A 121,896-nucleotide genomic window follows, 5' to 3' on the forward strand; every position below is an offset into this window, starting at 1 on the left:
GGGAAACGTATGGCTGACCCTAAGTGTGCATGCACATCTGTGTGCAGTGATGCACACACAAACAGCACGTCTGTGTCTGAGCAAATGCTTAATGCATAATGAATCTAGAGAGTAATTATAGTCTACAGTATGTCCTGTGTGTTTGCACTAGTTTTGTTTAGGCCGCTTGATGTCCTAGTAAACGCTGTGTGTGATTCAGTGTATGGAGTAATCCTGACCTTCATTATGGGATCACACAGTGAAGGCAGGCAGGGGTCAAACAGTCTCTGCTGGGCGGTGGTGGCAGAGGTGAGGAGGAGGTAGACTTTATTAGCGATTAGCACAAAGCCCCAAGGGGAGCCAGCTACAATTACTGCACACAGCTTGCTTCCCAAGCTATCGAGGGAGCCTAACAGCACACTGCTAATCTGCAGATACAACATCTGGAGGAGACATCTCTCTCCAAAGCCAACCAGAGCACGCTAGACTGAAGAGGAGGAACTGCTTGATCAGGGATGGAGCTGTGATTGAACCAAGAATCGGGGGTAAACTTTTATGGGAAAGTAGGATGTGTACACCAACATGTCAGCATCTTCTTTCCTCTCCTCTTTCCTCATCTCTTTTTTTCTCCTCTGTTCTTCTTTCTCCTCCTCAGTTACGCTCCTCAGGATTCGAGTGTCTAAGTGTCAGTTAGAAAATTACCAAAGCCTGCGAACGAGCTAATTTCCCGTTACCATGGTCACAGATGAAGCTGTCTCAGTATGTCAGATGTTAAAAAAGCAAACCAGCTATTAGAGCACTCAAACATGCACATGGCTTCACGCGCAAACATCAACACAAAAAAACATGAAGACACACATTTTAAATGCATCTCAGGCAATTTTGTGCAACATTATAACGCCGTGAATTTGGGCCCTTTGATATTTCCTGTTGATGAATCTTCCGTCAATCTTTCAACAGATGTTCATTTTATGAAATGATGTACATGGATTTGAGCTTCTGTTGTATGTGTTTAATGTTGTATATTATTAATATGAAATGTAAGTATTTCTTTTTATACAAATAAAACAAATACTCAGAGGATACGAGTCAGATTTGGTGCTGGAACTGAAATGCTTTGGTATGAATATCAGTAGAACATTTCACTCTCGACAAAAAAAAAAACTTTTAGATACAACTTCTTAAAGCCTTTACCAAGGAGGGTAAAAATACCCATCCATTCATGTCTGGATCCTTTGGGTTTTTGAAGTTAAAATCAGTACAAGAGACAAACACTAGAAACAGAGCCAGCGGTAAATGCACACATTTCTCTTCGTATCCATCGGAGACAGCAACAAGGAGATAAGGACAAGAGGAGACAGAATAAAGGAGGGGAGTAACCAGAGACTTCACATAGCTTTCTTTAAGAGATGATTCTGCCCCTGGGAAAAAAGTATTTTTCTTTTATGTGAATTAGTCCGCACTAGCTACCTAATTAGAGCTTAGGCTGAAATTAATAAAAGCCACAGTTACTCACTGCTGTTTCTTAACACAATGAGACCAACGCCAGATATTACGCCTCAAGAGCAAACAGTTATTGTTTTGTAATATTTAATTGTGTCTTCTTGGCCATAGCAACAGTCTATGGCAATGACATGTGCCCTGTCCAGAAGAGGCTCAACTCTTTATGGTAATCCATAAACATTTCAGACACCCACCCACCCACACCCACCACCCACCACACCCACACACACACACACACACACACACACACACACACACACACACACACACACACACACACACACACACACACACACACACACACACACACACACACACACACACACACACACACACACACACACACACACACAATCCCCCTATCCAATCCCCTTTTCCTTACATGAGGCTAAAGACAATTGGATAACCTCTTGGACTGTGAGGATCTTTCCTTTGCAGTGTATAGCACCTGGAAGTGGTATAACAGTGTGATCCTCTACAACAACAAAACCCTTACAAATGAAACTGAGCCAATGAAAGACACCAAAGCGCATTTCAGAGAGCAGAGATCTGTAGTGAAAAGAGATTGCCTGTGACCGAAGAAAAAACCCAAGCCCAGATAGGAAGAAAAATAGCTCCCTTCTCCTCTGGAAACTTTTTTCCACCTGGTTAAACCCCACAATCTACTTGGATGTGAGCAGAACGGTAAAATCTGCTCCTCAAAGAAGAGACAGGTGAGTTCAAAGCAGGCCTGGCACTGCAGGAGAGCAGTAATCACGGCAGCATAGGATGTTCTGTCCTGACACATGGAGGCCACAGTCCCAGAAACACCAGCTCTCTCTCCTAATGGCTGGAAAATGTGTTATTACAATGAGGTATCAAGACTGCAAGGTGGAACAGAGTCTCATTGCTCCATCCTTTCAATTGGGATGCTCATCTGGCAGAGAGTTTGCAGATGTACTCATCTTGGCAAGCGCACGGTGTTGGCGGCCTGTGTTGCTGAGTGACCTTTTGCTGGCCGGTTGAATTGACAAGTTTGTGAAAAGGTTCCGCTCTCTTGCTGACAGATCCCGTGGATAGCTGACATTGACACACAACAGTAAGCAAAACAAAGACAGAGAGAGGATGAAAGGACGAGAGGCTTGCTTCAACTTAATAGTGTTTGTTTTCACGCTGTCCTGTTGTTAAAAGTTATGACAGCTCAGACAGAGCATAAAACCAAAAGTTATTGCTGGTAATTGGTACGGGAAGAAGGTTCCCTGTGTGTGATATGTCCTATCCAATCTTAATGAAGAACCGTTAAACTGAAACTCAGATTATTGATTGCTTTCAATTAAATATAACCACGGCTTGTCCCACAGCGATCTCTCCTGTTTTTCTCTTCACACTTCATAACTAACACCCTGCGGGCGGTGTGAGCATGCTTCTCAAAAGTGTCAGAGTTGACTTGCTCTGGCACCCCGTGCCATCTGGCCTCTCCCCACTGTGGTGATACAGACATCAGTGAATGACAGCGTGTGAACAACCTCGTGTGGATTTAGACGGATTGCGCATCAACAATAGCTACATAACACGGGATATCTAATCAGCCTGGCTTCATTCTGCATTGGATTTCTCACTAGAGGGGTTAGAGCAGCAAGAATGTGAAGAGGGCACTCAAGGACTTTCTGTTCCAAAGGCTGTTACTTCACTGAATCACAGGCAGCAGTGTCCCACCCTCCAAGCTGAAATCCAACAAAATTAGTTCTTAGCAGAGCTGGCTGTCTGTTCCTTTCTTCTCCCTGTTCTTCAGTCTGTTAGTGTCTCTCTTTACACTCTCATTATAGCTCATCAGCGCATGCAGATCTTCATTTCAGCGCCCTCCCCAGAGCTGTGTGTAATACTGATGCTAGCATTAAAATAAACTGCTCAATCAAAGAAATGTATTGACATTTGAGGGAACATGCTAATCTGATTTCTTGGTGAGATTTAGATGCATCATGTATGAGAAGATGAATACTTATTGGATTAATATGTATGGAATTGTGTGTTCAATATGTAGCTTCCAGCAAACAGCTTGGTATCTTAGCATGTTTGAAAACAGCCAGTCTGTCTCTGTTAAAGAAATCATTCTTTTGAGCGCCTCTAAACCTCACTAAATAACACACCATGTTTTATTTGTTAAATCAGAACATAACACTATTTGAGGAGTAAAACAAGAAATGTGAAGTTTTATCGGGTGTTTGAAGGCTGTTTCAACTCTATAGGCAAAAGGGAACAGGTTACTGCCAGATACAAACGGTTAGCTTCACAAACATGTGCATCAACCAAACTCTCAAATTGTACCTTAGAAAGAACAGTTTCTAGGATTTGGCATCACTGTTGCGGTATCAACTGCAGAATGCTAACCCATGCTAATGCTAACTCAGATGCCATCATTATGATAATATTACTTCAAAGTATTAATGTTTAGTGGCTGTTTGGCTTTAAAGCAGCGAGTGTTACATGTGTAAAAGACAACTAAGGTGGCCTTAAGATAACATAACAACACGAAAAGGCCTAATCTAGAGCCAGAGTTAGCTCTGTCTGTTCTGAGCTACTGTGGCAACCACACGTAGCAACATTTTGAACTCCATGGTGAATCAGTCCTTGTCCAGGTAAGCTCATTCTAAGCTAATGAAAACCCAACAATTCTCCATTGTGGGTGATTAAACACTAATTAATGTACATTAAATTCTACAAATAGATCCTCCTCAATCTTACAAACTGAGCATTTTAACCAAATTAGTTCTTGTGACTGAAGCGTCAAGTCACCTTTGTCCTGTTTCTTATCCATTCCTTTTGCCATCCCTCCCAAACTTTCTTTCCTTTTGAAGACCAAGGCTTCTCTCCATAATTATTATCTATGCTTATTTTTTTCCGTTTCAGTCTCAGCACCAAACTCTTTCTCCCATGCTGATTCCTATTTTGTTGCGAACACAGCTATCGGCCTTCACCCCCGTTTTACAATCTCATTTTCCCTCCGTGCTGCTGGAACAGATTGATTTAAATGCAGAACTGCAGCTTTCTTCGATTCGGTGTAGCTGCGGGCCTTGTCTTAGATCAAGGTATTTTGCTTTCCTTCTTTAAAAAAGGAGAAGAATAGGAATCTCCACAGTTACTTGACTGAGTAGTGCTGAGAGCTGCCTGGCCTTTCGGCTTCACCCAGCACATCATCACACGGACAGTGAGAGGGAGGAAAGATAAAGGGAGATTCAGCAGTGATAGACAGAGCTGAGATCAAGGTCCCGGCGGATGCCAGCACTCCCACTCTCTTCACGCTGATGACTCACAGAAAGCATATCCGCTAGTGCTCTTACCCTCAGCTTGAAATTTTTCTCAACCAGACAAAGATGGAGCACAGAGAAATTCTCACCTTTTAATACATTCAAAAGAAAGGTGAGCTTTGTGACTTGAGTAAAAAGCATCTACATTTATATCAGACAGAGCATACCGTACAGATCAATAAAATGTGGAGTACTGGGTGACGTTATCAGTAACATATGGTCCTTGCAATATAAAATAAGAAATAAAAACAAGAGCAGAAACTTAAATGCATGATCAGCATTTTTTTAAGCTTTGGACTGTAGGGAAGCCTCCTAGGAAGTGCAAAGGCATAACACTCATGGACTTTGAACTAATCATCTGTATTCTTCTTATATATACTATGTCATGATGTTTCTCTACTGTTAATCCTGCTCACCACAGTTATTCATTATGAGCACATTTTGTCAGACTTTGAGTTATGATGACGCTGGATTCGTCAGGTTCTCCTCAATGTAATAATTGAACAGAATTATAATTATAAAGTTTAACTAAAATAAATTGTTTATTAGAGTAAGCTCCATGTTTAGTGTTTCTTTGGTTGACTTAAGTTTAATATCATAATTAAAAACCTGCAAATGAAGATACAATTAATACATCGTAGTATCAAATGACACATTCATGACAAAATGTCATTGCTACGTGCCACCTGTCATTCAATAGTACATTTTTTCACTTAATCATCTTTGCTTAAACAATCCCAATCTAAATGTTATGTGTTGTGTACTCTATCATGTAAAGGTAATTTAAGATTAGACAGATAAGATAGATAAGACAATTAAACAACAGATTGTGATCTCTATCTAAAACTCAATATATTTTTGGGGTTCACTCTGAAAAAGTCTCATTTGTGATCAAACTAACAGTTGTTTGGGCTTTTGGCATGGTTGGTATGGCTACAGCCTCAAATCAGACAGTTTTAAAGAACTGGAAAATGATTTGTGCCAAATGATCAAAAATCAAATCAACCCCACTACAAATATCCTGGTGCAAAGAATGAGGCTAAGTTACAAGCGCAAAGAAAGGAGAACTGAAATGTGTCCAGTGCACTGACCTACAAAACGATCACCTCAACCGACCCAACTCTCATCATCTGCCTGCCTGAGCTAAGCCCATTGCAGACGGTAACTCACCCTTTCTTATCTTACTTAAACATTGCACTTCTCAGTTGTGGCTCCTAAAAGCATTTGCAATTCATACTTGGCAGAGTTCACTGAAACAATATATCAATCCCTGACACAAGCAGTGACAAAACTTCTATAGGCTGTAAAATCTCACTCAGTGTTGTCTTGATTGTAAAACATTTAGACAACCCACAAAGGAAATGGGCTCTAAATGTTGATGCAGTATCGTTGTAATGAGCCTTTGGAGGAGTTCAACACATACTGTATGTCATCTGTCAAGAGCCACCGCCCATAAAGGTCAAGGGAATTTTTCAGAGCGAGAGCATGGCAGCTTTTTAAGCTCCAGCAACTGATTGAACTTGTGGGTGTCTGCTAAATTGAATGATGGCCCTGAAAACCAGATGGGTATAGACCATTAACTCCAAATGTATAGAAAATAAAAAATACAGGCCATGACAAATGGCACTCATTCTGGATTGTATGGAGCTGAGCAAGAGGGCTGTGTCCATCTAGTGTTCGGACATGGTAATTGAAATGACATTTACATGAAAAGAAAATGAAGTGAGTTACAAAATGTATGCGACAGGAAAGTGGTGTGGTTTCCTGAGCTGAAAATACAAGCAGCTGTGAGAAAATGTGTGACTCTCAGCATGACTTAACTCTTTCGTTATTACCATAGAGCTATGCAGTAATGTGCTGATTATGTGAAATACAAGAGCTCTTATCTAGAGTCACAAAACAACAAGGGGAAAGTATGTATTGTCTGGTTTTAACCACCATTTTATTTGGCATAATTTAAATCATTTCACTGTTAGTTCATTTATACAAATATGCTTTTGTTATATATAAAACAATTACAAACAGATTTCTACAAATCAAGTTCCCAGTGTAAAAGCGTAGTACCACGCACACGGTAGCATACAGCTCCGGGACACAGACAAGGGAGCCCACAGGTGTATGTTCCACTTCAACAGCATCATCCGAGTGAAATCAGGACAAAGAAACAAGCTCACCACAATCGACAGGTTGACACATTGTGCACTTAAGTTCAACCCTCCACACACAGATCTGGGAAATTCTCAAACATCCTCTGGCTGATCTCAAACCGCATCACTGTTAAACAAATTTACCGCTCGTGTCGCGTTCTCGGTTAATTTAGACTTTGCAGGCCACAATATAGGTTTACTTATAATTCACCCCGCTCGAGTGAGTAAATGAAAATAACTTCAGCAAAAGGGTTGCTGTTATTACTGGCAGCTGAAAGCACAAAAGGAGCAACCAGTCATTACTAAAAAAATAGATTATAAAATGTATAAAAATCTTCAGATTTAACAAGGCATGTTCCACCAACGCAGCTCTTGCTAACCGTATGTGCAGGTTGTGCCTGTGCCTTGCCTCACTGCAGTATGCAATGCAGGGATGTTAACCACAATCTGTAAGAGCTGTGGGCCTCGAGCTCTCCGTTTCACAAATGCAAAGACTTGCTGCGAGAGATGTCAGTTTAGCACCTGTGTCTTACAAAGAGGGCTGCAGAAAGAATGTGTTTACTGGCAGGAACTAAGGCAGAAAGCTTTTGAAAATTACAAAAATGAAACCCAGAGATGGTTCAGGCTGCATTTGAAAGGTTGTGTGGTACTTGCATCACAGTGAAGCTTGAAGCTTTGTGTTGAAAAGGAGCATGGCTATGGTCTTTGGTTGGGATAAGGCACCTGACCAAATAAAAGGCTGCCTAAATATTGTAGATAAACTACTGGTAAAAGGTAGAAAAATCCACAACGCAGCTACAATGCTTCTTCTCAGATGAAATCCTTATCCACCAACCAAAACAATATTGCGAAAAGGGCTGGTGTATAAAGCCTAACCAAGCCAGTTAAAAAATATTCAGTTATTATGCTGTACTGAATTTATTAGGCAGTGGTCATAAGTCTGTTGACCTCATATGTAAGGCTATAATGTAAATGACAAAGGGAGCATTATTGAGTTGTGGTTTATCAAATATGAGTATTAACTACACACAAACATCATACTGATCAAATAAACATAAGCTATTACAAAAAATATATTCAACTTTGGCCATAACCGCACTCGTGGGTTAAAAACACTTGAGGAAAAAAATCATTTACAGAGTAAATTCAACATAATTAGACAAAATACAGTCTCTTTGACCCACTCAGTCAAAAAGTAATTCTTAGGCATGTTTTAATGGCACTCCGTGTGAGGCTCAAGAGTTGGGATGGCGACAGAGAAGCTGTACTACAACCTGACGACCTGATATGCCAGCTTGAAATATACTGTACCAATGTGGGTTAATTTCGCAGAGGCCCTATGACACCTGCTCCTCTATTACTGAAGAGGGCAAATGGTCGGCTGCTTTCAATGGGTCCGGCTTATCTTCAAAGGACTACTGGCTCTTCCATGCGTGGCAGTGAGAGAGCAGTGCGAGAGGGTGGAAGGGCAGCCTGCCAAAACAGCTCTAACATGCCAGACTGAGCACAAGAACGAACTGCAGCTCCAGAATTTAACCTCTAATCCGTGCACATTGGTGAAGGGGTACTGGCAATTGTCTAGGAGTCATCACACTATTTCTGGACTCAACCTGCTTGAAATTAAAACGCGTTCACCCTCTACTCGGCTGTTCATTACATCTAAACAGGGAAGCATTTGTTGGTGACTTTGCTTGAGACTCGTGAGATGCAACCTAGGTGAGAGTATGAGGTAGTCATTATTTCTCCACCTAAAAAAAGGCAGATCTCTTCTCTCCAGTCAAACAGGGTAGCTTGGTTGGTTTGTTTGGATGTTATTATGGCTTGAAACAACCATGATCAGTATTTTATAAGGCAAAGCAGAGAAGCTATAAAATCTAGAACAGATGTAAAATTGGAGAAAAGTGTAAATATCAAAAGTTAAAATGTAAGAAAAATAGGAGATTCGGTCTGTCGCCCCCATTCTGGCATAGTCACTTTGGTGATGATGACAACGGAGTGAAATCCTCCAGGAGATGAATAAGGAAGAGAGGAATAACAGAGGAGCTGAAAACAAAGTCTAAACTGCCAGGCGTGGTATGGAGGCAGACAGGTGACGACGTTCATTTCCTCATCCTTCCTTTGCTCCTGTGGATCTTCATCATCCCTCTCCACAGTCCAAATCTGGGAACCATTTATTACAACAGCACACACTTTTTCGGGCTCTTTTTCGTGACTGGATACAACACTGCCCTCACAGCTTCAGCAAACACCTCCCTGACACCATCCTGCAGCAGAGCAGAACACTCCATGTATTTAACAGCCCCAATCTGCTTGGCCAGGGCGTTTCCCTGCTGCTGGGTGGTAGGAGCCAGGCCCTGCTCCTTCAGCTTCTTCACCGTTTCGGCATCGCCCCTCAGGTCCCTCTTGGTGCCCACCAGCAGGATGGGTACGTTAGGGCAGTGGTGGGACACCTCAGGGTGCCACTTGTGCCTGACATTGGCATGGGAAGATGGGCTGCCAATTGAAAAGCAGATGATAAAAACATTGGTCTGGGGATAGGAGAGTGTGCGCAGGCGGTCATACTCCTCCTGGCCCGCTGTGTCCCACAAGTTGAGGCTGACAGTGCGGCCATCCACGCTCATCTGAGCGCTGTAGTTGTCAAATACTGTGGGAATGTACTCTTCGGGAAAGGCATTGGTGGTATAAGAGATGAGCAGACAGGTTTTACCGACTGCCCCGTCACCCACCACCACACACTTTATGGTCTGCATCCTGCCTACGACCACTGGGGCTGCAGCACCTGACAACAGAAAAAGCGCACCTGGGTAACTATTTATTACAATCTTTATGACTCGAGAGGCCAATCCAAGCTTTTCAAAAGCAGTGTTATAGGGAGGATAATTAATCGTGAAATGACAAAGGGTAAAATGACCGGTGATTAACTTTGTGGCAGCAGTTTTACAGGAATACAGTTTACACCATTAGCAGAGGAGCTAACCACCGCCAACGTTAGCTCATCGACATAATTAACGTTACTTAGGATAGCTACAATTTCAGCCGTCCGCTAAAAAACTAAGTTTGGAAAGTTTACAGAGCTTAGTTAACTACACTCCTCGAACAAGGCACAACGACTTAACTAGACTAAGCAGCCTATTTAAGGTGTTTATTACTTTACACTGCTCGCCTATGATACTAGGCGTTCCCCCGGTGGCTAGCATCAAGCTAAGGAACTAGCACATTTAGCCGCTAACAAGCTAGCTAGTTAGCAAACAAGTTGAAAGTTTATTTGCAAGCTACTTCTTCAAAAGGTCTGCTCCTGGCCCGATACCCGCCCACAAGTTACTCTATAAAAAGTTGTCTGTTCTAATATATGTCTGAGACATAGTAACCTGCTGTAACAGGAAAATTTAAAGGATTTTGTGACTTACCGCCACTTGGCTTTCGATCTCTTTTTGCCTGGTATAGTCAATCACAGCCAGCCGCATCCGGGGAGCTGTCCATTACGTACAAATTGACGTACGGAAGCAATGCAGTTTGGTAGTTGTAGTTTAAATGTGTAACAGTTGTTTCCCTGACACTAGATGGCGATGTAGGTCTCCTTGTGATTTTTCCATTTGACCTACGTATGTAAAACACATGGATGTATAAAGACCAGCACTGTTTCTACTAATGCCTAATTAAATTGGGCTAACTGCAAGTGTGGTGATTGAAAAATGTGTCTGAACAGGACAGGTTTTTAGAGGTTCTACTAACTTTGAAAGTGATTTCTATACAGGGGTGGAATTTTGAGGCAAAATCTAACTAGAAACAAAAGAAAAAGTAGGCTACAGATTCATAATGGCCCCTTCTATTTGCTGTTTGGGTAGAAGCATGTTTAGGTTAAATGTTCTTAATATTTTCTATGAAGATATATTTTCTGTAGAAAATCTTAACCAGTAAATATATAAAATATATTAAAACAGTTATATTCTTTGTAATGTGTTTCTTCTCTATTCACCTTAAGACCAAAGCAACATTTTTGTAAATGTACTATTACCTGAGTAGGGAATACTCAACAAATGTACTTACAACAAATGGCCTTGAGTAAATGTACTTGGTTATTTCCCACCATTTAAAACAGCAATGACCCACACATCTATCTCTTCAAAGTCATTTAACTGACAGATTTATGAAAAAGAAATTATATTTTTTTCTTCAACAAACAGCAATTATTTCCTTTGGTTATAGCTTCAAAGAAATTGTCAGAAAACTTTATTTTCAATCTATTTTACCTACAATTCTACCGCAAGGGAGGGATGCTGCTCCTAAACTTTACCAGTCTGTCAACATGTCAAAATTAGTGTAAATGTTGATTCTTAAACACTTTAACCTTTCTCTTGAACTTGCCCCATTCTCCCCAGTGGGTCACTGTTTATGCTTAAATACCACACTCACAAAGGCTGTAAAACAATCCTGTGACCTGGACCTCATCCTCTTTTTTTAGTCAGCACTGGTCTAAAAGCCCATATATCACTCATTCACTTTCAGACAAGTCATTATTCTCACTAAGCCTGTGCTTTCAAATCAATGCAGAATACACGAAGGAAGCTAAAAGAGAGACCACTTTAGACTCCTCTGTCCTGCACCACTGGAGACCCGTTGATGATGTCACCTCTATACACTAAGGTAGGTTAAGAGGCAAGCGCTTGCCGACAACCGGACACTCAAGAAAACAAAGAGGCACCGGTTTATTGCCTTTCCCAAGAGGTTCTGGCGTCACTGCTGCCTATAAAAGGGAGCATTCCCACTGGGACCCTACACCCACAGTCACCCTCCACCCCAACCCTTGCACCCCACTATTCTGCCAGGAGATTCCCTGGGACGCCTGTAGCATTTCCATGACAACAGCCACTGACAGAGATGGGGGTGATCGTGTCAAGAGATGCAGCAAGCGGGAGTTCAGACGAGAGGGGGAGAGAAAAATAAGTGTGACTAGAAGACATCAAGATGCAAGTGCAGAAGTTGAGGAAGATTGGAGACATTGAGAGCTCTCATTTGAATAAAAAGGAACAGATGTTAATTTATATCAACCACACACAGGTACGGTTTAGTTCAACAGATGAGTGCCTGTGCAATTGAGAGAAACTACTATTCAGTACACATTCTTTATTCATGTTCTCTTTTTTATGAATCCAAATAATACAGTGAATAACAACCAATGCTATTCAATAAAGTTATAGAATCTTTTGATACAAAATAAAAAAAGGACAAACATTACAGTAACCATCCCCCCATGGCCTCTTCTTTAGTTTGTAAAGTGCATCAGAACAATGAGGCCACTCAACAGGAGGATAAACAGTTCAATATTGTACCGAGTTCAGCTGCACTGTAAGGCAGCCAAGTGTGAATTAACAACAATCACTTAAAGGAGGGGTCACAGTATTCAAAAACTTTAAGACAAAACTACTTATTTCTAACAGTTTTCAAAATAACTAGGCACAGAGTGATGTCACTTGGCTGTGTTTTAATGCTTTTCTATATATTTAAGATCGGGGGTCTTGTGGTGTCCTATCGCCTGCAAAGGACACAAATGGGTTATATAAGAGGTAGGATTTATTCTGCTATAGGGTGAAAAACATGAGATTAATGTTCCCCAAAGCAACCAGTGCAGCTCCCTCTCATAAACACACACATTTCATAAAAAATGTAATTCAGACAACCCAGAGATATTAACGACCAGAAAGCAGACTGATGATTACCAGCTGAATGACACCACACTGTTTCAGACTGAAATCCATAAAAGGCATGATGGTGGTTTCAATCCCATCACCTCCACTGTGGAGAAGCTGCAGTAGCTCGAGGCATTTTGGGTCCAGGTATCCGTGAAGTTGTAGGGGCTTTAGCGCTCACAGGAGAGGGGCTTGTGCTCGTCGTCTTGACGGCTTTGTTCCGGGCAGCGGATATGACAGCCGTGCGTATGGTCTTTGCCGTGGCAGAGGAAGGGCTGTGGGCATTGCGAGGCTGGGAGGGCGTTTGAGCCTCAGAGTTTGGGGCGACTCGTTTTGACACACGGAGAGGAGTTCCTCTGACAAATGCTGGCTGCGTGCTATCTGAGCCCTTCTCAGTTACAGATCTGTCTGAAGTCCTGCGGGTTAAGGTTGGCTTTCCTGGAGTCTGTGTCTCACTTACAGTTCTTTCCCGTGTGCTTTTACTGCGTTTCACTTCTGTCTGAACAGCGGCAGGCCGAGTGATAGGAGACGAGCGCATTGATGTGCTGCGAGGACTGGACAGCCGGCTGGGCGTGGGTGTGTTGGCGGGGGTTGGGGCCCCATTCAAAGGCTCAGTTTTGGAGCGCACCCTGGGAATGCCTGTGCTATTGGAAAGTCCTGCACGTGACACAAGTCCTCTTTTGGCCCCTATTCCACTACGCACAGGGATCTTCATGGTACGAGCCTCCTCCTTTGATGCAGGAGACCCTGGAGTTGTCCCCGCTCGGAGGTCGCCCTCCCTCTCTTTCCTCCACTTGGAGCAGAGGCTCGGTGTGGGTCGTGGGAGTGGGGAGGTCGGGGGTGACAAGGCATCATAGGATCTGAGGCTTTTCACCAGTGTGTGGCACTCCAGTGTTTCTCCAACACGGGAGTAAGGCCTTGCCGTCTCCCTTCAGGATTTGGCAAGTCGGAGTATACCTTTCGCTGCGATTGGCTGAACTCTGGACTCGATGGAATCCAGTTCTCCTCTGCAGGTGTTGATGCCACTTCTGAGTTAATGTTTTTTGTTAATCCTGCCTCAGGCAAAGGCGTCGTGGCACTTGTTGTCACAGTTGGTGTTACTCCCATCTGTGGTTTTGACTGCACCCTCTCTGGAGCATTTACAGATGATTGTGATTGGCTCTCAGTTCTCTGGTACTTTAATGACCTCTTACTGGTGTCACCATGAGAAAGTATTCCATTTTTATTAAGAGAGTGTTGTACACACTCAACAAAAGAGCCATTAGATTTACTCTGGACTGGGCGAGTATTCTCTGTCACTGGCAGGCCAAAGCTATGCTCATGAGCGGGGGTCTGGTTTTTAACAGAAGGGGGAGTTTTATCGGCGGGTATATCAGTGGAGTTTGAGGAGGAGGTCTGTGAAGATTCAGTGGTCATTGAAACCACAGTTTCATGTGATATCTCAGCTTCTTTTTCAAGTACTGTTGTCTTTGATGGGCCTTGCAGCACATAAGAAATGCTTTCAGGCCTGTGCTGCTTGACTATGAAGCCACGTCTATGCAAGGAGTGGCTAAAAATGGCAATGTGCGAGTCCTGAACAGCTTCCACGCTTTGGGTTGTTGCTCGGCTGTGCTGGGACCTGCTTCCTCTTCCCAGAACAGGTTCTTGGTTGATTGGAGAACACAGTCCGTCAGTCTCCGGGGAGCTACAAAGCGCAGTGGTGGTCTCGTGGTCAGAGGAGCTGTTGGAGTGATAACTGGTCGACGTAGGACTGCTGCCTAGCTCAGGGAAGCCCTTGAGTGTGGCAATATTATGTTGATGGTTATTGTTGTGGAAGGGATGGGAGTGTTTACGGGACTCTGAGCTTCTCAGGCTACGTCGACTCCAACTATAACTCAAGTTCTTCTCCAGCAGCTTCTCCAGCTCATCTTGGTTCTCCTGACTCTGAGGCTCTTTGGCAAGGCTGAGGTTCAAGTCCAGCCCCGTACAAACAGCCACAGAGCGACGCTTTTCCCCAATCTCACGTTGACGCTCCAAACGTTTCTGCTCCTTCAGCTCCCGTTCTGAATTCTCCTATAAAAAAAGGAAACGGAACATTCATTTTTCAGTGACCACTAGATTTTTAAGTCAATACTATTTTTGTCCATATACAGCTCCGGAGACCACTCCAAATTGTTCTTAAATCTTTATCTCTACATGCATGGCTGCCGTTCCAGTGTTTGTTGAATACCAACACAGATGTCAGTAGTTTATAGAATGCAAAAAAAAAAATCATTTAACCAACGATATACCTATAAATAATAAAACCAGAGAAACTGATAATGCTGAAGTGGTCTCTTAATTTTTTTCCACGGCTGTTTATGTTTTATCAACAGATGTTTCCAAACAAATCTAACCTGGACAGATCTTTGGAAGCGAAGGCAAAACGAATGGAAGACCCTGCAAGCCTCCTCCAGTTTGAAAGTGCTGTCTTCTTCACAGAAGAACTCCACCAGAGCCTGACTAGACATCCTCATGCCCTCTACCTCATCCTCGGCCTCCTTCAAACGCTCCTCAGCTACCTGCACACAAAGTTTATACAGTCATGGCAGGTAACAAGCCATCATAAAAACTCTTATTATTGTCTACATTTAATACCTCTAGGAAATGTTGTGTAGACAGCTGGATCTCCACCTCAGTCTGGATGTTTGCCTTGAGGGCCACCAGTCTGCTTTTTAACTTTGTTAAGTCCTCAAGCACAGACTCCTCACTTAACCTGCAGAGAAGAAAATGGCATAAAATATGAAGTTAACATCTGTACAGAAATAGCTGTGTGCATTTTAAAGTAGGAAAGTATTTTATAACAATAGCAGAAGTGTCAGAAATACCTCAAAATGGGTCATCCAAAGTGTCCAGGAATTCAATACTTTATAATGGACTTTGCCCACTAAAATAAAAAATGATTGCATCAGAAGGCGTGCTATCTTTACATTTAAAGTAGAATAATGATGCTCATTCTTTAACACTATGGACCCCCGCTTCTAAATTGGGTTTGAGTATCAATGTTGCCATGACCTACTTTGTCTCAATGCAGCTAGCTATCGCTAAGTGCTGGGTGCCTTGTTCTGATACCAGACTGAAACTGATTTTTCATTATGTTTGTTTTATCAGTCTCTTGGGTTGTTAGTAAGCAGAGCTTGTATAGACAGAGACAGTCCTTGTAAGATCTGAGTTTTGGGAAGAGACTGACCTGGAGGCGGAGCCAACATGGCCTATTTGGCTAGGAAATGACAGTAAACTCTGGTCCTTTTTCACAGCTTCCTGCGGAGACAAACACAAATAATTATCGAGCTATTGTTTCAAAAGATTCAACACGTCATTTGCTAATGTTGACAAAATCATATGCTTGGCGGAGCAGCCTGGCTTGAGAAGCTACTGTTCTCTACATTTTGGGGTCAGAGATGATTGTTTTCTTGTAAAAACTATGCTAAAAGTAATAATAATCACACATTCTTACTGTCCACCTTTTCTCACACAATATAAAGAAACATATTTACGTTTTGATAAAAGGATGTTCTTTTTTCAGAACTTACCATTGCTACAAAATGCAACAGATTCATGCCTGGCTTGTTGGCTTTGGTGTCGGCCAGTTTGAGCAGCGACGAAATCCGGAAACCAGCGGCGTTCCCTGCATATCCACCCTGAGAGGCCACATACAAGGTCAGAATAACACACACAACATGTGACAACTTAAAACAAACAATGATACAAAAACCAGGTGCGCAGTCAGAGTGACGCCCCTGAACACACACCCAGACCCCAGCGACTGGTGTATTGTACACAGATAAAAGCACTGGTCCTCTTTGTCGGGCTAAAGAAAAGGAAAGAAACTAAATAAAGAAGCACTCACAGCGTTCATGTAGTTACCCGCCTTCAGCACCAAGCGAAGGATGGAGTGTAATTCAGGACAGCTCAGCAGTTCTGGACGAGAAGACAGGGATTCAATATTTTGCCTCAAGGTTGAGGAATAATTAGGATGGGTGTGTATGTAGCTGACATCAAGGCCTTAAAATGAGTCAGCAACTTTGTTTGGAATACATTTAAGCAAACCAGTGTACTAAACTTTGATACAAAAATATCACTGATAGCAGTTTCTCTGATTATTTTTTTATTATTATGAGCATTTGAAAAAGCGACCTAAATCGGAGCTTTTAAAGAGAACTAAGTCTTTATAGTCGTGTACATAACTCCCTTCTGTTAACTTTACCTCTGGCCGCTTCCCTCAGACATCTGGCTGCCACACACAGAGAGGTCACAGCAGGGTCAAACTCTTGTTGCAGGATCATAGCATCTAGACGCAGCCGAAAACTAATGGAAGAGAAAGGAGGGGACGGATTGAGGGAAGAATGGACAGGATCATCACTCCTGATCATCAGTTAAACAAGCAAACGTCACCACAAAGTGAAGCATGTCAGCAGGATGTGTCACCAAAAAACAGGGGGTTTTAAGTCTAAAGAAAACAAGGAAAGTACTGCTGGTATTTGTGGTAATGTTATCCAATCTAGGACATTGGGTGTACCTGGGGACTTCCACTAACAGCAGCAGAAAAAGATCAGGCTCTCCAAGCCAGCTCCGCTCCCCACTGAACCTCCTCAGTCGGGACTCCTGAGAGAGAAAGAACAGATGCATAGTGAAGTCAGGGAGGCAGCTTCGATTGAAATAACCAACATGCCGTTAACAGTCAATTCTAATATATTTCAGCGTGATCCTTCTCCGGAAACAGACCACATCATACGACATGGTGTAATGGCAAACTTTTGATCATTCTAACCAGAGCCAGATGATGTGTAAGAGAAGAGGGAGGGGAGGGAAAAGAGAGGAAGGGGGGTAGTCACTGTTGCATTTATGTGCCTAAAAAGGCATTTTACCTCCTCATTGTCAGGCAGCAATTTGCAGAGCTCTGCCAGTTTCTCTGCTCCGTAGCGGTCCCCTACACCGTGCCTGATATCCTCAACTATCTCCTTCGCAGGCCTGTGGAAAAATGCAGACATGTTTTTGGTATGACATCATTGATACTAGTGATGGGGTTTTCTCAGGACACCTCCCCAGAAAACTAATGTTACCACCACTATCAGCTCTTTGTTATGCCTCGATCACACAGTGTTTCTGCTTATCCCGTTGTTATCAGTCAGTGTCGGGGAGGTACGGTTGGTTGACGCCACACTGGCGACACAAAGTGGCAAATCCACTGGGCAAATAAAAGGCAGGAAAAAGTCTGAAAGGTCTTGGGATGTCAAGGTGAAAGGATAGAAACTGAACTGTTTGCCCTTTCACTTACTTTTTCTGACTGAGTGACACATCTGTCCAGAGGTTTTCCATTACCCCCTCCCCCTCATATACAGCCCATCACACATGCTTATACTCCATTATGTGCATGCCACTGTGTTTGCTTTCTCTCCTCATTTACAGCTCAATGTTGACATCCTTTTGAAATTATTTGGCATTAGAACAAGACATTATCTATTTTTATAAGAGCTCTAACACTTTTATGTATGTTATCTGTCCCAACTAGTTGAAAACTAAATTCTGAGTGAAACAGCCAATACAACAGAACCGTCCCAGGATGAAAAGGTATTACAGCGAATACCCAGACACTGAAAATACGAAACCATACTTTGATTGAACAACACCCACAATTCCAAAGAATATCTGTCTGCCTAGAACAGTAGGCAAATAAGCTCCTAGACAAATGTTTGTTTACACAAAAGCCTTTTACACATAATGGCTTTCCCTACAAGTCTTGACAGATCTGGTTTAGAAGAGAGCCGCTCTGAAGTTGAGTCCCCGGGAACAATTTACGCACACGTGGAGGCGTGACAATATAGCAAGTCAGCACTTCTTCTCCTTGTCATTGTGTTTACCCGTACATTTTGTATAATGTCAGGAGTTTCAACACCACAAATGTAATAAGGAAACTTTGTGTATTAAACTGCATGTAAGTGTAAGCGAAAACTAAACAGCCATATTAATTTCCACAAATGCAGCTCTTGTTTGACAGGCATGTTAAACAGGCTTTGAGGAATGGTGCATATGACAAGCCACCAGTGGCACCTCTCTCTGTAGGGGGTCGTTTTAACATAATACACTCTTTAAGGGCATCAGCAGGTGTCAAAACTGACTCCACAAGTTATACCCAGTCACTTACCCCCCACCCTCCTAAAGACCCCCAGTCCTGCTGCTCAGTTTTACCGTCCCCTGCAATATACCCGTGTCCTCTCCCTGACAGCAGACATCCTCTCTCCTGAGGAGACATCACACTTATGACCAACACTGACTGACACTCATCAGTGATATATGGCCACCCACTTCAGTTCAGCTCAAAAGAAGTACTGCTCCCCAGGGCGCTGTTGTAACACTTCTGTTTCCTGCCTTTAAAACTTTGACTGATGTGACCCTCAGCAAATGTAGACACAAAAAGCTGAAAGTGTTCAAGTGCAGCACATAATAAGGTTTAGGGTTGATATTTACAATAACTTCACTTTCTATTATTGATGGGATTGTCCTGGTTTATCAATCCAATTAGAAAAATAAATGTTTGTTCTTCATCTAACGGCATCTTGAAATTTTTTAGTTGGTCTAATCAAGAGCCCAAAACCAAATGTTCACATTTACAATGATACAAAACAGTAAAGTGCACCAAACGTTCACATTTGAGAAGCACGTAGTGGCATTTTTGCTTTAAAACTTTGGGTTACAGCTATAGTTTAGAATAAAGAACCTTACGTCTTGAACTGGCGTAGAAATATTCCAATGTTCATACTGCGTTTGGAGTCCAGCAGGGAGATCTGAAGAGGCAAAGGACAAAAATAAATGGAAGAAAAAAGCCAGTAATCTCACTGTCTTTCAACATGGCTGAAACATATCACTGTCATCCTACTGATCTCACCTCCTCTGTGCTGTCCTGGGGCGATCTGCAGCGCAGCAGAGTGGACCGGCGTCTCAGGGTGCTCGTTCTGTCCTGAGGCTTACTCTCCTTCTGACCAAACAGCTCGTCCAGAGAATGGAGGTCTATGGGGAACTCGTCCTCACCAGGGGCCGCCCCGTTCCAAACACTCTTCCTCCCCTCCACCTTCTCTTTGGGGATGCGCTCCCAGTTCAGCTTCCTCAACCGGCTCCGACGGGCACTGTCTGCCCGACTAAAAGGCGAGGAGGATGCAGGTAGAGGTGGCGGTGGGGGAGGAGGGGGAGGAGGTGGTGGAGGTGCTAGGGGAGGTGGTTGAGAGGTAACCAGCACCGGATGTGACTCCATGGCTGTCACTTCCACTGTGTCAGGGGCAATGGCGGGAAAGGCAGGCTGTGTTCCATGAAAGGCACGAGATTCCTTGATAGCCACAGTTCAGACAGTCAGTGACATATTTTCCAAATTCCAGTTAGATCCAGTACAGAGGTCCATCAATACTTCCAGCCTGGGAAATAAGACCACAAAACATATTATCTCAGACGTAATGAACAGTGATAGCGAGAGGATATCAGTGTTTTTTATGGAGTTTTGTAACAGCTTCTTTAACGGAGGCTGATGACTTCACCTGAGCTTGTCTGACACTTGGCCTCACTTCTCCTTTCATTAGCATAACTCCAGTGCATTGACTGATCTAACAAGTAGTTGCGACTAAAAATGTAACCCCTGGTTCAACCATCAGTAGAAGTTCAAGGAGTTTTGGGGAAAGTACTAACTGAGCAAGATGAGCTCTCCCCCTCTTTGAACAGCTTGTCCCATCCTGTTCAGTTTCACCTCACTGCATGCACACACTCCTCTCCCTTCTAATTAGAAACACTGAGACACCACAGGCGAGTAAAGATGCACAGTTAAACCACAAACATGAGAAATAGAGGGTCTGCAACATCAAAAATGTAATTTTAATATCCTTTTCTCCTTATCGGAGGTTAACATCTGATAGCTGGTTGCACACACTTGCACCAGCAAGTTTAAAAGCGCATTAGTGATGCATGACTCAGAGGTTTCAGTGTCTGTTACAAGGAAAAGTCTTTATCATCCCATGGCGAAGCATTTGGCCAAAGCCAAAAACAAAAACACATCCTTACTTTTCGTGTTCTCGCGCGCTTTTGAAATGAATCACAAAATTACAGCTATTGGAAAACTTTACAGTGATGCGCGTGATGGTGGAGCTGTTCCAAGGAGCGCCGCACGAGCGCGCTGCAAAACCCCCCCTCCGGTGATCTCACCTTCCATCATTTAATGAGATCTTCATCTTGACAAGCGGGTCATTTGATCAATCGTGTTACCAATACCACGGATAAAAGTTCCGGTTAAAAGCAAAATATCAATCAAACTAAATGCAAAATTAACGTAATTTACAACTCTTAATTAAAAGACATTTTTTTAATGTTGATGTTTGGTTTATGCTTACAGAACCGGTAGTGTCTCAGTAGTGTGTAGCCGTGCATTTTAGGTTTACCTCACATTACAAATAATGCCTCAATTATAAATTGAAAATTCGTTGTTCAAGTAATTCTCATCCCTCCTTTTAAGGTAAATCCAATCAAGTTATTTCACTTACCTGCTGTTAACGGCTGAACTTCCGCGAGGTAACCCCGCACACACAAGAGCTAGCGCTTTTTCTTTTCTTGTACAGGAGATTTGGATACATTTACGCTTCAATCCCAGGTTTTTGTGTCCCGTATGTGCTTTATCCCGGTGACTTGAGCCGCTCCACTCGCTGCAGTCCTCTTTTCTTTCTCAACTTGCAGGGAAACTTCCACACAGTCCAACGGGAACGCGCACACGCGCGCACCCACTGGCTGATATCCTCCCAGTTTTCCCATGGGCGGATTTACGGGTTTTCAGGTGGGAGAGTACACTCGATGTTAATCCCACTTTTTGACTGTCAAGATGTTGTGATGGCACTTCACATGTCTAATATGTTTGACATTAAATGGAGGAGGAGTTATTCAATCAATAACCTTAAGATTGATATTCTTGTTTTTCCTTCAGAGGTAACACAATAAATAACTACAAAAACACAATCGCCCTAAACTTTAAATTCTAATGTTTATCGTCTTTCAGAGGAATTGTTTTAATTACCTTTATACATTTTATAGTGCCTTTACAACATTTTGGGCCAGATATGATTTTACATGAAAGCTTGAAGTCAGGACCAGCACTGATAACCTGATAAGTCTCTATTTCAGGCTAATCATCATTGTGGGAAGGACTCTGATGTGTAATTGGTGCAGAAGGCCTTGATCAGGCTAAAAAGAGTATGCTATTGAGAACCTGAGAGAGGGAGCAGATGGCTATCAGACATGGGAAATGATGTCCGCATCTCCTCCCTGAAACAGGAACAAGGCATAGGTGAAAGCCAAGAGACCAGAAGTCTCTCTCGGGTGCTGAAATGGCCCAGGTGCTGGGATGTAGACCCATAACAACGACCTTTCATCCAAGGTGCTGGAACGCTCCTGGCCCATGTCACCTGGTGCTCCTGAGTCCGGCTCAGGTAGCCCCTTTCACAGGCCACGCTGACAGGCAGTCGTCATCACCTTCGGGTCCTGGAGTAATTAGGGGGTTACGACCCCAGAGATCTGGCTATTGTTGTGCCTGTGCAGCAGGGCATGTTATAGTGAACTTGTGCCAGAATAAACCTCTCTCAGGAAACTTCACTTTCTATTCAGTCACTCACTTCTCAGAGTACAGTGCACTCCTCAGAATTCAAGGAAATGGCACGGGTGAGAGATGGCAGCAGTCTGTGAAGGGCCTAAACAGCCCTGCACGATTCCACATTCATGCTACACAGAGATTTAGACTTTGATTAATTAATAGTAAAGAGTTGGCATCCCTCACTTGTTTCACCAACATAGTTAAATTGCAAAGAGACAAAACAGTCTGTGATGTGTCTACAGGCCCACTCCCAGCCGGTCTCTCCCTTTGCATAACATTTGAGCTTCAGAGCCTGTGCTTCACTCAGCCTATTCTCTACTGAATGAATGTGCATCAGAGTCTGCTCATCTGTAAGATTTGTGTGTGAACCTGTGTAAGTGTGAAGGAGAATCCATGCATTCAAGTTCAATTGTGCTGCATAGAGATATGGTGGTGAAAAATTAAAATATTTCTGATTAAGGATTAATGAAAAAGACTTGAGGAAAACGGATACCTTTTCCTCTCAAATGATAAACAATGTTTTACATCAAACTTGAGGAGCAACAGGTCTTTAAGAGCCCAGCTGGTGGGGTGGTTGCAGCCATATATCAAGTGTTAGCCCTTCATAATCTTGCTTTGAAGTCCAAGAGGGGTTACGTAAAGGTGAAGGCTATTAGCTCCCTCCTCCCATAATTTACACACACATAATCATAGCTGGAAACACACGCCGTCAAAAGCACAAAAAATGACATTTGTTTGACAAAGTTATTTTTGCTACGGTGATCAAATTCTGTAAAGTGACCTCTGCTGTAATTGGCTTTTCACACTGCAGAAAATGAACCCGAATGTGAAGAAATCAATACAATAGATTTGCCCAGATGTCCCATTTTATATAGCGTGTAAAAGGACTGTAAAACTATTTCAAGCTAAACTATTGATATATCTATGCGGGGGCTGAGTGTTATTCTGCCAGTCTGTCCGGCCTGCTGGGTCTTGGCCATGTCAATGGTGGAGTAAATAGGTCAGTGTGACTGCAGCTCCGCGGGGGTATTGTGCCTTATGTGTGCGGGAAAGACTTTACATGCAAACACACACCTGGAATTGATCGTAGACTTGGACAGCAGGTCTGGGGAGGTATTCCTAATCAAACCCAGCTTCCTCAGATCTCTCCTGGTTTCCCAGCTGCACTCAGATCACGTGCAGTTATCCAGAACAGCTTGACAAGGATCTCTGGCTTTGGTCAGACCGCCGGCCTGATAAGGAGAGACAGACACAGACCCACTCTCAGCGTCTTGCCCTTGTTTCTCCAAATTCTCTAGCACACAAACCCACATATGCACTACTACTACGCATTACTTATATGAAAACTTAGTTTCACACATGATAGTAAAAGACACACAGGCTTCCACACACAACTTCTGTGCAATGTAACTTCAGTAGTTCACAGACAGGACATCAGACAATGATTATGGAGACAGAGAGAGAAAAGGGCTGTGAGTCAAATTTGTGAAGAAAGAAAACCCATGCTATTTAAAGCTATCTGTGGAAGTTAGCAGGTTTTTATCTCTTTGTCAGAGCAGCAAGCGTTCTTTCGTATTTTTCCCCTCTATTTTAAGGCTTCCTGTACATTGATTGTTAGCTTATGTTTTACTTGTGCTTTTGTTTAAGTTTTTGTTACAACTCCTGTTTTATTATTGATTGAGAGAGGCATGACTAAACCATGACTCCTTGTTTTTGTACACCCTCTTTAGTGCACAGCTGACACTTTGTTTTGTTTACTAAGCTGTCTACTGCCATAACACTTTTAGGCATGTGTGCTTGTGCACACTCATGTGTGGTGTTACAATTCCCCAGGTTCGGATGTATGGGAAGCTTGTGGAGATGCTTGTTGTCAGTTGTCCTTGCTTATTGTCTCTGTGTGTGCTTAAATTAAACTCAGCAGGGAGGCAGGGAAGCTGAGGTGCTTGTGGTCAGTTGTCCTTGGGGGTTGGGTCGGCTTTGTTTGTCTTCGCACATCTGGCCACTAGAGCCACTTCCGACTCCAATTAGGATTTCCTGAGACTCAATAAAGGGGATTATTGGCCTGCAAAACACTATCCCAGACTCTCTCAGTCGCCTTCCTGCCGCTGCTGCTACGGTCATTACACTAGCCAGAAATACTTTCGCACTCCACTAGAGGCTCACAATGACACAGTGACATACAGCGACATAGACAAATCAGACCTTTTCTTCCCATCCTATTCTTGCATCTCTTTGTCTCCTTTTTGTGAAATGAAAGACTCCTCTTATATTTGATCCCTACTTTAGAGCCTCCTCATATGTGAAAGAAATCAAACGCTTCATAAATGATGTCAGCGAAGCAATGGAAACTAAATTTCTCCCCAACTGGCTGATGAGAGGCCACAAGAGTCTGTGTACCAAGCTGTGGTTGGGCACAAAGCCTTAGAGCAGAGTGCAGGGGAGCTGGGCTGTGCAGTGATAGGGGGTCCTGAGCGGCTGCTTGTGTGGCAAGAGTGATCACACAGTTAATATTCAAAGGGCCAGGTCTGTTGTAAGGAAGCCACTAAATAGAGGTTGACAAAGCGCATCGTACAAACAAAGGCTTCTCTCTAAGTAGGCTGTGTATATAGCACGGAGGGCAGAGAACGGATGGGCTTTGCTGGGTTGTTCATGTATGGAGTCTATAGTGAGTTATTAAAGCAGGGCCTCCTGGTCTTCCTCCCCCACCATCACAGTTAACTCCAAACCACACATTCTCCATTTATTTACGTCTCTGGGGCTTTAATGTTCTTTATTTTTCCCAAAACTATACATTTTTGTGCATAAGAGGTAAAAAAATGAAATGTATTTTTTCTCTTCAACTTAATATTTGTTCCTTCATATATCCTCTTCAGATGAGCGGCATTATTTCTCCAGTGTTCCCCGTGTGTATGGATTGTAATGACTACGTGCTTCATATTGAGTAAAGCCTTGCAAATTCCTTTCTACATCACCACACACGCTCAACATGCACGTACACACACACGTACACATACACGTACACACAGACACACACACACACACACACACACACACACACACACACACACACACACACACACACACACACACACACACACACACACACACACACACACACACACACACACACACACACACACACACACACACAGTTACTTCAACTATCTAAACCTAATTATTCTACCCCTGCTTCACTGTGCCAACCAATGATGTCACCCACAGAGAGACAGTGGAACTGTTGGCTTGCTGCCTTTGGGAGGCGAGGATAAGAAGAGGGGAGGAGAGGAGACAAGAGGAGAGGAAGTTAAGAGAAGATTAGCAGTTGAGAGGTTAGCAAAGTAGGAAAATGAGGGAGGGGGACCCCTGGAGTTTTGGCTGGCCCTTGTGTTGGGACTGCAGCGATTAACCAGCCTGCTCTGCTGCTGGACCCACAGAACCCAGCCTACTCCTTTCTGCTCCCTCTGTGTCTCCGATAGACATTCAACCATCACATTTAAAGGCTGAAAAGAAAACACGGAGGAACTATGAGGGCCAGGCCCCAAGGGGACTCCTTCTGGGATTAACCTAGCTGCCACTCTCTACCCATCACTACCTGGAATTCAATGGGCCTATGCTGGAATCCATTCATCCTAGCTAAACTGTTGCGTAACAACGTTGCATGCCTTTTGCTGCAGCATTAGAGCTGTTGGTAAAACAAGGCACCCTTAGGGCCTCAAGAACCGCCAAGCCCATTACCCTTTTGCTTGCGTTGTGGGTGACACTTTGGAGGCTGGATCAGTTTGGGAGGGACTAGAAATTTGGGGCACACGTCATAGTGGACGCAGAATTAAATGAGTGGCGTGTAAACTGGGCGATAGATTGATAAAATAATTTGACATTTTGGTAATGGGCTTCGTCATGCTAGCAGTGTTAGTGGAGTAGCGTTTTCATGTCTGTTCGTTTAATTTGAAATTACAGCGATCATGCAGTTATCTTTTCTTTGTATAAAACTGGAAACAGGCCAACAGATTGACTGACACAAAATCCTCTATAGATTCAGACATCAATGTTTATTAGTATTATCGAAGAAGATATAATGTAGACAGAACCAGGCAAACTGTTTACCTCTGTGTACTGACCTTATGCTAAACTAAGATTACAAAAGTATCTGACTCCTAATTTTGATTGTCACACAAAGTGAGGCGAATTCCTAAAAATGTAAAAGTATGCTTTTAATAAGTGCTGAGAAAAATTAAGCATTCTTCAACAGGATGGCCTACAGTAACTTCAAACACGGAAAAAAAACGGACATTGTCATTGGCAACAGAAGTTATTGTCACAAGTAAAAAAGACCAGATGATCTCAAAGCCATTAATGCAGAGGGGCAGAAAAAGGGGAGAAATGTCTTAATGTGGGTCAAATAAATGGGAAGACAGCATGCGGTTCATTCCACTCTCTGGAAATCATGTGCTAACCCTCTCTCCCTCTTTTCTCTCTCTCTACCCGACACATGGAGAGCTGGCATGTTTGGCAGAGGCAGAAAGGAGAGGAACAAATGGTTGAGTGACCAATGCAGAGTTTCGACGGCCAGCTGAGTTATTTGGTCAAAACTCAGTAAAATGGAAGGACAGGCTGTTGCTAGGCTGTTCTCAGAGAAAGAGGGAGCACTATGGCTGAGCTGATAGAAAAGAACCAGGCCTCTGTTTACTCACACAGATATACCACTTTAGAAGCACTGCAATCACCACCAATTAGTACTATTACCCACTGTTACCTCCTATCACTCTGTTTGAGCCTTTATTAACCACTTCAACAGGATCTAAAGGACTTACCAAGAGGCTAAGAGAGTGTGACAATAGCAGTGAGTGATGGGTGGAAATTAACAATGCACATGGAAATGTACCATGCCACAAATACTTGGAAATGCACAGCATCTAAGGGGTTCTGATTTTAATAATGATATATCAAAAGTCAAAGCATGGTGTCAGTATAATGGTCTCTCTGTCCTTGACAACCAAAGCACAACACACCAAAACACACAAAACTAATACTTAGAACAAATCACACCCCTGTTTATCCCTTGCATAATTCTGACTGCAGTGTACTGCAAACATAAATAGTCACAAATGCCAAATCAAAATAATCATAACCTTAAACTGCAGGGCTTTGCCTTTTCAAACACTTTTAGAATGTTGTTCTGACAAATAACTTGAATACTATTGGAAAGTAGAGTTTCCATTTTGGTGCACACATTTTCCCAACCATTATTTTTTATTGTGATTGTGTCAGGGTTTTGCAAGAAATAAAAAGCATAAAAATCAGGAAAATTAACATCATTTGTGTATCAGATGTTTCTCTTTCTCTTTCCTATATCTAGCCATCATCTTGTAACCCACCAAATACATTTGTCGATGGAAATAAAAATATTTCAAAAATGACTGAGTCTGACCCTCTCTGTACATTTTCCAAAACCACCATTCCAACATCAACAACCACATAGGAGGAAAAGGATCAGAGTTTAAACTTCTCTCTCAAGCCCCCTTTTTTATTTGTTAGACTATTTAGTTAACTTTTAAGTTTAGAACAAACAATTAGCAATTATTTTTGATAGTATAACGCAGATCTAAAGCATTGTTGATTCTGGTGTTTTTATGTTTACATACTGATAGTTTACTTTTTGACTAAAAGAAAAAGATGGACTATCAACAGCCTTATTCTTTCAATGTTTTCAACCTATTCAGTTTTATTGTCAACAATAGACCGACTTAATATCTTAACAAATTAGGTATAGGGGGAAATCAAGAAACATCTTTACGGTATTAGTTGTTAAATGTCACTTTGTGCACAAGAGTAGTATCAATCAGAAAAGCTTAGATAAACAGATCTATTCATTTCTGTTTACCTCTCACGTGTGCACCACAGCAGCCTCTGGCTCTGTATTATGAAAACTCAGGATGGGCTCTGAAGGAAGCCGGCTCAAAGGATTATCTTAGGCCAGCCTTAAACAGAAACCAGAGAGAGACTAGGGAACAAGCGAAGTGGAGAGAGAAGGAGAAAGCAAAACAGAGAGAGAAAACTATTTGTGCATTAAATCCCTAGAGGCCAATGTCTTGTTTGAAGAGCCCTGAGGTTAAGGTCAGAGGTCACAGGTTAGGCTCAGGGGTTATCAGCGACTGTTTGGGGTTAACTACAATTGTCTGAATAGATAAGCACTTATACAGTTAAATGGATTAACTCAGTGAAGGTATTCAGGGGTTACAACAAGAGTGGAAGCCCATGTGCACACAAACACAGAGCATACACACTCATTTCTGTGCATGATTACTGTAAACTGGCAGACACGCTGGGAGTTGTATCTCTTGTTGCTCTGGGTGTGGTTGAATGTGGAGCTGGGGTGTCAGAGGAAGTCAGTGGGGAGCAGAGGTGTTGAACCCTGTCATCCTGTTGTTACTGGTCACACCTGCCTGTTGTTCCCAGAGAGCGTAAATAGTTTAAGTTTATTTGTGAAATGAGACCAATGAAGGAACCATTTAATTATACAATAAACCAAACAGGGCATGGAAATAACTCATTTTCGACTGACCCAAGGGCTTTGCAGAGTACATACAGCTATAACAAACACAACAATCACCCCCTGGTGCACACACCCATATACACAAACACACACTTATGTGGATGATAATGGCAGGGCTCTTGTTTTACGCCCTCTTCATTCAGCATGATGGGGGTTGTACTACAGTGCATTCTTAATGGTCTTCAAACTGTGACCTGAGAAAGAGGTATGGAGGAGGTGGCAGAGGAGGAAAGGACATGGTGTGAAGAAGAGAGGGAGGTCTTTAAAAATAAAAAGCTTTGATTCAAATCTTTGTCCTCCATTGGCCCAATTCCAACACAGAATATTTGATTTGCTCACTGGTTTATTGACGTGTGTTTCATTATAAATCATAGCTATTTGTTGAATATATTTCACTGAAGCGTGCTTGATGGTGAAATCTGAATCAGCTGTATCGCACAAGTATGTGTAAACATGCAAGGTATTTGAGTCTCTTTCCTTTGTTAAGCGTGCCTCGATGTACTTACACAGAAATAGACATAAAAGTCTTGTTGTTTTGGTTCTTGTCGCACAGGATACCCCACCGTGTATTCTTTGTGTCTCAGACTGATGTCAGTCATCGGCAGTGACCCGCAGAGGGATCGCAAATGAAACACGGCAGTAATAATGCCCAGCTCTCCCTGGTACTGTGTTCAAGCATAAACAGAATACGCCTGATTACTTCTATAGGACTCAGTGACAATGTGGGCATCCCAGTAGAGAAGGCTGCCACTATGTGGCACATGAGAGCTGCAGGGTCCAGGGGCACAGATCTGGGCACAGAGTGGGTCTTTCATATGAAAGCCCTTTGAACCCTGACTGACATGGAAATTCCTTTGAAATGCTGGTTGGTGAGGCTTAAACTCAAAGCAAGTTTAACATGTTGAAATGGATCCTTTGTATTCCCACTTGGTGATCACAGATCTAACATGTGGAGAAACATAGAGGGCACCCCACCCCCCTTTGATTTGACACGTTTGTTTATATTTTACTGATCATAGTGAAATATAAAGAGGAGAAGCATATATGAGGAATTGTAATGACATGTTTGAGGCTCAACGTTAATTCTTAGCCTATTTCCCACCAGGTGCATAATATGGGTATATAAACAGGAGAGGGCCACAAATTGTGCAGCCGCCGTGCTCCAGAGGGCATAATAACATAGTGCTCCTTATTACAGCTGACAGCAATGATAAGGTCTACTGTAGTGTCTTTTGCTGGCAGAGTAGATTGTAAATAGCAGACCATGACCATTTGCTACCGGACATGGCAAAGAATATTTATATCCTCTGTATGAAAAAGACCAAAATTGTGTTATGAGATGGTAAGAATCAGGCAAATTGCCATGTTATACCCATTTATAAGTATCCCAGAAAACCATTCATCCAGTTTTCCCTCTTCCACTCCCATTTCCCCAGGTGCACTGGGCATGTCTTTGCCAAGCAGTGCTAATTATGAGCTAGTTGGTTTCAGCATTGTGTATCACACAAAGGGGATTTGCTCCAAACCAAAGCCATGCCAAAAAACCTTCCTGCACCCACTGCCTATAAGCTGGGATGTTTGAATTGCAGGTTATGTCACAACATCCTTTTTTGTCCCATCATTTAACCATAACAACAACAACAACAACAACAACAACAACAACAACAACAACAACAGGTGGCCCTAATACTAACAGTGATCACCAAAATAAAATAAGCTACATAATTAATGACACACAACTTTAGATATAACAGTGAAGTATTTCTATAGTAATTATCAACTCGGATAACGCCAGCCTCAGTTCTTCAACATGGCTGTTTAAAACCCATATACCACTATAATATCAACTATAAAATTAAATAGTATATAATCTTTTTAACAATATCTATCCTCTGCATTCTTATGGCTTATGTGCCAATATCACTCAGTAGGACATTAGTTAATAGTTCCTGTTTTTGTTGGCAGACACCCAGCCGTAGATGTAGAGATAGAAAGTCACTTAACCAGAATGTAGCAAACAGGACAGCACAAGTTTTTATTTTCCTTCAGCTAAGTGTTTTCAATTTATGTGTTGGCCTGAAAATGATTACACTTCAAAGTGACTAAATAATTGAGTCAACATTTGTTATCTCTGCTTTCCACGCTGTTTTTGATATATTATGTTCTCATTTAGAGTTGCTGGAACAGCCAACATCCTCCCAATCCTTCAAATGGTTGTGTTTTTGTCAAGTTTTCTGCAGAAAAATAATGGCCCTTATCTGGAACCGACATGCTCAAGTGTACTTGAGTCAGGGCTCCAATCTGATCCAATATCAATTTCTAAATGTTCATGCACTTCCCATCTTTCGTTTTCTTCCACCTTCAAAGCCTCGCCCACAAGCCGGCTTGTTCAACAACAATATGAGGACAGGTGTGGTCACATTATCCATCCATGAGCATTTAATTAGCCTCTTAATTCCATCGCACATTTTGTTTTCCAGTAGCTTAATTGATAAACACTTTATAGATTATAAGATTGTCTGGAAATGCTGACTAGCTACAGCTTGCAAATGGAATGACACAAAATAAATGGCTATTTATTTGAGCTTGTTATGCTACGGTGCAGCGCAGTGGATAGATCATTACACATGGCAAACTAGGCCCACCCTCATGTTCAGTGACTGCCTGTGAACTATTAGTATGTAATAAAGTATAAATATAAACATATAGTGATTCATTTGAACATGATTACTGTTTAAAGACTTGGAGTCTGCAACTCTTTGGCTGTGATGTCAAAGGTCACCACCCCATCCACTCCCTCACTGACCCTTGTTTCTGCATCCGCAACCCCTGACCTTTCACCCCCATGTTTCTCCCTGGTTGGTCCTGTCTCTGGGTCTGTCTGTAGGGAGGGGCCTCGTGCTGTGGAGAAAGGGTTAAAGATCATTCAAGAGTACAGAGCCACTTATGCGGGAGATAAGACTTTAGAACAATACCTGTAACTTCACATAAAAGCACACTTCTCAACACTTCCGTCAGAGTTTGGATGTTGGTAAAGTATATTTGCTATAGTCGAATAGTGGTGTGTATTTGAACAAGTGCCTGAACTTGGACACAGTTTTAAATTCTTATTGATTTCACTTTCTGTTCATACGCTCAGCAAGACAAGAGTTCATACAATTCCTGTAATTGTTTGCAAGAGATAACACAGGAAACAGAGGATGTAATCGTCTTAATTTGAACAGCTTGCAGATAAATAGAGAACTTATTCACTTATATTGTGACAAGTGGACTTTACAAAAACAGAAAGCTTGACTTGCCTGTACAGAAGTATTAGACAGTAGATATCCCCACACTTTGCTCATTTAGTGGCCCTTGACCCTTGCAGCTTCACCGCCACAGCTGTGCCTGACTCTCTCCCACGCTGTCTCCTTGCTGAGCATAATTGTTTTTTTACTTTGAGGAACAGTATATTGAAGAAATATAATATAAGGTCCCTTTAGTATTTTCTTGTTATGGGTGAATGCTAAATATTATTTTGGTTTGTAACATCATGCATAACTTGAATAAGGGTGTATAACTTTGAGGAGATCACTGCCTGCACGTACCTTACAGCTCAATTTGAAATGACAAAAAGGGTGTGATCAGCATATTTGAGGTGACAGATTTAAAGTGTTCTTGTGTTTGAGGCATAGTAGTCCATTCCTGCACAGATAAGTAATTTTACTTCTTTACGCTTCCCTTTCCTAAGTTTCATTACTGTAAAACCACATTCATCACTCTGTGAAATCAGCCTAACATTTTTCCTTGTCACTTTTGCTGCAACACTACATTTTACAAGACAAGGTCATAACACCTACGATGATGTTCGGCTTTCCCACTTGTAATCATGGTCTCCCTGTTTATGTGTGTGCATAAGTGTTTGCAGTGTTTTATTGCACCCTGTGGTAAGGGCAGTAGATTTGATGGTCGACAGGCAGCAGTAACGCCTTTTCCTCCAGACTCCTTCCCTGTTCCTTCCACAGCCGCTGTGGTCCAACCCATTTCCGACCTATGCTGACACACAAAATAAACATTAAAATTGACCAGGCATGACTGCACATGCATAAGTAACACACACCTATTAATTAAAAAGTACTTTAACACCCTGGCAATCTCTTTGAAATCCAAGTTGGCAAAATAATCTCAAGCAACAGTATTTACAAAAAAGGTTTTCTTTCCTTCATACTCGCTCTCAAATCAATTGTATCTTGAAATAAGTCAGGCAGTTTCCGCAATGTTTCTATAACTTTGAGTGCCATATAAACAGGATACATAGAGAGGAAAAGAACAGGGTGGGAAAAGTCAGGCTGAGATTGGGGAACATTCTGCAAACAACGGCATGAAAAAAGTAATGTACAATTACTGTATCAGAGGAAAAAAGAGAATCACCAAGTGGGAAGAAAGGCAAATAAACTCACCCAAATGAGAAGAAGACTCCAGACTAAACTTAACCTATGAATTGGCTGTAGTCTGCAACTGGTGTTATCGAATGAGATGAAAGATTAAACAAAAACACCTCAGAGTTCAGAAAACCAGATCCGTGCTGCTACTGCTTATTATTGTTATGAAGCTTATCTCCTCAAAGTTGGGTTAATCCTTTATTGTGGCATAGTGTGCAGTTACATAACTTGGAACGGCATCAATAAGACAGGGGGAGAAAAGTTCTCACACACATTAAGTTGGCCACAGTAAGTTGGTTGTGACGTATGAAGAGTCAACTTGTGATGCGACAGGTGCAATAAGTAGAGTTCAAACACATAGGGCTTCCTCTTTAGCAGCTTATAGGAAGGCAGCAAGTGGAGACCTTTGGTTTAGGGTGAATAGTGATGTATTGTGCCCTAATCCTGGCTGATTTCCGCTCGGTGGCAGTGACCTTCTTTCCGAACAAAATGTTCCCCCCTCTGTCGCTGACTCACAAGGTACGGCCTATTACACAAGCAGTGGGAGTAAAGGGGCTACAACAGGGGATTGGGGTTTGTGATGGATGATTCATTTTTCTGGATAGAAGGTTTCGCAAAGTGGATGACTTCTGCGTGAGAATGAGACACAACAAAAGTCCTATTTGCTCAAGGGTGGCCACAGGTCAATTATGCTGTAACTGTCACTGGTGAGAAAACTGTTTGACTGATGCAGAGTGTAACCACAAGGGGCAGAAACTGCCAGGTGAATGGCCAACTCCATTCATTCTAAGAGAAAGGAGCATCATGTAGCTAAATGGTGGTTTATTTGGTGAAATCAGGGTGTGTTAGTGTTTCAAGCCCACAGAGCATTCAAACCTGAAATCACAGTGTTTATACTGAATGTTCAGTGGGTAATTATAGGTAAACCTCTGACAGCTTATTTTTGATTTTCATGTTAGTTTCCACCTCCATGTAATCTTAAACAAACAATGGGATAGGCCACAACAAGAGCTCTGTTGACAGTGGGAGAAAGGAGAGAAATCCTGGAGGAGTAGTGAGCACGTTCCCAGTTATTTGGTGGAAAAAGACGCCTGGTTGGTGCAACTTCATTTTGGATAAGAAGCAATAAAAAACAAAATGTTCTAAAATAAATAATAAATATCTAAAAGAACGAGTTAATAAGACTATAAAACGACGACTCAAGTGTTTTAACAGGCAAGTGAAAGTAAAGATCACACTCGTAAAATAAATTAAATCTGAAGAAAATAGCTGCAGGGTAAAATAGTTCCAGTGTGTATAATTAAAAGTAATAAAAGACATGAAAGACGAGTGATTTACGAGTGTGAGTGATTCTGTTAGGCTGTGTCTGATCTAAAGCCGCACACTGGTTCTTCAGGGTAGAAAACAATGACATCTGACGATCAGCTTCCCAACTCACGTCAACGAAGGCAAACAGGAGAGCCTCTCAGATAGTGCAGGACCTCAGCCAGTAAGGGAGAGTCTCCTCTAATCCTTCCCCACCCCAGACATCCCGTCTCTGGGATTGCACGCCACTTGATGCCCCCTCAGGTGGATCTAAATGAGATCTGGCAAAGCTGGGATCAGTGGAGTTTTCTTTCCTTTTTACATGGGAGATTTATTCTAAACTCTTGGACAAGTCGCATATTCAAATGCACAAAATGTGTACAAAATCCAGTGACATCATAAGGTGCAACATTAAAGAAGATATGGACAGCTCTTGTTTTAAAACATTAAAACAATTGACAAAATGAATAATCAGAATGTCAAGAGGTTGAAGTCTGGGCGTAGAAGACAATTTTGTTGGAGAGACGGAAATGAGCATGCTTAGCAGCTAGCCCGAGCCTGTCCTGTCTTATAAAACTACTTGTTCCTGGTGAGGCGACTGTGAGTCACTGTAGCACCAGTTCGACAAGCTGGCCCAAATGTTCTTGCCGAGTTAGTTTTGGGCCTTGGGCACTTCTCTCCTGGAGCACTCCTGCAGATAGTCTTGCAGAGCAGAGAAATGGGGAGCTGCATTAGTCTGGTGATAAAGCCAGAGGTGGTTTGCTGTCATAACTGGAAGAGATTCCCAGAGTTTGAATAAAGCCAGGATCAGGAGTGGTTGTCAGTCAGTCGGTGTAATTGATAGCGGTGACTGACAGCTGCTGTCATGAGAGGTGTCAGCAGGTCCTCCATACTGCCACTCTCCTCCTTGCAGAAAGACAAGGAAGGAGGGCCACAGAAGAAGAGGAGCGGGCAGGGTGAAATGAGAGGGTCAGGGAGTCAGATGGACGACAGGTGATGAATGAATAGGTTTAAAGGAGACACCAGGCAGGCCTTGAAACCTTTACTACAAACACCAGTCCTGACCTGTCCTGCTCCTGCTTTCTGACACTGATGGACACAGGAACAGACAGGGTTAAACCTTGCTCTGCAGCTTCAATGATGGCAAATAATAATAATGTGCCCTTTTTGTTGTTCCCCCCACCTGCACTCAAATGAATGACTGGCAGAGATTAGTGTGGAAGGAACTTGACACAAACTATATGTTTTGCACCTGGGCAGAATAACTTTTAACCAATAATCCCTAGGAGATTAGTGTTTACCTAAAACAAAAAAAATCATTTTACCGCAGTGCATTTGTCTACATAGTTGTGTTGTTCAGACACAACTTCCAACCACAAAATGTGTAGCTATAAAACATCAGTCTGCAGCTGACAAATGTGTTAAATAAAGGCCAGGAGCATGAATCAAACTGCTAGTACCTGATGATTAACCTGGCAGGCAGCTTGAAGTCCAACATTTGCCTGCTTGTTTTCCACAAAGTGCAGTCACTCTTAGCACACTTTTAGCTGTTTTCGAGACACGACAAAAAAGTTGTATTAACCTAAATCACAATGATTTTAAAGCTTTACACATCTTAAAGGGACCTAGCATTGTCTCACTGTTAGTGTGTAAACAGCACAGATTCTCCTGAGGAAATGTCTTTGTTATGTTTCTTTTTGTCTGTCTACAGAGGGGGAGCATTAGAGTGTATTGCTGCAGGCCATCTAGCAAAGCAATAAAGTGTTCCACTCATGCAGACACTATGCTTGTCTTCTTTTCTGCCATTGATTTAATCTTAAACTTCCTTTGGTGTATCATTTGCTCTGAGCTCTGTGAATGTTTACTCACATCTGTTTATAGTATACACCTACATATATATTATACACATCTGCCATACATATCTGTTTATAGTACACATATGTATATATTATACATATCTGCCATATACATTACCGTTATACATAATATATGCATCTGTCCATACCTCCTCATTCAACAGTGTAAAGTATTTAAATACTTTCAATGTATTCCATATTTCACATCCTCAAACCTTTATTGTTGTTATTGTAAATATTCTTCTCTCTTTTTGCACTATTGTATTTATCTTATTTGCACCATGTATGTTGAGTTGTTGGAGGAGCATGGGATATAAGATTTTCATTGCCAACACGTTGTATATGCTGTGCATATGACCAATAAAGCCTTGAAACCTTGAAACTTTGAAACATTTGCTATCCATCTTGTAAGTGCAGCCATGTATGTTTTTTTCCTCTTGTCATTGATATTTGTGCGAAGACGATTGACAAATTCAGGAAGCACATAGCCCATCTACTGGCTGTTCCTTAACATGCAAGTTGTAGTTGTTTCCCAGAGATTTCTTCCATTTTTCCACCATTCTTTTGGTTGTATTTATACTCTGCACAAACTGTAAAGTCCACTGACACAAATGTAACATGTGTGATATTGGGCTATATAAATCAACTTTGATTGATTGATTGAAGCAAGTTGTAGAAAACCTAGCAGCTGGAGGCTCTTAACAATTAAAGCTTTTAAGGTATGAATGAAATCAGTGCATTAGGTCTTGTCATGTAATCATAAATGGAAATATAACTTTTTCCCATGAATTTCTACTTGATGATGTAATTAAATTCATTTTTAGCATCTCTGCTGTGCTGAAGCATCAATTCTGGATTATGGAACCTCTGGAAAGCCATAATGACGCCACCATAAAATCAAGAAGACTCATTGATCAGTCATTCTGAAAGTGCAGATAGGTACTGAGTTCCATGACGCCTGTTCCAGATGTGTGTGTGAGCAAGAGATCATTCCCTCATTACTGTGAAATGTGTTTCTCTGAGCTCATGCATTGTAAGACATAAACAGCTCTCGGTCTGACTCACTGAATGGAGCCAAAAATGCAACTAATGAACAAATAACTCCTGTTGTATCCCAAAGCAACCCTATTCAACTCCATAGTCGGGAAGCATCCCGAAAAACTACGAACAATGTGGGTCATCAGCTTGCATTTGATCTTCTAAAATAAATGGGCGGAAATAATTCAGGGCTACTCATTTGCTAGCAGAATATTCTGGCCTGGCCATTGAATGGCAGAACATTCTCCCAATAACTCCAGGCCATGCTGAGATTTTAATAACGGTTAAATTGACCTGTGAGTGAATGAACCTCTCGCCCTCATATGCTTCCTAAAATAGATTGTGTGAAAGCAATGGCTGTTGTGGAGAGCTGTCACCGATCTTTTAGGCAAAGAAGATGCGTTCACCATGACCGCCTTCCTAGTGACTGTAGCCTGCACAAAGATAAAGCATGTCAGATGCAATTGCCATGCACACAGGGCCCATGACATCATTCTGTGTACAAGTGACCACTAAGTATTGTGAAGAGCTAGGGCAAGGGAGAGTAACTTGTGGAAGAGCACACAAACCCTGCACCCTATGCATGCTTTAAGCACACAGAGCAAAGCTAACATGGGCGATGATGTCAACTACTTTCCCATAGAGGGACTATGGGAAACACTGAGATGCAGTAGCCCCCTTTTCATCATATACAGGGCAGAATGGCACGTTAATGACTATCACTTCACAGGGTGAAACGGACTTGGTAAACATGAATGAATTTAAGAGATGCCAAATGTAATAGCGGAATAAAATGAGGGGTTGCATTGCCAATGATTAAGGTTTTAAATTAATAATTCTAAAAAAAACCTGGGACATTGGCCATAATGCGTATTATCAAACTCAAGAAGCTACTCTTCCAAAGGTTTGATAAGTATTTAACTATGTAATAGTTGAAAACAATCTATTATAAGAACAAATTGCGAGGAATAGTATTGCCAAATACAAATGTCAAATTATGGGACCTTCAGAAATATTCAAATATAGGGCAAAGTCATGGTCAAAGCCACTTTGTAGGGCTTAATATATCTTTCTTCGAAATAGGTTAACAGAGGTCGCCCTCTGTTGGTGATTATGAATTTTGCATACCGTCTGAACAGATACTCACAGTACTTCACAACTAAAAGAATGTATGCCAATCCTGGTTACATATTATCACCAAGCTAAAGTTCCCATACACTCATGGCTAAAACAGACACACAATATTGTTGCTAAAGAGTTTGGCATAAACATTGTTGACCTAGGTCAGTTTTAGGAAATGTCACTGTTTTTAAATTCAATTAAGAAAACAAAAAATGGAAATACTGTAAATGTGTCATTGGAATAACAAAGCTTTAAACAAAAAGCACCACGTTTATCACAATTTTGTTACCAGGACAATATCTATGGAATTATATTTTAGTTATTGAATTTGTCTCGGTTCTGCCTCTTAAAAAATGCATGTTATATGAATTTACACAAAAATGTGCTGTTCCTAATTACAGTGCAGAGTTAATAACTTAACTATCATCCCAAAGCAACATTTTTGCATTTATTTTTGCCTGACGTGGTGAAAATGCAAGGTTAAATCATAGGGTAATATGTTGTCAATTTAAATTCCATTACTTTAATGCGTGCAGTTGTGTGTTTTTTATAGGAAACTCGCTTTTTGCAATATAAATGCAGTTCTATATTAGGCTACAAGACTGATTTTTTATAGTATTTTGACCACATAATTACTTAGTTATGATTATCCTGTTTAATTCCTCAGGTCTGTTAACCTATAGACTGCAGGCTTTGGCACGTCAGCCATATTTAGATGCTATGCCATGTCGTAATCATCGAAAACAAATCAACCCATGAGTCTTTAAAGTGCGGATGATGATGATGATGATGATGATGATGCCTTTTTCTGGAACACCACATATCGCTTACACTCTGTCTCTCACTGCACCAATGTATTCTTCCGCGCTATAGGATGCGTAATCGGGTTTTTTTCAGCCATCAAACGTATAACACAAGGTTTGGAACCCATACTTTAAGCCAACATCCTATAAATTATTATTTTATTCATACGAGGTTTAGAGCAATTTAGATGTCAATTTGCTAGTAATGGCGATGTTTGGATCTATTTTATCTCAAAAACGAGTTCCACCCATATCGCCATTTTATGTTCCATAGCAGCTTTGTTGTGAAGAGATGCCTTCATGAACCATAAAGCAACATTATTTTAATGCCCGTTGAAAATATATAAATTAGCGATCGTAGCGAGATTATTTGTTCTCACCTAGTTTGGGACACGCAAGATCTTGATTCAGCGCTTGTAAGGAATATCATAGGTTAAGTTAGCTTCTTAGCTTGCCTGGCAACGTGTTAGCTTGTCGAAGCCGACAAAAGACGACTGCTCATCGCACACATTTTATTTTAAACTGTAATCTACCAGGAGCCACGTTGACGACCACCGTGCAGGACACGAAGACCGAGGAGATGGCGACCTCAGTGGGAAACGTGGCCGACAGCACAGGTTGGTTGTTTTTGATTTAGCTCACGTTAGCAAGCTTTTACAACGATATTTGGTGTTACAACGTTAGCTACCACCGATTGAGCGGCTCGTATGCAGCTAACATTGAAAACAAATAATATAGCAATGTAAATGGCTTTCACCAATGCATAGGCTGTGTCACATTAGTGGACATGCTGCGAATTGAAAACAAGACCCAGTTCATACCTTTCCTGACAAATAACTGCTTTATGGTCGGGATACTTGTTAAGATAAGTTAGCACAACGAAAGCTAACTAGCATCAGGTTGTACAGAAGAAATCTTTCATTTGTGTTACAAGTATCGATTTTACAACTACTATCATATGTATCAACGTTGTTTCATTGTTGTTACATATTCACAAGGACGTAACAATAAGGTTGTCTTAAAAGGTTTATCATAACGGATTTGCTGTGTGGCTAAGTTAGCTTAGCGTTTTTGCTACCCCCAATGACAGCAAGATGCCCTCGTATTTTGTTTCATACTGAGTGACTGGGTGAAAATGGCGTCCCTGGTTTAAAACGTCAACACGGTTGGTTCTTATAACTGTTATATCTACACTAGCGGCATGGCCACTGAAACAATGAGGATCGTGCAGCTTCCTGCTGTTTTACTGGCAGTGCAGAAATCACTGCTTGGCGCAAATGCCCAAGGTTAATGCTTCCTTTCGCCTTCTAATGATCCTAAAGGTTACGAATGTGTCTTGTATTGATTGTGATTCTTAACCACAACACGCTGACTTGATTTTTGCATTATGAATGGCTGCATTATGTAAAAGAAACTATCCGTCCTTCTTGCATACAAGTATTATGACGTAATAGACGGATGAACCTGATCTAACGTTACTGCGATCTTTTATGCGTGTGGTCGGCCATTATAGCCTCAGTTTGCAGGCGTGCGTATCCACTGTACACCAGTTGGCCTATCTTCGATCCATTAGACTCCTCCACCCGTCTGTTCACTGATAAACATACAGGATGTGGTTTAAGCCACACCCTGCAGAAATTGACCTCGAATGGCACTGTAGGTCTGTGTGAAGTTGGCGGTTTCACCTGTTATGGCACACTGCTTTTTGATAGAATCTGTGAAAAAAGAGAAAAAGTAAAACATCTAAAAATGCGAACCATATACATGTTAAAGAAAAAGATGAATACATACATAATACAAAAATCATCAATATTTATAACCCCAGATTTCTGCTATGTTAGGGCTGTATGATATTGAAACGTCACTTGACAGCTGTACAATCCTGTTTCAACTGATTTTATGAAATATTAAATCCACATTTTTAAAAGAGCTTCTTAATTTATGCCAGTGTATCATTCCCCTCCCTGTTTCTTTTTATTTTTTCACCTCATTCATTTTCATGGTTGTAGAAATATACGTTTTATTTTTTTTAATGGTTGGAAGCCCTTTCTTTCTGATCAATAAAACATATCGGTTAGATAAATAAGTGAACTTGTTTGAAACTATTCACAAACTCAAATGTTTGTCACATTAAAACAGTAACGGTAAAGTGTGTGAAGGAATGAATTTATGTTTTCTTAGAATGTCACGCATTCATATTGGCAGTCTAGGGAAACCTTACATATTTTCATATATATATATATTTAATAAAACAGTTATATTTTAAGTAGCTTTATTAAAAAATTGTTCTTTTTTTAATGCTAATAATGACCCCAAAATTGAAACTTTAATGTAAAGTTCCCTATAACATGTCATGATTATAAAACTTGATCTCAGTACTCCCTTTTCTCCCCCTTAATGAATAGCCATATTTTTTTTCTTTGACAGCATAAGCTTCAAATTCTTTAGTTTTAGTTTTCATTTGTCTGATTTAATTTCCTCCATCATGTCTAACATGTTGTTTTCCCCCCTCCTTGGGATGTGTTGGTGCTCCAGAACCGACAAAACGTATTCTTTCCTTCCAAGGGTTGGCTGAGCTGGCGCACCGGGAGTATCAGTCAGGGGACTTTGAGGCAGCCGAGCGCCACTGCATGCAGCTCTGGAGACAGGAGCCTGATAACACAGGCGTTCTGCTGCTCCTGTCCTCCATCCACTTCCAATGCCGAAGACTCGACAGGTGAGGCGTGGGGGGGCTGACTTAACGCACACAAACCATGTGGCGGGAAGGTGGCAGAGAATAATGGCCCCTCTCTCACTTTCAGTGCACACAGCTTTCCTAGCGAGTCAAATGCTACAACTGAGCGGCCTTCTGGGAATCCTATCGCTCTGTATAAAGCTCACTTTGTCCCCTCCTGAATCTAACACTGTTTCGGTGGTAGCCATACCCTTACTTTGCAGGTGCCATGGTGAAAGTTTCTGGTCTTGAGATTTACAGGTTCTGAATCTTGTTAACACTTTTCTAGTATTTCAATTTGCACAATGCCAGCAGTATACTCCAAAATGATTTCAATGTTGTGGGCATACTACAGTCAGAAACGCACAAAAATTGATTGGAAGCAACTGTGCATTCAAATCTGAATTGAATATGTCACCAAAGAACAACCGTTTGAGTGATCTTTTATTGTTCAATAAAATATATATGCAACAGTAGTTAGTAAAATCTGTGCAATATGCAACCCTTTTCATCTTTATTTGGAGTATACTGCCAGCAGGATAATAACCAAGCCTAATTGACACACAAATAAAGAATTCTCTATGAATGGGAATTGATTAAATGTGTTATATTGTGTCATGTACTAATGTTTTCAATATTTTAGAGATATTAATCTTCATGTGCTGTTAAATTATTTTCCCATTTGCTGGAAAATAAGTTTCTCCTTTCACCTCCTTCCACCTCGCTGCTGCCTCTACACACGGCATTGGGCCAACACTGCCAGCCACTGCCCTCAGGAATGTGACCGTTCTTCATCACTTTTTTCCCTACAGGTCCGCTCATTTCAGCACCTTGGCCATCAAACAGAATCCAATGTTGGCAGAGGCTTACTCCAACCTGGGGAACGTGTACAAGGAGCGTGGTCAGCTGCAGGAGGCCATAGAGCACTATCGCCATGCTCTGAGACTGAAACCAGACTTTATTGATGGATACATCAACTTGGCAGCAGCTCTGGTGGCCGCAGGGGACATGGAGGGAGCAGTGCAGGCTTATGTGTCCGCTCTACAGTACAACCCTGTAAGTGACAGGCCACTCAATGCAATCATTAGAGAATAACCTAACACTCTGCTGAAAAGGAGTCTGTTTCCCCTGTGACCACACCTGTCACTGCTAAACACTGTTTGGTGTGGTCACTAATGTAAATTCACAATAGACACAAAGTCCTGGAGCACATCTGTATTATACTGCAGCAAAGTGAAAAGATAAACCACTTAAGGAAAGAAAAGATTAAATAAATAAAATGGATCTACCATTTTATGTAGCAGAAGATTTTAATGTTTTTTTATTGTATTTTTTTAGGATCTTTATTGCGTGCGCAGTGACTTGGGCAACTTGCTCAAAGCCCTTGGGCGTTTGGAAGAGGCTAAGGTATGTTACAGCGCGTTGGCATTTGTACATAAGTGTTGTTTGTATTTTCTTTTGAATTTTTTTTACGTTTTAGTTTTTTATGTCCTCTTAATATGGCCATGGATATTATTCCTGTTGACTTTTTTAAAAGCCAAATCCAGTCCTTCCTCTTCACCCCCCTGGCCAGTGAAGGACATGGTAGCTTTTGCAGTATGCTTCTCAGCCCTAACTTACTAAAAACCTCTAAAGGTAGAGGACTGATAGGAAAGACCTGTAAGAGGCAACCTTTTTTCTCTAGTCTTTACACATTTTCTGTTGATTACTTTTTAGACAGCTTCATTTACTTTTAAGAATTATATTATAATATCCCTTTTGTCCCTACCCTATATCACTTTCAGTCCCAATGTCTTATACTTTACCCCGACCTTTTACCAGAGGTCAGCCCCTCCCCTTTCAGGAAGAAAGGCTGGAATTTCTAAAGTATGAATCATGCGATCTATTTTGTCATTTTTTAAGCCCATGCATTTTCATATAGATTTTGGAGGGAAAATGCTGGCTCGGTCTTTGAAGAATATATGAACTGATGAGAAGCTAGTTTATCAATGCAGTGCAAAAGATAAGATGGTTCCAACCTAACCACTAAACTCCAATGCCAAACTTTTAAGTTCAGTTTGCTGTCAGTTCAGTTACTGCCGGTGTGGGTTTTTTCCCCCAGTGTAACACTTCCCCTCTGTCGTCAGACTGCTGTTTTTTTTAATAGGGCTCCGTCGGGTGGGTTGGATCTGGAAATATGGAGTTGTCTCAGTGGTTACAGGCCATCTTATTTCGTGCTAGAGGGGGGTAAAGGAGTGGGGAGGAGCATAAGGGAGTTACAAGCTCCCCTGCTCTGTCGCTCCACCCTCCCGCGCGCTTGCTAAGGATTGGTGGAGTGTGCGCGCTGAGAGCTGCCTTCCTGACCATTTAGCCATGCCCAGTCAGTGCTCAAGCACACATGCATTAATTCTTCTTTTGACTATGGTAATAATGGCAACAAATTCAGCTGGCTATCTCTCTGATATCCACTGCTGTTGAATAGTGTGGTAAATTGTGCGGGGCTCAAATCTCAAGTGCCTTAAAATGGTTTAAGTGTTGTCAGGCAGGCAGCTCAAAATCTGCACTCCACCACCTGCGTCAGATGCTGGTTTAGAAAGACAGGAACGCGCAGCAACAGCGATGACTTCTTTATTTCAGAGCTTTGGAGGCTTCTAGATTCCAATAATTACACCACAGACTTTTCTCCCTACCCCATTGGCCAGGATTCAAGAAAGCAGGCCAGGAGAAAGAAATCAAAGATTTGCAAATATTTCATGAAAATGCAAAAAGAATGAGAGAAAATGATTAATACTTCTTCCCTTTTGCTTCAATATGTTATATTATTCCCAAAGAAATGGGATCAGTTCATTTGGGCAAGATCAAGCCAGTAACTGCCCTCCTGTAGTTTTAAGGTGAACCCAAATTGTTGGACAGCTGGAAATCTGACCTGACCTAAATTATACTGATAAACTGGACATATAAAAGCCTTTCTTCCCTCCCCGTTACCCCCAAGCATTTTTTTGTTTTCTTTGAAATGAAACAGTCATTGCATGAATGAAAACAAAGTATAGTCTGTTTTATGTTTGTTGTGATTTCGAAGAACCTATTTTATTTCCATATAAAAAAAAATGTATTGTTTAAATACTTTTACTAACGATCTTGTTTTCTGATTTTGTCTCTTTTGGTTTTTCCACAACTGATATTGTTATTTAGAAGGTTTCAGGTGGGTGACACTATTCCTGCGTAGGTGCCTGGCGGAAAGGAACACTAGGGCAGCCTCAGTCCTCCTCTTCTTCCAGCCAGCTGCGGCCACCACTCTGACAAAGTCCAAAAATATGGTAACGGGTTTGTAACTGACAACAAACGAAAAAACCACCTCACTTCATGCTCCTCTGTCTTGTGGCTTCCTTTGAAGAGCAAAAGAAAAACGTAGCAAAACAAATTACAGTAAGCATTTCTTACAATATGCTATACTAATTACCCAGCTCTGTATTACTTAAAAAGAAACTAGGCTCTGGAAGCAATAATCGTGAAAAACAAGTAAGAACCCTCTAACTCTTACATGTTGTTTATTTTTCCTATTTTGTTTTGTTTTTTCCTTCTTTATTTGGAGTTGCAGCGTTCTGATGATGACGCAGATAATGCGCTGTGAGTCTGCAGTAGCGCAGGGGCCGCGCAGCGATATCCTCCAAGCTACCAAAAAGGCGGAAAGCGCAAGCCCACGATCCAAAACCCCTTACTCCCTTTGGCCTGTTGGTTGCGGACCTCTCCCCACTCCAAACCAGCCTCGCTCCCAAATGCCCCTAAATCTCAGACGTTATTGGCTTTTAAAAAAGTATCTTTTTTACTAATTCAATCTCAAAGGACTTCAAATTGCTCCCCAGCTTACAGTTCAGCCACTGGTTGACCCCTCAATCTCCCCCCCTGAAATTCTGAGATGCTCTGTGGGTGCTGAGTGTGTGCCAGTCTGGTCAGGTGTTCTGCAAGGGGTTGTTGGTCTGTAGCTGGTCATCAGCTAGCGCAGCGAAATGACCTTTGCCACGAGCAAGGTCACGCAAATGGCTTTATGGTGCATTGTGGTGGCGGTGGCAATAGACACACACACCACGCGTTCGCGTTTGTTGCGCTCGCATTACAGGAACCATCACTTGCACGAACTGTCCAGCATCCCAGGTTGTGAGATATGCCCACATTGATATTTATTACTATGGGTTATAATCAGCCTTGATTGTATTAAGGGGACGGCAGAATGATGTGGGGGCCACTACACTTGCTGAGAATGTGGCCATAACTGAAGTATGCGGGCATACGTGTGGGTGTTGGTTGGATCCGCGCAGCGTAGGAAAAAGCAATGCAGCTTAGCGCGGCAGAGTTCAGCGCAAGCGAGCCCATGCTGTAGACTCACTTTTTGCCATGATGGAGAATGGTCACTAATTTTGCTTTCTCTGCCCTTTTTGTTTTTTCTTACTTTTATTCTCAATCTTCTATTTGTTTTTATTTTACAATCCCTTGTCCTCCCTTCTACACACTATACCTCTCCCGTTCTACCTCTTCTCCTCCTGTCCTATGGTTTTCATTATTCCAATGAAGGCATGTTACCTGAAAGCCATTGAGACTCAGCCCAACTTTGCAGTGGCTTGGAGCAACCTGGGCTGCGTGTTCAATGCCCAAGGAGAGATATGGCTGGCCATACATCATTTTGAAAAGGTCAATATCGTAACATTTTGTATCTTTATTCAACCCTATATTCTGCCTTTGTGTATTTCTGTGTTTTCCCATGTTTCAAAGATTGGTTTTTATTTCAGGCAGTGACTCTCGACCCAAATTTCCTTGATGCATACATCAATTTAGGAAATGTTTTGAAGGAAGCCCGCATCTTTGACAGGTGAGCCTTAAAATAGTTAAACGACTGATATTTTGTGTTTTTTAAAAGCACCACCCTATCACACCATGTTTGGAACTTGAGCCAATAATGATCAATTCCATTACCTCTTTCTTCGTTGATCCTATAGCTGTGTTTATAATACTTTTCTTGAGGCAGAGCTGCCATCATGTCAGGGCTGTAACTCAACTGCTGAAACGGTGCTTTTATACAACAATACATTTAACAATAACAATGTGCTCCAATGCTTACAAATGTGTTTATGTGTGAACACAATTTCAGCAAAAGTGATCTCAAGCCTAACTTGTATCTGCATATTATGCAGAGCTGTCGCTGGCTACCTGAGAGCCCTGAGTCTTAGCCCCAACCATGCGGTAGTGCATGGTAACCTGGCCTGTGTCTACTACGAGCAAGGCCTCATTGACCTGGCTATTGACACCTACCGTCGTGCTATTGAACTTCAGCCCCACTTCCCCGATGCCTACTGCAATTTGGCAAATGCCCTGAAGGAGAAAGGCAATGTAAGACAGCGCTTTGTTTCCACTGTCAGCACAACACAAATATCAAAGTTTTGAAAAGTTGTAATTGAGTGAAAGGTAAATTAATTTCTCTTTTACATTGTCAATGTGTTTTCCAGGTGTCTGAAGCAGAAGAGTGCTACAACACAGCCTTGCGTTTGTGTCCGACCCATGCAGACTCTCTTAACAACTTGGCTAATATTAAGCGTGAGCAGGGCAACATTGAGGATGCAGTTCAGCTCTATAGAAAAGCACTAGAGGTAAGCTAAGAGTTAACTCCTCTGTTGTTTAAAGGTCTGTTCAACAAAAACATCATGGTTGCTGTTGCTTTTTGGTAACCCTTTTTGTTTTTTCATCAGGTCTTCCCAGAATTTGCAGCAGCTCACTCTAACCTTGCCAGTGTCCTGCAGCAGCAAGGGAAACTCCAGGAGGCCCTCATGCACTACAAGGAGGCTATCAGGTTTGTAAATCTGTCATTTTAAAAGTAAATGGTCATAAATCCACATTAGATAGGATGTAGTTGTTATACCAAGTGTTAAATACAATTATTTTGATTGGTTTTAGGATCAGCCCCACATTTGCTGATGCCTACTCAAACATGGGCAACACACTGAAGGAGATGCAGGATGTACAGGGAGCGCTGCAATGCTACACCCGTGCCATCCAGATCAACCCAGCCTTTGCTGATGCTCACAGCAACTTGGCCTCTATTCACAAGGTAGGAATGACCTCAACTCCCTTACTGTTTGCAGTTATGATGATTGATTGCTAAGAGTTGTCACATCGCTTTAGGGCTTTACCCAGCTCTACGTTAACCCAACAGATCTATCAGCAATGTAATTCAATCATTTTATCTCAAAAATGCAAATATTTTATTTGTACTTTTCTGTACCAACAGTGGAAATTAGTCTAAAACAGTATACAAAATAATGGTTGCATGCTTGTTACGTTTTATATTTTATCTATAGTACTTCATTTATTAGATCCTGTTTGAGTTGATGAAGATGAGTCTCTGGTTAGGGAAAGGAGACATCACAATTACTGTCTGTTGGTGTGTAGTAGGATATATTGCTAATTTTGGTTTTGCAACTTCATGCATTTTGATCTTGTATGTATTTCTTTCTCCTAATTTATAGGATTCTGGAAACATCCCAGAGGCCATTGCATCTTACCGCACAGCACTGAAACTGAAGCCCGACTTCCCTGATGCATACTGCAACTTGGCACATTGCCTGCAGGTTGGTATATGCCAACGGCTTTGTCAAATATTTACCTGCATTATTTCTTCTTTTAAGCCAATGTGGAAACAGAAGCTCATTTTCTAACTTCTCTGACCCCTGTCACTCTCCCAGATTGTATGTGACTGGACAGACTACGATGAGCGTATGAAGAAGCTCGTTAGCATCGTGGCTGACCAGTTGGATAAGAACCGTCTGCCGTCAGTGCACCCGCACCACAGCATGCTGTATCCACTGTCTCACGGCTTCCGCAAGGCCATCGCTGAACGCCACGGAAACCTTTGCCTGGACAAGGTACACGCACTGATCAAAGCAAGTAAACTTTAATTCTTTTTGGGGGGGGGGGGATGGAAGGTGGCTGGTGATGGCAGTGGCTGTCTGCAGGGATATGGGGAAGGTAAGGGATGGATGGGAAAGTTACTGGATATTTTAAACTTTGTAGAAAAAGACGTGGAAGCTGTTAGAGAATGGGTTGCTTGCAGGGCTTGGATTATTTAAGCCGGGTCTTTAGATGAGTCTGTGGGTCAGCATAAGTCCACCACTGCTACATTGTGTGCAGCTCAGTCAAACTAGAATTGGCTATCCTGCTGGGGGTGTATTTTTACACTATTGCTAATTCCACAGATCAACGCTCTGCACAAACCCTCTTTCGAGCATCCGAAGGATCTGAAGGCCAGCGGCGGGCGTCTGCGAGTGGGCTACGTCAGCTCTGACTTTGGCAACCACCCCACTTCCCATCTGATGCAGTCCATCCCTGGCATGCACAACCCTGAGAAATTTGAGGTAGGGGAACCTTGTTTGTTTTATATCAAGAAATTACAATGTAATGTGTCAAAAATCAAAAGAGGACTCGCTATACGATATATATATATATCGTATAGCGAGTCCTCTTTTATAGATATATATATATATATATTTTTTTTAACAGTGAGATATGGTGAGTATTGCAATAATGTATATTGTGATTTACCTCATTCTACAACCACAAATTAGCCATTTATCAACAATTTATTTTAACTCTAATAAGATGATGTTGTGATTTCTTTTTGTTTTCTTTGAATGACCAACTTCCTGCCAATCTCTCTGATCTAATCAGCAATATCTATGATTTATAGAATAAGAGTGGGCTACACTGTGCTCTATCGATATATTTGATTCCCCTTACCTCTACAATATATGGATTTGACGATGATTTAATGATACCAGGGTTGACTGTTTTTTTAAGTTGATATTAACAGTCTATCTTTTTTTATTCCTCCTCAAGGTGTTCTGCTATGGGCTCAGCCCTGATGATAGCACCAACTTCCGTGTGAAAGTGGTAGCAGAGGCTCATCATTTCACAGACCTCTCACAGGTAACTATATAACCTCTAGATGCCTCCTCATCTCTTTTTGTATATAGTATCTTTTAACATTAACAATGTGATTGTGTATTTATTAATTTTTGCACTCAAGAAATATTCTCATGTGATGACAAAGTCGAAACCAATTTCCCTGAAACTGGTACCTTCTTCCTGCAGATCCCTTGCAATGGAAAGGCAGCTGATCGAATTCACCAGGATGGAGTCCACATTCTGGTCAACATGAACGGGTACACCAAAGGAGCCCGAAATGAGCTGTTTGCCCTCCGCCCTGCCCCTGTTCAGGTGAGCATATTATGGGACCTGATGGCGTGGAGTTGTATTTGAAGTTAAAAAAACTCCATCTTCATAGTCATTTTATTCTGATCTCATCAGACTATGTGGCTGGGTTATCCGGGAACCAGTGGAGCACCCTTCATGGACTACATCATCTCTGACAAGGAGACGTCCCCCTTGGAGGTGGCTGAGCAGTATTCTGAGAAACTGGCCTACATGCCACATACCTTCTTCATCGGGGACCACGCCAACATGTTCCCTCACCTCAAGGTTTGTCCATCCTCACATTTATGCAGTGTGTCAGGAAACACTATCAAAATTAATCCAGGTGATTTTAACATCTATTTTCTTTTTCTACCCACAGAAAAAGGCTGTGATTGATTTTAAATCTAACGGACACATCTTTGACAACCGCATTGTTCTTAATGGTATTGATCTGAAGGCCTACTTGGACAGCCTGCCAGATGTGAAGGTGATAAAGGTGAGAATTTACTCAAGAACCAAGATTTGGATTTCTCCCCCAAAAAATGCTAACATAAACCATGTGGTGAGAAATGTCATTATTTAATGATTTGACACCAAGCATTTCAGTTGAAACTGTTCTGTCACCAGATGAAGTGTGACAACAACCAGGAAGCTTCTGGAGAGACAAATGGACAACTGTCCATGCCTGTCATCCCCATGAACACAGCAGCTGAAGCAATCATCAACATGATCAACCAAGGCCAAATCCAGGTCACAATCAATGGATTCACTGTCAGCAACGGCCTTGCCACCACACAGGTATGTCAACACGCTTATGGGTTAATGCAAATCTTGAGGGGTACACCATTGTTGTTGATTTAATAAAAACCTAAGCAAGAGCAGCCTCTTAATTCAGCCTGCTGCTTTCCAGATCTTTTCAACAGCTGAAGTTGTAGTCTCTGAGACAGTTTGCTTGCAGGTATGATGTTTTCATGAGAGTAAGGTGGAAGCACAGACCTGGGTGAGGGAAATGGTGGCATTATGAATTGGCTGTGAAATGAATGATACTGTATTTGCTTTCCAAACAGCATATTGTCATCAGTAGGTCTATTACCAAGTGGCTGAAAAACGGTCCCACTTGACACATGTTCGCGATAAAAGCGTTTAAGCCTCTCAATGCTCTACAATACTGTTTTGTTCCCCTTTTTTAGATCAACAACAAAGCTGCCACTGGGGAGGAGGTGCCGCGCACAATCGTTGTGACAACCCGCTCACAGTATGGTCTCCCAGAGGACTCCATCGTCTACTGCAACTTCAACCAGCTCTACAAGATTGATCCCCCTACTCTCCAGATGTGGGCTAACGTAAGTTGGATAGACTTGGTTATAGCAACTGCTTTAAGGTGTTCCTTTATAGATCTTACAGTGTTTAAGGTCTGCTTTTAAAACGTTTCACTCCTGCAGATCTTGAAGCGTGTGAGCAACAGTGTGCTGTGGCTTCTTCGCTTCCCTGCTGTCGGCGAGCCCAACATCCAGCAGTACGCCCAGAACATGGGTCTGCCTGCCTCCCGCATCATCTTCTCTCCTGTGGCCCCCAAAGAGGAACATGTGAGAAGGGGCCAGCTGGCTGATGTGTGCCTGGACACTCCTCTGTGCAACGGGCACACCACAGGCATGGATGTTCTCTGGGCTGGAACACCCATGGTCACCATGCCAGGTGAGGAATATAGGGCACCATTGCCTTAAAACGACTGCAACCATTGGCTGTTTATTGATTTCATGTATATCATTTGTTTGCATATTTACATACTTGAGCTGCAAAGATTATTTGATATGTCGGCTATTAAATTGATGGCCATGTATTTTCATACTAATTTGGAGTAATTTTTTAAGAAAGAAGTCAGAATACTCTTGATTACTGCCTATGAAATGTGAAGATTTCCTAGTTTCAAAACTCCACTATATTACACTGAATTTCCTTGGAACTTTGGAAAAAAGTGTAAATCATCTTTGGCTAGGAAACATTAATCAACCTTTTTACGCCATTTTCTGACACTTTATAGCTTTTTATAGAAACGACTTGCAGATGAATCTGGGAAATGTCTTATTTGTTATAGTCAAATAACTGCTAGTTGAAAAACACTTTTGAAGTGCAGGCTGAATTTTAATTGTAAACCTTTTTTGTGAAGGCGAGACCCTTGCCTCCCGTGTGGCTGCCTCACAACTCAGTTGCCTGGGCTGCCCTGAGCTTATAGCCCATAGTCGCCAGGAGTATGAGGACATAGCGGTGAAACTGGGCTCTGACATGGAATAGTAAGTAGCAATTCAATCTGTTCTTTGTCACAAACATTGTTTTTAATAATATGAAATCTGACAAGTATTTTCCTCTTTCAGCCTGAAGATGGTCAGAGCACGTGTTTGGAAGCAGCGAATCTGCAGCCCTCTTTTCAACACCAAGCAGTACACAATGGACCTGGAGAAGCTTTATCTGCAGATGTGGGAGCACTATAGCAATGGCAAAAAGCCAGAACCCCTGGTCAAAATCCATTCAGTAGAGACCAGTGATAATGCCTAAACTGGGAGCATGCTGAATTCTTTTTCCTTGTACCCTTACCATGTCCAGCCCTCCATGTTTTTTTTTTTAACCATTGTCTGCACCCTTGTTTGGAATGGTCAGTCTCCACTCCTGCCCACTCCTTCAATGATTGCTGTCATTCACTTTTAACGGGACTCTTCTTTGTAAAGGAGCCCACAGATGTACACATTTCTTTTCCCATCACATCCGTTGTTTCATCACACATCTGCATTTCCTGAGCCAGATGCAGCCTGAGATTTTTAGGCACCTCTTCTGAGACTCCTGTCCTAAAACACAGTATATTTGATGAGCATGAGAGGATTGTGAATGCCCTGCTACCCCTTCAGTCCTTGGATCAGTGGATTTGTTTTCTCCTGTCGGTGTGAGTACAGGACTAACTGCAGCTTGTGGAGAGAATGCCCAGCCGTCATTACTTGTTGATCTATTTATAAATGGATTAAGAGTGTTGTGTGTTTTTTAAAAGAATAATGTTGCCCCATGGAAATTGTAACTCTGACTTAAGTTTCATCAGCTTTAACATGCAATTATAAAACTTGGATTGCAACTGCTCTTTAGTTCGTCTAAAGTTGTCATTAAATTACTGCATTGAATAGATGTGCTAGTTTTGAGGAATATGGTCCAAACAATGACTTTATCCCCACACAAAAGGCCAACTTTTATTCATTTTGTCAATCAAGGAATATGTTCATTGGCTGTTCTGTTTGATGTCACAATATGTTTAAGATGATTGAACAAAGATGGTCAAAGGAGTTTCAACTCATTGGAAAGAAACCTAAATGTCAGTTTAGATGTCAGAGTTGTTCAAAATTGATATTTTTTTTTAACTCAAACCAGGAACGGCATAGGTAAGTATTTTCTAAGCGGTTTTTGTTTTTGTATTGTCCGTTACTGTATGCTGTCAATGATGCCGCAAGGTTCTAAATATAATATGAAAAATAAAGAGATGGCGAAACTGTACTGTCTGATGTACTCACTTATTTTCTGTGTAAACAACCCTTTTCTTGAACAGACGGCTGGATGGTAACTGTCACATGTGGCAGCATTCTGAAATGACAAACTCATTAACATTTTGCCCTTTTCGCTGCTATATTTCAAGAACATTTTGTCTAATATGCTCTGCCTTAACCTGTTCCTAAACAAGGAACTTCAACTGCCATTACTGTTTGTTTTTTTAAATGTTGGCGAAACAGAAAAAAGGCTACAGATGGAGCATTATTTAATATATTTTACCTATCCAAATCTAGCAAAGCTGTGTTCAAATTGTGCTACGGTTTAAAATTCAGAGCTCCTTTGGTTGTTTAAACTTCATTACACGTTGAAGCACCTAATAGCTTATTGAGTTTATACATTTACACTAAATATTTTAGGAAGTTTGTAAGTTTTTTTTTGTATCAAAATATACCTTTAGAGTTAAAGTGAAATACTGAAAGTGTATAAACCATGACCGTATCTGGTGCAAGTATCTCGTAATTGAAATACACTTGTTTCTTTCTGGCATCTTCTCATTATGGTCTAATGAAAATAATTAAAGCGATTGATGGTGGGCGTGTACAGAATGTCACGTGTCATATGAAGCCCGCTCCGATTGGTTGAATGTGTGCTGACTACCTCCGGTCTTGTATAGCACACAATTTGAATTTTCCTTCGCTTAGCTCCGTCTGCCACCTCTGCCTCTTTTACTTACAACACCAGCGGCGGCGAATTTGGTAATCATATTTTATTGGACTCTATTTTCTTTTACCAATATCATACATTTTCTACCGGAGATTCAAGCTAACTCAGGCGAAATACGGAAACATTACACCACTTTCAGTATCTCGAGTCCAAACAGAATGATAGCTAGCACGTTGCTAACGGTAACGCTAGTGTTTCTAGCTACAGTAATGCATGTCTGAAATGTCTTGTTAATAGATATGTCTTGCATTTAAAACAAGTAGCTGGTTCAATGAAAATCACGTATTAAACATCTCATATAGCCTAAATATGTGGTTTTAATGGGAGCATAGAGGTTTTACGTAGGGCTGGACTTTAAATGATAAATGTGGTGTTGGTTTGTGTACCGTTTTCACAGCAGAGGAAACTATGAATAATGAGACCCGCACATTATTTGAGAGAGTCGCGAAAAAGATGGGATGGGATGATGGAGGACTGGACACAGCAGAAAAAAAGGTTTGTCTTTCTTTATCTTAAAATGTAAATACAAATACATTCAACTAAATGTCAGATCAGCTCACAAAAAAAGCTGTGAATGTGGAGCAGTTGCATTTTGATGAGTTGTTTAAGTAAAACTAAAAGTCATGCCGTATATTAGTTGTTTCCAGCTAATTAAATTAATCTAATAATCATCAGTACTGAAAATAAAAGTTTTTTTCAGCCCTGTTAAAATGTTGTGCATTTGTATTGTTATAATGCCAATCCGCCTGTCTTTGATATTTCTAGCTGATTAGCTCAATTGGCAAAACTCGTCATCCTGCCTTAAGCAGTTTTGGATCTCTGGCTCAAACAGCCTCTCCAGTCCAGCTTGCCCTCAGTGACAGTGAAGATGATCCAGAGAAGGAGAACCAGTTTTGTAAGGGCAACGATTACAGAAACAAATATATGACTGAGTCAAGTGATGACGACTTCGAACAATGTGAGTGGGTTTAACTGGTGACATTTGCATATTGATAATTTGTATGATTCTGTTTGCAAATACACTAATACGTTTATTTGACCTTTTTTTTTGCCTTAGTCCTTGTGGGAAGAGCTACGCCAAAAGCAAAACCGTCCTCACTAAAAGCATGCAGTGCTGCAAAGAAAGAAAGTATGGAAATAGCTGCACTGACACAATTTCATGAAGCAACAGCGCTGTGTCGTTTCTTGTTTCAGTCTCACATGTCTCATCAAAGTTTTCATACTGGTCGTGCAAGGTTCCAAACTATTTTTGTTGTGTTTAGTTCAAATGTTCTCACGGTGAGCTCAGACGATGACGGCGGTTTTGAAACATGTAAGTAGTCTTCTCTGCTTGCTATAGTTGTCTGCTTCTGTAACCCTTGACGATAAATGAAAAGCATTCTTACATCAGTGTTATATCTTATTTATATGTTACATTAGTATTGTCTATTTCATTTTCCTTTCATTTATCCACATTTTGGATAATAAAGTTCTGCAGCGAGTGAAAACCCCAAAAGCCAACCCTAAAAACCTTTCACAGAGTGGGAGTGAAGACAGGTGAGTGTTAAATGCAGTTGCACTTAATCATGTTTTCCTTCTTTGATGCTTTGTCTGTGTATTTCAAATTTGTTTAGAAAAATATATTTTACCTTTTGTCTTTTTTAAGCCTCACAAAGTTCATAGTGGAAGACCTCTCATCAGATGATGACTTTATTCCGACAAAATCATCTGGTAAAGGTAACTTTGAATGAACTTTTCACAACTGACTGTCTTATATTGTAAAGGAAAGCACTACAAAATGTGATGATTTTCGTCCACTGTTTTGCAGTGCCAAAGAGCTATACTCCAGCAGTCCTTCATTCACCAAGGAGGCCGCTGTCTCTGTGTGCCTCTCCCGTCTTTGTGAGTGACAGTGATGATGATGATGATGAAGAAAACATTGTGGTCAAGAGCACTTGGAGGACTCGCCACTCAAAACCTAAGCCCACACCAAAGGCTGACCAGAAAAAAGCTCTGCGGTGGGATGAAAACGACAGTTCGCCATTCCTATCCAACCCTCCCATCCATTCTCCCTTTTTTCTCCTTCCCCACAAAACTCAAACATCACTGGCCTCTCCAAAACGCACTCTCTCAGCCCCTTCAAAGCTGGATGATTCGGCCAGTTCCGAGGAAGAGTTCATATCCCTACTGGATAGACTGAAAAAGAAAAACAAGTTCCCTGGCACTTCCTTCTCTCCAAGAAGCACTAATGGTACAGGTGTAATTTAGATTGTCTCATCTCAACAGTCTCTTGCTTTTCTTTTGATTGTAGTTTTGAGGCTGATATTGATGGTTTTGTTCTTAAATGTAGAATACAACAAAGAACCTCCTGTGCCAGCTCCTCCTTCAAGGGGACTCTCAACACAAGTCTCCAAACCATTAAGGGAAACACCTCTGCAGATAAAGACTCCAGGAAAATCCACCATCTTGAAGCCCACTGTCAGTCAGACTGAGCCCAGGCACGGCCCCATCAGCAGGTACGTCTGTTGACCAGTTTTTATCTTAATTGCCACTCCCTTAATCTGTCTTTCGTAAGCAGGTTATTTTTCATGAGTTAACCCTGTCCTTTCCTCTTCTAGGGTAGCACTGTGCAGGACCCCAGGGTGCTTCTTGCAGTCCTTATCGAACACTGGTTCCAGCTATGGCCGCAATTTTAAGCAGAACAAGGAAGAACTCACCAGTAGACTCTACCTGCTGTACAATTCCAGTGTGTTTGACTCTAAGGTGATTTAAGAACAGTTTTTTTTCACACTTTTAGTAAAAATAAGGAAAGTCATTGTTGCTGCATTATATTTAACATTGTTTAGGTGGCTTCAATAACATGTGCTTTTATATTGTTTTTACCTGTCTGACTTGACTTCTAGCTCCCCGGAAATATGTCAGTGACTTGGAATAAGAAGTTGCGTAAAACTGCCGGTTACTGTATCACGGGGCAGGAGCGAGGTGGAGGGAACCGCTACGCCCGCATTGAACTGTCCGATAAAGTCTGTGACTCTGCAGGTAATGCTTTAGTGAGACCGTTAAAAGCAATCAACTGTAACTTTCTCTAATTGTAAATATGTGATATTATCTTCAATGCACAGTGACATTGTCATGTCTGTTAATATTAGATTAAGTCTCCCCACCACATACTTATTGTTCCGCCCGTCTAGATCGTCTGAGGGACACGCTGATCCATGAGATGTGTCACGCTGCAACCTGGCTGATTAATGGTGTGAGGGACGGGCATGGAAACTTCTGGAAGCTGTATGCTCGCAAGTCCACATTGGCACATCCTGAGCTGCCCATGGTCACTCGCTGCCACAGTTATGACATCAAGTACAAGTTCCAGTACCAGTGCACCCGCTGCCAGAACTTGTACGTGAAAACTGTTTTCGGATTGATTGAAATCATTAACCTCATCACGTTTTGTTTTTTTCACCTTGCATTTCATCTGTTCTTATTTCATTTGACCATGATTCTTCACAGGATCGGACGTCACTCCAAGTCGCTGGACACGCAGAAGTTTGCGTGTGCGCTCTGTTCAGGACAGCTCGTCTTACTGATGCCGGCCAAGCAGCGTGCTCCCACACCTTTTGCCAACTTCGTCAAAGAGAACTACGGGACTGTGCGACAGGACATGAAAGGACAAAGCCATGCCGAAGTGATGCGCAAACTTAGTGTGGACTTTGCTTCTACTAAACTAAATCAGAGCTGAGACATCGATGCTCGTTGTTCTTGAATCTAAAGACTGAGCCTAACAACAACAGGAAGCCTCTCCCAATTCTGAAATACCTCTGTCAACTGGTACTGAGTGAGCAGCTGTGACTATTTATATTTTCTTTTTGTATTTTGTCATTCCTTGTTCAGGAAATCTTCTATTCATCAGCTTGTGGTAAAAGGCTGGAACTGTAAAAACTGAGCCTCAACATTAAGTTTCACAATCGTGTGTGCTGTTCATGTGGATAATGTGTCAAACATGTATGTAATTCATACCTCCTCTTGTCATTGTACGGGGCGGTCAATTAATTTCTTATTGCATTTTTTATAATCGACTAGTTTCATCTTTCTGTTTTTATGAAGTTTATCAATAAAGTTGAAATGTGTAACTGTTCATGAAATGGCCAATTGACATCTTTAAGACATTTTTCCGGACCAAGACCACCAGACTCAGAGACAGTTTTATACCACAGGCTATAAGACTACTGAACTCCTGAGCTGTGTGAATGTCTACTCACATCTGTTTATAGTACACACATACATATATATTATACACATCTGCCATACATATCTGTTTATAGTACACATATCTATATATTGTACATATCTGCCATATACATCTGCTATACATAATATATGCATCTGTCCATACCTCCTCATTCAACAGTGTAAAGTATTTAAATACTTTCAATGTATTCCACATATGTATATATTTCACATCCTCAAATCTGTATTGTTGTTATTGTAAATATTCTTCTCTCTTTTTGCACTACTTTATTTATCTTTTGCACCATGCATGTTGAGTTGTTGGAGGAGCACGCGACATAAGATTTTCATTGCCAACATATACGCTGTATCTGCTGTGCATATGACAAATAAAACCTTGAAACCTTGAAACCTTGAAACCATTTAATATAAGTTTAAGTGTGTATAATGAATCAGCATGTTAAAGGTTTTAGAAGTTCCTTTCACAAACATACATTATTGAAATACCTACATGTATGTGTAGATCCCTGGTTTTATAGTGTTCATAACTACCACGTAGTAGTCAATGGACTTCCTAAATATCTTAAAGAGATCACTCCCAAATCTGTGGAAAAAGAAACCCTAGCTGTTGACACATCACTGTCTGTAATTACTATCCATGAAAATACAAGTGAAATATCCAGGCTAAATTTAGGAACATTTCTGTGTACTGTGCATAGTTAAACAATACCTGGAGGCCCCTTTTTAAAGTGCTGGGATTGATGTTTGTGTGACCTTCATTAATCTCTACTCTGCGGACAGCCTTGCTGTGGCTCACCTGTTTTGAAAACTCCACACGTAACCCTGACAGAAATGAACTGCATCTACTTTATGTATTCACTTTGCTCAGGTGGACCTCTTTCTGAGCACTGCTTTGGCTGTCGACTGCTTTGTAGCTGTCAAGTGGCCCCTGCGCTATGAATTCTTGATGTGTGCTCAAAGGAAGAGAGCGACTGTTGATGGACTTTATCAGCTGTGCCAAGCCCTGTGGCTTAGGTCTCAGTCTCAACACCATCCAGGTCAATTTCACCCTTTCCCGGTGTCGACCTTTCATCTTAACACCCTGCTTGTCCGGGACACCGGCGCTACAGTTGCTGTGTTGGTGCCTCTCTGCTGTCTGACCACTCTGGCATGCTTCTGTCTGCTCTGCTGGAACATGAGCGCAGGAGGGCTCTGCACCAAAAGAGTTTGTGTGACCATGACTCTCCAGACAGCTCAGACTATCGTCTTCTCTGTTCCTGTAGTAATGGACAGCTACCGGTTGGCTTCCTGCATATTGATGCTCTTGACATAGCAACCACCATTATCTACAACCTGGGGGTATCACTCATTCCTCTTATTTATGGTTACCTCTCAAGGGAGTTGCAGCAGATAGCTGCATCAAAATCCTGCGGTGAGGTAGCAGCATCCCCCTGTAATCTACTGAGTAACAGCTGTACATAAATAATGTGAGTTGAAAAAAAAGAGGCAGTTCAAACACTGATAGCTAGAGGAACAATGATGGTATTAATAATGAGAAATAAAAGACAGGACAAACTGCTTCAAGAAATTTATTCTGTACCTTAAACACTTATATTCTGTATGTCTACTCAATAAATTCACTATGAATTTTACAAAACATTTAAGAATACAGATTATTTTTATATATATTTAAGAGTAGTTTGACAGAGATAAACACTTCATGCTACAAGAAAAATACATACACAAACATATTTTAAAGATATTGGGATCCTCCCCATTTTAAGAGGCACAGGCATAAATCCACAGGCAGTACTGAGGTGAGACAGCACTCCCCAATCATCAGTGGTTACAAAAGCAACCACATGAAACAGTGGCGTTACCAGAGTAATGAAGATGGATGAAAGGTAATGTACATGCTGTATGATCAATTAAAGCATAGGAATGTACTGGTTGTCATTGCGTTGACGTAGGCACTGAGAAGTTCTTGCAAATAAACAACCTACATATTACCATTTATGTAATCCATGTTATTCTCATAAAATACAAACAAGAAAGAGAGTGTTCTCATACTGTACAACAAATGTATAGATTATCATGTAACCCCATGTCTTTAAAAACCTCCTTTCACTGCGGTAATGACAGCTAAACCTTTTAATAGTCTCCAGATGAGGACATTTATGGCACAACACAATAGGAGAATGGACATGTAATATATGAGCAGAATTGAATGTGAAAACACTGGTCTCCTTCACTTCACCGACCCTGATGAGGTGCACTTCCTTCAGTACAGACAGGTCTTCTTCATGATGCGCAGGAACTCCTGCTGGTTCACTTCTCCATCTCCATCCCTGTCCGCTTCCTCTATCATTTCCTTCGGACGCACAAAATAAGAGAAGAATGATTAAAAGGAGAGTACAGGAATTCAAATCAAACTATTTTGGTGGCATTTGAAGCAAATGTTGTCTTTACATAAAGCCAAACAAACTTCAGTCATGACCTTTGAGAGTCGAGTTGAGAGCTAATACATAGGCATGTGCTTTACCTGCAGCTCTTCATCTGTGAGGTTCTCTCCCAGCTCTTTAGCTACTCTCTTCAGATTCTTAAACGAGATCCTGCCCGTCTCGTCGTCATCAAACAGGCGGAAAGCTTTAAGGATTTCCTCTTTGGAGTCCTTCTCAGCCTTAAATCAGAGGAAAAGGAATGTGGTTTAGGTTCAAACTGCATTTCTACAAGGGTGTGTAGTCGTACACATCAGATAACCGACAATAAAAATGTAGTACCACTATAGTCATAATCTAAAAGTGACTGATAGGGTGGATTAAAGGTTTTGGCTTCACTGAATAACCGGGTAAAAAATCTGTACACATTTTTAGACCAAACCGGTAACTCAATTTCAAACAAGAGAAAACAAAGTGAATGCATAATAGTATATGTCATGATATTAGTACCATTTTCTGTGTCATTACGAAGAGGAAGTCAACAAAGGATATTTTCCCTGTGCCGTCCTTATCCACATCGCCAATCATCTTCTTGATCTCCTCTTTCTTTGGTTCAAACCCCAGAGCTCTCATTGCAACCTGTCACATGGAGAAAGGTGTGAGAGTGAAGCCCACACATAGAAAACGGTGTTCCTCGACCTGTTGTGTGATTGTGATCAGCGTTACAGCACTTTTACCTTGAGCTCCTTGACATCAATGTATCCGCATCCATCTGTGTCGAACAGCTCAAACGCCTCTCTGATCTCCTGCTTCTGCTCCTCTGTTAGCTCTGGTTTGGGGGTCGTCTTCTTGCGAGGAGGAGGCACGGGACCCTGCAGGGATGGTCTCTTGGCAATGGTCGCCTGATGGGGACACAGGAGAGGAGAAAGAGGAAGACAAATTGTAAAGATAGAAGACACAAGAGCCTATGATAACAACATAATCAGAGACATTCTTGGGTGAAAGTAGGCATTCCACAAACACACAAAGAAATCATAGATGTCCATCACCAGTTAACAACATGAACAAAGATTAAGGTTCTAATGAACATCTTTTACTCACCATCAGGTACTATGTATTTGATTGTCAAAAAGCAAAAGGCAGATCTTATAGGCGATCTATGTTTTTATCTTGGCTATGAAGCCTCCCTATCATTTAGGGAGGAGGTGATGATAAAAACAGGTTTGCAGTACTGGACATCAGTTGCTCGCATTAAACGTTAAAATACTCCGAATGACAGGGAGTGTCTTATTCCTCAAAATCCTCTATTTATTTCGCTGGAACGGCTGTTAAAATGTGCAGAAAATGAACGTTTCTAGCTAACAACACGCACAGGTTCTGCTGTTCAGGAGCTGTCGTCATGGAGCCCAGGCTCTCGATATGTGCACCGTTTGTGCCAGCGGAGAGGACAACGTCTTCATGGCCATTGGGAAACTGATGCAGGTTCACGAAAGGCACGAAAGGGAGTAAAAATCAAACGTATCAGTCGGGCAAAAATGTGATTGGCTGCTGAAGATCACGGGGTGCAAAACACGATCCGAAAATTTAGAGCTGTTAAAACTTCTTGGAGTTTCCATAGAAACATAAACGATAAGCTGAATATGGAGACTCGGGAAGTGTCTGTGTCATATTTACACGCAAACACAATTGTAATATGTTTGTGTTTTGTTAATAAGTTGCCTAAATCCCCCCTCTGTGTCAGCAGACAGTCAAGCATGAGGTCTGACAGTCAGGGCTCTACCTAATAAAAAAAAGGATAGTTATAAAGAAAGTAATTACATTATAGAGGAAAGCTATTAATAACAATTATTAATAATATATTATTTTAGCCTACTCAATCTATTGTCTTTTTCTCATATTAAACGTTTTCTCTAATGCATATGTTTTATTTGGACTATTAAGGAATTTAGTAAAGCCTAAATCCGACTATAACTGGTATTCTGCAAACTATGAGTTTCTAGAAAAGCGCTCTATAAATAAATGGATTATTATTATTATTATTATTATTATTATTATTATTATTATTATTATTATTATTATTATATGGACACTGGTTAAATCTGTATCTACGTGTTTTCCTTTATGCTTTTAATTATATTATGAATACATAGCAAACAAACCTAAAAACGTACTCCCTCTCTAGGAGGTGACAAGGGGGGCGGGGTCTTTGAGCCAGAAGGCGGATGTAGAACGAGTCTGTGGTCCATGTTTGGTTTAAATTGTGGCGTTCTTTGACGTATGTTGTAGACCATTGGTTATCATCCATCGTCACCTTTATGCCGAGCTTTGGCTCGACAAATCACAGAGCACTTTTCACTCAGCTGATTCAGATGGTTGGTCCGCGGGTTAAGTTGCGAGAAACTGCAGGTAAACAGTAGCTTTGCATCGTTCAATGTTAAAAGTTGTCACATTTATGCCCTGTGTGTTATATTATTGGGTGAACGTTCCTTAACTTTGTATTCCACCTGTAGGACAACCGTTTTCACCACAGCGATTGATATTTTCGCTCACCTATTGGTCACTTTTCACTCAGTATGGCAACGCGTGTTCGACCGGTGAGTTCAAACGGGTTTCTTTTTAAAGTGCAAAGTTGCTTTACCTTTTTATTGCGATAGTGCTTTTTGTTGGGCTGATATGTGTCATTAATCTCTACCTACATGTTTTGCAGAGTAATAAACGATGTGCAGTCATCGGGGGCTCTGGCTTCCTGGGAAGACACTTGGTGGAGAAGCTGTTGGATCGAGGCTACTCTGTTTCTGTATTTGACATCCGTCAGAGCTACGAGCTGCCTGGAGTCGCCTTCCACCTGGGAGACCTGTGCGACAAGCAGGTGAGACTCCCCAACCTCCTAGAGTCGAACTTAAATTGCAAAAATATACACATGAGCCATGGATGAGAATTTCCTGTGGATCTGATCTGACTAAATACAAAACCAAAAACATGGTAGCTTTCTGGAACAATTCAAAGTCAATAAGACAGTGAGGTGTAGTCTTTGCATGACCAAACATCTTGAATATTAAATAATCAGGCATGCACATTGAAAGGAATAGCTCTTACCTTTGTTAAAAAGACACTGTTAAGACTTTGAAAATGTTCTTCAATGTTTTAGAGACAAGTATTTTCAGCTGACCTGTAGTTTCCTAATGACCACTTGACACTTGCCCCATCCTGAAAAGACTTAAAACTAATCTCTGACCTAAACCAATTGTCTGAAGCTATGAGTTGTCTGTCACTTGTTGCTCCAGGCTCTGCTGCCGGCTATGAAGGATGTGTCCCTGGTCTTCCACTGCGCCTCCCCAGCTCCTGCCAGTGATGACCGCGGGCTATTTGAGAGGGTCAACATTCAGGGCACACGCACCATAATCCAGGCCTGCATCGAGGCCGGGGTACAGGTGAGGTAAAGGTGGAGGCAGCCAGGGGATGAGAGGCTGGGCTTTTATCTCTGTTCATGCCCATGATTTATTTCTCCAAAGATGGAAGATGCCATTAAAGTGGTTGAACTTTTTTTTTCAGAAACTGGTCCTGACGAGCAGTGCTAGTGTGGTGTTTGAAGGGACAGATATTAAGAATGGGAGAGAGGATCTGCCATACGCCCAGAAGCCCATCGACTATTACACAGAGACCAAGATTGTGCAGGAAAAGGTAGGAGAGTGTGAAACCCATTTGGTGAAGTTGCCTCAAAACAAGATTGTCTGGTGAATTTCTAATTTGCATGTGTCCCTCCTTTAACCAAAGTCAGTTGGAAAATGAGGCTCAAAATGTATCATTTGAGTGTCAGTACAACCCTGTGTTATACGGAACCAAGTGGATGGTAGCACAGGTTCCAGCTCCTCCTGATTTGAGGAGGTTTAAGGGCTTTTATTGAATCTCCGAATTTATAGTTTTGGGAATTTCCTTCTTCCCCATGTTGATATCAAAATCAAATTGTATACACTTAGCTTTATTTGTATTACATCATACAACAACTTAATATCATCTACAGCAGAAGAGCATCTCTTCAGGAATTACTCCTGCACCTTATCTGCTCCATGCCCTTGTCAATCACTCACACTAAGCTGATATTCAGAGTAGAGCTGTAACAATTAGCCAATTCATCTATTAGTTGTTTGTTGATTACCAACTATTTTGATAGGCGATTCAAGATTCAAAGGCTTTATTGTCATACAGTGGGGCAAAAAAGTATTTAGTCAGCCACCAATTGTGCAAGTTCTCCCATTTAAAAAGATGAGAGGGGCCTGTAATTTTTATCATAGGTATACCTCAACTATGAGAGACAGAATGAGAAAAAGAAATCCAGGAAATCACATTGTAGGATTTTTAATGAATGAATTTTCAAATGATTGTGGAAAATAAGTATTTGGTCAATAACAAAAGTTCATCTCAATACTTTGTTATATACCCTTTGTTGGCAATGACAGAGGTCAAACGATTTCTGTAAGTCTTCACAAGGTTTTCACACACTGTTGCTGGTATTTTGGCCCATTCCTCCATGCAGATCTCCTCTAAAGCAGTGATGTTTTGGGGCTGTCACTGGGCAACACGGACTTTCAACTCCCTCCAAAGATTTTCTATGGGGTTGAGATCTGGAGACTGGCTAGGCCACTCCAGGACCTTGAAATGCTTCTTACGAAGCCACTCCTTCGTTGCCCTGGCGCTGTGTTTGGGATCATTGTCATGCTGAAAGACCCAGCCACGCTTCATCTTCAGTGCCCTTGCTGATGGAAGGAGGTTTTCACTCAAAATCTCACGATACATGGCCCCATTCATTCTTTCCTTTACACGGATCAGTCGTCCTGGTCCCTTTGCAGAAAAACAGCCCCAAAGCATGATGTTTCCACCCCCATGCTTCACAGTAGGTATGGTGTTCTTTGGATGCAACTCTGCATTCTTTCTCCTCCAAACACGACGAGTTGAGTTTTTACCAAAAAGTTCTATTTTGGTTTCATCTGACCATATGACATTCTCCCAATCCTCTTCTGGATCATCCAAATGCCCTCTAGCAAACTTCAGACGGGCCTGGACATGTACTGGCTTAAGCAGGGGGACACGTCTGGAACTGCAGGATTTAAGTCCCTGGCGGCGTAGTGTGTTACTGATGGTAGCCTCTGTTACTTTGGTCCCAGCTCTCTGCAGGTCATTCACTAGGTCCCCCCGTGTGGTTCTGGGATTTTTGCTCACCGTTCTTGTGATCATTTTGACCCCACGGGGTGAGATCTTGCGTGGAGCCCCAGATCGAGGGAGATTAGCAGTGGTCTTGTATGTCTTCCATTTTCTAATAATTGCTCCCACAGGTTATTTCTTCACACCAAGCTGCTTACCTATTGCAGATTCAGTTTTCCCAGCCTGGTGCAGGTCTACAATTTTGTCTCTGGTCTCCTTTGACAGCTCTTTGGTCTTGGCCATAGTGGAGTTTGGAGTATGACTGTTTGAGGTTGTGGACAGGTGTCTTCTATACTGATAACGAGTTCAGAAAGGTGCCATTAATACAGGTAACGAGTGGAGGACAGAGGAGCCTCTTAAAGAAGAAGTTACAGGTCTGTGAGAGCCAGAAATCTTGCTTGTTTGTTATTGACCAAATACTTATTTTACCGAGGAATTTACCAATTAATTCATTAAAAATCCTACAATGTGATTTCCTGGATTTTTTTTTCTTATTCTGTCTCTCATAGTTGAAGTGTACCTATGATAAAAATGACAGGCATCTCTCATCTTTTTAAATGGGAGAACTTGCACAATTGGTGGCTGACTAAATACTTTTTTGCCCCACTGCATATGCACAGGAGCTACATTGTAGATATGGCAATTAAAAACTTAAGTCCTAAGCTCCTCCAACAATGCAACATAATAAACATATAGGACATAAAACAAATTACACCAATAAAAGTTGTGAAAGAAATAACAGAATAGAAATAAAACGGTGCAAGAGAATGTTGCAAAATGTGCAAGTAAATAAACATTTAAATAGTGAAAAAGTCTATATACATGTAAATGGAATATTATACATACATAAAAACAGATAAACGCTTATGGAGGCACTTTACAGAGCTCAGGTGTCTAGTCTCGTGGTTTTAGTCCTGATGCTTTAGTACCACCTTAATCGTTTTTCAAGTAAAAAATGCAGCGCTCTCAACTGTATAGATTTCACACATTTTCCTGTTTTATGTCATAAAACTGAATATCTTTGGGTTTGACAGTGACAAAGTCAAACATGACCTTGGACTGAGATTAAGTCGTAAATAATATTGTTGAAAATCTTCTACTTTCATGGTGTTTTAGCTTGTCTTAGAGGCTTGTGACAAAGAGAAGGGTCTCCTCACTGTTGCTATCCGGCCTCATGGCATCTTTGGCCCTCGGGACCCTCAGCTGGTTCCTATCTTAGTGGACACAGCTCGCAGGGGCAAGATGAAGTTCATCATTGGGTAAGTCAGAGGGGTTTAGTTATTCCTACCAATCCAACTAGTTTTATCTACTAGAAAGAAAACAAAAAGCTTTTATTTCATAACTTATGACTGCAAGTTGTTAACAAATATAAACATGTATCTCTTATTTAGTTTTGTGTGTCAATAGTGCCTTTCATAAATCAAAATGGTAGATAAAATGTAGGATTTAAATTGGGCTTCCTGCATATACATTTTGAAAAAACTGCAATGTGTTAACATGTCAACACTGACGTGAAGTGGTGGTAACTACTAATGCATCAACCACCTGAAGGCATAACTAGTACACAAGCACATGTTTTCCAAGGCTGTGGCTATTTCTGCAAACCTTTTAGTGTGACTTATGGAAATGTATTCAACTGGAATACAGCTGTTACATCATCATGTCTGCATGAATTTATGTTCTCATAAAAGTAGGATATATTATCTCTAAAATCTACCTTTTAACCAACTTTCACTCATTCACTGGCGTACCCACTACGTCCTTGCCCTTTGAAAGGTGAAATTAGTATTATGAAAGTGTCTCAGACGCATAGACTGCTGTTCCCGTGTGCTGAATGATTAAATGTTTGAACTCCTACTTTATCCTACTCCTAATTGCTATTGCTATTATATGTCTGTATTTATTTTTCCTTCTTTGTTTTATGCTGGGATGGGACCAATCTGGTGGATTTCACCTTTGTGGAGAATGTAGTTCATGGCCACATTCTGGCTGCTGAGCACCTGAGGCCGGACTCTCCTATATGTGGAAAAGTGAGTGAGACTAGAATTTAACACCGAGCCAATTAAATGTATCCTGCTAGAGATATCATGTTGTTAGTCCCACATCTTATTTTTCAGGATAAAAATGTGTCAAGTTAAAACATCTTGTATCCACTGCTTCACTTTCAGCCATACCACATCACCAATGACGAGCCCGTTAAATTTTGGGACTTCATGTCTGATGTGTTGGTGGGGCTGGGATATGCTGCTCCCCGCTACCACCTCCCCTACACTCTTGTGTACGGCCTGGCCCTGCTCCTCTGGCTGCTGGCTCTGATCCTGCGTCCTCTGGTCTCCTTTAAACCCACCTTTACACCCATGAGAGTGGCTCTGGCTGGAACCCACCACTACTACAGCTGTGACCGCGCCAAGCAGGACCTGGGCTACAAACCGGTAGTCAGTCTGAAGGACGGGGTAGCACGCACTGTGCAGAGCTACCCTCACCTCAGACAAGGGGCTTGATGGAAGAAGAACACTGTTGAGACATGTAAGGCTGTACAGTTACACTCGCTGACAATACAGTGATCACGTAACCCTGACTGGACAATTTAAAATAAGGGAACAAACCTCACTGTGTGCCTTTTCAAAATGTATGTACTATTTTCACCAGCAGATGGAAGCAAACAGTTCTATGTTTGGTCAACACACTGCAGTCTTGCAATGTTTTTAAGCACTTAGTAAACCTGTGTTCAATCTACTGATCTATCACTGTGAAAACATTACTTCATATTTTGCTTTTGTTTGAGAACATATGCTCCATAAGTAATTGCGATTATCGATATTACTGTCATGTAAAGACCTTTTTTATGCCAGTGATATAACAATAATATAATAAAATAATGATGATAATGCAAGTAAACCCCTAAGAAGTTCGCTTTCAAGTCTTAATAACTGTCAGACATTGGAATTGGACTGTGAATCAAATATTCAATATAAATCAAATAAAATATTCTCCCACCTGAGCTGCGGATGAAATATTTACATTTCTTACATGTTCCCATATATTATCTGTGTGCTGTACACACACATTGAAAGGCTGCTGTTAATGACAAAATGACTTGATCCCTTCCACTAGAGGACTTTTCTGATAGAACTTGTGTGAAAATAATTGACATCCTACATTTAATTTGGGATAAGCTCCTTTGGTTTTAATTAAGCAGCATTTAGAGATGCTTTGAAATACTGAGCCTGTAGCTTGTAGCAACACTTTGTCCCCTTCTTGTTTCAACAGAACAATACTTCAATGCACAACGCCTTAAAGAAATTATTTTCTTGGCTTTCTTTTTAAGAACTTGACTGGCCTGCACAAAGCCTCGGCCCCATCCCCATTCAACACCCATATGATTAATAGGAATTGCGACTGAAAGGAAATATTGTGGAAAGCGTTCCCAGAAGAATGGAGACTGTATTATATATCAGCTTATTAGTACCCACAGTTTAGAGCCTAATCTTTTATAAAACAATAAAATACCATATGCACAATAAAACAGATTTTGGTAGTGGAAATTGCTCCTCTTTCCCTTACTGGTCATGTAACGATTTGTTCCTAATTTAATTCTAAAACAATTAATTGGGGACAACTCAAAATGCATTTCAAAGTTTGTTCAAGAAAAATCTGAGATGAGGATGATAAATCAATTGGTATCTTCTAAATTAAATGAGTGAAAGTACAATATTCCATCTTTGTGTAGCTGGGCCTCAATCATGACACTTTGGAAATGGAAATGACAAAATCAGACTGCTGAAGTCTCATACTGGCTATAGCTGGACTTACCAAGCTATTTCACACAGAACAAAAACAATCTCTTACTCTGGAATTGCATTAGAAATGGATCTCTGCATGGATATTATGGACTGGAGGAAGGATCAATAACTGTTATGTATTGGAATAATAGTTGGTGTCCACATACTTTTGACCATATAGGGTATTTCCATATTTAACACTGTACCATTTCTCTGACGCTGATTCATCTGTGGTATTAGACACTGTAAATCATCAGGAGGACATCTGTTTCAACGAGTTATGCAGATATTTAAAATACTATTCAAGAAGTATCATTGAATACAATAATGGGTTGGGCAATGAAAATTCATTGTAAGCTAGTTTCAATCCCTCTATTTCCACGCTACATCTGTCATTCTGTCATTTTAATGATGACAAAGTTATAAAACAAAACTTGCAAATGCCAGAGTCCCTCCTTCTCACAGTATTTATGTCTAACATTTATTATCTGCCACAGAGATCACCTCTTTTTCTAGGTAAAGCATATCTGTCATTCCATGCTTTGGTGTGGTGTTAGATAGATGGGGTTAAGTTAAGATACTTTGCATTCTTCTTTTTAATTCCGCTCCAGCAGCACCCTAATGATTCACTGCTGCAGTCAGCGTCACCAAGCAAGGCTGTCTGACTGGTTTCTGTTCAAGGGAGAGAGGGATCCAGGTAGATAATAGACTGAAGCGTTTAAGTGTGCTCAGCCGAGTGAAACTTTGCCTCTCAGAATTGCTAATTTCCTCCTCCACCCCCTCTCTCTGATATGTTGCGAAATCTTTTCACACCCTCCTCTGATTTGTAAAGACTTTGTAAATGTATACACCGTATGTGTGAGATTGCTGTTTATACTGAAACATTGGTCGGGTGATCTTCATGCAGTGTTTTCGCAGGGTGTATATTGTAGTCACGTGAAAATTACGTTATGTGGCAATTTGTCAAAGAATTTGCTGGACTTTTTCTTGCCTTTCACTTAAACATAGACATTGGCTTTCAGCTGCCTCTCTACCAATAATAGTTAAAGGCTAGTAGACAGGGTTAAACTAAGCTCCATTTCACTTTCACTAAATCCCGATTAGAGTTTACGTTTTCATAACTGGTTTTATAATTCTTTTGAACAGAAACCAATGAAAATACTCACTTTTTGATTTCATATATACAAGTATAATTCACACATTCCATTTCAGATTGGCTTTTGTTTGTATGTATTATTATTATTCTATATTTTTGTTGTTATGTGGGCCACTGTTTGTTCATTATCTCAGTGCACCTGTGTGCTCATCATCTCATTTTAATGATGTTTGTGCTTCCTGGATTTTCTTATCCCCTGAGCATGAGAGGAGCATTCCCACAGAACATGTAGCCTTGAATGTCTTTCTTTTCGTCTTCCATGTGCATCTTGTTGTCACCTTCTTTTCTTTCCAGGAAATGATTGTCTGCCATCTGTGCGACAGGTATGTGCTTGCTGTCTCCAATGAACGAATCGCAGATTTGAGTTCATAGCAACCTCTATTACACACACCCACACCCACATGGATACACAAACACGTACTGCTCCACCTCACAACTACCTTCCTTGACTGGCTGGTCTTGTTAGTGCTCACGCCCGTACCTGTTTGTGAGACACCTGTCAGACAGAGAGAGACTGCTCAAACTCGGAGGAACACACTGGTCACACACTCTCGACTCGAGCTAAGTGGATATTTCTTTGCTGGATTCAAAAAAGGTAGGTTCCCAGGCTGTTAGGTGTTTTATTTGCAACATGATTTAAAGTATATTCTGTTTTAAGAGCTTCAGATCAGCAGATGTACAGTAAGAACATAGAAATCTAAAAGGAATCAATCATGCTTCATAAACTATAAAGTGTTACCTGGTGATTGTCTTTGTTTGCCCTGCCATTTTCCATGTCATGATTGCTTGTCGGTAGAGTTGTCTATCCTGCTCCTGTATTGTCTAAACTGCTTTTGTTCAACATCAATCATTTATCCCGCGTGGAAAGACGTGCTAAATTTAAATAAATAAGCCTTCTGAGCCCTCTGTGTATTTGTTCTGTCACAAATTATGAGGACATTATGCTCCAGAGATATTGTGATGACGTGCTTTAAAAGGAGTGAATTCACAGCCCCAGGAGTTTAACAGGTTATGTTTGCATTCTGAATTTGACTCTTCAATTTTGCATAAGCTTTTACCCGCACCTACTTTAAGATAATGGAACATTTGATGGTGTTACCCTGGTAGTGTATCTCTTTTTCTTTATCTTCAGCAGGAAGTAATTTTCCTTCTGAGCAGTTGTTGTTTGATAGTAAATAACTGAGAGGTTAACTCATTTGGATCTGATTGAAAATAATATTTATCCAACCACACAAATCATTCAGTGTGAGTTATATTTTGTATCCAAACACAAAGGATCCTAATATATGTATGTGTGCGAGTCCATTCATATTTAGGCAACATGAGTATTTTCTTGCTGAGTGGTAGGACCGGATCACCTACATGTCTAAAGGATGAGACTCAGGAATGCTTTACTGAGCATTTTTTCTTACTTGGTAGGGAACATAGCGTGGGAAAGACTTTTTGAAACTAGGACTTTTTGAAACTAGGATGTCATTATACATTTACATTTCCAGCAACTTCTTTTAACATGATCTCTGCCCCCAATGCATTTTTTAGGTATCCTGTGAAGATAACAGAACAAAGAAAAAAAGATAGAAACCTCTAGAACAAGCATGTCAAAAGGTGAGTTGGCTGACTGATGTGTTCTGAATGCTAGATGACGAGTTTCCTCCAATCAAAACAGAGTGCATCTGAGGGCGTGTCTCCGTTCCAGGTGGATGACTCTGTGAATTCTGATCTTCTGACATTTCCTTGAATAATGCAAGTTACAAGGTGTTGATTATGTGGTGTGTGATGGCATGTGAAAGAATATCAGGCACACTATCAAGTATACAGTGATTAAGATGTCATTATGAAGCAGACCACAGTGTGTGTTATATGTTAGATTGTGTGAAGGTAATTGACATAAACTATTTGTGTCCCCCAAGTCGACAAAGAATCTGTGTTTCAAACCACCAAAGTGCGGACCAAGCTGAAGGGAGATGGCAGCTGGATGCAGCGCAGCAATGAGGCTCAGCCTGAAGATGACAAGGAGAAACCATGGTGAGGCACATGTTTAAAAAGGTTTCTGTCCAAATTATCCATTACTCAGTCACTGGAATAGACCAAAACCAAGTTCCTGTTTAACAATACAGGTTAGCTGAAGTAAGGGCCCGCTGTCTGAATGGAGATGCTGTTGAGACCAGTCCAGTGTCGTCACCAACAACATCCACGCCGCCACCCACCAAGCCTGATGCTGAAAGGTAAACACAGGTTTCTAATGTTACAGATTTACAGAGCACTCCCATAAACATGATTGTGCTGATAATGACTCTGTTTTGAATTTAGAGCACCAACGTCGGGATACCTGATAAGGTAAGATAAGCACTTGCACATTTAGACACCCTATTTAAAACAAGGAGATCTAAATATAAATAAAGTATATGAAAAAAAAACCAAAATAATAATATTTTACTCATGTTTCTGTTTTTCTTTCAGAGGCATTTTCACTAAACTAGACAAGCCTCCTTCATCCTCAACAACTAATGGTGTTAGGTGAGAACGTCTCTTATTTGAACAAGCAAAGTTAATTGTGCTACTACAGTCCAACTTTAATATATACATATCTATTTTTTAACAGTGGAACAATGACACAATTCACCAAAAAACCTTCAGAGAGCTACAAGAAAATGTGAGTGCACATAAATCAGATTCCCAGTTGACCGTTGACAGCTGAGTTAGAATGTATTTTTATGAGGTGTGTTTGTGCTTCTGTTCCTCAGAGCCTCCTACACCGTGAAGCCCACTCTAGAAAACCAGGAGGGCCAGCTTAGCACTGAGGAGCAGGAGAAACGGTAAGACTCTCTTCACGAAAAATAACGCCATCCAAATTGAACCAGCATGCCCCGGAAGAGAGATTACATTAACATCATAATGACTCATTTCGCAGGACGGAGGCAGCCAGCAGTGTAGTGAGGCAATCTGCAGCCAGGCAACGCTCTTACGTGCTTTCTGCTGCTAAGAAATTTGAGTATGTATGGTTTATGTCATCTTCCTAATGCTTATCTTAACTCCTACATTTTAAAGGAAGTTTATTTATTTTATTATATTTCATTGAGAAATTGTGCTATTCACCTGCAGTGAATATACATGTTGAGCCTTTATGGAGGTATTTATGGAAACTGTGTGTTGAAAAACCTCAGGTCTTCAGATACGGCGCCTGACACCTCATTGGTCAACAGCAGTCCATCATTTGTGGCTAGAAGGTAAATGCTTCAAAAGCATGCACGTCCAGATGATAAATAAAGACTCAGGAACAACATGGAAATAATAGAGCCTGCATACAAGATAATGCATCCATGAACATATATTAAATTAATTTCCACTACTGGTAATTTATTCACTAGAAACTATCTTGCCATGGGATCAAACAAGATGCAGCGCAAAATCTCCAGGGACTTCCCATCCCTCTTCTTCCAACCCTCCCCCCCCCCAACACCTATTGTTGAACCCCTTTGTTTTGATCTTAATGACAAAATGTGTCCACAGACAAGCAGCAGATAAAAACCTTTCCAAGTAATCACATCTGCTTCTTTGGTTGTTCCGACAGGACCACATTTCTTCATTATGACACACACAAAGACATTTCCAGTGTTGCTGCTGTTATGTTCAAAAGAGCACTATCTAGTGTGCGTCTATTTCTTGTGTCTTTATTAGGTAAATGCTTTCATGTCCCTCTAAAACAAAACACAAACCCGTGAATCAAACTGTGTGATCAAATGTTACCCTGTTCGTCTGTTGCTATGTGTGCACACCCAACTCCACACATGCATTCATGAGTGTGCTCACATGTGCTTGGCTACAACTCTGCAGGGTGCAGATTACTGATGATGATGAGAGCGCTGCGTCTCCAGCACCTGCCAGCACTCCAGCCCCCTCCACCATCGCTCCTGCCACATCTGTTGCCACAGCGTCTGAGACCAAACCATGGAAATCGTAAGTCTGTGTTTCTATTTACTGTGCAACAAGTGCTTTTTTCGATTCCTTCAATTGATTTAATTACATTTTCTGCTTTACAGCGTCGGCACCAGTGTGAAAACAGCCGTTGATGTCCCTGTTATTGAGCCTGTGGCACCAAAGATGGAGGAGGCCGCCCCAGAGCCTGTGAAGGATGACCCTCCTCTAGTTACAGTTAAAGACCCATTTGAAGGCATGAAACCAGGGTGTACCAAGGTGGACACTCCTCTCCCTATACTCCTCCCACATGTAGTTCAAACTGTGTGTGCAGAGCCAGAACCTGAGAAGACAGATGTTTCTAGAAAAGTTGAGATCCCTCTGGTTAAACTCATCCCAGCCTCACCAATCCAAATATCACCTACTCTAGCACCCCCTTCCCCTGCTTCAACTGTACCAGAAACACCTGCCCCGGAATCACCTGTCCCACTTTCAGCTTCAACTGTGTCTGCTACAACAGAGATCACAGTGAAGACTGAACCTGAACCACAACCAGCACCAGAACCTGAACCAGAACTTCAAACAGCACCAGCTCCAAAGCCACGGTTAGATTCCAACTTGCCGAAATCTGTGCTGCCACATATTGTAAAATCTTATGATGTGAAGTAAATAGGTATCTTAAGTGCAGGTACTTTTACGGTCCTAACTATTACATGCTAATTCTAACTCCGCTACACATTTGTATTCCTTAAAATACATTTAGCTGACAAGAGAAGTTCTGAAAAAGGGACTTTGTAATGCAGTGTTTCTATACTCACACTTTGCTATTTTTACTTAAGTGCAGGATCTTCATTCCCGTATAGTGTTAACATCAGTATAACAAGAGCCTCAAACATCAACACTATGTTTGGCCATATATTTTCTACAATAGAATGCATGAATATCATAATTCTTAAGCAAAGTTTTGACTGCCTTAATGACATTCTCTTTGTGAATGTTTGCTCATGTTCTTTTCCCGTGTGTGATTGAATGCTTAAGGAATGTCATGTGTTTGTTCTCCATCTATTCTCACAGCTCTGGTGTTGACACGCTCACTGCCTTGTCCGACACTCTCATTTCTTTTGACACAAGTTCAACCAGGTAATGGATCACAGAAAGAAAGGCAGAAGCAGAAACTAATGATACAAATAAATATTGTCATGTTAGTGCAAGCAGCCTCAACAACCATCTGATAATAAGAGTTTGTTTCCTCTCCAGTTCTAAGGATGATGAGCGAGTGCTGGCAGAGAAAGACGAAGGCCCAGGGGACAGTCCCACCTCAGAGGATGGGTAAAAAAACACACAACTTCCTCATTCATGTCATAGCAGGGTTTGCAAAAAAAAAGAATAATGGCTAACTGCCACTGTGTTCACTCAAAGTAAATACAAACAACCCACGTCTCAGTTCTGTGGGCCTGAAACTACCTTACACAAGAGGGTATCTCATATTAGTCCTGATTAAATGTGGTGCTTAATCAGTTTAATTTAGATTTGTGTGCAAACGTTCCAAAGCAGTGTCTCTCATATTAGTTTTGTCTTCTTGTCTGCAGTGATGATAAGGAGACAGCTCCACAGCTCAGCAACTGTATACAAATGACAGACGATCTCCTGGTGCTCACTAATGGGTTTGTTAAAATAATGCATTCTTAATGTTGTGCACTTCCTTGCATTAAATATTCTCTGAATATTTCCCACAAGGTGGCACTGTTGGACTTTTAATAGTCTCCCCCCCCCTTTTTCCTCTACCTTAACTGGCCTCTTCTTGCTCTGAAATCTCCTCTGAATCATAAATCCTTTGTTCATTACCTTCTCCACTTCGTTTTCCTCTCATCCTTCCGCCACCACAGTCCAGAGGAGTCAGCAGAGCCTGTTCCCCCCAGCCCGGGACGCTGGAGTCAGGATCTGCTGAGCGGACTAGACAGGTATGGAAAGAGAGCTCTTTTTCCAGCCAAGCCCCAAATACACATGTTATTCAAAAAAAGATCCTTTGATTACCAGAAAACCAACAGCTCTCTTGTTTATAGAAGAGTGGCATTACCTCAACTTACCTAATACATAGAATACAGTTTCCAGGGCGCTGGTGCGCTAAAAAAACAGTAGGAATACTACTGTGTAACAATATTCCGTAAAGTCCTCAGTTCAAAATGTTTCTGAAGTAAAGTACAAAATTATTAGAGTCAACATATACTTAATGTGACAAAGTAAAATGATTCATTATGCAATATTGCCCATTTTAGAATCATATTAACTGATTGAATTATAATGATTGATGCATTAATGGGTTCATTACTGTATGTTGGGGTTTGTTTTTATTACTTTAATGTATCATGCATTATTACCAGTTTTATATTTGGTATTGATAATCTAAATCAGCTTGTAATTAGCAGTAAAAAATGTCAAAGAGTAAAAAGCACAACATTTGTGTCCAAAATGAGATGGAGCAAAGGAAGTATGAAGTAGGATAGGGGATTATACCTCAAATGTGTACTTTATCACAGTGCTTGTGTAAATGAACGTAGTTACATCCCACCACTGTCTGTATCTGACTCTTGCATTTGATGTCTTTAGTGAGTCCAACCCAGTGAAGACCAGTGGCACCCTGGATCTGCTGGCTAATGATGTCATTCCAATCAACACAGAAGAACGCAGGTGAGAAAGAGACAGACTTGTGATGGCCTCTGCTCCGCATCCCTCCCTCCTTGCAAACCATTAATTCTTATCACTGCAGATGAAGGGGCCAAGCATCCCAGCTCCCTGAGGTGTAACATTTTTAATAAACCCCACTGGCCTGAAGTTTGATTCATAAATCATGGCTCCTCCACTTCCAGCATTCTATTTTAACCCCTTACTCTGTTAGATAGAAACAAAGTTGCAGATTCCTGAAGCGGCTGAGGAATACTTTGAAACAGAAAGACACGTCTTATCTGTGTTGTGCGACTGGAAATAGAAGAGAATGTTCTGTACTGATTAGTATTGCGGCTTTGTTTTGTCTCTGCCAGCCTAAGCACGCAGCGAGAGGAGGAGAAACAGACAGATGAGACACCAAAAGAAACACAAAGGTAGAGGGACACGACAGGCTGCTCTTAAACAATTATCTATCTATTCAGAGCGACTCCTGCTATGAGATGCATTATATCCTGATATGTCTTGTAATGATTTATACTAACTTTGTCTGCAACTATGTTGTGTCTCTGCCCACCAGCACCACAGAGACTGTCACTATAACCTCCAAAACTGTGATCATCACTGACAAAAGGTAAGAAAACGCATAAAGAAAAAACAGGTCTGTTCCCTGCTATATTCAGATGGTTTTCATGCTTGTTAAATAGTTCAGTGGGTTTCAGGCTTTTCTAATGGACTGGCATTGTAAATAGTGTATGAGAAGAACCACGCTTACCTTTGCTTGCCCTCCTTTCCCTTCACATCATGCCATTCATCCGTACCATCCTCTTTACTCTGTCTCTCCTCCATGCAGCCAAGAGGACAATGCTGATCCATGGAGCTCACATGTTGCCACCACAGTCACCAAATCAAGGTAGTTTATTGATTGAATGCAACAACACGTGAATGTGATTAAACGTTTCTATTCCTTTGACCTTGAAAAATGTTGATTGACAGACTTAATTTAATTGTAAAATCAAAACTTTTCCTAGCTAATAATGTCTAAAAACAGATTCACTCAGGTTATAGTCTTTTGAGTTTAAGGTTATTTACTTAGAACATAATCAGGGTTAATACAAGTTGAAAAACCCCTGAAATACACTGATTAGGCCATTTAGCAGCAGAATGTTCTTTACATTTGTCGAAGACATCCCGATTCTGACTTTGATTAAGTTTGGCCCTGGGCTGCTCTGTGTTTCTGTTTACCATTCAAACTGCATTAAATCTTTCCATTATGAGTCAATGTGATCAGAATTCCTCCGACACAAGATGGGCCATGCTGACAATTGAGAGTGAAATCAGTGTGAAATTGTTTTTCAGCTCGGCTGATCCGTTTGATCCATATCCGATAGGGACCACATCCTCTAACAGGTAATCATATTGGTTTGGAGATGTGACTGTTTTCCAGCCAGCCAGATAGCATCTCGGCATGCATAATGCAGCATATTCTGATTATGAACCACTTTTCTCTATTGCAGCTCATCTGACCTGCTCCAGCCTCTCTCTGATTTTTCCATCAACAGGTACTGGAATGATAATGCAAATACGCCTTTTTTCCTATATTGAAACCGCTGTTTATAGCACCGAAACAATCATGTTACCACATATTATCATTGTAACTACAACTGCTTCACTTTATCGGTTATAGCAAAAATGATTCATTATCGGCAGCTAGCATATCAGATAGTGTCTATCAAACCCATATGTATTCAAATTGTTATTATTTAAAAAGACAACAAATACATTTGAACATCTGTAATGAAGAGTTGTTTGGTACTTTTGAGTGATAAATTAACAGACTTAGCTTACCCATTATGCCATTCTGCCGTACCTCTATCCTTCTTATTGTTTGTTTTGCCTCCATACAGCCAAGATGACAAAACAGATCCATGGAGCTCACATGTGACAACTACAGTCACCAAATCAAGGTAGTTTATTTACCGCCACATGTGCTTTAGGTTGTCTGTGTTAGAAAAATCTGATTGGACACATAAGCACTGAGGCTGCACCTCATTGAACACTTGTGTTCTTTTTTCCTTAAGTGTGCTTTACACTCCAATGGAGAACAAAGATCAACATCCAGAAACAAAGTAAGTTGCACTCAACACAAACCGTCAAATAATAAAAGCAAGCTCAAATAGCTTATTTGTGTATTAAATATTTGCACCTGTAGTTTTTTATTCAACCATTTTTGGGGTATATTATTCCTTCATTAGAGAGCTGACAGAAGAGTAGTTATACTCAAATAAAGAAAAGTGTTATTCAGGGGTAATTTGTTTCTCTATTTCATTTAAATGTGTTGCCAGAATGCATTATTATTGTATACCTTTTTTATGTCCCCTGGCCTTCTGTCATGTTGCACCATTGGGGGAGGGGCAGGTATAGAGAGATCAGTGGGCTCCCCAGCTGGGCTCCGGGGACATTGCGATTCATAGTCAGTGCTTCAAACCCCCAGGGCACCCCATTTTTCTGAAATTCAGATTTCTTTTTATCCTAATGTGCATTTTTATGTTTTCTGTGTCACTCTGTATTATATAATCGGTGGTTTAAAAAAAATATACATTCATAAAAAAAAGTCCCGGGCACCCTTCATGAAATGTTTATGTTTTCTTTTAATTTTTTTTCCCCCTTCTGTGTGTGTGTGTTTGACAGTAATGCGTTGGAATCCCTTGCAGACAACGTCATCCCTATCAGCACTGACACCACAAGGTATTAAACTGAGTTTAGTGCATAATTGTGTTATGAATGTATGAGTGAGACATTCAGGGGAAAGGAAGGCTGTGGACCTGCAGAAATGATTCTCTTGAAGTGCACACGGTACCGTATAATATGCTTCACCTGTCAAAACGTCCACATTGATTCTCTCTCTCTGCAGTCTAAGCTCTCATCGGTCATGGGCACGCACATGGGAAACCAGCACACCTCAGCAGGCTAACACGGAAGAGAGGTGATGACACACTGTGATTTACTCTTACACTTCCACACAATGGGGTCCACTATGTTTCATTCATCTACATGCACCCACCCATGTCCATTACGCGCTAAAAGCCTTTCAATGTATGTCCCCTCTCAGCCAAGAAGCTGTGCCAGGAGGCCAAACTGTAGATCAAGAGACGCTGGTCATGTTTGAGAGAAAGTAAGTCATCCTTTTTATTAAAAGCCCAGTGTCTGCTCCTTTTATTCCCGTAACCTCTTTCCCTTTCACAATGGTGAAGTAAGTAGGCCCTTGCAGCATCTACGCATTGAGCCAGAAAACATTGTGCACTGGTGCTGATGAAAATAGGTCAGATATATATTTGTTTCATCTTTGCCTCACAACTGCTTTCAACAGATCCCTTCTACCCTTTTATGTTGTTGTTGTTTTTTTTAGCAATATAAAGAGTGTGAATTTGTCATCCTCTCATGCTACAATGCCTTTGCCGTTTGTGCTCCAGGTCCAAAGAGAATGACTCCCCATGGGACAGGTGGACCTCACCCACCGTCTATACCGTCACTTCAGAAAGAGAGGATGAAGAGGAGGCGGAGGAGGATGAGAGGTATATCTACTGTGGCTGGCTGGGCTCATTAAATGCATATTAAAGCATTTTACTTTCACAATTTCCGCAGAATGTCATTAAAGCATCTTAAAATACAGGGCCTGTCAACCATTTAATTGAAAGCAAGCTAAACACAATTGAAACTCTCACACGGCTTAGTCTGAGAATAATCAACTCCTTCTCGACCTGTTATTTTACTTTATCACCGTCAATTCTTCTGCTCTTCTGCCAGCCTTTTTATAATGTAGGAAATGTCCTCTTGTTTTGCAGCCAAACGGATACACAGACAGAGACGGTCACAACAACCATCACCACTATCAGGTTTGAAACGTTACCTCTCATGATTAAAAAAAAAAACTATGGAGAGAAGCTCAAGAGTTCTGCAGGGGATGTTCACAGTTACAATACATGGGAAGAGGAGGGCTCACAATGAGGCAATGCTGCAGTACAATAGAAAATAAACCACACCTGGTCAATAAATCCAGAGCCATTTGGAGCAGTGAGTCAGAAAGATCAGCCTCATTCACTTAAACAGAATTCTTCACTGGATAGAGTCCAGCTTATTGACTGCTACAGCTACACTAAAAGTCTAATATAGTTTTCTTTACTTTCCAGGGAGACACACAGCGAACAGCAGCCCGTTATGGATCGGTAAGTTTATGATCTTAATGTCAGATGCAACATAATGCAAAAGCACTTTCTACAGAGTGTTATTTTCTACTATTTGGTCTGTTGGTTTTCTTACTTTTGCTCAGGAACTTTGCTTTATCTGGAGCTTTCTGTCTTAAGTAGGAGTGTGTTACTGCATTCTATAAGTAGAATGAGTGTGGCATTTAAGGAAATGTTTTTAAAAATCAAATCATCTTCTGTTATATCATCTAGTTTCAAATACCAGATTGGCTTCTTTATCCTTGTTTGTAAAACAGATGTCTTTGTTAGGGGGTGATAGATTTAGGCCAAACCCTGTGGGAATGCAGCTGAATGCTAACTTAATACAGCAGTACGGATCTAAAGTTACCTGCAACTCCTGCTGGTTAGACAGAATCCTGATTAAACTCATGACTATAACTGAAGTTAAATGACAAGATATGCTCTCCCATTGTCTTTCAATTTGCCCTCATTTCCCTCCCTCTAATTATCAGTCTCCAGATGTCGGATTAATGATGTGTATTAGAGATGTCCTTTTGTCAAATCACAGCCCGTTTAACAGCCTGCCATTAACAAGCGATGGCAGGAAATGATTACCTCCTGAGTTACATTTGACAGATGTATAGTCCTTCTGTATAAGCCATCACACTGCCGTCGCCAGTGTGTGAGAGATGAGGCTAATGCTGCTGCACTCTGTCTCCAGTTATGAAACCTTTTCCAAGACCATAATGGAAGAAGACCAGCGTGTCCAAACACCAGAACCTGAGGCCAAAAAGTGAGTGTTTCTCGTACAAACTAGACATCTAAATAAAAGTGACAAGTAATATTTGAACTATGCATATTAACGTACCCTTTTCTGTATCTGCCTCAGGGGGTTTGTGTATGTGAAGGAGTATGTAAATGCAACAGAGATGTCCCTGCATAATGCCAGAGACAACACCAACAGGTAGGACCAATACATCATTTCCACAACCAAATTGTTTAATTATTTAGCAAGGGATAATATGAAGATGTTATGTTATGATTATCCTAGCCAAAATAATAAATGAAATCATCATGATGTATTAATTGTATAATGTGATCTGCAACAACATCCTATATTGTCCTCTTTCTACTACTGATGTTGTTTTGATGATGACTTACTTATAGCTTTTTTTTTCCACAGTGGGTCAGATTATTTGACATCAAGCTCCACCAATTACTCTTACAGCAGCCCCTCCAGTTACTCCAGGTAATAACAAATACTAATAAACATTTAAATAATAATAACTTAACCAACTACACTTACTTTGAGTACATTCAGTGCCTATATTTTAACCAAAATTGCATTTCTATTTTCAAAGTACCTACTTTCCATATCTGCATTGCAACTACCACTTTAGGTACTTTCAGTATTGGTAATGTTATTCCCTCTTTAAATTTAACTCCAGCTATTTCACCTGTAAAGACTGCCAATTATTGGCTGTGAGCACTCGATACCTTTTCTTTTACTTGTTGCTGTTGTTTCTCTAGTTGATCAGATCGTTTGACATCAAGCTCTGTCAGTTTCTCTAAAGAAGCCCCTCCACTGACCCCTGGTAAAAACACAATTAACCTAAACCTGTTTTAAACCAGCTATAAGCCTAAGCCCTTCTCCCTCTGCCTTGTTATTCCTAGCTCTGAAGAAACTAGATATGTGTAAGCAGTAGGGCAGAAATTCCACCAAGCCTGCTCATTAGGAGGCTAAGCGGGGACATCAAAGGATTATTTACACTTATTAAGTTCCCTTGCAGGGTCACAGGTTATTTAATCAGAGAGAGCTGCAGCTGCTTGATTCAGTGGCCAAACTAACTTGTCTTAATTGCTGTGTCTCCCAAGTGGCACGCTGTCATCTGCCTGCACCTTCTGTGGAGAACTGGTGGGAAGTGATGCCAAGATCACCATCGATCACCTCAACATCAACTGCCATCCCCACTGCTTCAAGGTAGTTCATCTGTCTGCTCAGTTACATTTTAGAATTTATTGAATAAAAATAAAAAGTCCTTGAAGGGAAGGACCTAGAGGAAGGGAGACTTTGTTCCCATAAAAAAAAAGTTTACATTTGTTTAAATGTGTTCATTTGTTAGATGGCAATACAATCTTAATGGTAACTATGACGTTGCTGCAACCATTAAAGCTCAGCGTAAATCCTGGAATCTCTAATGATAAAAGCTTTGATACAACATATTACAATCTCAGCTATAGTCTGACACAAAACCCAGTAAAACAATAACTTGTGTCTTTTAGACTGTGTTTGTGTACAGATTAGACCAATCAGATACAACTTGTGTGTTTTGGAGATGCTAGTAGGCAGATTTAATTTTTAAACCTTTGAACAGAACTATTTCCAGAGGCAGCAGTTTCCCATTCTCGTCTTTATGCTAAGCTATACTAACCAGCTGCTGGCTGTAGCTTTGTGTGTGGCAGACGTGTCGGGCAGAGGGTTAACACCACTGCTCTTCACAGTAATTTCTCATTATCACATTTTCTTATAACATTCTCCTGCTTTTTCAGTGCGGCGTGTGCAATAAGTATATGGGAGACCTTCTCGACAGCATGTTCCTGCATGGTGGGAAAGTCCACTGCGAGACCTGCTACAGAGAAGCTTTGGACTGATTATGGAAGCTCTTCAGCAGCCTCTTATCCTCGTCTTCGTCCCTTCATGTTCATTTGCATATAAAGTGAGAACTGGTCTTTCACAAAGTTTTAACTGTGCTTGATTTGAACTCAGGGAGGATGTGGTTGAGGATGATCAAAAGCAGTTATAGTGAACTTTATGACTACTGAATGTTTTTTCTTACACTAGGTAACATTTCTAATTTCTTTAAAAAATTCATTCAAGCTTGTGTTTTTTTTTCCTGGTGGTGAAAGCTGTATCTGCCTCAGTAAACTATGAAGGATATGTCTGTGCAACATGTGTGCTACACTACTGTGAACAGACTAATACTGGCAGGTGGGGAACAATATTATTACTTTGCAACATTAGTTATGCAAGAAAATGACTTTATTACAAAATGTTTACTTCTTTATTCTTCTTAATACAAAATAGTGTGTTCACATGTATGATGCTTTGTTAAAAAAATAAAATGATTTTCATTATCTTGGTATGAAAATGTGAAAACAATGGCTGTGCTCCAAATTGCATACCAGAGCCCTGCATACTCCCTACTAATTACTAACTACTTAGGTTGCCATTACCAGCAGACTGTTCACAATGAGAGAGGATGTCTTTTGTATCACATTACCAGGTTAGGCTTCCATGAAATTAAAATCGTTTACCACAATTCTCATTCGACAGTCTCTTTTCCAGCCAATTCAATATGTTCCGGTATTGTTTTGAGGAAAATAAACAAAACACTAAATATTGTAGTGTTGTTTGTTTTTGTCAGTACATTATAAACATAAGCTCCTAATTTCTCTTAACTTAATTTGCCTCATAAGTAATACTTTTCAAAGCACAGTTAAATCTTGTATAGCCCGTGTCACATTCTCAAAAATGTGTGCTTTGCAAAATACTCATAATATGCCGTTGGAGCACAATTCATTTTTACTTTTAGTTGGTATGAATAGTATGCAGCTTTAAACACAGCCAGAGTGCAGACAGAGGGAATGTCATGGAGTCTCAAGCAGTGAGATGTTTAGAAAAAGCATGATTAGAAAAGTATTGCACACAAACATTCTCTTAGCATTATGTAACAGAAAACACGTTATACAATATATTATACAGTACACAAATGAGCTGAGATCATTAGCTGATCCTGAGGAATACTTTGCATATGCAGTGGTGATTTTAAAAGGGAGTTAAATTTTACTTTACATGTGCCTTTCTTCACTCCTTAGTGAGTTTACTTTACTTGCATAGTCACTTAAAATAGTTTAGCACATAAATGTAACTTTAGCTCATAACCATAAGCTACCTGCTGAGTAAAGCAGCTAATGCACTTCCTCGGCTAATGTCTTAAAGTTCTCCACACATTAAGCAGAGCACTGTCCCCTGGCTCTGACGCAGCCCAATGAAAATGTGCCACTGTGGAACAACTGCACTGCATGCAGTTAATGTTAACAATACAAGGCGGAGTTCAGGCAATGATGGCACCTCAGTTATAGCAATTAAACAACTTAAAAATATTGGCATATAGAACTCTAAAACATTATTTTCCCATTAGTGAACTTGGGAAAAAAGGACAAACGACTCATGTCAGTTGAACACGAAATTCAAATCTGTTACAGTAGCACCAAATTGCTCATAAGGATAAAGGAGGTTTGGCTTCGGTGAAAAAATATTAGCCATTTCTGGTTTATTCCCTTGTTTAAACAAAGGGGATTCATAATATAGTACACCTCTGCAATTCTGGACGTGCTCCATCCTCTGTAAGGCCTGTGTCAGTGTTTTCCTCTGGCTCTGCTCACAGCAATGTTTTGGATGTGCTTCCACAGCAGCGAAGGGTCGGACTCGTTATGTCTTATCAGAGACTCCAGCCCCTCTGCTTGGTCCAGGCTCTGCCAGTAATCCTGAGGCCATATTTGCAACCATCTGCAGACAGATACAAAAGAAGATTAGGCTCATCACAGAGGTTATTTTAATTAGACCATTAAATTGGACTGATGTCTCTGCCCTCGGGACATTGTTATTCACATTAAAAGTAGAGAAGGTAGAAGGATTTCACACCTGGCACAGGGAATAATTTAACACTAACTCACCCATCATCTGCAGGTAAGTCTTGGACATGTCCGTACCCCGGGCTGGGCAGGGGGCACCCCATGTGAGAGTTGTTTGCCATTTTAGGCTTTGGAGGTTGGTTCATCTTGGGGGCTTTCCTATACGAGCGTTCTGCCACCAGTCGTGTATTCTCCTGGTCACACACATAACACTCAAATCCGTTCAGGTAGTTTGGTTTACTCATGTCATTAACCCCCCACTCGCGAGTCTCCAGCACCTCTAACAAGCGAGTGTTAGTAATGCGGCTGGGCTTCTTGAATTCTAAATATCTTGCATATTCATCATCGTTCTCATCAAGACGTTTGAGGAATTCAGCGAGACTTTTGGGTGAGGGGAAGTGATCTATGATGATGGCAGAGTGGTCGTTGGGCATCCAGTCTGCCACAGAGGAGGAGCCCCGGTAGACGGGCACGCAGCCCTGGTGCAGAGGACGCCACAGCTTCTCCGTCATGTAATCCGGACACAGGCCGTTCTCCAGCGCCAGGTGAAACTTGTAGCGGGCAACAAAATTCATAAAGTTGGATTCTTCCCCAGTCGCTGTGGATGTGTCCTCAAGATTTTCAGGTAGAGGTTTGTTGTTCAAGCATTTCCCGTAAGAGTCCACCTGCAGGAGAGGAGTGAGAAAGTAGAGAGATGGGTCAATATTCAGGAAACATTTGGGAGATTATAAATGAGACAGTGACAAGTTTTTCATGAAACCCTGATTAGACGTTTCTAATTAAACTCCATCCCTGATGGAATTTCTCAAAACTGGCACTGAGGGCTATATTTACAAAGCATTTGCAGAGGTGTTTCTGCAGTTGACGACTTGGGGATTAATTATATTTGACCTCTTGTCCTTTTCCCCACAAGTAGGTTCAAGTGGAAGCAGGAAAGATGCCAGATTTTTTTTTAGAGCAGGAGATCCAAGTGATTTATTGTACAGAATGCATATTAGAGTGTTGAAAACGGAGGAAATGACTGGAAATGGTGTTTACCCTAACCAGAAATGTATCCTGACATTGTTGTTGTTCTCTTGCAACAACATGTCAGGGGATTAGTAAATATGACATCAACAAATATAGTTTGAGTACCATTCTGTTTTCTTAATCTTATAAGAAATGAGGAAAAAACAAACTATACTGTGTTATATCATGCTATAGAATGATAACATATTGTACTGCCATCTGACCACATCATATACAATATTTTATGTTTATTTAAAATGACTTAATCTAAGTATATATTTTATTGTGATTGGGTTAGGGATGCTGTTATGTTACATATTCTAGACCTGCTGCTAATGATCAAAACACGTCACTTTAACCTCATAAATTACTTTGTGCCATGGTCTTTTGTCCCCTATAGTAGTTGTAAACACCTACTTTTGTTGTTATTTTTCAGGTTTACTTTTATTTATCTGAACCTCTCTTGTGCGGCTGCAACACCTGATTTTCCCCTCAGGGGATCAACAAAGGCTTATCTTATCTTTGTAAAAAACATCTCAGTATCTGTACCTGGATATACTTCATGAGCTCCTGGACATATCTGTTTCTGTCCGAGGGTACGTCGCAGTGAGACTGCATGTACAGGACAGGAGCCAGGCCTTCCCTCCTCAGACGGTTCTTCTCCCCAAGGGACACAGCCACAGGCTGCAGCAGGTAATCCAGAGAGGGCAGCCACTGCAGGGTCAGAGGATAGTCCGACTCCCTGCGAAACGTGGCAGTGTAGTTGAACAGCCTGATTCCCGGTCCATGGGAGAGGATGTAGTTATTCATGGGGGACTCTTCGTGGAACAGTGCCCAGGTCTGGTGGCGGAGACGAGGCAGTGGCGCCTCATATGCCCGAAAGTCTGTCCCATAAAAGATGATAGATGCAGTCCGCTTGTACATCTGGACCTTTCAAGATCAAACTCAGGATTACTGGCAGAGCAACTTCAGGCGGTAATTATTATTAATGTGAGCATGCATCTTCTGTATGTTTAAGCCAGGAGTTTCAGTCAAAGGCTTTGTGAGGTTAATATCTCTGGTACCTTGCGGTTGCTTGTGACCAGGCAGGAGGATGTGGCACAGTCGATGCGTTCAGAGTCACCAGGGAAATGTGGGAACAGACCTCCGCTCCACCAGAGGAGAATGGGCAGCTCCTTGTTGCTGCGGTGGTCTCTGTTGCCAGGTCCTCTGTATGAAGAGATAGATGAAAACTCCATCTCTGACAGAGCACTCTGGGGTTGAAAATCATCTGGAAAGGAGGCAAAGGAGACCCAGACCCAGCAAAGGACACCAAACAGCCCCAGACAAGCACAGGGCACCATCCTGCCCCTACCCGCCATCTAAAAAAAAGTCATAAAGAACAGAAAACACATTTTAGAGACTTTTGCGGATATAATTAGGTCACCATTAAAACTTACAAATCAAGTCGGGTTTTTTAAGTCTTGCAAATTTAAATACACTATGTTTGGGTCCTTATAGCCCAAATTAAAGTTAAAGGGATGCAAACTTCGTTGAACAAACATAAGCAGTTTACTCCAACATTTCAATCATACGTGTCAGTGGTTCCCAAAGATGCACCAATATCCCAACATTTACAGTTTCCTACCTCTAACACTGCGGCGAACGCATCAAGGTGAGTTTGTTTTGATTCTTCAAACCAAACACATACAGCTACTCTTTGAATAAGTGGGTTTTTGAGAGCGGTGATAACAAAGTACAGTCTGTTAACACACAGTCAACGGTACACCGAGGGAATAATAAACACAGCCTGACTCTTCTTCTATGCTGCTGCCTTTCTTCTTCTGTGGTTTCCAAACCACTCACACCCTGCACTACGCCACCTACAGCTCCGGAGTGTATGGAGTCAATGTTCGGTTTTGACTAAGTCAGTGTTGCATTTATTTTGTCGCAAAAATATAATAAGAAAAGCAGAGGACATTGAGGAACCTTTAAGGTGTTAACATTAAAAAAAAAAAGCCACTTAATACAGTAACCAAAAAATTAATTTGCCTTATGTCCAAACAGCTTTGAGATTTAGTGTCATATACAAGTACTACTCGTGACACATTTTAATAATGAAAAAATGTAATTTTAAAAAGCCGTAGCAAACTATGTCAATTAAAATAACATTAGAAATGGGATAGCATATGACCAAGAAAATGTCATGAAAAAAAAGCTTGTGATGTACCTTGTCACTGGATAATATTAACAAAAATATATTGAAATAAGTATAAGGTCAATGGCCTCTACTGTAAAAACAGAATGTTTTTTAACAAACTCAATAAAAATAAAAATAAAAATCTAATTAAGGCTATATACTGTTGGGTTGTTTAATATAATCTATCAGGATGTATGTTGCATACATATAAATCTGCAAATTGACTACTAAGCTAAAACCAGTTAAATAAATGTAACGTAGTGTGTAGTAGAGGTGGAAAAAGTACTCAGATCTTGTACTACTTAAAAGTAATACCAGCATTCAGGAATACTGTGATACAAGTAAAAGTCCTGCATACAAAATGTTACTTAAGTAAAAGTACAACATTATTGTCAGCTAAATTTACTATGTAAAGGCACATGTACTCATTATGCAGATTGGTCAGACTTCAGACTTATATATAATATATGTTTTGATTATATTTATTGATGCATTAAAGTGTGATCAAAGCTGGTAAAGGTGCATCTAGTTGTATTGACTTTGTATACTGTAGGGAAGCGTTTGAATTGACTCCAGGTGTAATTAAAGTCATATTTAAGGGTTGATTATATTTCACATCATTAATCCAAATCTGAAAGTAACTAAAGGCATTGAATAAATGAAGTGGGGTAAAACAACACGATGTAGCTCTGAATTGTAGTGGAACACAAGTAAAAAAGTAGCAAAGACATTTAAATACTTAAATAAAGTCCCTCAAAATCTTACTTATACAGTACTTAGTAAATATAAATGTACATCGTTACTTTACACCACTGGTAAAAGTACTAGTATGTTCCTGAAATGTTGTAAAGTACAAGCACCATGCAAAGGAAAAAAAAAACAAACTTAAGTGATGTAGTACTATTTCCAATTCAAAATGTACTTCAATATTGTGTGCGATGAATGTATAAGGACATGCGTACACCTCATATAGGCTCCAGTGTACGTTTCACACTAATCAATGAGATTTTTGTATTTTAAAAAAATGTTTTTTGTACAATAAATGTAATTCTATTACAATGACTGTCAACAATTTTGCTGTGAAAAAAACTATTTCCCTCCTTGGGATAAATAAAGTACATCTATCTATGCAATCTCACGGCAACACATACGGGCTTTAGGACCTCGCTCTGTCTGGGCGGTGTGCACGTGCAGCTTCCCAATGGGGGCGCGCATGTCACGACAGTCATTCACATGTAGGGGAGGAGGGCAGGCAGCGCAATATCAGCGATAGTGACAGGGTGAGTCAAAATACAGGCTTTTCATATTGATATAAGACGCATTCAATCAGAAATAAATCATCTCAGTGCAACATTCGTTCTTTTGCTGCTTTTAAAGTAGTTTTGATTTGCATTTGCACTGAAGCTAGCGGTTAGCCTGAATGTCAACAAGCCTCCAGAGTAGTCGGCTAGCTTGTTAGTTGGATACACGGTTTAGCAGTGTTTTCTGCCTGTTGCATTGGAGGTTTTAAAAGCATGTTACCTCTTTCGGTTCCTAGTTAACTTCTGCTCTGTAGTATGTCATGCACAGTTCCGCAGAGACCCTTGGAGATGCAGAGTTGCCAGCAGTAAACATCTGACAACAAGCTGGTACATGTTGGTGCTCTGCGCAGGTGCAGAGGCTGTCCCCAGTCAGCTCATGATCCTGACTCGCCCCTGTTGTTGTGGCGTAGGAATTGTTATATACGACATGAAACTACTCTCTCAGTTTTTGCACGTTAAGCTTTATGTCTTTAAGCTTGCAAGCTTGTGTAGGTTATCATGAGTCATGGAGTAAACCATACGCATGTAGTCATCCCTGAGCTTTAAACTGAAACCTTTGGAAGACATCTCGGTCCTTAACCCCTGTCATGATGTCCCTGAAACTAGTAAACCATTACACATCTCTTTAAAACACAAATGTTGCAAGAACAGCATTTGTTCGTAGTTATCTACACTGGATCATCTAGGTAGTAAAGTCCACAGACTTCTGTTCTGGTGTTTTCTAAAATGTAGTATGTTTCAGTTCCTATATCCGCTATAGTGATTTGCTTTTCTCTTTAATTGTGTAGTAAGTATTTATGTTTGTGTTACTTCCTCTTTCTAGGTTAAATCAACCCTGGTCTGCCACCTGGTGTGGCTTGCTGGGTGGGTGGAAACATGATTAGCGGTAAGAGCCTGCTCCTGAAGGTGATCCTGCTGGGAGACGGTGGGGTGGGCAAGTCCTCCCTAATGAACCGCTATGTCACCGACCGCTTCGACTCCCAGTCATTTCACACCATTGGCGTGGAGTTCCTGAACCGGGACTTGGAAGTTGACGGGCGCTTGGTCACTCTTCAGATCTGGGACACAGCAGGCCAGGAGCGCTTCAAGTCCCTTCGCACCCCGTTCTACCGAGGCGCAGACTGCTGCCTGCTCACATTTGCTGTGAACGACCTGCAGAGCTTCCAGAACCTTGGCGGCTGGAAGAAAGAGTTCATGTACTACTCAGATGTGAAAGACCCTGAGCGCTTCCCTTTTGTGGTGCTCGGCAATAAGGTGGACATGGAGCAGAGAGAGGTGGGGGAGGATGAAGCTCGGGCCTGGTGTGAGGAGAACGGCTGCTGCCCGTACTTTGAGACGAGTGCTAAGGATGACACTAATGTCACAGCTGCGTTCGAGGCGGCTGTCAGAGAAGTGCTGGCTGCTGAGGACCAGATTGACCATACACTGCTGGGTAGTACTATCGATCTCCATGGCAACCGCAAAACATCTCGCGGGTCTTGCTGCTGATTGGTCATGTGTGAATCCACCTTGTCCTATTCTCTCTGGCTGAAACTCACAGTTTTGAGAGTCGGTCAGACATTGTTAATGGTACAACTGTAGGTACAAGATACTGAGAAAAGTATCCCCATGATAAGTGGATAAAATACAGCTGCTCTTAGGAGGGCTGGTCAAGGATGCAGCTGTTGCTAGATTGTTGAATTATTGCTCCAACAAAGGTACCGGCAATCTGTACCAGGCACACTTATCCTTTCTACTCTCTTTTTCAGAGAGTCTGCTTTCAGTAGTGTTGTTTCACAAAAACATTGTCAGCCAGCTTCAGCCGATGCAGGAGTTGTATCAAATAGTGTTTACAGAGCATTTATTCATCGCTGCTTGCAGCTTCAATTTAAATTATTAAAATGAATACTGTGGATGAGACATTATTAGTCCCCTTATAAAGAGCACACTCTACTTTTTGAACAGTGATTTACATTTTCCTGGATTTTTGAGGGACTTTGAATGCAGTTTCACACTTTTGTTATTAGATCTTTTCAGAGAAGTAAAGAGCTAATGAACAAACAGTGTCTGTGAGTGACAGTGTTCCTTATACAGGCAGATGTTGTGCATGAGGGCTTCCAATATTTAGTGTAATGACCATTATAGGATTTGTGGTCCGAGGAACTTATATAATTGCTGCTCTCTAACACAGAAGTATTCAATGCGAAAGGAATTCTAAGCTTTAATTCTGCAGCTATGACTGTAAGCATTTGGTACGAGTTTATGAACATCTCTCCGTTATTTGTCTCACCACTGCACGAGACAGTGTCAGGTATAGTTAGGCATTCATTTTGATTTCCCATGATTTATGGACAAGTTTACTGCGTAAGGTTCAGTGTTTCTCAAGGTTTATAAAATAATACTTATTTTGCTGCTTTTGTTGATAAACTGTTTATTTTCTCTGTAAAGCACATTTCCATCTTCGCGCGTGTGTAATTTCTGGGTGGAATTCTGTTCGACCAAGGGCTGATATTATTCTGTTTTCTGGATGTATAGAGGAAGTTGTAATTATCAGAATAACAATACGTTTTACACTTTTGGCACGTTTGCAAACTTGTGCTTGGTTCTTTCTTGCCATTTGTCTTGACGTCTCTTTTTTTAAATTGGATTTATTACATACAACTTCTCTGTTCAATGTGAAAAAGCCTGAGCACCAGGACAGGGCCATTACTACTAATGTGTGCATTATCTCTCCCGTCCATTCATACAGTATTGAGTGAAAATACAACTGAGTATTCTGACAACTTTACATTGTTTACTTGTTTTCAGCTAGGCGGTACTAACCTTTTAAATGTTTTTTCAAGCAGGAAAAATAATATCCTGATATCCAATGCTTCAAACTCATTCTAAAACATAGTCTGAATTTATTCTCACCAGTATTTTGATCGCTGCCGGAATAGTATTTTATGTTGAGTCCACTCAGACAACCACCCCTGTTGCATAAACAAGGTCAAATGTTTTCATCTGCTGAGTGCACAAAGCCACCATTGTTCTTATTATAGTGCTTGTTCTCATCTTTATGTTATGTTGGAGGTATTGAGTTTTCTCTCACCCTGAGATTTGCCTTCCAAGTAAAAAAGAAAGCATCATATTTCATTTGGTGAGTGTGCAGACTCATGGTTAAAATTACAATAGCTTTATTGTAAACGTAAACAGAATTGGGTACGGTCATATTTACTTATTACATTGAATTAAAACACCTAATACTGTAAAGGTGAGTTGAGCACTAGTAGTAGCAGTATGAGAGAAACCTTATTAACTGTATTCTTGTGGCATTTTAACTAAATCAAACTGGTAGCGTTCATGCACTCAAAGCAAAAGTGCTAGCTGTTAGCTTATCATTTGTCAGTGTTAATGTTTCTGCGTTAAACAGATTACTTTGTCTTCACTTCACCTTTCAGGTTTTATCCTGTTCAAATTGTAACCACAGTCTTTAACTGAAATGTAACTGACCTGAGAATCAGTGGGTACTCAGAAGCTGGTAGCATAACTCGACAGTATGTTGCTCTCATGATGCTGTCTTATCTCACTGCAACGGTCTTGTTTTGTGGTTCTTTTTTTTATGTAATAATATTGTTACTGTAATATTTATGAATGTTAAACACATTTCTTTGGACTGTCCAAATGAATGAGCTTATGTAAATTGCAAAGGGCATTCATTACCTAATGATGTACAAAATGACACTGAACGTCTGTCTCTGCCTCAGTGCTCAAACCCATGAGTGTGATTCAAGCTGTTTGAAAGTCAGGCTATTCATCTCGATTATGTGTTCATCTGATGGACAACTTCCCGCTCTCCTCTTTTTGCACTACCAAGGAAAAGGCTGGCCTGCTAACATGTTGGCAAAACAGCAAATACTCTCCCATGCTTGGCTACAAATAAATCATGCAACATACCAAATGGAGACACTACCTTTGTGTTTGTGTGGTACTTTGTGCTCTTGCCTTGAAAATTCATGAAAGTACAGTATGTGGCTTTAGAAATAGCTTTCACGTTTGGAAAAACAAAAACTTTAAACTATTTTAATACTTAAATAGGTCACTCAAATCAATTAATTTACCTCAGCTCTCCACCTTCAACAGTCATTTCACATGAAGTAAAATGTTGCCTCAATGTTTGCACTTTTATAAACAGCAGTGTTCAAATGCAGCATATTATATTTCTTAGCAAGTTCTCAAACCACACATCTTGAAATGTAATCCCAAAATTCTCCTTGTTTATATTTTCTTCACACAAGACCTTAGATGTGATTGAAGGACCAAGTATGTGTGAGAACCCTTGAGATGGTGAACACAGTTTATTTCCTCTTCATTAAAAAGGATAGTAAGCATGCACCGCATACTGTGAAGTCAGAAGAAAAAACATTATGTATGCCTTTCAAACTACATCTCTGTCTTGAAGGAAATATACACAAAGTAAAGACTCTATAGACATTTGTCAGAATGTTATACAATAATAAAGTATTGAACAGTCAAGGCACCTAGCTGCATTTGTACCATTTCACTACTTTAGATGTGAACACGTGATTTTTTAATGAAAACATAGAATGAATGAAGGGAATCAATTAACCAAATACTATCAAAGTGGTAAACTTCACTTGAATGTGTAAAATGCTTAATGGGGTTGATCGTCATGAAAAGCTCTTGCAGCAGCACCGGAGGTGCTGTCAGGAGATGTCAAATGTGTTTGCAGGGTATGGGGAGCAAAGTGTACCCCCTCTATCCCGCTGAAGCCTCCCATACAGATCATAGCCTCTTCTCTCCTCTCTCTCACCGTGCCTCAGCTTCCTTTGGTAGACCTGGTTCACAGCCAAGTGCAGGGCACAGTGCACCTGTGGACAAAAGAGGAGAAAATACAAACACCTTACAAAACACCTTGGCCCCTAGATATGGCAGAAAGCCAAGAATGGAGCACTAGTTAAACACATACACTACACCAGACACAACACCAGATACTGCACTTTCACACAGACTACAAACAAATCTTTTCAAAAGGCACTCGGAACATCATTTTCTTTTTATTATCAAATTTTACCAACACAAAAATAATCATCAAACAGCCAGCTGCCGTTTGACAAATGCACCACTCACAGCTGGGTAAAGCTCACACCAAATAGAATAATGTACTTATTATGCTGCGAAAGGTTTTATTAGAAATACCCAAAGTGCAAAAGTAATAGTAAAAACATCAACAGTAGGTAAACAAAATGTGTTATACAATAACTACAACACAATTCCTAAAGAATAAGAGACAAAACAAAACATTCTCTATAAAAGTACCTCAGTCATGCATTTAGAGCAGTGGGGATCCAACCAGAACAATGTAATTTAGGTAAAATAAAACAAAGTCACTTGATAAGTTAGCACCTAGTGCTTTAGCAATCTAATCTCAAAATGATGAGAAACAATTTATGACCTTTCTAGATCAGAACCAAACAAGTATGTCCCTTTGTCCAAAATAAACAATTCAAAACAATCTAAAATTCCTTCACTCTGAATCCATCACTTCAATTATTGGGAGGGAGGTGGGGGTCATGCAGCAGCATATGTGTGTGTGTGAGAGTCTCATAGGGGCTGCATTTAGGCTTTAGAGAAGTCTAACCCTCTCTTTGTTCGCTGGACCCTCTCCATTGATATGTAATATAACCCTTGGCAGAGACTCGGAGCACAGGTGGCCCCCACAACTGGCTCCTTATTGGCTTGCTTTCAGAATGGCCATGACTTCATTGTTGGGCCTTTTCTCCGGCCCGTGAGAAAAGTCCTGAGGTCAGCGTGAGTCTGCAAATGCATGCTTGTCTGCCACCATGGCAACCAGATGTGAAGGATGGTAGTCATGGTAACCTATAATCCCTATTCTGTGCAACAGCTGCATCTTCGCAGCACGTGTCGCAAATTGGTGGTTATTTCTTTCACTTGTTAATTTATTAGTGATGTGTTATTTCTATTTTGAGAGCAACTGGAAGCAGGAATTATTTCTTGACTGACTTGAAAAAAAGAGCAATAATTTACAAATATTTTGGCAACATGGCATAGGAAATAAGACTTCCTGCATGTAAAAGCAGAAGAAAAACATACAAGCAGAGAAAAACATAACATTATTAAAAATATAAAAACACTTTAAGAGTCCGTGACCACAGGTGGTTCTGTGCAGATGATGAGAAGGAGAGAGTTGTTGCCGTCCCATTACATCCCCATGTTGATAGTGAGGTAGTGAGAGAGCTGGTAAGACTAACACCGTGCACCCATGCCCTTTCTCCCCAGATACCGAAGAACTGCAAAGTTATAGGTAGTCGATACAGTATAGGTCAGCTATGGAAGAAAAAAAAAGCAGAGACAGGAAGTGTAAGAACATGGAAGAGTGAAAAATTCAGAACATCCAGAAACTAGACATAAGAAAAGATATGATTAACTGCTAATGGCATTAATTTGATAGCAGATCCCATCCGTATAACGGCTTCTGTAATGGAGCATGCCGGTATAATGGGTGCACCATTTGCCTGGCTGGAAAACCACCAGACATTACAACACTATTATGATGTTTGTGTCAGCTGAGAAAGAGGAACAGAGAGCAATAGTACAAAAGTCATCACTCATGGAGGCCTGAGATGCCTTGCCGCCTACACTTTGAGCGTCACCGAGTCACATGAGTCATAACACTATTGTACCCCACTGTTGAAAGTAACAGGCAAGGCCCAATCTGAGGCATAATCACTCACCAGAGCCAAGAGAGTAATGCCAGCACCAGCGAAGGCAGCAATGTAGAGGTCATAGGTCATCTGGTACTGATCGGAGATAAGAGAACTGCATTAGTGGTGATGACATACATCTTCATTTCATGTCAAGAAAATTGTAGAACATGACTGCAGAGCTTTAATTATTCCCAGGTCCTTACTTCTCTGGTCTTGCAAACATTGGAGAGAGTCATACCACACGCTTTCCCTGGCACTGCGTTCCAAGGAAGGAGACCTGTTAAAAATAATATTTCTCTATTTATTTTGATCTTTTAATCACCAAGTGTTAAAAGGATGAAGTTGCCATTATTTGTTCTTATGTTCCAATATCACTTGAAAAGTCATAAAACCAGAAACGTCAGTAGGCCTATGTTTCAATACGTTTTAACTACCATGCCTTGAGGCACGTAAAGATGGAAATCTCAGAAAACTAGTAACAAAAAAAGTTTATAAAAATAAAAAGTTTATCAATTTTCATCACCAGCGAGGCACAGTATTTTCGTACCTTATGAAACAAAAACATTTTTTTTTCTCCAGATTCACACCATCAGGATTGTGCATATGGGATGGAGTGAAAAAGTAAAGCGCCCATGTACATGGTTAGGAAGGAACATGTCACTGAAAGAGTGGATCATTGTATGGCAAATGTGTTATTAGACACAATCTAAGGATGGCAAAGTTGAGCTTTCCCCCACCACTCTAGAATAAAAAGAACAATTATTGGCTTGATTGCGACAACATTTGTTCTGATGTTCAAGGTGCCCATGTGATGAATCCTCATTTGCTTCGATTATCTTAACTTATTTCTCTACTGCCACCATGAGAACGGCATTTTAGGATACTTTTTGTTTAGTGGTAATTATTTGCAAATGTTAGCATGCTAATAGATTGTGAACATGGTAAACATCATACCTGCCAAAGATAAGCATGTTAGCATGCTGAGCTTAACATGTTGCACTTGTGCTGATGGAATATCCACAGGCAGTTAGTTAACTTGTTGTTGGAATTGGTCTTTTCATGGGATTATTAATGATAAACTTAGTGTGCAGTCCAATAGGTTGTCATCAAAGAATACTTGTTACCATATTGCCTTGCATCCACACAGAGCTGGTTGATACTCGCTGGGGTCTCAGTCAGAACGTCAATGGTGTGGCAGGTGGCATCCATGTTGTAGAAGAAGTAGACAGGCAGGGCAGAGAAGGCAAACACCAGCAGCCACAGCACAGCTAGTACGTATGTCATTACAATAAACTGTGCAAGGAAGAAGTAGAATAAACATTAGGTTGCATCATCATAATAAACTGATGCACATAATCTAAAAGAGTGTTTTTATGAGCATTGACTCAGTAAGAGACCATTTTTTTTCCTTCTGATTAGCTTTTCTTATTATCTTACTCGTTCTTATCCCCAACTGCTCAAACACATACTGTATGCTTATCTTTGCATGTCCCCAAAGGTTTTTAGCAGCCTTAAGATTTTCAGCTCAGCACCCACCAGGGAGTGATATGTGTATTAATCCTATCCAATCTCTCCAATCCCCTTTACTTGTCCCACTCTAGGCCCTCTCACCGAGGAGCTGAGGCAGCGGCCACACATGGTGCTCCTGAACTCTCCAAAGGTTTGCTTGGCAGCACTTGTGGTGTAGAAGCCCTCCGCCAACAGCACGATGCAGTAGAGGAAGAAAAAGGAGGCCAAACCATAGATGACATACTGGAAATATTGGATGCTGAGGAAAAAAGGAAAAAGAAAGAATGTTACAAAGAAGCTAAACCTTCGAAATACATCCAAATAAATCCAATGACAAGGTTAAAAATGTCATTGTAATCAAATGCTTAGATGTACCACTCACATGTAGGCAAGGGTGATGTAGTCCTGAATGTTACGAGCAAAGTAGGTCTCGATGAGTCTTTCCGTCTCTGTGAGTGCCTGGTGCCCACAACCGCAGAAGAGGGCAATGCCAGAGAAACACAGCAGTGTGGCGACCAGGGAGCAGTATGGCACCCCACCCAAACAGCGCATACAGCAATCATAGCAACCTGTCAAGACGCAGCACCGTGAAATTTAATGTATATAATTAACAGCTTCAATATGACACCGACTCTATGTATAAGGCAAGGAGAGTACAATGTGCTTTTTGATTCTTACCACTTAGTTAAAAGTTCAAATCGATTACAACCTGCAAGTAAAATATTTAATACATGTACTCAGGTAAAGGCCATGCAGATAGTCCTGGTTTTGCTTGTAATATTTTTGAGGTATCCCTTTCTCAGTTTTGTCCTTCAAACTAATAATACATGGATATTTTTAACATGATTGATTTATTATTTATTAAGTCTAAAAATAGTGGTTAAATGTCTTCCACAGTTTCTTGACAGTCAATATTCTTGTTTTTTCTGAAAAACAGCCAGGCACACAAAGAGATGTTTGATTATACATGCTATGAATTGATTATCAAAATTGTTGGCAATTCAATGTTTGACAAATCAATTATTGAATATGTTTTTCTGTTATGCTGGATGATTCACAGAACATGCTGCCAACCGTTTCCATAGTGACTGGTTCTTTGGTAGAAAGCCGTTCCCAAAAAGAAAGGAGAGCACAATGAGTTGGAATTTCCAGAGAAGGATGAACCATATTAAAATGGTGTGAACGCATGAAATTAAATAGAATCGAGGTTAAGGCAGAACATTTTGAGATTGATGCCTCAAAATGTGGGCTCTATACAACAACAAAAAAAATCTCTTCACACCTACGGAACAACAAGATTTGAGTGAGATTTCATTTAAATGCTGAATTGACACTGCCGACAGAGGCAGCTGTTAACACTTTCATTCCCTTGGTAAAGCTGTGCACTCTCTCCTATAGTCATGCGATGTCTGAATGGATGCCAAAGGGCCAAGGGCATGGGGATCTATCTGCTCTAACCCCAGCTCGCACCCTGACTCCATTCACCACCCAGCATGGAGAGTGTGAGAAAAGGGGGTGGATGGAGAGGAGAGACAAAGTGAAAGAGAGAGAGAGGCTGCTTTTGTGACTGCAGAGACAACCGTCTTTGTCCTAAGGCATCATGGGGGTACAAGGGCCACCAATGTCATGCAAACAAAGGCCAGAGGCACCTCTTTGCTTGACACACGGACACACACGCACACACTCAGACACTTCCTTCTGGGGAAGACACGGGAACAAGAAAGTGATAGTGGGGAGCTGTCTGTGCTGGAAGAGGATGGAAAAAGCACATCTATAAACAAACAATGCAACTGTGTGCATGTGTGCCATTACATGCTTGAAAGCGTGCATCCACACAGACATGCACAATGAAGGCAGACAGACTGTGGTTGGTACCATTACAGTAAACACAGATGGCGGGAGGGGCGAATAGATAGCTCTTTAATTGAACACTTCTATGTTTGGATGTGTGTGTGAGAGAGAAACTGGGATCACTGTCATTCAGATGGCATCACTACTGTAGCGTGGAAAAATGAGCTTTGAAAGATAAACTGTGAGAAAACTAGCAAATAACAGGCATTTTTTCAGTATTGGTATATTAGGGAATGCAATTGAAGTTGACCAATTAAACTTTCTACTACGTGCACACAAAACTGTGGTCACCATAATACCCAAAAGTAACAGAATTTACATAAATCAAAACATTTCACCGTCTATCCAATATTGGCCCGCATTCCTTGACACCTTGTACCAATTAACTAATTAATTACTTCACGAGGCGGAACCAAGAGCTCAAACAAAGCTGCACCCACTATGTTGATTGTGACTCAAACACGGGCCTCGTTCTGGTAGAAAATGCAAAGCTGAAAGTTCAGCTCTTTAAAAATTGAGAAAGATTGCGACCAAAAGCAAACGCGACACGTCTCCTCTGAAAGTAGCCCTGCCATCTCAAGCATGAAATAAATCCCATGATATCAGTGCAGCATCAGCCGGTGAATATCCGACCTCTAAACTGACAAAAAAAAGTAATAACTTCTGATGCCCTTTCACAGTCCCATTCATATCTGCGAGCAAATCATATGAAATAAAAAGCACATTTGATAATGTGATGTAATGTGTCTGCTCAAAGCTAATAAGTGGTTGGAGTTTCTTACCCATGTCTGGATGTTGCGTTCGAGGACTTGTCGGTTACTGTTTGCTGCCTGCACTGCAGCTGGTCTGCTGATGATATGCGCAACTGGTCTCCGGCCCCCGTATATCAACCTCAACTCGCTTTCTGTTCCCCCAACAATGGACAGACGCACTGATGACTGCAAGTGCAATCTTAAAGAAACAATGTCTCTTTTCAATGAACTTCGTGGCGGAGAATAATGAGGAGGTCAAGGTTCTTACGCTTGCAGAAATGTTCTTAGTTCATTGTTGACGCATATTCGCATCAAGAGAGCAACTTCATATGCAAATACAGAGGAGAGATCGAAAGTAACAACTTGTGAGTTAGCACACGCCAACTCTAGGACTTACAGTCCTTGGTTCTCAAAGGCCTTTTGTTTTAAAGAAAACATCCAGAGCCTGACCAATGAAACGTAATAGGGCCTACAGCTAATAATGGATGATGCATACTGTATGGTCTTTAGGGAAGGATACTACTCTGTACATGACCAGTGAAGGTGATCTGTGTGAAGTTTCGCTTTCAAATATGTCAGGTTATGCTCTCAGACTAAGGAAAGTTTCATATATTTAACTGTGTCTTAGATTCAGAGCTGAACAAGCCAGATCGCTGACATGTTTTTTCATTTATCTCTAGTGGGTCTATTTAGTCCTGGAATGTTCCTTTTTATAAAATAAAGATTAAAGTGGCATTCAAAGACCATTGATATGTGGATTACTTGAGTCAGATAGTGCCCTTTAAGCCGGATAGCTGAGGGGTAATTCTGAGCATCACTACAATGAGATCCTTTGATAAGAAAAACACCAGTGCTATTTTAATTAGACTGGATTGTTATGTCATATGGGATCATCAAACCCCTGATGTGCATCTCAGAAATAATTCACTGGCCATTTGGATTGGTGCCAGCTGTTTTCTTTGTCCATGTCAGCTCATGAAACCCCATTACCCACTATCAAATGTTCAGTTTAGTAAAAAAAGAAAAACTGGACTTGATTAAGATGAGATGTGCTGTGAGTGGAGCACAGCAGCATGCAGCAGAGAAGCATCACTGATCTCAGGTGACCTGACTGTGACAGAGTGAGAGACTGTCCTCTGATTCATCTACACACCCTCTGGCAAAATACCAGAAATAAAGAGCAACATTTGGCTTTACCTTTGTCCAGCAGATGGCAGGCTTTCTCCTGCCATAGCATTTTGGGATTGTATCAAACACGAGGAGTTTAATCCCACAATACAATTTATATTTTAGGAAAAGTCAGTTTTGGCAGAAAGAAAATCAACACATGTTGCTCTGAACATACAGTCTTAAAGGAAGCTAGACATTTAATTTAAATGTTGAACCACTGATTCTTTAATATGCAGATTTATTAAGTAGCCCGTTTGTTTCTCTCTGTTAATGTAGTAAGTGGCACAGTACAACCCTATCACATAATTTAGTTTCAAGCCACTTGCTCAGAAATCCTCAGAAGAACAGCACTCATGTTATACACGCTTTGTTCTCCACTCTCCAGGTTGTTCTAAATTATGTTTTACAGACTCTGACCTACCTCTAACACAGGTATATCTTTCAAGGATTGCTCAATAGTTAATGCTACCATAGAAAGCCAAATCAAATATTTTGGATTATTAAAAGCTTAAACAATGAATCTGCCCTCTTTGTGTAATTGTGTGACCACCAATTTGTAAACACATTTTAACCTGACTCATTCATACTTTATGCATAATTTAACCTGGTTTTGATATCTCATTTGTTCCCCTGCAGGCTAGTGTAACTCATGAGAGCAACTGCTTCCTATGAAAATAGGTGTTTGTACTTTTCATTCAGCACTGTGGTATTTGTCAATCTTTGCCACCTCGTACCTGCACACAGCCATGCCGCACCTCTTTTCTTGAGAGACTTTCATCCCCTCCACACCAGAGGAACAACAAATTCTTTTGTGTGTCAAAATACCTTAGACATCCCTCAACTCTGAAATCTGAGAAAGACCCAATCAATTTAGCAGACTATTACCCCAGTCTTTTTCTCCTCTCTGCTGGGGTCATAGAATAATCCCCTTAGATAATGAATTTATCACATTTTGAATAACAATGCTTTGCTTTGATCTTATGATCACTAACGCTTTACACAGAACCTGTCAAAACTGTTTCACATTTTTTCTCTGGTGGTAACTTGAAATACCATACCACCAGTTTTTATATTTACTCACCCAGGCAGGTTTTCAGAACATTTTTCAACTTTATTTTCACATATTTTATCAGTTTTAGTTTGAACACATATGAGAGTGAAGTGAAGAGTGAATCAATATCAAAATGGAAGAGGAGTTTGACAAATATTCAGAATGTATTTAAATTACAGGCTGATTTCATCCTTGACAAAGTGCGAGTGAGGATTACACACATCGCTTGCTTTATTCTGTTAGTAATATTTGTCTTTAAGGCTGAGTGAAATCACCTTCTCCTCAATGTGCCCCCCATTTTTATGATGAAAACTTAGTCTCCTCTGCTTCAGGTATAAAACAGCAGTTGCCAGAAAACAGCATGTGGACACCAGCATCATACCAAGGCCTACCAACAGAGTCAGCTTAGCAGATCTGGTGTCAACTGCCTCACAGATGGGGGCCTTTCGGGGGGTTTGAACCAAGTCAGCTGTCCCTGACCAGGTCGGCTTCCGGTCCAAGTGGCAAGGCCCCACGCTCTCGTTGACCAACAGATTAACCCAGACAGTGGTATAAAGGGAAGCTGGCTTCCCCCCATCACTAACCAAAATGAACAGGTAATGCATTCCCAGGTCTTTCTGAAGGAGTTGCTGGACTACAGTAATGTTTCCTGACCTCGAATCCACTCGGAAGGGACTGGTGTTTTGCACTGGGTCTGGGTCCACTACAGTGTATGTAATCTCCGAATTGAGCCCTGAGTCCGCATCAATGGCAAAGATCTTTGTTACAATGGTGCCTGTAACGGTCGCTAGAGAGACAGTCTGGCAGGAGGAGTTGCTGCTTGGAAGGATAACTTCTGGCTGGTTGTCATTGATATCCTCCACAAAGATAGTTACCCTGGCAGTGGAAGTCAAAGCGACAGGGTGCCCATGATCGCTAGCCAGCAGGTAGAGTTCATAGCGGTTGTGCGTCTCGTGGTCCAACTTGGTGGTGGTGCGCAGTGTCCCAAGGGTGTTATCCACAACAAAAGGTCCACTGCTGTTCACAACATGGAACTCTGTGTTCCCATTCGATCCTTCGTCTGGGTCTCTCACCCTAACCCTCCCCACAAGGGTAAACGGTGGTACATTCTCAGGGATGAAAAAGATGTAATGAGGGATTAGAAAAATGGGTGCATTGTCATTCCGGTCCAGCACTTGAATAGATACTGTGGCTGCTGACTCCAAGGGAGGAGAGCCACTATCTTGTGCAAACACGGTGAATTTATGTGCATCCTGCTGCTCCCTGTCCAGAATGGCTGACACAGAGAGCTGACCTGTATTGGGGTCAGTGTTAAAGATGGAAGATGTGTGTTTGTCCATCCTGTAGGTCACCCTGCCATTGTATCCACTGTCTGCATCATTTGCCAAGATCTTCAGCAGTGACATCCCTGGCTGGTTGTTTTCTTCCACCTCAACATGGTAGTGAGACTGGAGGAAAATTGGAGCATTATCATTGACATCTGCCACCAACACCCTGATCGCACGCCTGGAATGAGTGATCACAGATCCTTTATCTGATTTTCCATGAACTACCACAATAATATGATGCTCTCTTTTCATCTCATAGTCTAGGGCCTCTGATGTGGAAAGGAGATATTTGCCATTCTGTGGGTTCAGAGTGAAATGTACCTTGTTCTCAATAGCTACAGATGAGCCTTTAAAGCTGCTGTCACCCTCAAGCTCTAAAACAGCTAAGACAGTGGGGGGTTGGTTCTCTGGTAACACCATAGTCTCGTTTCGATGCTCCACTATGAACCCGATCTTGATCGCCAGCTCTTGGTTGGCCTTGGGGAGCACGGATACAGTTACCTGAGTGTCTGCTGGGGGGCAGTGATGGCCGCTAGCTAACACTTTCAACAGCAGCTCCTCGGAGCTGTCACTCTGGAGGTCCTGTGTTAGTCTGATAGACCCAGTGAGGCTGTCAAGGCTTAAGAGCTTCTTGGCCCGCTTTGAGACTTTGGGACTGAGGGAGTAAACAATGGCAGCATTCAAGCCTGAATCTGGGTCTGTGGCCCTGACCTGAGCAACCAGCATGTTCATCTGGGAGTCTCCGGGGATGGTGACGCTGCGGGGGCTGTCCGGGCTAAAGCTTGGACAGTTGTCATTAACATCTGTCACTGTGACTATTAAAGTTGCTGTAGCACTTAAAGGGCCTGAGCCACGGTCAGTGGCCACCAGCGCCATCTGATACATGTCTCGGGTCTCCCTATCCAGAGCTGTTAACACAACCAGCACGATGACAGACCCATCTTCTACTGTTAAACTAAAAAATCCATCAGAATCTTCTAGCTGGTAATACACCTCGCTATTATATCCAGCATCCCTGTCCAGAGCCTGGTCATCCAATAAGAAACTCGTCCCCACAGACACGTCCTCAGATATTTTCAAATGTATTTCGCTGTTTTCAAAATGAGGTGCGTTGTCATTGATGTCCTCTATGATCACAGAGAACTGTATAAGGTCTCCTGAGGGCCCCACGACAGAATTGTGTAAAATAATGCATTCTTCCGTTTTTGTATCCTCAGGGAAGAGGGCCTCACGATCAATCTTTTCCTCAGTAGTGTACAAATTCCCGTTTTTTTTGTCCATCCACAGATACTTCTCGGTCAGGAGCTGGTACGGAGGTGGAAAGTGTTCACTAAGTGACCCCACCAGAACACCAGGCCCCTGTTCCTCTTGGATGGAAAACCGGACAGAACCACATATTGTCTGCTGCAGATTGTCCACCACCAGCAGAATCTGACAGGAGAAGAAAGAAACTGTTAGCAGTAGTGCTTTGTTTAAAAATAAATAGTTTGCTCATATTCCAGATGTGGTGGAAACTTCTGAAGCAATGGAGACAAAACTCAGAGAGACGCTGGAGAGCAGGAACTTGATGGCAAAACACTGTTGGGTTTATTTGGAGTTATGGCCAGAGAATTGACAAGACATTTGCAGTAGACACGAGTTGCCACAGCGGTTGCCTCACCAATTCTGAAGATATCAGGGATAGGGAGTGGTTTAACTAGTTCCGAATGGGTAATCAACTTTCTTAGAGCAGCAGACTAAAAAATCTAGGACAATACATCTAACTTAAACTGTCATCTAGGTCACAAATAAGGTGTTTACCAGAGCATCTGGGTCCAGATAAATTGGAGCTAGCAGTGCCTAAACAATAAAGCCAATCTTAGGTCAGCATGAGCTTGTTCCCACTGTGGGAACAACAAGGCTTCAGAAGCCCAGGCTGCCCCTCCTTAATGAATATAACAGCACCTGCAAGGCCGTTAGCCTATGTCAGAGGAGGACAGAGAGGAAATACACAACTGGCTAACTTGAAAACAAGCAGTACACAAGCAGCTGTGAGGAGACCAATGGTCACGTGTGCGAAGAGGTCACACGCCTGAGCGAAAGGTTACAAGCTTACACAAAATATTCCCTAACACCAGACATAGATATTTGTTTTACTAAAACAAAGGTTGAGTGTAAAAGTTCCAATTAGTCAGTAAACTAATTTGTCAAAACTCCTCAGTACCTCTCTGTGTACTCACTACAACATTAAATACTACAGAAAAACATTGCAGATACACCCTTTCTCTCAATCAGTAATACTGACAAAGTAATTAGACACCATCAGAACGGTTAATCCTCAAATTGCTTTTGAGTCACTGACCTGCATTAGTACAGCCCAGCTCAAACCAGCAGTCCTATTGCCCATCGCCTTCACACATGCCATTCGGGTTCCCAAAGCAGCAAGTGTGCTCTCAGGACAGCAACCTAAACCTGTTCAACTGAAGGCATTATTCATTATATAGGCCCCTCCTATGATACTTACCTATTGTGTCAGAGGGAAACCAAAATTAAAATCATGTATTAAATGACATTCACATACAAACATGAAAATAAACTACATAAAACTAATTTCTAAAAAGTAAATACTCAAGTACAAAGTACATTTCGGAGAGTAATATCATACATGTTGTTGACCTACATTTGTCTAAAAGCTCAAGTTATTTTGTAGGTTTGTTTTCATAAACAATACAAAAGTTAAAATATGATGCATTTTCAAAGCTTTTAACTACCCACCAATATGTAAAGTAATACAAATCAGCCCCACCTGGATTACCTGCAATATAAAATGCTTAACACCAGAATAAACACAATAATGCATCAATTAGAATTCATACTACATTATCATTTTGTATTATCATTTGCCTAAAAGGGGCTATTCTGCATAGTGACTGAGCCTACTTTTGATGAATTAAGTATAGGCCTTCATTTCTGTGATTGAGTATTTTAAATTATGAAATAACTTTTACTTTAAGTAAGGGATAATGAATATAACAGTTGTTCAGAAATTGCTCGTGAAGGGGTCCTGTCGATGGCACTGTCAGATCAATTATAATATTTCAGCCTTTTGTTTACACAATACTGTCATGATCCTTGTTTTCTATCTGTTTCTTGTTTTATTTTGAAATGTTTTCCCTCTGTTGTGTCATGTGTAGTTTTACTTCCTGTCTTTTGGTTTTCCTTCCTTCCTTGATTGTTTCATTGTTGTCACCTGTTGCCCTCGTGTTTCTGCCTCCCCTCCCCAGCTGTGGCTTGTGTTGTGATTAGTGTCTTTGTATTTAGTCCTGCTTTCCCTGTGTTCTCTGTCAGTTCGTTAGCGTCTTTCGTGTATTCAAGTCAAGCGTTTTTCGTGTATTCAAGTCAAGCGTTTTTCGTGTATTCAAGTCAAGCGTTTTTCATGCCCTGGGTTGTCGTCTTTCATGTATCAAGTCAAGCGTTTTTCATGTCTTGGATTTCCCTGTCGTCTTTCATGTATCAAGTCAAGCGTTTTTCATGTCTTGGATTTCCCTATCGTCTTTCATGTGTTCAAGTCAAGTGTTTTTCATGTCCTGGATTTTTCCCAAACTTAACATTTTTGTAAAACAGCTTTTGGAATAAAGCTCGCCTTTTGTTCGTACCCATACCTGCCTCCCCTTGTTGCTGCACTTGGGTCCTATTTCCCCAAACCCTGACAAATACACACTTCAATTTAAGTGCCACTTATTCAAGTCAACCCAAAGTCAGGAACTGGGTAAAAATTCGTCCAATCAAAGCTATGTAAGGCAAGGCAAGTTTATTTATATAGCACCTTTCAACACAAGACAGTTCAAAGTGCTTTACAAACATGAACGATATTAAGAGCATTAAGAATGTAAGTAAAAGATATCCCGTTTTCTCAAAATGAATGCTAAGGTGATACGACCTGATACGAGGTGACAAGCCCCTGCAAAGTTATTCTGATCATCATCCCCGTTTTAATTTTTCAATAAAGCTTTAATCCTATGACTCCTAAGGAAAAAACCTTTAGCAAGTTACGTGTGCTAAAACACGATACATTTATTATCAAAAGTATTCGAGTTAATTTATTTTAAAATCTAGTCACATTTTCTTAATTTTAAAGCATGCAAACCCCAAACTGAGTTGCGTAACGGCTTATTTCCGTTTGTCTCATGCGTGTGGGTTTTCTTCTTTCCGCTTACTTTTTCCAGTTAGAGTTAACCTCGGAGGTACTTCTGCAACATGATTGGCCGGTGTCGTCCCTCTAGCTAAGCGTGTGTGTGCGTCTGTCTGTGTGTGTGTGTGTGTGTGTGTGTGTGTTTGGAGGGGTTTATAACAAAACTATAGTCCTGCTCGTGAGCTTTAAACCATTGTAAACCCAGACGCTTAGCAGCAACAGCAGCAGCAGCAGAAGCAGTAGCCTGGTGGTGTTTAGTTTCTCTGCTCCAACATGACCTCAGACATTAACACAGGTGAGTGTAACGACTGCTTGAGCCATTAGTTTTAAATGGTGACACAGTGATGGTGATCATAGGCCTGTAATTAACTGTTTTCACCTCTAAAATTGACCTAATCCTTTTACATATGAGAAATCAAAGTTGGACTGGGTGAGTAGGCAGTTATGTAAATCAGATAGCCTATTATGTGTATAGTATTCTTCTACATATTTAAATATGTGTATCTGCTCATAATTGTCTTTTTATATATTAAAACCATTTGCTACTGTTTTATATTCCATAGGGGACAGTTAAAGTTTTATCAAATTCATAAAACGGTGGGTAAACTGAGTTGTGGTCAACCGTTCTTTAATGACTAGTCATTTGTTCAATAATTGGCCAAACGTGTTGCTTAGATTTAAGATACAAGGTACCATTTAAGTATCACAGTAAGCAGGCCAGGTGTTTTACAGGCTGTATGACGTTTTATATGCCTTATGGGCTGTTAATTTTATTTCCACGTGTCAACTGACCTGATACCGACTGACATAAACTTGTACTGCAGGTTTTTGCTTTTAGTTTTTATTAAATGTCAGTGTCACCCAAAAGTATCTTTGTGTTGTGTAGCAAAGTCTAAGAGATGTACAATTTCTTTTTTTTAAAAAATGGTCCAACTGTATGTTTGAATCTCATTATTATTATTTTTTACTATTTTATTTTGCTTTCTTCTAAAACTAATGATGTTAACATTTTCCTTTAGTGGAGTAACAGGTTTTCTCTCCAACCTTTGTCACATTTTCCGCAGACTTGGATCTGGAGCTTGATGGGTTGCTGCAGGAATTCCAGGATGTGGTGGAGGAGCTGAAAGCCCCCTCTCTGAGCAAACCGCATGCTTACCAGCACGTCTTGCAGGAGGCCAAAAGTCGCACGGGGCTGGGAGAAGACAGCGGAGTCGAGGACTCAGATTACAGTGAGTGACACAAAACCATTGCACTAGAACAATGTGGCAGTCATTAAGATAATGTTTGCTTATTGTACAAAGTGTGGATAAAGAAGGACATTATTTAGAGCATCATTTTGTTGTGAGTGAGGTTATCCCCATGGGTGCCGGTTGAGCCCCTTTATCAGCCAAAACAACTGCGGCTTGACTCTTTTAATTTGCATGAAATTAGTGTTACAAGGGGACACATTCTTATACACTTCTATGAAAGTGGCTGTTTTGATCATGACAATAGCTGCGTACCAGAAGGAACTGCAATTATGAATCACCCATCTTCTGTAATTGTCTGTTTTTTGTTATTGTTGCTGCTGTTGTGCGTTTGTCGAGGGTTATGAGATAAAAGAAGATTGTGTGTTCCTCTGCTCCCTTGCGTCATCATTATTGAAAGTATTTTGGCCCCCTAATATTTTAAAAGCAAACAGTGAAAAGCCGTTTACCTTCATTTTGCTGCATCTTATTACCATTATCTAATTTAAAATTGTTTGTTATTGTTGTTGTTGATCATTTGCATGGGCTGGCCTTAGTGCTTGTCTCCTGTTTATTATTTCCGCTCACCCCCTTCTTGCCTCCCTCTCCCCCTAGGCAGCGAAGCTTCTTTGGGAAACAGTTTGAACACCAGCGAGGAGGAGCTTCACACAGCAGGCATAACGTTGGCACCGAAAGGTACTACAAACTCCCATCAGCCAATCTCCATCCAGATAGCCCTCCTTCTTACAGTGATCACTATCATTTTGCTCTGATCAGTATCGCATCCACACAAAAACCCTCTTCTTTAGGCTAGGAGCTCTATTGTTTTGACACAACAAAGCCCCCTGCCGCTGCGACTGTAACATCTCAGCCCCCCTTCTCCGAGCCTCCTGCAGGGGTTCTTTATGCTATTGTGTAGCTGGGAGTGTCACTTAGGTGTATACATGAATGAGAATTATTGCATTCTGTTACATGTAGATGTAACGGTTGAATCTAAATAGATTACAACACGACATTGTCATTCACAAATGTCAGGGTTTATGCAGTTATCCTTACAAATATTTACCTGATTTTTACATAGATCCTCAGTTTTTAGAAAAGAAGCTGAGGTTTGGTTCAAATGTAGCTCTGAGATTAGTTTTCAGATTCTGGTCCAAAGGAAAATACCCCTCAACTGAGCCGCATTTTCCCACAGAAATGTTCCATTGCTTTACTACAGTTTATAAAATTCTTTTTCCGCTGTCCTCTTTCTGCAGCCAAGCTGGGAGACACAAGGGAACTTGAGAGTTTTATCGACATGCTCGACCGAGAACTTGCAGGTGTGTATTTAAGAGAATTACCCCCCATATTACTTGACCCTTTCTTTATTCCTTTTGCACTGAAGCTGACAAGCAGCAGACTGTGGGGTGAAATAGGGGAAGAGACCCAGATATAGTGCATGTTTTGTTAACAGAGTGTGTAGTAGTAGCCACCATGTTTGTACCCTGTACTACTCCCCCTTCCTGTTTATCTCGGAGCACCTCTTGTGTGTAAATGCCATGTCTGGGGACTCAGGTGGACTATCTGCACGACCTTTAGTGATAATAGCGTACTTGACTACATGAACATCCTGCTATCAGCAATAAAGCAGTGGTCTTTCAGAGGCCTGTGAACACATGGCTTTGTGCATGCACACAAACCACAAAGAACAACATATATCTGCTGCTATCAGTGGTCTTGATGCTGAGAGAATTAATGTTACCATTGAATCCTAACTCCCCCTGTATCTTTACAAGGCTCAGCTATTAGTCAGTACATGTTTGTATGTGTGTTAATATTCTTGTGTTGTGCCTTTCCTCTTAGTCTGGCTTTTATAGTTTATTTTTCTTGCCCTCTCTTTTGCAGAGATGTGAACTAAGAGAGAAAGAGAGACACAAAGATGGAGAAAAGCAGGCCGGGGGCGATTGACTGGCTACCGCCGAGCAGACACTCAGATCTACACCAGAGCAGATCTGAGGGAACAAATGCTCCACTGGCTTCTTCAGGGGAAAAGGTTAACATCAGAAATTAGAAGGGCACTCCATTCCAAAATGCAGGATCCCCCCAGACCCTTGGTGACGCTGCATCAATTCGGAAAGACGACGCCCCTACAGCTTCAGATCAGAGATATGCGGCAAATTCCTGAAACTAGACAAAGCCTCTTTCTGTCTGGAGGTACGAACGAATGCTCCCAGAAAATCGAAAGTATGCTATTGCAAAATGTACATTTCCAATAAGTACAACAGCCCTAAATCTTCAGTGTTATTTATATTGTTTAAAGAGGCTGTTCCAAATTACAGATGGCACTTCAGTTTTAAATGAACTAAGGTCCCAGAGGTCCGGATCAGTGTGTAATAGGCCATTAAAAGTTGATCTGACATTTCCAGTGTATAGTTTTTGTTAATATTCCTTTTTCTTATATATAAACTGTTGTACAGACAAATGCACATATAAATAAAGTTCCATTTGCACTGAATTACGTATAGATTTCCTTTGTTGCTTTACACATGATCTGAAACTACATTTAAATGTTGTCCCAAATTGAGTGCAGAGACACTGCTGATATTGCTGGCCATATTTGATTGTAAACACACACAATGTTGAAAGCCTTTCACTTTTCTGAAGAATACTCCTGACAGTACTGGCATTAAATTGTATTCAATGTGTCTACACTTCACAATACCTGTGCTTCCTGTATTTCCTGTATGTCTGTTCTCATTATGCTTTGAGTTTCACTTCTGCCTCCAACTCAGGAAACCCACAAATTTAGCTCAGACACAATGTGAAGCTTCAAGAAGGAAGTGCGTCAGTGGTGCTGGGAGAAACAATATATACAGTATACATTGTGCTTAAATTCAATATGTGGGGGGCTTTGACTTCGCTGTAACATAATACCTCAAATCCAAGCTTTGAACTTCAGGAAGGAAATTGTTTCTCCTTTTCCCTGTGAAAGAGCATTTGAGCAGTTTCCTTGCTGTTACTTTTCCACCATGGTTGTGTTTACAGTGCGCTGTCATTTCACTTCACCGAGTCTCATCCATTCGCAGGTGTCTCCACCCTGTTGTCAAATCAACACTGCTTAGAGGAACCGCGAAGGCCAGGGTGAATGTTGTGGCTGTAAGATGTGATTTTTCACTTTTGACTTTTAAATTGAGTGGCGTCAGCTACATAATCCTGCTGAAGTATGCTAAATTATTTTTAGAACTCTGCTAGAGAACTGCCAGATTTGAGTTGAGGATGAGGCTGAATGAGAAACAACAGTCAACAATCTCTAAAGTGCTGCACAGTTGGTTGTAATCACACTTTCAGAACGACGAGAACCAAGGAAAAGTTTTGCCCTCAAAGAAGCAGAGATGTAATGGACCAGCAGTTTATTGAATTGTCATTGTTTTCTCATTAAAAAAACCCCAGACAGCATGTTGATACGATCCGTCACCTGAGCCAGCGGCCCTGGTGATATATTACAGTTGGACTGCTTGGTGGACCTGCTGTTTGAAATCATGTCAGCCATAGTGGCCGAAGGAAGGAAGGCTGGACATTTAAGATACTGTCCCTTGTCTGTTTGTGTCTCATTAAAAGACACTTTGTTAAGAAAGTTCACTGTGTTGAACTGTGGCCAACTATTTAACCCCACTGCCCGGGACAAGAGTTGGCGCCAGTCTGTGGAGATTTGTGTGTAGTAGTGAGAGCAAATGATCTTAAAATGTGACATTAATGTAAAGCGTAAAAGAAAAATGCGAATAGAAAAGAGACCAAAAGGGAAAATAAGCTTGTTCAAAGAATAGAACAATACACAGGCGTGGCACAAAGTAACCTGCTCCATCTGTTTTGTCTGCTCCACTTTGAGAAAGGCGAAGACGATTGATTAAGGCCACAGCTGTTCAGCATGGTAACAAACAAAGTTTGCTTTCGACATGATTGAACTTTCGTCTCAAAGTTAGGCCACATCCTCTTTTTCAGAGAACAAATAAAACCAACGGCAAGAATGCAGGAAACATTACGGTGTAGTAAAGATGAAACTGAAAGGCTTTGGATTGGAATTCCTCCTTTGTGTGTCCCACAGTGGTTTTCTAACTGTATTTCTCTGATCTGCATCCCTTCTGGTACTTGACATGTTGCCAAACTCACCTGCTCACTTCTGCAATGTCCTTTCATTGTACACGAAAAGTTTCCTGTAACTAATTATGCTGTATGATTTTCATTAGACAGTTCTTCAGTAGGTTTTGATGTTATATATCAATTGGTCTTATGGGAATAACTCCCCATTGTTTAGATAATTAATATGAGACCAGTATTTGATTGGCAGCACACCGACGTAGGAGGGCAATATGTCGCCTTGTTTAGATAACAGAGCAAATGATGAATGCGCTCAGTTCATTAGCTGATAAATTAAAAATGAATTGATGTCATGATGAGTGAATAGTCTTGAGAGATGAAGAAGTAATGAATATGGTGCGCCTCTTTGGATCCTCACACCTATAGACTAGGGCATCTTGGTTATAAATGTCACATGAACTTAAAATCGGTGAACAACATGCTGGTTGGCGTTAAACTAGTTAGCAAGCTAATGAAGATGTAATTGAGTATAGCAGAAAGGAGACACTTGTTATTATCAGACAATGAGCAAATGAGGCAGAGATATGGCCTGTGCAGTGAAGCTCTGGCCGAGATGAGTGCAGCATGCAGAGCACGCAGTCTTCTGTCATCTGCCTGATGAGAGACTGAGCAACGCCTCTCCCCCGAGAGCCCCGCAAACGGCCCAGGCTAACAACACTCTCCCAAGGAATTAACTGGCTCAACCGTCCAACACATACACACAGACACTCAAAGACACACACTCTAAATAGTCCGATTCTGACTGGGTGTTACGCAACCCAAGCCGGTCCCTTAGCCCGGATCAAGGACTCGGATCACTGCTTTTTTACTCTTGCACAAATCTCACAAAAGGCAGAATGAGGACCTTGAACCATAAAAGGACTTGATGTTGTAAAACAATATCTCTCATATTACACCACTTCAAAACAGTGATAAATTGTTGTAGGTCATAAACAGTAAAACTTTTTTTTGTTATTGTGATCTCATGACATTATGTAATGACATAGGAAAGTGAGAACTGACTACAACAGTCTTAAACACTTTCATTGTGTAACACTGTAGTGCTATTTAGAAAATGTTACCTAGCGTCTAAGTATAAATTCACATTAGAACCATGGAGGTTTTGGACATGCAAGGTTTGAGTGATATTTGTATACAAATTGAAGAGTTTACCTAAACGATGCTAATCAGCATTTTGTGTATTCGTAAACTTATCATAATTAAGTGTTTTTCTGAATGTTAACAAACATTTTACAGCATCACAAACATAAATAACTTCAAGTCCTCTTCAGGAATTGAAATAGATCTACCAATACTCGACTCACTCAGGAGAGAAGAAATCACTACTCCCTCATTTTAAAGTCATCAGTGCAATGGAACATTTTAAATGGCTTATTTGGATTTTTGCGGTTTCTCTCACATAAATCCAAGTCTCTACCTATAGTCATTTCCTGTTTTGGTCTCTGAATCTTCAGACCTCATTGTATGGGACAGGAAACCAGTATAATGACTGTTAGAGGAATTCATTCCCAAAGAATGTTACTCATGCAGCCTTCCCTGGACTTCAAATGAGCCGTTACATCACTGCTGACTGGGGATTTCTTGACACCAGTTCACCCTTCCTCTTTCAACTCAGACAGGCAATTTACTTGAAATCATTTCTGAAACTTTAGCAAACAACGTACAGTTGATCAAAATACTCAACTATATTAATCACTCCATTCTTGGATTATGAAGAGCCTCTGTACTTTGAATAATGTCAAATCTAAGTGCTAGTTATATATTGAACACTGATGAGAATAGGGAGCAAAAAACAAGCTGTGAGGAGATGCACATGTGTGAATGGAAGTGACAGTGAACATAACTTCAGCAAATGCCATAGGCTACCTAGTGGGCATGAAAAACTGTGTTCTGTATTGAAATGTACCAATCTGTTAGTCACACATGGAGGTCCCATCTTAACAGCATGTTTCTGGTGTGTTATTACTTCCAGGAGAGGCAATAGAAAAGCTTAACAATATTAAGATCCAAAAGTAACCTGTGGTACCCAAACTGCTTTGCTATTAAATGTCATGTTTTTAGGCAGCGTGAAAAAAATGTTGTGGCCAAAACTTGTTTATAATTGACATCATAATGACAAAACTAATAACACATTTATTTTAAAGCAGGGCGGCACGTGAAAATACATTTGTTTGCAGTTTGGACATGTGTAAACACTGACGGCAAATGGACTTTGGGAAAGCATTTTGAGATACTGAAGAGTAAATTAGCTAAATTATTGCATCTTAGAAAAATATATTTTTAAAATGTTATGAGGTAAGACATTTATCAAAGTCTTTGATTAAATATTAATAATATCTAGGTCTATTTGGGTTATCAAAAACATGTATCCCACATCTTTTCAATTTGACTGAAAAAAATGTAAGAATTCACTTCACAGGACTAACATTTAGGCATCACTGACAAAGGAATGTCTCAGCCTCTCGGGGCAAAAATAGGCTTAACTTCAAAGGATATTTCCAGTCGTTTTCACTGGAAAGAAATGGTGCTGATGTTTTTACAATATAAACTCAGATACTGAAGTCAAACTCACAGTGTATTTGATCTGAAAGATCTGTGAAAAGCCTGGTAGGCTGGATTAGCACTTAAAATCAAATTGGTGCCACTGAAAGTCATTGTAATGTGATGTAAGTGATAAGATACTTTCGGGAAGTCTACCGGGAATCCTCTGTAGTCTGTGCTAGAGCAGCACAGGCTATAAAGTTCATACACCAAAGGTCTACTGATGCAACCCCAGCCAGCCACCAGTAACCCACATCTGAGAAAGGCATTAGTGGACTGCCATCTGATGGTGAACTCCAGCTGATGCAACTGAGAGATAGCGGCGTGGGCCTGGCCTCAGCTGGTGAAGAAGGCCTTTTCAAAATAGCTCTAAATCTGCAGGATAATGCAGTGAAAAATGGGAGCGGTTAGAGAAGGAATCAAACATCCTAGAAGCTATGAATCTTGCCATGAAACGTCCTCTTTAATCTCACCATCAGAACTGGACCTACTGTACATGTCGGTTACACAGGTTTTCCAGACAGGAAACTAAATTGATACAGTTTTGTAGCCTAAAATGTGCCTGCTGCCCACTACTGTTACTTCCCTCACACACACTGGGAATGTGCAGGCTTAAGTCTCAGCAGCCCCAGTGGTATCTCCAGGCCATCCATCTTACAGAGGGCAGATCATTATGCAGTCGACAGGAAGCTTTAGGCTGGGGGCAGGTGGGACTGCTTGTACTACATGAACTATAGGCTGCTACTCTTCTTTACTGGACCTCCATAAACAGCAAACCAGCCCTTTTTCTTTTTTTTTTCTACTGTAGACTAATACATTACACTTGTTCCATTCTTGCAATGCTGACACAGTTTGTTGCACCCAAAACTGCATTTAAATGTTTGTTTTTTTTACCAACAAATCCATATTAAAATGGCCAAAACCATCAATGAATTTATCCCGCAAACAAGTGTTGTCTCTGCAGCCACAGTTTGTATTTTATGCCTCTGTGCCACAGAACTCCATTGCCCTCCAAAAACTATTACAAAGACATAAAAAGACACACTGTTTGGCGATAATCTTGCTTTATTTTTACACAATTCTGCAGCAATATTATCTCTGGACAGTGGCTCTGTGTTGGGCAGACGTCGTCGAGCATGCCGGGGGCTCCTCGCTCCGCTAGTTTGACGAGCTGTGAGGAAAGAGCTACACTGTCTGTGTTCGTTGTAATTAAAGAATATGTCACCCAATGCACCAGTCTGGCTCTTTTCTCTGTCTTTTTTAATTGTTTTTGGATGGCAATGAGTTCAACGGCACAGAGGCATACGCTATATCTGGCTGTGAATTCTGTACTTGTTAGCAGGATAAATTCATTGTTGGTTTAGGTCTGTTGGTGGGATTTTTTGATTGTAACATAGAAGATAAAATATGCTGTCCTTATCCTTTAAAGCTGTTGTATTTGGAAAGAAGAGAGCACTCAAATACAGCACATACAGAGATGCTCTCGGTATAGTCATTTTGTAGGATGAAAAATATACAAAAACAATATTATCAGCACTAAACTTCTTGGTCTCATGCCAACTGAAAATGGATGTCATGTTCTATATTCATGAGAACCACAATAAGATACACAAAGAATAGATATTTTATTTTGATTACTCGAGTTTGCGAGATTATAAATACATTCTATGGACATAAACATAGAAGTAACAGGGCATCTTTAGTAATCTGTACAATGACACTGAGATAACAGAGATTTCTCATGATGTATTTGGGCTCAAACACCATTTTTTTTTGTATCAGTCCTAGTTTCTAGTGAAAAATGTGTTACAGTATCTGGCTTTGATGCCACTGAAAAAAAAAGCTCCTCTGCAAGATGGTCCTTGTTAGGAAAACTAGAAAATATGCCAGTGATTTGTCTATACTCTGCGGCAACACAAGAAATTTGTCAAGAGTTTGTTTTTCACATGGAAATAAAAGATTATCAATGTTTTGATGGAAAGCACAATGATTTCCCTTTACAGAAAAACAGGCTTTTTAGCTGCAAGAGTTCTGGTTCAGTTTTACTCTGCTTCCCAATAAGTATTGTTAATTAGTGTCTTAGTCAGCAGAGAAACATAGTAACTCAACAAAATTAGACCTTAAATGATTCGAAATGGGCGAGCAGACCAGATTATGGCACTTAAGAAGAAGAAAGAGAACATGAAAAAATTATGACCGTGTGAGACAGAGGTAGAGCTGCTCAGAATGCATTTTTTTGTGAGGAAGATAAAACAATAAAACCAGCATGAAAGAGAAAGAATAGAACAAAGAGGACACAGGAAGAGAAAGACAAGGGTGAGGGAGAGGGATATAGGAAATATAGGTAACAACACGTTCATAGTGGTAGAAATAAAATCCTCAATTTCACACACACACACACACACACACACACACACACACACACACACACACACACACACACACACACACACACACACACACACACACACACACACACACACACACACACACACACACACACACACACACACACATACACACACACCTGCAGCTCTCTCCCATCGGGTGGCACTGTGTAATTTGGCACATCCATTTCCTAGGCTGGGTTTGTCTTCCGTGCTGTCGAGCCAGTCACAAACCCCATCAGGGTATTCCAGCCGATCCTTGAATGATGTCACTTTCGAAACACATTCACTGAACTGCAAACAAATCTCGACTGTGGAAAAGAGTTTGCTCATAACTGTGCCATTTTTCTACTTCTTGTCATAGGAGGTTTTGGCTAATTTAGTCCAGCATTTGGGTTTCTCATGGCTGAAGTGAAGGAGTTTGACCCCGTTTTCTCTCACTGCACCACACCACTGTACTTTACACGCTCTGGCCCTTTCGTCCAGCACCTAATTATGTGGCTCTTCACAGGACCATGTATCACAAACGGTGTCCCCAAGGCCACCAGGTTCAATCCTTGCCAATACTCAGTGGCATCTGCTCTGCTTTAACGGCATATGGGAAAATTACATGGCAAAAAACAACTTGCCCTCCCATGACATTTCTTCCCTTTGATACCTCGCTCTCAACTTCTCCACTCAATTTTAGCCCTGTGCCGCTGTATGTGTGTGTGTGTTTGAGCCAAATGGAAACTGACCTCCCACCACTGCAGACAGATCAGACGGGGACTACTTTTGACTTATATCCTGTGTTAAAGGACGGGTCACCCAAATAGCAAAAAACAAACAAACAATATTTTAAAAAAGCAAACAATTTTCATCAGCTGTCAGATACATCTGATAGCTTTGTGGGGCAAACAGGCATTACACTGATTTAAATATACATTATTAACATAGCATAACCATTAAGTTAATTTGGCAAACTGTTGCTGGTTCACACAGTTAGGAGCAAAATTAATTTGGGGTCTTGTTTAGGATGACCTGATAAATGCAAGTCTAATTTTCACTAGTTTTTCTCTCCACAAACACATATGAGGGAATTATCTGACTCTTAGCTACTGAATGCTCAACGGTGTTCAACAGCTGGTCGATAATTTAGTCTATCTGCCGTTTGGTGTTGGGCAGGTAGCATGCAGATTACTTGGCTGTTTGTGTTTTTGCTTAAGGGCTGTTGTGTGTTAAACAGACACAACGAGAGGAGTAAAAGGAACCAAAGGGTTGAAGTTAAGTTATGGGCCATTAACCAAAACAGTTTGCCAAAAGACGCAAACATTCTCTGTAGAACTAAAGGGAACTGCAGGGTGGGGAGATAGCTTTGTATGGGTTTGCCATTTAAAACATAATAGCAGCTTCAAGGAATTTAACACCAATTTTATCTTTTCGTAAACAATGTCCACGACTGTGAAACGTTTTTATTGAGACTACTTTGTAATGAATACATAGTTTGTAATAACTAAATACATTTTGAGTTTTAAAGATATCATATTTAATCGTGTGAACACTGCAAATTAAATTCCATCAGCTTTTATTATATTGAAGTGGCTGCTTAAAGAGATTTCTTAAAACCTTGACATATAAAATGTCTTCATGGTTGGATGCCACAATAACCATGACAAAAATACATCAAAAATACACTTTCAGTCAGGGGCATTTATAAAAGTTTTTGTTTTCTCTTATTAAAATGTCATCATGTTTCCTGTAAATATTCTTTGCAGGAAAACAAAGTACCTCTGATATAACTGCCACAGAAACAAGTTGGACTATTTGCAAAGCCTACT

The 121,896-nt window shown here is 41.0% G+C and overlaps 12 protein-coding genes and 1 pseudogene across 23 annotated transcripts; 7 read left to right on the forward strand and 6 right to left on the reverse strand.

Moving 5' to 3' along the window:
* Window positions 1-6,684: 6,684 nt before the first annotated feature.
* rhogd (ras homolog gene family, member Gd) lies at window positions 6,685-10,409 on the reverse strand. The gene is made up of 2 exons (XM_063875904.1): window positions 10,321-10,409; window positions 6,685-9,692 (listed from the first exon to the last, which is right to left on the reverse strand). The coding sequence occupies exon 2, from the start codon at window positions 9,661-9,663 to the stop codon at window positions 9,088-9,090; it is 576 nt and encodes a 191-aa protein (XP_063731974.1). The 5' UTR covers window positions 9,664-9,692; window positions 10,321-10,409; the 3' UTR covers window positions 6,685-9,087.
* Window positions 10,410-12,022: 1,613 nt separating this feature from the next.
* fhdc2 (FH2 domain containing 2) lies at window positions 12,023-19,954 on the reverse strand (the record flags this gene model as incomplete). The annotated part of the gene is given in 12 exon segments (XM_063876985.1): window positions 12,023-13,533; window positions 13,536-14,652; window positions 14,976-15,140; window positions 15,217-15,334; window positions 15,809-15,879; window positions 16,152-16,259; window positions 16,469-16,539; window positions 16,826-16,926; window positions 17,138-17,223; window positions 17,487-17,589; window positions 19,342-19,403; window positions 19,505-19,954. Coding segments are annotated over 12 exon segments (3,288 nt in total), but the record flags the coding sequence as incomplete, so codon positions are not given.
* Window positions 19,955-39,586: 19,632 nt separating this feature from the next.
* Window positions 39,587-53,791, forward strand: ogt.1 (O-linked N-acetylglucosamine (GlcNAc) transferase, tandem duplicate 1). Of its 6 annotated transcripts, none has more exons than XM_063876197.1 (22): window positions 39,587-39,949; window positions 41,868-42,048; window positions 42,858-43,101; window positions 43,384-43,452; window positions 46,594-46,710; window positions 46,809-46,888; window positions 47,211-47,406; window positions 47,523-47,663; window positions 47,763-47,863; window positions 47,968-48,121; window positions 48,540-48,641; window positions 48,756-48,953; window positions 49,266-49,424; window positions 49,906-49,995; window positions 50,161-50,286; window positions 50,377-50,547; window positions 50,642-50,758; window positions 50,890-51,060; window positions 51,453-51,605; window positions 51,705-51,957; window positions 52,430-52,553; window positions 52,635-53,791. In XM_063876197.1, exons 1-22 carry the CDS (start codon window positions 39,913-39,915, stop codon window positions 52,813-52,815), a joined length of 3,165 nt encoding a protein of 1,054 aa, XP_063732267.1. In that variant the 5' UTR covers window positions 39,587-39,912; the 3' UTR covers window positions 52,816-53,791. The 6 variants fall into 6 exon arrangements, with proteins under 6 accessions (XP_063732267.1, XP_063732268.1, XP_063732269.1 ...); XM_063876198.1 differs by having other exon boundaries at window positions 48,756-48,935; XM_063876199.1 differs by having other exon boundaries at window positions 41,898-42,048.
* Window positions 53,792-54,377: 586 nt separating this feature from the next.
* gcna (germ cell nuclear acidic peptidase) lies at window positions 54,378-58,631 on the forward strand. Of its 4 annotated transcripts, none has more exons than XM_063875914.1 (13): window positions 54,378-54,542; window positions 54,908-55,005; window positions 55,276-55,468; window positions 55,568-55,638; window positions 55,771-55,822; window positions 55,980-56,046; window positions 56,156-56,226; window positions 56,318-56,740; window positions 56,840-57,005; window positions 57,108-57,252; window positions 57,393-57,528; window positions 57,681-57,885; window positions 57,997-58,631. In XM_063875914.1, exons 2-13 carry the CDS (start codon window positions 54,919-54,921, stop codon window positions 58,223-58,225), a joined length of 1,845 nt encoding a protein of 614 aa, XP_063731984.1. In that variant the 5' UTR covers window positions 54,378-54,542; window positions 54,908-54,918; the 3' UTR covers window positions 58,226-58,631. The 4 variants fall into 4 exon arrangements, with proteins under 4 accessions (XP_063731984.1, XP_063731985.1, XP_063731986.1 ...); XM_063875915.1 differs by having other exon boundaries at window positions 54,456-54,542; window positions 54,911-55,005; XM_063875916.1 differs by lacking the exon at window positions 54,378-54,542 and adding an exon at window positions 54,564-54,692.
* Window positions 58,632-59,593: 962 nt separating this feature from the next.
* Window positions 59,594-60,195, forward strand: LOC134860145 (uncharacterized; annotated as a pseudogene).
* A 94-nt stretch (window positions 60,196-60,289) lies between these two features.
* Window positions 60,290-62,610, reverse strand: cetn2 (centrin, EF-hand protein, 2). Its single transcript, XM_063875712.1, has 5 exons — window positions 62,253-62,610; window positions 61,889-62,053; window positions 61,662-61,790; window positions 61,256-61,393; window positions 60,290-61,084 (listed from the first exon to the last, which is right to left on the reverse strand). The coding sequence occupies exons 1-5, from the start codon at window positions 62,253-62,255 to the stop codon at window positions 60,995-60,997; spliced, it is 525 nt and encodes a 174-aa protein (XP_063731782.1). The 5' UTR covers window positions 62,256-62,610; the 3' UTR covers window positions 60,290-60,994.
* Window positions 62,611-63,381: 771 nt separating this feature from the next.
* Window positions 63,382-69,351, forward strand: nsdhl (NAD(P) dependent steroid dehydrogenase-like). Its single transcript, XM_063875846.1, has 8 exons — window positions 63,382-63,557; window positions 63,662-63,745; window positions 63,859-64,020; window positions 64,436-64,582; window positions 64,704-64,832; window positions 67,467-67,608; window positions 68,277-68,380; window positions 68,519-69,351. Exons 2-8 carry the CDS (start codon window positions 63,725-63,727, stop codon window positions 68,849-68,851), a joined length of 1,038 nt encoding a protein of 345 aa, XP_063731916.1. The 5' UTR covers window positions 63,382-63,557; window positions 63,662-63,724; the 3' UTR covers window positions 68,852-69,351.
* A 2,329-nt stretch (window positions 69,352-71,680) lies between these two features.
* On the forward strand, window positions 71,681-85,395 carry znf185 (zinc finger protein 185 with LIM domain). Of its 2 annotated transcripts, XM_063877060.1 has the most exons (35): window positions 71,681-71,883; window positions 72,828-72,893; window positions 73,199-73,313; window positions 73,406-73,513; window positions 73,599-73,625; window positions 73,749-73,805; window positions 73,891-73,941; window positions 74,033-74,104; window positions 74,200-74,280; window positions 74,453-74,515; window positions 75,123-75,245; window positions 75,329-75,808; window positions 76,278-76,343; window positions 76,461-76,532; window positions 76,793-76,867; window positions 77,090-77,164; window positions 77,811-77,891; window positions 78,242-78,301; window positions 78,445-78,498; window positions 78,718-78,777; window positions 79,224-79,274; window positions 79,382-79,426; window positions 79,772-79,831; window positions 79,946-79,993; window positions 80,556-80,612; window positions 80,779-80,850; window positions 80,977-81,039; window positions 81,338-81,439; window positions 81,710-81,760; window positions 82,055-82,090; window positions 82,791-82,862; window positions 82,959-83,033; window positions 83,253-83,318; window positions 83,945-84,050; window positions 84,620-85,395. In XM_063877060.1, the coding sequence occupies exons 2-35, from the start codon at window positions 72,884-72,886 to the stop codon at window positions 84,719-84,721; spliced, it is 2,736 nt and encodes a 911-aa protein (XP_063733130.1). In that variant the 5' UTR covers window positions 71,681-71,883; window positions 72,828-72,883; the 3' UTR covers window positions 84,722-85,395. The 2 variants fall into 2 exon arrangements, with proteins under 2 accessions (XP_063733130.1, XP_063733131.1); XM_063877061.1 differs by lacking the exon at window positions 74,453-74,515.
* fut11 (fucosyltransferase 11 (alpha (1,3) fucosyltransferase)) lies at window positions 85,092-91,634 on the reverse strand. 2 transcript variants are annotated; one of them, XM_063877063.1, is made up of 5 exons: window positions 91,473-91,634; window positions 88,837-89,133; window positions 88,322-88,702; window positions 86,807-87,429; window positions 85,092-86,639 (listed from the first exon to the last, which is right to left on the reverse strand). In XM_063877063.1, exons 2-5 carry the CDS (start codon window positions 89,131-89,133, stop codon window positions 86,489-86,491), a joined length of 1,452 nt encoding a protein of 483 aa, XP_063733133.1. In that variant the 5' UTR covers window positions 91,473-91,634; the 3' UTR covers window positions 85,092-86,488. The 2 variants fall into 2 exon arrangements, with proteins under 2 accessions (XP_063733133.1, XP_063733132.1); XM_063877062.1 differs by lacking the exon at window positions 91,473-91,634 and adding an exon at window positions 89,400-89,579.
* rab9b (RAB9B, member RAS oncogene family) lies at window positions 91,161-95,182 on the forward strand. Its single transcript, XM_063877067.1, has 2 exons — window positions 91,161-91,231; window positions 92,076-95,182. Exon 2 carries the CDS (start codon window positions 92,129-92,131, stop codon window positions 92,738-92,740), a length of 612 nt encoding a protein of 203 aa, XP_063733137.1. The 5' UTR covers window positions 91,161-91,231; window positions 92,076-92,128; the 3' UTR covers window positions 92,741-95,182.
* plp1a (proteolipid protein 1a) lies at window positions 94,423-102,421 on the reverse strand. 2 transcript variants are annotated; one of them, XM_063877064.1, is made up of 7 exons: window positions 102,102-102,421; window positions 99,851-100,037; window positions 99,571-99,727; window positions 99,084-99,252; window positions 98,163-98,236; window positions 97,987-98,052; window positions 94,423-96,102 (listed from the first exon to the last, which is right to left on the reverse strand). In XM_063877064.1, exons 1-7 carry the CDS (start codon window positions 102,103-102,105, stop codon window positions 95,938-95,940), a joined length of 822 nt encoding a protein of 273 aa, XP_063733134.1. In that variant the 5' UTR covers window positions 102,106-102,421; the 3' UTR covers window positions 94,423-95,937. The 2 variants fall into 2 exon arrangements, with proteins under 2 accessions (XP_063733134.1, XP_063733136.1); XM_063877066.1 differs by lacking the exon at window positions 94,423-96,102 and adding an exon at window positions 96,267-97,579 and having other exon boundaries at window positions 102,102-102,418.
* A 1,991-nt stretch (window positions 102,422-104,412) lies between these two features.
* Window positions 104,413-109,774, reverse strand: pcdh20 (protocadherin 20). The gene is made up of 2 exons (XM_063876587.1): window positions 107,962-109,774; window positions 104,413-107,051 (listed from the first exon to the last, which is right to left on the reverse strand). The coding sequence occupies exons 1-2, from the start codon at window positions 108,022-108,024 to the stop codon at window positions 104,532-104,534; spliced, it is 2,583 nt and encodes an 860-aa protein (XP_063732657.1). The 5' UTR covers window positions 108,025-109,774; the 3' UTR covers window positions 104,413-104,531.
* Window positions 108,888-113,717, forward strand: si:dkey-27i16.2 (regulator of cell cycle RGCC-like). Its single transcript, XM_063876588.1, has 5 exons — window positions 108,888-110,086; window positions 110,856-111,020; window positions 111,633-111,713; window positions 112,274-112,336; window positions 112,902-113,717. The coding sequence occupies exons 1-5, from the start codon at window positions 110,065-110,067 to the stop codon at window positions 112,907-112,909; spliced, it is 339 nt and encodes a 112-aa protein (XP_063732658.1). The 5' UTR covers window positions 108,888-110,064; the 3' UTR covers window positions 112,910-113,717.
* Window positions 113,718-121,896: the final 8,179 nt, after the last annotated feature.

Source organism: Eleginops maclovinus, chromosome 23 (genome assembly GCF_036324505.1).
Source record: "Eleginops maclovinus isolate JMC-PN-2008 ecotype Puerto Natales chromosome 23, JC_Emac_rtc_rv5, whole genome shotgun sequence".
Taxonomy (NCBI): Eukaryota; Metazoa; Chordata; class Actinopteri; order Perciformes; family Eleginopidae; genus Eleginops; species Eleginops maclovinus.

What these genes read in the sequence shown, in the direction of transcription:
- rhogd (XM_063875904.1), bottom strand. Translation starts at nt 9,663, where the DNA reads ATGCAGACCATAAAGTGTGTGGTGGTGGGTGACGGGGCAGTCGGTAAA.
- ogt.1 (XM_063876197.1), top strand. Translation starts at nt 39,913, where the DNA reads ATGGCGACCTCAGTGGGAAACGTGGCCGACAGCACAG. An exon ending in CAATGCCGAAGACTCGACAG is followed by an intron (nt 42,049 to 42,857) that starts GTGAGGCGTGGG and finishes TTTTCCCTACAG; the next exon opens with GTCCGCTCATTTCAGCACCT. An exon ending in ACTTGGCCTCTATTCACAAG is followed by an intron (nt 48,122 to 48,539) that starts GTAGGAATGACC and finishes CCTAATTTATAG; the next exon opens with GATTCTGGAAACATCCCAGA.
- gcna (XM_063875914.1), top strand. Translation starts at nt 54,919, where the DNA reads ATGAATAATGAGACCCGCACATTATTTGAGAGAGTCGCGAAAAAGATG. An exon ending in CAGAGTGGGAGTGAAGACAG is followed by an intron (nt 56,047 to 56,155) that starts GTGAGTGTTAAA and finishes GTCTTTTTTAAG; the next exon opens with CCTCACAAAGTTCATAGTGG. An exon ending in TAAAGTCTGTGACTCTGCAG is followed by an intron (nt 57,529 to 57,680) that starts GTAATGCTTTAG and finishes CCGCCCGTCTAG; the next exon opens with ATCGTCTGAGGGACACGCTG.
- cetn2 (XM_063875712.1), bottom strand. An exon ending in TTGATGTCAAGGAGCTCAAG is followed by an intron (nt 61,791 to 61,888) that starts GTAAAAGTGCTG and finishes TCCATGTGACAG; the next exon opens with GTTGCAATGAGAGCTCTGGG. An exon ending in TCGTAATGACACAGAAAATG is followed by an intron (nt 61,394 to 61,661) that starts GTACTAATATCA and finishes CTCTGATTTAAG; the next exon opens with GCTGAGAAGGACTCCAAAGA.
- nsdhl (XM_063875846.1), top strand. Translation starts at nt 63,725, where the DNA reads ATGGCAACGCGTGTTCGACCG. An exon ending in GCATCGAGGCCGGGGTACAG is followed by an intron (nt 64,583 to 64,703) that starts GTGAGGTAAAGG and finishes TTTTTTTTTCAG; the next exon opens with AAACTGGTCCTGACGAGCAG. An exon ending in CAAGATGAAGTTCATCATTG is followed by an intron (nt 67,609 to 68,276) that starts GGTAAGTCAGAG and finishes TTGTTTTATGCT; the next exon opens with GGGATGGGACCAATCTGGTG.
- znf185 (XM_063877060.1), top strand. An exon ending in CTGCTGAGCGGACTAGACAG is followed by an intron (nt 77,165 to 77,810) that starts GTATGGAAAGAG and finishes TGATGTCTTTAG; the next exon opens with TGAGTCCAACCCAGTGAAGA. An exon ending in CTGGTCATGTTTGAGAGAAA is followed by an intron (nt 81,040 to 81,337) that starts GTAAGTCATCCT and finishes TTTGTGCTCCAG; the next exon opens with GTCCAAAGAGAATGACTCCC.
- fut11 (XM_063877063.1), bottom strand. Translation starts at nt 89,133, where the DNA reads ATGGCGGGTAGGGGCAGGATGGTGCCCTGTGCTTGTCTGGGGCTGTTT. An exon ending in TGGTCACAAGCAACCGCAAG is followed by an intron (nt 88,703 to 88,836) that starts GTACCAGAGATA and finishes TGATCTTGAAAG; the next exon opens with GTCCAGATGTACAAGCGGAC. An exon ending in AGCTCATGAAGTATATCCAG is followed by an intron (nt 87,430 to 88,321) that starts GTACAGATACTG and finishes CCTCTCCTGCAG; the next exon opens with GTGGACTCTTACGGGAAATG.
- rab9b (XM_063877067.1), top strand. Translation starts at nt 92,129, where the DNA reads ATGATTAGCGGTAAGAGCCTGCTCCTGAAGGTGATCCTGCTGGGAGAC.
- plp1a (XM_063877064.1), bottom strand. An exon ending in TGTGGATGCAAGGCAATATG is followed by an intron (nt 98,237 to 99,083) that starts GTAACAAGTATT and finishes TATTTTTAACAG; the next exon opens with GTCTCCTTCCTTGGAACGCA. An exon ending in GCATTACTCTCTTGGCTCTG is followed by an intron (nt 96,103 to 97,986) that starts GTGAGTGATTAT and finishes TTTTGTCCACAG; the next exon opens with GTGCACTGTGCCCTGCACTT.
- pcdh20 (XM_063876587.1), bottom strand. Translation starts at nt 108,024, where the DNA reads ATGGCATGTGTGAAGGCGATGGGCAATAGGACTGCTGGTTTGAGCTGG. An exon ending in GCTGGGCTGTACTAATGCAG is followed by an intron (nt 107,052 to 107,961) that starts GTCAGTGACTCA and finishes TTCTCCTGTCAG; the next exon opens with ATTCTGCTGGTGGTGGACAA.
- si:dkey-27i16.2 (XM_063876588.1), top strand. Translation starts at nt 110,065, where the DNA reads ATGACCTCAGACATTAACACAG. An exon ending in GACCTCAGACATTAACACAG is followed by an intron (nt 110,087 to 110,855) that starts GTGAGTGTAACG and finishes CATTTTCCGCAG; the next exon opens with ACTTGGATCTGGAGCTTGAT. An exon ending in CATAACGTTGGCACCGAAAG is followed by an intron (nt 111,714 to 112,273) that starts GTACTACAAACT and finishes CTCTTTCTGCAG; the next exon opens with CCAAGCTGGGAGACACAAGG.